This window comes from Mastacembelus armatus, chromosome 20 (genome assembly GCF_900324485.2).
Source record: "Mastacembelus armatus chromosome 20, fMasArm1.2, whole genome shotgun sequence".
NCBI classification, from domain to species: Eukaryota; Metazoa; Chordata; class Actinopteri; order Synbranchiformes; family Mastacembelidae; genus Mastacembelus; species Mastacembelus armatus.
The window spans coordinates 10,241,733-10,384,385 of NC_046652.1; the positions used below are offsets into that span (position 1 = coordinate 10,241,733).

At 39.3% G+C, this 142,653-nt stretch overlaps 10 protein-coding genes across 16 annotated transcripts in view; 3 read left to right on the forward strand and 7 right to left on the reverse strand.

The window, feature by feature from the left end:
- The window catches only part of cacnb2a (calcium channel, voltage-dependent, beta 2a), a 64,316-nt gene extending 64,044 nt beyond the window's left edge, over nt 1–272 (reverse strand). Inside the window, 2 exon segments of the mRNA XM_026291928.1 lie at nt 193–243; nt 246–272. Coding sequence (XP_026147713.1) covers nt 193–243; nt 246–272 — 78 coding nt within the window.
- Nucleotides 273–5,255: 4,983 nt separating this feature from the next.
- On the reverse strand, nt 5,256–12,899 carry LOC113121755 (zinc transporter ZIP12-like). 2 transcript variants are annotated; one of them, XM_026292518.1, is made up of 12 exons: nt 12,657–12,899; nt 11,779–12,099; nt 11,470–11,677; nt 10,661–10,824; nt 10,317–10,488; nt 9,629–9,801; nt 9,396–9,551; nt 9,135–9,209; nt 7,061–7,133; nt 6,781–6,939; nt 6,497–6,684; nt 5,256–5,391 (listed from the first exon to the last, which is right to left on the reverse strand). In XM_026292518.1, exons 1-12 carry the CDS (start codon nt 12,897–12,899, stop codon nt 5,263–5,265), a joined length of 2,061 nt encoding a protein of 686 aa, XP_026148303.1. In that variant the 3' UTR covers nt 5,256–5,262. The 2 variants fall into 2 exon arrangements, with proteins under 2 accessions (XP_026148303.1, XP_026148304.1); XM_026292519.1 differs by lacking the exon at nt 9,135–9,209.
- A 2,948-nt stretch (nt 12,900–15,847) lies between these two features.
- Nucleotides 15,848–26,782, reverse strand: mrc1a (mannose receptor, C type 1a). The gene is made up of 30 exons (XM_026292442.1): nt 26,570–26,782; nt 26,054–26,455; nt 25,102–25,275; nt 24,362–24,517; nt 24,172–24,285; nt 23,581–23,721; nt 23,284–23,466; nt 22,716–22,873; nt 22,498–22,614; nt 22,297–22,412; nt 21,927–22,075; nt 21,192–21,391; nt 20,990–21,105; nt 20,820–20,895; nt 20,586–20,730; nt 20,421–20,459; nt 20,144–20,307; nt 19,913–19,977; nt 19,668–19,768; nt 19,445–19,584; nt 19,201–19,306; nt 18,913–19,085; nt 18,440–18,545; nt 18,115–18,347; nt 17,815–17,980; nt 17,571–17,723; nt 17,371–17,487; nt 16,768–16,926; nt 16,660–16,689; nt 15,848–16,560 (listed from the first exon to the last, which is right to left on the reverse strand). Exons 1-30 carry the CDS (start codon nt 26,637–26,639, stop codon nt 16,328–16,330), a joined length of 4,302 nt encoding a protein of 1,433 aa, XP_026148227.1. The 5' UTR covers nt 26,640–26,782; the 3' UTR covers nt 15,848–16,327.
- Nucleotides 26,783–28,682: 1,900 nt separating this feature from the next.
- LOC113121760 (transmembrane protein 236) lies at nt 28,683–31,784 on the reverse strand. The gene is made up of 4 exons (XM_026292527.1): nt 31,513–31,784; nt 31,204–31,276; nt 30,352–30,475; nt 28,683–29,594 (listed from the first exon to the last, which is right to left on the reverse strand). The coding sequence occupies exons 1-4, from the start codon at nt 31,782–31,784 to the stop codon at nt 28,897–28,899; spliced, it is 1,167 nt and encodes a 388-aa protein (XP_026148312.1). The 3' UTR covers nt 28,683–28,896.
- A 2,626-nt stretch (nt 31,785–34,410) lies between these two features.
- On the forward strand, nt 34,411–43,374 carry hacd1 (3-hydroxyacyl-CoA dehydratase 1). The gene is made up of 7 exons (XM_026292331.2): nt 34,411–34,601; nt 38,160–38,277; nt 38,657–38,675; nt 38,789–38,877; nt 39,128–39,249; nt 41,722–41,900; nt 42,179–43,374. Exons 1-7 carry the CDS (start codon nt 34,483–34,485, stop codon nt 42,259–42,261), a joined length of 729 nt encoding a protein of 242 aa, XP_026148116.1. The 5' UTR covers nt 34,411–34,482; the 3' UTR covers nt 42,262–43,374.
- An 87-nt stretch (nt 43,375–43,461) lies between these two features.
- On the reverse strand, nt 43,462–75,528 carry LOC113121648 (collectin-12). Its single transcript, XM_026292329.2, has 10 exons — nt 75,210–75,528; nt 74,365–74,415; nt 52,983–53,105; nt 47,577–47,663; nt 46,441–47,484; nt 45,683–46,198; nt 45,302–45,438; nt 45,049–45,158; nt 44,440–44,585; nt 43,462–44,301 (listed from the first exon to the last, which is right to left on the reverse strand). The coding sequence occupies exons 1-10, from the start codon at nt 75,214–75,216 to the stop codon at nt 44,282–44,284; spliced, it is 2,241 nt and encodes a 746-aa protein (XP_026148114.1). The 5' UTR covers nt 75,217–75,528; the 3' UTR covers nt 43,462–44,281.
- Nucleotides 75,529–82,820: 7,292 nt separating this feature from the next.
- On the forward strand, nt 82,821–87,604 carry tyms (thymidylate synthetase). 2 transcript variants are annotated; one of them, XM_026292631.2, is made up of 7 exons: nt 82,821–83,161; nt 84,939–85,012; nt 85,769–85,943; nt 86,822–86,923; nt 87,039–87,214; nt 87,311–87,382; nt 87,461–87,604. In XM_026292631.2, the coding sequence occupies exons 1-7, from the start codon at nt 82,933–82,935 to the stop codon at nt 87,596–87,598; spliced, it is 966 nt and encodes a 321-aa protein (XP_026148416.1). In that variant the 5' UTR covers nt 82,821–82,932; the 3' UTR covers nt 87,599–87,604. The 2 variants fall into 2 exon arrangements, with proteins under 2 accessions (XP_026148416.1, XP_033181678.1); XM_033325787.1 differs by lacking the exon at nt 84,939–85,012 and having other exon boundaries at nt 82,831–83,161.
- Nucleotides 87,290–93,598, reverse strand: enosf1 (enolase superfamily member 1). 2 transcript variants are annotated; one of them, XM_026292627.2, is made up of 15 exons: nt 93,455–93,598; nt 93,245–93,347; nt 92,393–92,508; nt 91,915–92,001; nt 91,802–91,828; nt 91,643–91,715; nt 91,427–91,465; nt 91,163–91,245; nt 90,966–91,088; nt 90,761–90,895; nt 90,248–90,289; nt 90,039–90,168; nt 89,656–89,755; nt 87,822–87,903; nt 87,290–87,739 (listed from the first exon to the last, which is right to left on the reverse strand). In XM_026292627.2, the coding sequence occupies exons 1-15, from the start codon at nt 93,560–93,562 to the stop codon at nt 87,647–87,649; spliced, it is 1,341 nt and encodes a 446-aa protein (XP_026148412.1). In that variant the 5' UTR covers nt 93,563–93,598; the 3' UTR covers nt 87,290–87,646. The 2 variants fall into 2 exon arrangements, with proteins under 2 accessions (XP_026148412.1, XP_026148414.1); XM_026292629.2 differs by having other exon boundaries at nt 92,393–92,491; nt 93,245–93,584.
- Nucleotides 93,599–93,677: 79 nt separating this feature from the next.
- LOC113121759 (tyrosine-protein kinase yes) lies at nt 93,678–109,418 on the reverse strand. Of its 2 annotated transcripts, none has more exons than XM_026292526.2 (12): nt 109,115–109,418; nt 102,397–102,703; nt 100,952–101,051; nt 100,285–100,383; nt 99,978–100,081; nt 99,015–99,164; nt 98,512–98,667; nt 97,934–98,113; nt 97,043–97,119; nt 96,641–96,794; nt 95,794–95,925; nt 93,678–94,890 (listed from the first exon to the last, which is right to left on the reverse strand). In XM_026292526.2, the coding sequence occupies exons 2-12, from the start codon at nt 102,692–102,694 to the stop codon at nt 94,682–94,684; spliced, it is 1,659 nt and encodes a 552-aa protein (XP_026148311.1). In that variant the 5' UTR covers nt 102,695–102,703; nt 109,115–109,418; the 3' UTR covers nt 93,678–94,681. The 2 variants fall into 2 exon arrangements, with proteins under 2 accessions (XP_026148311.1, XP_026148310.1); XM_026292525.2 differs by having other exon boundaries at nt 102,397–102,706.
- Nucleotides 109,419–113,983: 4,565 nt separating this feature from the next.
- Nucleotides 113,984–118,837, forward strand: adcyap1a (adenylate cyclase activating polypeptide 1a). 3 transcript variants are annotated; one of them, XM_026292318.1, is made up of 7 exons: nt 113,984–114,227; nt 114,437–114,541; nt 115,078–115,212; nt 115,836–115,940; nt 116,659–116,790; nt 117,296–117,416; nt 118,704–118,837. In XM_026292318.1, exons 2-7 carry the CDS (start codon nt 114,444–114,446, stop codon nt 118,710–118,712), a joined length of 600 nt encoding a protein of 199 aa, XP_026148103.1. In that variant the 5' UTR covers nt 113,984–114,227; nt 114,437–114,443; the 3' UTR covers nt 118,713–118,837. The 3 variants fall into 3 exon arrangements, with proteins under 3 accessions (XP_026148103.1, XP_026148101.1, XP_026148102.1); XM_026292316.1 differs by lacking the exon at nt 118,704–118,837 and having other exon boundaries at nt 117,296–117,494; XM_026292317.1 differs by lacking the exon at nt 118,704–118,837 and having other exon boundaries at nt 114,440–114,541; nt 117,296–117,494.
- Nucleotides 118,838–142,653: the final 23,816 nt, after the last annotated feature.

A 142,653-nucleotide genomic window follows, 5' to 3' on the forward strand; every position in this document is an offset into this window, starting at 1 on the left:
TTTGAACTCACGAGGCGATGTCCTCGCGACCAACTGCGTCATCAAAAGTTAATGAAAAGTAGTAGCCGCCCCTCGGGCGCGAGGAAGGTGCAGGTTGAGGGCAGGTGAGCTCGAGGTGGTTGTACATGGTAACGTTAAAGAAACAGCGATAACAGGCTGTTAAATGTCGGTGGTTAAATGAAATTAACTTACTTGTAAGTGTTCCAGTGAGTCCATGTGTTTGTCCGGAGGTGTTGCCGCTTTTTGTTTTTTGGAGTATTATTGATGAACATTAACGTTACACCGTTTGACAAAAGCAGTTAGTTAGTTACTCAGCAAAACCTCTGTGCTCGGACAGATGCTCCAGCTGTGTCTCAAAAAACAGCCGCATTTTTACACATTCACCTTAACTTAACGACTAAAGACAGATAGAGAAGAGAAGCTGCCGCTGAACTGGCTCCGCGAATCTTTGAGACAGGAGAGGTGACGGGGAGGGTGTACAGAAGAGGGCTATGAAGTCGTTTTCCTCCAGTTCAGATGATGATGATGATGATAACAGGAGGAGGATTTCAATTCTCGGATGTTCCAGCCTTCAGCATCAGAGCCTCAGCCTCCTCATCAGTGCCCTCCTACCTACACTGACTGAGAGCTCTCCAGCGCCTTGCGCCCTCATCCAGCAAACACCTCTGCCTTCCCACAGTGCAAAATAAAAAATAAAAATAATACTAACAGCTTTCAAACATAAGGGTCATAAGGTTAAATTCCGGACCACCCAATTCAGTGATGTTCTGGAATCACTTATAATCATTGTTTTATAATCACTGTTTTTGTTGTTGCCAGATGTTTATAAAACCCTAGAAGGAGTTGAGGTCAGTTTAGAAACAATAGTCTACACTGTGGCCCAAAAGCCAAAGGGTGATATTTATCAGAGAGGATTAAACTATACTGATAGTTAAAAATTCAAGAATATATTACCATAACAGATAAAGGGCAATATAGATACTGATAAGTGAAAGTTTTAAAAAAGTAATAATATACTATCCTTTTTTTTTTTTTTTTTTTAACATAACATATATTTCATTTCTGTAACAACTGCAAGCAAGAATTTACTGAGCAAGACATGCTACAGTTGAAAAATAAACTTGTCTAAAATGGTACCTTTAGCATTTCTGTATTAATGTATTAATTTCTTCTCATTTATCACCTGCTGTCATAGGCTACACACCAACATGACAGGGTGAGGAAAGTTTTCAACAGTTTCAACCGGAGAGGGCAGCAAAACCCTAGCTTTCATTGGGTAACCGTGAAGCACAGGATGGCAGATGACTCCGGCAGTACAGTACATATAGGCCTACTAGCACCTGGGGAAACTATAGTCATGAACACATGAAATTCAAAAGGAAAGGTTGAAGATTTACTATCATACCGCGATGCTTTTCAGTCTAAGCCATTGTGACATCTTGAAATGTCTTATCTAACAGAAAGATATTCTATTTCGAGTTATATAAAAGGGCAGCAAATTCTCACATTTGAAAAGCTGCATCAGATTAACTGAATGTATGTTCAGTGAGCTGAAGTGAAGCATTTGTTCAGACTCTGTTTTACCAGTTTTTGGTAGTTTTCTGTGTAGCTGGTACATATGGAGACTTACAGTCCTATACATGCTGCATATGGCTCATACAGTGAAATGAGACCATTCAAGGCAAAAGAAGCCCCGTCACAAACTACCTTTTTAGCCCTCTCTGAAGTGTTGTTCCTAATTATTGTGCACTGGTGGTTTAATGTGCGCTTGTGTTTTAAAGGAGCTAGCTAGTGCTGGGTGGGATGACCAAATATCTATATCACGGTATTTTTCAAAAATTATATCGATTTCACGGTATGTTTTTTTTTTCATACATATCTGATCAAATTGCTTGTGTTTCCGCCTCCGGCGACAACTTTAGTCCGACAACATTTACAAAAAAATAGTCGTTTGGTTGATGTCGGATTTTTTGAAAACAAAATACCTCCAAACAACAAACACAGCTCTTCTATTTTGGCGCAAGTTCCTCTGTGTCTGTGTGTAGTTTCGTAACTTCGTAACTCACTTTCTCCTCTGTCCTCTCCATCTTCACTACCACACATACAGCTTTTCCCTCACCATGCGTGTTTTACAGTGCAACAGTGAAAAGGCCCCCCTCTCAAACAGTGTCGCACCGCGGTTCCCACCCTTGTGTAAGATACATACACCGGTAATGTTAAAAAATAATCATATAACAAAATAAACACCGGTTTGAACCAGTATACCACCCAGCAGTACTGATATTATATATTAAAGGCAGTTACCAAGTAGTGCTTAGGATCGCCTTTAAAACAGTAACCAGTGAGCTATGGGACTAAGAGTCAGGATAACTCTGGCTCTGCTGCTTTTTATATTTCTTATTAAAAAAATAGGTCTATTGAAAACATTGATTGATGTTTTATGTATAGCAAGGCCAATTTGTTTCATAAAATATACACTTCACATATAGGATGAGAAAAACATCTGAAATTACTGGTATGGGGCCTTTAAGCAATAAACTTCCATTCATCCACCCACTGACTATCTATACAGCTTATCCTGTTCTGTATAAAAAGTAACACACAGTTTTTACAACCATGAAGTGTTCTATAATAATATTTTCAGTGATATTCTCCTTGGCTTTTGATCCAGCATGAGTTGTTGTTTATATTCATGTTTAGTTGCGGCTATATGTTTTAATTTATTTTATTATTTATTAACTATTTTAATTATTATTAATATTGATTAATTATTATTAATATTAATTATCTTTAGTATTTCAATTCTTGTTATTGTATTTTATTCTAGTTGGATTTTTCTTATGTTCAGCACTTTGGTCGGTAGTTGCTGTATGTAAAGTGCTTTATAAATAAAGTTGACTTGACTTGACTTGACTTGACTTGACTTGACTTGACTTGACAAAGTCAAGCATAGAATTCCATATGCACTTGTGTCTTTTCTTGTGTTTTTGTTCCAAATATAATCTTATTTAATTTTACAAAAAAGTTGTGAGTATGGGATCCAATGTGAACACAGCTGAGATGTCTCATTAACAATTAGACGATTCTTTGTGGTTTTGTGGGACAACAAAACAGGTGCAGGTTTGTTATCAGCAAGATTCTGTCAAATCAAAGAGAAACCACTTTTACCTTTCCTGTTTTGTGTCTTTCTCTTTTAGCTTTTGCCCATCATTTCTGGTTGCTCTGCTGCCCTGTTGAACTCTTCTTCTGACAGCACCAACATGCTCCAGATAAAAAAGCCTTTCCTTCCTCCATCCTGGTAGCAGCTGCCTTGAAAAGATGCACACATGCCAAAAAATTTCATCTTTGGTGAAAAAAAAAAGCAGATTTATACAGATCAGTAAGTCCACAGCTTTCCAGGAAATACCATGGGGGTTGGCATTTCCAAAATAACAAGAATTGCAAGAATAAGAGAAAATGCAATGGACTTCCCGCTATTGTTTTAACATTACTCAGGAAGTCACAATAAATAGTCAGCTTTTTCTGATGTGATGGCCACATAATCTCATGACACTGTCAATTTAACAGACTTTGCCTTTTTATAACAAAATGAACGCTTAGAATGCTAAATTACTACAATCATGTGCAAACTGTAATGAAGTTAATCCCTAAATAAGGCAAGGGCTTATGTTGAGACTGGAAATGTCAGAATTTAATCACAGTAAGCTGATTAAAAAGGGAAAAAAAATCTTCTCTTAAACCCATTCATTCTTTGAATATCATAAATATAATTGTGATAGAAATAAGTTGATTTACTGTGTTTTGTTTACCTTACTGCACTGATGTACTCACCATTCTTTATTCTTCTTATACATCCTTGTGTAGGCCCACAGTTAAGAGTGTGTGTGCCGTGTGGGCAGGATCACTTCTGTCTTTTACAGCAAGCATTAGTCATCCAGGTTGGTGGGTGAAGAGAACAAGTGACTCAGGTGGGTGGAAGTGCACTCATATTGGATCACAGAGAGGTATCACAAACAAACACCAATACCTCTGAGATGAAAGGTTGAAAAAAGAAATCGTTCTGAAAACATTGCTTCAAATAAACATGTTTTAGAGCTTAAATCTAACAGAGTTAGTCCTTGTTTTGCACCTTATATTATTTTTTACAAGTTGTTAAATGAAGTTCAACGTCTATTATGGGTCTGTAATCTTTCTAGTAATTTCCTGTAAACCATTGCATGTATTATTAAGATAATATTAATTTCCTTGTAATAGAAGGTCATTTCAACTTCACAGTTGAGGCTGTGGTGGAGAAAAGCACACAGACAAAGGTAGAGACCATCCTAGAATACACTGACCATCCCCTTCACAACATCCTGATGGAGCAGAGAAGCAGCTGCAGTGGACGACTCACCTCACTGAGCTGCAGGACTGAACCATTCAGGAGATCCTTCATCCCCACTGCCATCAGGCTCTAAAACACCTTAGCCAATGGCAGAAGACTCACCAACATGAACTGATGCTAATGGGTGAGTGCAGAGTGCCTACTATATATATAGTACTTTTTATAAAGAAGTTACAGTGCTTTTCAAAGATATGAAACCAAGAAATAGCAAATAGAGGAGGAATAAAATACAAATAAATGGCATTTAAGATTAAAGGGGAACTAAAAATTAAGATATGATTTTAAAATCTCACTTTTTTTTAATCTTCCAGCATTGTCAAAGGCTGTATTGTTCTTTTAAACCTCAATTGTCAATTATGCTGAAATGATAGGTCTTTAGAATAAAGTGTCTATATATAGCACTATACTGACAGGCCTAAATACTGTACAAAAATAACAAATCCCAACATGAACCTAATCATTTCCTGTCAGTATAAAATACAAACACAAAGAAACACATTTACAATATTTTATTTTGCTGGTGAGAAATGACCTCAAAATCAGATGATTTGATTGTCTGATTGTCTTTCAAGATGAATATTTTACACAACAGATGACAGATGTGCCGAATGCTTGATAAGGTAATAAGACATGAAGTGTCAAGATAGAGGCACCCATAGAACCTAACATACTTATATATTTTATATATATATAAAAATAAATCATGTATAAAAACGATCCATATAACTATACAGAACATATTTATCACCCAGTGCTGAAACTAAGACATGATGAAATACTTATTCATTGACCAGTAATGACTTGTATATCTTGGTAGCACACAATAACACCTCAATGTGCAAAGAGGAAAATAATAACGCTGTGTGTCCCATGTCCGTTCAGAATTGCAGCTTATGTTCAAAGAGAGCGAGAAGCAAAAGGCAGCCCCAACCCATTAAGAGACCAAGGTTCTGCAGGAAAAACATGAGACATGGTCTGTCGGTCTTCACTCGACTCATCTCTGGGAGCTGAAAAGATGAGTGAAAACAAAATCCTCAGCAGTTAGAGCGTGAGAAAAATGACATAAGGTTGGCCTTATGTTACAGTCTTCTTATTGTCAAGACTTCCCATGTTAAAAGGCCAAAACCAACATCATGTTGATCTGTCACTTAGTTTTAGTTACTTTATAACTATATTATCAGTCAGTGGCACCCAGCCACATGTCTGATAGTTCCTCCTGGAGATGTAGATGTTACAGAGGCGTCAGAGTCCACAGAGCTGCTGGCAGATCTCTATTTTGAGATGAATGCTAACTTCGGCATGCTAATATGTTTACCATGTTTACCATTTGAAGGTGCAATGTGTAAAATATAAAAGATTTAGCAGCATCTAGTGGTCAGATTGCAGAATACAACCTTTTAAGTACCCTTCACACCCCACCTTATTGTTTCCGGATGCAAGGGAGGGTATGGCGGCCATCACTTTTAAAACAAAACTTGATTCACTGTTTATTTATGAATACTGTATTCTATTTCTGCTAATAGATCCCTCAAAATATTACAAATTGGACCTTTAATATAGTGTATTAGCATGTTAACATTTGGAAATCAGTATGTCAAGTGATTACAATTCATTCTTAGGAGAACTTGAATGTCTATATGAACCATTATAGTAGTTTGTGTGATGGTTTTATTCAGAACCTCAAAATGCAGCCTCATGGTGGTACTCGAAGAATTACCAGGTGATCATCAACAACAGCAAGTTTCAACCTCTAGGACATGTTTGTGCATAATGTAATGTAAATCCATGTAAGCAATAAGTAAAGTGGTGGATACGACAGAACTACATTGTCACCCCATCATTGTTTCTAAAAATATTATAGTTTTTAGCACATTAATTGACTCTGAGGTTTTGTTGGGTACACAGACTAATGTACAGTCATTACAGTACATTAAGCACTATGAAGTAAACATATCTCCCACTACAGTGTGGCTCATTAATGTATTTTTAATAGTGAGCTCTATCAGACAAAGAAATAACTGTATCATTAAAATTTAATTGTTGGTTTTAGTCTTTTCATAGGAATTGTTGACACTAAGAAAATATCAACAGCTTTAAATGAGGCTGCCTTACCATTTCCACCAGTGACAGGTAGAGGAAAATCCCAGCAGTGATAGCGAAGATCCACTGCTGCACCTCTATCTCTGAGGAAACAAACAGTCCGATATAGAGACCCATGAAGGCTGTCAGAGCACTGAAAAAGTTCATTAGCACAGCAGTCTTCACTGACAGTCCAGAGCTGAGCAACACTGCAAAGTCCCCTTTGAGACAAAAGCCAGAAAAGATAAGGTGATCAGTCAGTGTTTCCAGGCCTCAGCTGAAAATGTGTGTCCAAAGTACTTACTGTGGCCTCTCACCCATTTCATGTGGGATCTCATGGCACAAGATAGCTATGGTGGTCGCCACACCAGTTTCGGTTGAGGAGGAGAAGGCTGCACCAATGACCAGTCCATCTGCAAAGTTATGAAGGCTGTCTCCCACAATTACCATCAGAGCCAGCAGAGGAATCCCTTGCTCTGGGAATACAAAGAGAGGCTGTGCTGTCAAAGCCTATCTTCAAACTGTGACATTTGCTGTGCCAAGTCAGGCAATTAATTACAAAGTATATCACATTCATTTTAGTTTTGCAGCTCTTACGATGACGTGAAGAGCTTCTTGTGTTTGTATGTTCAGGAGATATTTCTGTACACTCCAAGTCATCCACTGGTCCCTGCAGAATAAAGATAATTATCTGCAGCACAGATCTGGCTCCCTTTTGAGAAATCCAGAAATGCTACTAAAGTTAAATGAAAGGAGCAAAACAGGATATTTTTATGCAACAAGAATGTTTTGGAAAATCGGTCCTTCTGTTGCAATAAACACTGAACACTTTCTGATTTGTATGTGTCTGAAATATTCTAGTTTTAGTTAGTTTAGTGTATTGAATTATTGAATTATGGGTATTTATTCAGCTTTGATGATTCAACATAAGCAGCAAGCCTGAATGAAACTTTCTGAATGATTCAGTACTTCCTATACTTCCTCCCACTCATCACTTCCAGTTATACAAGAGCAATGCTGGAAAATTGATTTATGTTAATGTCAGTCAATTTTTACAGTAAGATGGGTTCAATATGTTTTTTGTAATGATGAGGGTGTGATCATATCTCTCCCCAAAGTGGTCTGTAGTTGTGCTGCTGTTTACTTCTTGTTCTTCTGTCAACAAAACTGGTGGAAGTGTAGTGTGGGAGTGAATGAAACTTAATCATGTCCACTGCTACAGCACGGTGAACGAAACATCGAATCAATGCATTGATTTAAATTTTACAAGGGCTGCTGCTTTCTTTGGGAGAAATAATGTTTTATTTTATTTTGTTAATATGCTACACTTTGTTCTGAACATAATATCTTTACAGTAATATGCAGTGACCAAATAAATAAATAAATAAAAATGAAGTGAAGTCCTGGACTGCACAATGTTCAGTAAAAATGTCTTCTTTACACTGTTGAACTGCTTGACCTCAGTAATATTCTCAGGATACCTGGTTTGAATGACTGCCTCTGGTTTAGATCTGGGCTTTGGCTCAACCTCTACCAAAGATGGATTTTTCATTCAGTTTTCAAAGTCATTGTCCTGCTACATGATCCAACTTCTACTGAGCTCCAGCTGGTGGGCAGTCATCCTAATGTTATCCTGCACAAGACACCTTGATAAACCTGGGAATTCATTTTACCATTAATGATGGCAGCAAATCAATCCCACTTCATGATGCTCCAGCTATCATCTTTCACCTTATGTATTCATGTTGGTATGCAGTGTTCATTTACATCATGGTGCTGCATGTACTTCCTAAAAAAATCTACTTTTGTTTCATTGGCTCACAAAACATTTTCTGTCATAGAGAATCAAACAACTCAGACTGCCGAGGAGCCACAGTAATAAATTGTTTCTGTTTATAGACATGTCTGTTCAAATGTGTAACTTTGATTTGACATAATTTTAAAACGAATTCATACAGTACATAGGTGCAGATAATTCCTAAAAGATCACTGAATGTTTCCTGCCACTTTAGTAAAACAAGTACACATATTTGTGTTTAACAGGGAAATATGACAAATAATAACTCTCAGAGTAGCCAATTATCACCACTTTTCCATAATTGTTGTTTAGTGGTGTTTACATGATTGGAACATGACTGGTGGCTGATGGAGTCCTCTGTCTGACAGTGTCTATCAGACTAAAAGCACTGGGAACCACATAAGTAGAAGAACAACATCTTATGTTGTTTTTAGCTAATATTTTTCACCTTGTTTTGAATATTTTGCTGTTTAATTTCAAGGAACTGCCTTGTGATTGTCCCTATACACCGATCAGCCATAACATTATGACCACCTGCCTGACTGTGTACACAGGACTTAGTGCAGCAGTAGGCTGGCACTTGTGTTGGCAATTGTTCTACTGTCAGGAAGACCACACTTTTGCCACTCAGATCCTTACACCTGCCTGTTTTTCCTGCTTCCAACACATTAACTTCAAGGACTTAATGTTCACCTGCTGCTCAATATACCAAACATGCTGGCAGGTGCCACAGTAACACAATAGTTACAGTAACACAGTAACACTTTATCTGTCAGTGGTCATAATGTTTTGGCTGATAAATAATAGGTATAATGACCTGAATCAGGATCTTCTGCCAAGAACACTTTAAAAAAACATAATGATGACACTCACCAGCTGTATTGTGGAAATGGACTTGCCCCTCTGTGACTCACTATTGCAGTTGAGTTCCAAGTCACTGCAGTGACCCTACAGACAAAAGAATGTCATGAGACCAGTGTTGCTCAGTAAAAACAGTCATCACACACTAGTTTTTATTGAAATCTTTAAAAGTTGAAAATCTGTTTAGGTAAAAGAAAAATAACCAGTCTTGATCATTACAAACACTTTACTTTATACTGAAATGACCAAAGATACAAAAAACAAAATTCTTACATGGCCATGAGAAGGAACAAAAAATGTGAATAGTCTTTCAATAAGGAAAAAGAGATAGATCCCAGCGATGATCCCCATAATCTGCCATAGATACTCCTTTCTTTCAGGGTGGTGCTCATCATCATGACTGTGCATGCCATCATGGAGGCCAAGGATCTGGAAATGAGACAAAGAAAAAAGAATGAGACATTTTCTTGACTTGAATGTTGGTCAGCTGATACTGTGGTGACTACCTGTGGTGTGAGGTGTAGGAGAGCATCTCCTGAGAGCGTTCCCACTGCCAGGCCCACAAACAGCTGCAGGATCAGTGTGTAGATTTCCTGGCAGGAGTTGAAGAAAATCAAGCAGACTCCAAACATGGAGCCCACTGTGATAATCAGGACAGCAGCTGTGCTGTAGCCGTACTCTGCAGGGAAGAAAGTGTTTTTTTAATGTTTCTTTTACCTGGTTTGTTTTTTTGGGGTGGGGGGTAGACTTAGTTTGATAGCACAACACAGAGAAAGACAGGAAGTGGGTTGAGAGAGGAGTGGAAGACTTGTCACAAAGTCTATGGCCAGACTCGAACTGCAAACATTGTGCACAAATATGTGTATCAGTCAATAATGATAATATGACTGGCATTGAATTGAGGTATGTATAGTGCTGGGGTTGCTGTACATATACATAAATGTTATTATTGTGTATCTTTTTTAGTATATTTAAGCTTTTTTTATGCATTGGTATGTGACTCTATTTCCCAGTGTTGATCATGTTTCCCCTTTTCTTATTTCATAGTTTAGGTTATGATCTAAAACACAAAGGTCTTCAGCTTAGTCAATCACAAATAAAAAGTTGGTTTATTTAGTTTCAGTCTCTGTGTAGTGCATTAGTGTATTGTCTATCAGTGAGTGGTTAAAAGGAACACTGAGGTAAAAGACTTACTTTCAAAAGCAGTGGGCAGAGATCCTCCTGTTTTTTGCACTGCAGACTCACAGGCATTGCCTAGCAACTGCTGAATGATGGCTGGGCACATTTGTCTGAAGTGCTCTTTGGAAATTGGCAAATGAGGATCCAGAGCAAAAATATCCACCAACTGATTGGCTGAAAAACATACCTGATTAGATTGAAAGGAGAAGATGCATTTATGGATGAGGGGGAGGCTCAAATCAAGCCTTAAAGTACCAGCGCACAGTTTACAGCAATGTTCAGCTGTCTTATGATGCTCAGCACAACAGACACCAAACCAAATATTTTCACCTAAATCAAAACATTTGTCTCAGACTCACCTGGGTCCAATCTTTACTTTTTCCTCCGGTGTTGTGATTACAGTCATCCACCTGACGCCCAGCCATTTTCTGTGAACTTCCTGTGATGCTCCGTCTCTGCCTGTAGTGAGAGTGTCCTGCACCTTCCTGTCCTACTCCCAGCTGATGAAGCAGCTCCTCCAAGTCTACCCAGAAAAATTAGATCAGATATTTACACCAAGTCATGTTAATCTAAGTTCACCTGTGTTCCAAGTCAGTTTGTTCATTCATGACATTATAAAGGTCTAATGAAAAAGATGGAGCAACACAAGAAGTTTACACTTGCAAAATTAAGATTCAGAAATATTTTGAAGTACACACATACATTACACTGTTGATTTTTTTAAATATTTATCCTGGATATTGTTACCATTTTGTACAAATATTCAATAATGAGTTTTATATTTTTTGTGCAGGTTATTGCATTTTAGTTTTATCAAGGTGAAGAAGCCTTTGATGCAATATTAGAGTTTGCTTGTTTAGGAGGATTAGGGGCTTTTTCAGGCAGCATAACTCATTACTCACGACAAGGGAAGAAACACCTGCAAATGGCCTTCAGAAAATAGACTTTTAGAAAAAGCAAACTGCTAAAGGAATAAAAATATTTGGTTTCTTGGTGAGAGCTTAGCCTAGCTTAGTATCAGGGTTGGAAACAGCAGGAGTCTGCTAGTCTGACTCTGTCCAAAAGTTGAAAAAAAAAGCATCTATCAGCACTCCAGGAATTTATTGCCACAGGCAAATGTCAGCCTGTTTTATTTTGTGTAAGAAGCCAATTGTACTTATGAACTTACCCATAATCTGCAGGTTATTTGTACGATTTAGGGAATGAAAGATGTAGTCAGTAAAAAAAGCTGGGGATGGGAGGTTCCTCCATCTGAAGCAGTGGCCCTGCAGGATATGGCTGATGATGGCTGCAGCCAATCTGGGAACAGATGATTCACCAGCACCTGGATTTTCTTTTATGTCAGTGTCTTCAAGTAGATGAGTGGCATCAATACACTATGGGATCAAATATGAAAAGATCATAATCATGAAAGATGATCACATCGGGGTGTGCACCTGGTGTTGCAGGATATATTTCTTATAGAAATGCTCCTTACTTGCAAATCAGATGAGGCACCTTGGTTAGTGGGATCATAGTGCTGACTGATGAGCTGCAGAATACTTTCCATTTCACCAGGTGATAGGAACCGGTTGTCCTCGGCTGGGTGTAGATTAGTGAGAGCCAAAATGTAGAACTGATGGTTTGCAGATGAGGAGGAGGATGAAGACGACAGAGAGGGAGGGGAGGCAGTGCACAGATCTTCCAAGTTAATTATGTAGTACAGCAAAACAGTTGAGATCTGTTGGTAGTCCTCTTCAGTGAGTTCAGCCTTCTCGTCATCCTTTAGCACAGAGAGGGCTATATCTGGTGTCAGGCACTATAACAACAACAGAAAATTTAAAAAGAGCTGCAAAACATTAGGTCATATTATTCTCACGAAAGAAATCGTAATAAAAGGCCTATTCTCCCCCTGTACACACAATATTCTGCTTTTTTGAAAAGTGCTAGCTTTGTGCTGCTGGGTCTGTTTGGGGAGTTGAATGCAGACCCAATTTTAGAGCCCCCTACACACACACAAAATATACAGCAGAAGGTTATGAGAGTGGGTGAAGCACTGTTCCTTGTTAGAGCAGATGGTTCAGCAAACAGTGAAAATATAAACGGTTGCCTCCTTAATTTCTAACTCTTACTTTTAAGGCTTGAGAGACTATGTCCCATTAGCAGCAGAACTACATAAATATTTGAAGTACCTCTAAATCCACTATATGGAGTTTAAATTGAAAGTCCCATGGAGGTCAAGTCCTTAAGCCTCTACATTCACTCACATTCCACCATAACAAGCACACAGAAAAAGCGCTTAACATAATGCTTGTTAAAATCCAGCATCATCTAGTGACATTTTTATGATAACATAAAGCCAGGACTAGACTTTACCTTGTCACAGATATCCTGAGAGGTCCCTGTCCGCTTCACACAGTCCACTGCCTGAAGAAGTGTAGTGATCAGAACACCAGTCTGGTTCTTCTTTAGCTGAGGCTCTTCTTCTGTCCCCAGGGGCAGATCCAAAGCCCTGAGAGCCTCCTGCAGGTACCCTCCTTCCTGGTGTTTCCCATCCAGGATAGTTTCCAGCAGACAAAGAAGCAACAGGAACAGATGATCGCTGAATCTGAAGTTCATGTTTCTACCAAGGCTGTCAGAGTTCCTTAGCTCCCAGGACTCACTTAACAATAAGACAGAGAGAAAAAAAACAGCAGACAAGCAAATTAAAGAGGATTTTGAATCAAGCTGGGTTAAAAGAGAGTTTCTAAAAAAGAAGACCAGTGGATGTGTTCTTGCTGAGGGAGGCGTTAATAATAGGCCTGTCAGATTTGGTGGAGGACTTGTGCGGAACCGGCCCTTACCAGTGCTGAACAGTCAGCCAACGCTGGGGCCCCTTAGTCCACAACAAAAGGATTAGTGCAGGCAAGTGAAAGAGCATGGGCAGGGAGAAGGGGGCATGAAAGGGGAGAGACTAATTAGTATTGGGGAAAACTAATGACAAGCGAAAAGCTGTGAATAATGCAAAGCAATGACTCAGACAGAGATCCACATGTAAAACAAAATAGTTCTCCTAAAGTGATGGCTCAATAGCACAGACATCACTGAAAATGCTGAATGCTTTGAATGATTTCAGTTTTTCTGATGTTATAAATATTGAAGATACTGACTTTCCTTATTTAGCAGCATCAATTGTTAAGAAAATGGGAGCTGATATGAGCGAGTGGATGTAGTATGTTGATTAAGAACATCAAAGATCAAACATGCAGCGCAAAAGATGCCAAGTATTCTCGCAACACTTTCCAAGGTCCTCCCACACTGTACGCCCTGCAGCCGTAACTGACTGAACAACAAGAGGACAAAGCTATTGCTGAAAATCCTAACAGCTACAGTGATACCTGTGATAAAAGCTTACCGAATGAACTGGGAGCACACTGGGCCTCTTATCCTCTCAGTGGTGGCTGTCACTAAGTTTGTTTATCTCCAGTAGGACAAACAGAAGATTCAGCGTTGGTTTATGGAGAAATCTTGGACATCAGTGCTGTTGGTAAAGCCCTCTTACAAGAAGCAAGAATTGAGTAAGCTCCTGAGGATTAGCTGCGACAGCCTATGAGGGCTGTGGTTGCTATGGAGCAGGCTGTCTCATTTTCAATAATGAGGTGATGGGGGTGGCCAGCCACTGATAAGGGTGATTGACTAATAATGATAACTAAACTATAAATAAAACGGTAGTGAATTGAAATTTTACATTGTACAATGTATATTGTAACCAAAAAAAAAAAAAACATTCACCAACCTTCATTATTACACAGTGACTGGGGGTCAGTAGAATTAAAATACGATTAAAATAAAATAGGATAAATAAAAACATACTACAAAAACCTGACAATGCAGTAATAGAAAATAGAGTGCAAGTTAACAGAGAAAGTGTAGACTCAGTACTTTAATAATGGAAATTTATCACACTTGGGTGAGGACATACTGAAAGCTTTAAGGGTTAATATACGCCACCTCCTGCATGGTCTTTACAATGATTCCAGTACATCAACACCTTGTTTATGGTATTACCATGTTATGGTATTTACTAAAATTCATGATGGCAGATATCCAGAGGTCATAGCCATGGTAACTTTCAAGCAGGTCCCCCATCAAACTTTGCTACACTTCCTGTGTCTTCCTTGAAGCAGAAACTTTCTGACTGACCCCCTCCACTCCGCTGATTAAAACTGCCAATGCCAAAAGGACGAAGCTCATCCAAGTAGTGTGAAACAACCCAAGGAATGTCCTCACATTAATTTTGTTTTCAAGGGATGTGATTAATGTCACTCAGTGAACACTTGCGTGAGATACAGCAGTGTGTGGTTTTTAGGCAGACTTTGGAGATTGACAGCAAATCTGAGAGACAAACAGGAGACAAACAGGAGGCTGTGATCTTTTGCAGAACCATTCTGGCAGATGGACAGGAGGTCAGGACTGAAGATATACTCCCACAGGCAGGTCAGGCAGTGTCAGAGGCAGAGGCAGAGCTGCTCTGGAGTTCAGGAGCTTCAGAGGCTTTGACCAGGGAAGTCAGCTAAGGAACCAGCTCTGAAGCTGGAAAGGAGTCAACTCAGGGGAGGTCAACTCAGGAGCCAACTCCCAGATGTGGAGACATCAACCCTGGAGGCAAAGCCATGGGTACAGACTCAGGTACAGATGAGGAGAACAGGCAATTCAGGAGCATAACGTTGACCCAGACAGCCATGGCTGATCCAGAGTTAGGCTTAGGTACAAGCTCAGGAACAGATGAGGCATCAACGGTGATGGCTGACCCAGAAAGTGCCTTGGGAACAGACATCGGCTGGTTGAAGGATGGTTTACCCAAGGACAGGAACAGAACAGGAACTAGAAGCTTATTTTCCGACAACTGGCTAGAAGCACCTACCAGGCCCAAAGTTACAGTAGGTGACCTGGAAGAAAACTGGCTTTCAAGATCTCTACTGGCTTTGAGATTGCAGTGATCTAGGGGGCTGGAGATGGACTGGGCACCTTCCTGGGGGATTGGAGATTGACTGCGATTGGACCCTGTGGAGATTGCTACCTTTAGGGAAACAGTTTTTCCCTATGAATGGCAAGATGTGTCCCTGCAAAAAAAACAGTGCACTTGAGCAGGTGGAGACTAGTCAGCCTAGTGATAGCTGCAGAGAAAAGCTGATTCTGGCACAGGCTGGAAAAATAGTTCCTGAAGTTTAGCTGACACCAAGACAGACAGTTACCGAGCCCTTAAACTGATGGTACTAAGCTTCCACAGCTTCAAAAGAACTGAACAAATTATTTATAATCTCTTTAAGAGCCAAATAGAACAATATTATATTTTTAGTAGATAAGGCTGATAATTTTGCTTAATATAATTTTCACATAGAGACAAACAACCGTTTCACATTTATACCCCGTCACCATTGTTGTGAGGCATTAATGCTAACCACTGAACCAAAGTGCTGTCATGATGTCTGGTGTCACCATGAGGTTCACATTTTTGGTCAGTTCAGAAAATGTGACTGTTTTGTCAATAAGAAGAGTAAAACAAAAAACGACACGTACGTTTTTGTTTTGTTTTGTTTTTTTTTATTATTCACCATTTACTGTACATACAATGTTGTTAGCCAGAAACAGGCTGACGACAACCAACCCAATTAAGATCTGGCTAATTACATTAGAAAACATTTTTACCTTTCTTGATTTTTAAGTGGTGTTGGCTTTATGGATAGTTTTATTATGCCGATGAACAGAAAGTAAAGAAATCTTTACGCATTCCACAAATCACATAATCATGATTTTTTTCTTAATAGATTTTTCTCTTATATTATCTTGTTTGTAATTCACTTGTGCAGTGTCAGTGCTTGTATGAATTATTTAAAATTATTGTAATAATCAGTATCTTTAATCCTGTCCTCTGTAAAATGGGAAAACACCAGAGGACTTGGTCGAGATTCAGTTCCGGGTAAGTTGATTGAAAATGATATACAAAACCAAGATTAAAATCTCTGGCCATGCCCTTTTCGTTCTGCTGTTCACCACTGCGTTTCTTTTTATGCTTGTTCATTCTGCTCCATGTTGCCCACCAGGCCATTGGTGTCGACAGGGGCTCGGAAAAGATTGTTGAAGTACAACCTGTTGTCAAAGGTGCATTCTCCCAGGACAGGGGTGGGTATCCGTTTACGGAAGAGGAGAACGCCACCAAGTCCAATTATGGCAATTACAACTAGTACTATAGCCACTGTGATACCAGCTGATCCATGTGGTTCTTCTTTTATAATGTCAACTATGAAGCAACAACATACAGAAATATTATAAAGTGAGAGAACTTAGGTTTAAAACATCTTGCTCAGTATATATCATAGACAAAACTCAGCTTACTTACCAGAAGGAGGTTTTTCTGTAGGGGTAATAACTGGAAACAAAGATTCATTGCTCAGTGTAAGTAACCAATGGTTCGATTTAAAAATAGAGAGCAGCTGATTACACTTACCTTTAGGTGTTTTGCAGATGTAAGACCTGTATCTCCTGCAGTTGTTTGTACTCCATTTCCCACTGTCAGAATTGATGTCTACACATGATTCTGACTTTGGCATCCCTGATTTCCAGTTGGTATAGTCCACAACGCTGTTATCGATCCACATCCACTCACCTGATACAAGTACAGTCATTACCATCATGACCAAAGGCACACTGAGACACAGCAAACTTTAGATTCATGTTTAAATTCATGTTTTATTTTTTATTTTTCTGTACTAAATAACAGAAAAGGGTTTGATACCTTCAGCACTCCAAAAGGATGTTTTTTTGATACTGTCTTTGCATTTTGCTAGGGCCTATCATGTTTGAATACATGATATTCTTTTACATTGTGGTTAGTTTTCCTTTTGAAAAGGACCTAAATACTTCTATCATTAAACTTAAGAAGTCTTACGGACAGGTGCATGGGAGCATAAAGGCTGACTGAGAAAATGCCAAAAGTTTCAGCACACTGTTGATCATCTGAACACATGTTGGTAATGACATTTCGCTCATCAGACCTGACTCAACCACAATTTGACCTGAAATTTGGATATTTTAGCTTTGATATGCTGACCTTCATGAGTCTTGTACAGGCCGATCCAGAAGGATTTGGCTTCATCCTGCAGAAGCTCCAGATTCTGTTGAATAAAATGATCCTCCTGTGGGTCTTGAATACTCACCAGAGAAGCACCTGCCACAGCAGCATAAAGTTAGAGTGTATTCATGCGCAACTACTCATTTATTGGTTTAATAGTGTAATTCTTCATAACATACCCATTTTCAGACATTCAACGGATGCGTGCGCCCAGTTGTCCACCACTGAGCTAAGGAAGGCGTAACAATGGCCTCTGAAAGGTATCCACATTTTTAGCTTCGTTTGTTCTGGACAGTCGCCTGGGAGCTGTGGGGGCTCGGTGGGAGCTACATCTAAAAAAAGACAGGACATAGCACTTCAGTCTCAGGACCTGCTAGATAGCCGTGTTTAGTATAATGAGTATTAATGAATGAATTAGCTCACCTGGTGACTTCTTGCAAAGGGAATAGTAAGAATTAGTACATGGTGCTGTCTTCCATGTTTTGTCCACATCAATATACACACACCCATCGTTGTCTTTAGGTTGATCTGTGCCCCATTTAGTGTACGATAGAAGCCAGTTATCAACCCACATAAACCGACCACCAGTCTGTGAAAGTGGTGGAAATAATGAAAGTTTGTGCTTTGTTCAATTGGAAAAATCCTGTTTCAAATAGTTAGTTATAGTTAGTTATACTGTGTTATTAAATAGTTAATAGCGATAAGGCACCGTAGCTTCTTTACCACATTGCTGTTGAGCCCAATCCACACAGGCTCCTTGTGCTTGGAAATCTGCAAGGTGATATATGCTTGGGCTGCAGGGCTCAGGATACTGGCCAGTTCTGCATCATCAGCTTGGCACTGTCTCCGTGCTTCATCCCATCTCATCTTCTGGGCCACCAGTTTGTAGGAGTCATTGCCAAACTTGTAGAAAGCCTTTGGTAACACAGTGGTGGGTGGGAGTGCAATCTGAGAATCTTTGTAAATGGTACATCATTTGTTAGTCATGATAATAGAAATACATTCAGCTGAAAAACCATGAAGGTTTCATTTCAAATATCTCCCTCACCAGTGTTTCTTTTACAGATGAATCTTTTCTTTGCCTGACAGTCTTCTACCTTCCAGAATCCAGTGAGTTTGGAGACGCTGCCCACCATGATCACACAGTCATACGTCTATCAGACAGAAAAAGGTCATTTAGTGAAGGGGTTTGCACATTGATTTTTACATTTCTACTGTTGGGTTTAAAGTGAAATGTTTGGATGTTTGTAATAAGCTGTTAAAATGTGGAACATGTGCCTTTAAGCAAAAAAGTTAAATAACTGCACAATATTTACCTTTTCAATATTTGGATATTTTCTTTTTTTGATATGACTAACATTTGAAATGAGAAATGTGGCCTGATCCAAGGCAACATTTCTGCATAAATAGTTTAGTAAAATATCAGGAGCCGAGGGTTTAAACCTAATTATACATTGTTTTGTTGTGTATACAGTACATAAGAGAGAGAGTGAGAAATGTTTGGACGTAGAAGAACATTACCTCATCAACAAATGAAAAATGTCTATCTGGCACAGTTATTGGGTGCCCTTTAGCCCAGTTGGTGTATGAAATGCCTTTCCCATCTGTCCATACAAAGTGCATCTCCCAGTTGACATCATTCATACCGATCCAAAAATCGTCATTGTATCTCTGCATCTGTGTTGTTAGAAATGCTAAAAAGAAACAAACAATTAGCATTAAACTCCCCAAAAAGTGCGGATTATTTATGTAAGTCTTCATCAGCAAGTGGGTTGGGAACAGTAGCAACATTTTGCTCATATCGCTCACCTTGCTCTGTTTCGCTGACGATAGAAACTAGATTTCCTCCCTGGTTTATGCAATGTGTTCTAGCGTCCTGCCAGTTCTTATTGTCATTCCCAATAATTTTGTAGCACTGTGTAAACAAGATGAATTTGTGGCATGTGTTGAAATAACAAGCGAAAGGACAGTGTCCATTCAGATTTTTGGAAATATGCTTCACCAAAATAGATTTAAGTATACCTCTGTGTTGCACTCAGTTATACTTTATTACCTTTCCTTGGAAAAACAGCCACTCTGGCGCACATCCTCCCCTGGGAATAGTGGTGGGGGCCATTGTTGTATTGATAAAACTGTTGCTTCTTTTGCAAATAGAGGGTAGCTCAATACCACAGTTAATATCATTCCAGTACCCTACAGTTTACAGAGAAGAATGAGTAAATAATTAGTAGTAAATAATTAGTATACTACAAAGCGTGTCGCTGCGTTAAACTCACCCATGCTCTTATACATAGTAACACAGTTTTCATCATTGTTAGCAAAGTTGGGCTCATTATGTTCCCATGCAGTGTAAATTACTGGGGTGCCATCCAGCCAGCTAAACATGGAAAAAAAGAATATATGAAAACTCTCAACTCTCACAAATTAAAGAAATTTCTGTTAGAATTAAACATCAGACTAGATTTGCTATGTGCCAAATAGTCAGTATTCCTAATGTGTGTAAACAGTGTAACTGAATTACCTAAATGACTTATCCAAATTCACTACCATGCCAATGTAGTACTGTCCTTCTGTTCCTTTTAGTATCTGTTGGAAGGTAACAGTTATAGAGATAATCCATTAAATGCTACACAGGGGTCAATATTTCAATACTTCAATATTTTCTGAAGCAGATCTTTTTTTTTTTTTAGAAAAAAAAAATGTTGCCAGTTTGAATTTCATTTTTACAAACAAAACATTCAGCAATTCTTGCCTGTTTCCAAAGGAACTTCCTTTCACTCTCCCCTGTGATGACTGCAAGTTCACCAAAGTTTTTTTTGCAGTAAGCTCTGGCAGCTTCCATAGCGAGGTTGTCAGTGTTGATGAAGTACTGTGTGTCATTGTATATGAGCCAGCCATCTTCTGTCCTGTTGTATACTGTACAGGGGTGAAAACAGACGCAGTACTGAGGATCGTTGGGAAACAAAACAATGAGAACACTGGGAAATTAAATGAAAGATAGACTGTTTGTGAAAAGAAATGAAACGTACCTTCTACAACTATGGCAGGTTCAGGTTTGGGAGTCGCACCTGAAAATACAAAACCCATAAAGGAATAATCTAAACAGCAGGACAAAGCTCAAACGTAACATCATCTAACTCTTACACATGGTTCTGAGGGAGCTGGAGCTCCATGATGAGACCAGTGGGTTTTACCTTTACGTATCTGGCAGATCCAGTCATTGTAGCTGTCACAGTGGCGATCGTTCCAGTACGGTCTGTAGTAAAACTGGACTTCTGCACAGTGTTCATTGTCATTGTAGTTGTTTGGTTCCCCATAGCCCCAGTTCTCAAAATCCGTCTAGATCCCAACGGTTTCAAATGCATATATTTAGGCTTCAGAATGACAATGAGGAAAACTTTTAGAGATAATGATGAAGTGCTACATACAGCTGATCCGTCACTCCAGACAAAACCTTGATTGGTACCCAAGGAGAAGCCAATCCAGGCTGCATCTGATGAAACCCTTTATGACAGGAGAAAACACAAGTTCTGATCGCCTGAATGGTTGATTAGCTTTTTCTGAATGTTTAAATGTACAAGCTGAAGAGCTAACATACTGAGCATTGCTTAGGTCCTGTTTACTGTGTATGCTGATCAAGTCCCCACCAATGGCCTTGCAGAAATCCTGCGCTTCTTGCCAAGTCTTCTTAAGATCCCCTTGTTTTTTGTAAAGCTTAACAAACAGTTTGTTGAGTTAAGTTTGTTTTATGTACTTAAAATAGCACAGGCCTGTCAGGTTAATTCATTTTGTCATCCTACTTTGTAACAGACGTTCCTTTCAGCAACAGGGATCCACCCAGATGCGCAGCTCAGGGCCGGGGTGGTGGGGGGAACTGTTGTTGCATCTACACCGTCTGCTGTTTTTTTGCAAATATATTTCTCCTTGTTGCTACAGCTGACAACATCCCACAATCCAGCAAAAATCCCAGTTGTCATGGCAACACATCCTTGTTTTCTGTCTTTTGTTAAAGACACCAGAAGAAATAAGAAAAACACTGATGAAAGTGATCTGAGAAATGTAAATAATTAAATACACAACCCTTGGCTTTATTGGCTGCAAGGCTGCACACAGGCGGCTAATAAACAAATGGCACCCTACTCACAATGCCAATACTAACATGACCACGTGAAACAAATTTTATGGAAATTTTACCAATAGTTATCAAGTGAGTTCACCCAGAATCACCAATGCTGGTGGTGTTAGAGTAAATGTTATCAAATCTCCAAGGTCATTAGGATTCATTTTCTGGGAACTGAAAATTTTGTAGTTGGACCAAAGAGACTAAAGCTGCTAAAAAGTGCCATGTGGCTGGAAAGGCTATAAACGAAATGCATAAACTGTTTACTGTTGATTGAACAATGTTTTAGGAATCCGTCTTTCAGTGTATAGGTTATCTATATACAGAACAGCAGATACTGTATAATTAACTATGGTAGATAATGTGAATATCATTAGAAAGTGCAGATATACTGTGCAGTTAAAGTAGGCTGTACCTGGCATGCCCACATTGAAATGAGTGAATGTGACTTTTCTTCTAGTGGTCCACTTAAACGTATTTCTGTCTTCTGTGTTAGAAAAACCAGTCCAGAAATACTTCTCTGGTCTTAAACCCACCAAACTGACCAGGAAAGCATTCTCATACCTGCATGAAAGCATATTTAAAAACAAACCCTTATTTTGGCTTCTTTTGAAGCACAAAATAATCTCAGTTTTTTTTCAAATTGTAGTCAAGACAGCAGTGAGCACTTGTTTGGAATTAATCATACTTATTATAATTACTTGAAATTTGGTGTGTTTGACCATTTTTATGATTCAACTATGGAGAAAAACTTTAATATGTGAGACACAAATATGAAAATGAACCTGTTGGCCACATCCACCAGGTCAGCTCCAGCCTCTGAGCATGCACGCTTTGCCTCATCAAACGTTTTTGTCTCAGCTCCAATGAGGTAACAGTGTGACCCAAACCTGATTGAGCCCTTAAGATGATAAAAAAATAAGTTTTAAAAATCTGATCAAGCTTTTGTTGCATAATTACACTTAACAGGATATTTCATCACTCACCAGCTTGCATCCTGGGTTTGCTTCCTCTTGGGTGCCTTCAATTAATGTAACAGAGGCCTTTTTTTTACAGATGTATCCAAACGCCTTCTCACACATGTGATCTGCCCACCTCCCGTCCTGTATGTGCAATATACGGATGATAAAACAGAACCACTCTAATTCTACTAGATTATATATTTTAAATCCCCTATTTCCATTTTGACAATAACTGCTGATACCTTCCCTCTGATGAGGACGCAGTCTTCCTGGAAGTTGGTGGCATGAGACGGCTCACCGGTCTGCCACTGGGTAAAGGTAACGTGAGAGCGATCAGACCATTCAAACAGCATCTGGTTCCTCTGATCATTCAAACCGATCCAGAGCACGTCTGTTGGTACTGAGGGTTTTAGATAGAGAAGACAGATACAGCATAATTCATACCAATGTCACTTATCTGCAGAAATCACAGCCAGCAGCTTATCCAGTCTGCTGCTGCACATAGGAAACAGTCAATTGATTACAAAAACAGCTCCCTGATTAGGACATTAGATTTTATTTGTTCAATCCACAAAAAAAAATAAAAATAAAGAAAGCACATACAAAAGACAAGGCAGGAATGATGAAGTTAAATATTGCACTTTCTTGTTCTGAAGATGGGACTTTTTGAGTCTTGTCAGGATTAAAAGTTGTTTGTTCATTGTCTTGTGCAGATTTAACAATCAGTCTTGCATTAATTACAGAGCTTTACAGGTGAATTTTGTTACAACAATAAAATATCAATAAAAATATGACTTTTTGGACACTTACCGTATCCAGTTTGAGATATGATAAAGCTCTGCTCTTCTATATTGTGTATGCTGGCCAAGTCCCCTCCCTCTCGGTGACATGCAGCCAAAGCGTCTCTCCAAATCTTTTTACTCCTCTCCAGGTAGTAACAGTTTCCTCCATAAGGAACCCAGTGACTGGGGCAGAAGTTGGGCTCGTCTTTGCCTGTGAAGTGAGACCAAGCGAGCTAAAAAACATTGGTTGCATGTTTTGCACTATGAAGACTTACTGAAATATTAAACCAGAATCAGATCATTTGTAGTTATAATATCATTTTACTTGGTGGGGGGGGCAGACTGGTAGAGTTTCCTCTGCGACAAATGTAGCCAAGTTTCTTTTGGCAGGCATTGTTCTCCCATTTTGAGGCTTTTACAGTGTTTAGCGTTACACAGTTAAGCCCAGGCTCCGATGAGGGGTGACCTACAGAAACACCAATCCATATATTTAAAAAATATATTATTGTATTCAACTGTCAATAATAGGTAGTGCTGAAAAAATACTCCTGGTCCTTTCAAAGAAGTTAAGAAATAAAGTAGAAGTAAAAGTAAACATGTAAAACTACCATGTAAAAGTACTTTGTTACTAGCAAAAGTCCCGGATTGAAAATTTTACTTAAGTAAAAGTACAGAAGCTTTACTTGAAGTACGAAATACTCAATGGTAACTTTTAATGTATAAGTATGAGTAAGTACTGGTTTCTAATTAGTGATGCATTATTGTGGTCATCAACTTAATTTTGCAGGTGGTAAAGATGGAGGTACATATTTATATTTTGAAGTGGATTTCCCACCAGGAATCAAATTTTATTATAGTGCAAGAAAGGTAATCAGATAAATGTATTGGAGTAAAATGTACATTATTTGCCTCTGACCTGGGGCCCAGTTCAAATATCTGAATGGGTTTCCATTGCTCCACTGCCATCCACTCTCAAAATCCAAGCTGTTCAGTCCAATCCATAGAGACGAACCCAAAGTATTTGTCAAACCTGTGTGAAACCATGCATGTAATTACTGACAGTCAATACGCCGACATGTGTTGCTGACACAAGACTGATTTTGTACCTGAAATATATGACTGCTCGTGGAGCTCCACGATGCTGAGGAGGTCTGCTCCCTGCTGCTGGCAGCTCTTCCTGGCCTGATGCCAGGTCAGGGCCGACTGTGCGTTCCTCTGATACTGAACCTCAGTGACTGGGTCAGTGTCCCAACCTGGGGTTACTAGATTGTGGAAGAGACAGTGCTAAAAATTAGAAAATTTGCTTTAAATTGTGTACGTCATGAAGAGAAAATATTGTAATACTTGTTGATTGTTGCATTGAATAAGTGTATCAAAGCCAAAAAAGTGGTACATTCAGGTTTAGGACAGAGAAACAGCTTCTATATCCCCATGCAGGATTTTGTTTTGTCACTAAAACCACGGTCAAAGTGAGCCTGCTTTCTTTTCCTGTCCCTTTCCTGACCCAGTTTTAGAGCAGTGTCAGGGGAGATATAGGCTTGTGAGAAGAGGAAAACAAGGACAGTGCTGTGTTGACAGGAAGTAGTACCCTCAGTTCTACTGCGAGAGAGGAGGCGGGGGATCAGAAACCAGACCTGTCAGCACTGACCTCTTCACTGATAGCACTTGGAGGAATTTCAGAAAAACAAGATAGTTCTGGTGGTTTGACAAAAAAAATGTGTTTGGATAAACCTGACTTCTCATCAGTAACAGAAAATTGTACAAAGAGGTTAATCTCTCCGGAAATGCTGACAACTACAGACGCTTTTTGTACTAAAAGTTAAAAAGATTAGTCATTCCCACTCACCTAAGGTGGGACAAAAGCCCCATTTCTTTGCTTTATTGTAATCTCGCTCTGTTGCACACCACAGATATCCATCTGCCCGGCCATCCTTTGTGCATTCGGCGTACCACTTCTCATTAAACTTAAATGGGAACTGACAAGGGGCTCCAAAAGCATTGCCTCCTGTTGTGAAAATCTCTGAGGAGACAGAAATGATACATTTAAATTTAAATATTTCAAAATTAGCTTAGCAAAATAAAATAAACAAAACCTGTAAACCAGAAACGTGTTACCAGATGTGCAACATGTATGTGGACACTTCATCACTGCATCTATATGTCATTGTTGATTATACACTTTATTGCTACAACAGCTCTTCTTCTGCAAAGGCTTTCCAAAAGATTCTGGAGCTTTAAAAGAAGTTTGGGGACAGACCTGCTTTTGGTTACCTGGTCTACCATATCATACCAACATAGTGTAATGAGTAACATGAAATGGCTTTGCTGATTGGCTGCCAAGCTGCCTATTGCTTTTTTCTGTAGCCAGTTCTTAACAATGTATTGTAGGTAGATTTGTTGGAATACTTTTGCACGGGAAAGACTCTGCTCTAAGTTTTGGCTTGGTTTAAATTCAGTATCCAGATTTAACACCACCTTGATCTTGCAATGTGGTGTCCAAAGTGAGTCCAATCTAATGAGCAACTTCTGCACTTGCATCCTATCACAGATACTACAATGCTGGCGTTTCAGCAAATAACATGAGCGAGCCAACAGTTTAATACACACAATATGCTCCTTGTCTGGAGTGGAAAACCCTTCAGACTTGAGATCTCTCAGCTCAGAGAAATCATACCCAGCATTGTAAAAAGCAGTTGAGGAAAAGTCTTTGCTACGAAGCACATTTTTAATGCAACTGGAAACATTATTATGTTTTTGTAATTTTAAATTAATTACAAATGAAGACCCAAAATTTCTACCTTGATATCCCTTTGAACAAAGGTCACTCTGGGTGCCAAATATCCTCCAGCGGCTCCAGAGCCCCGAGCCTTTGTAGATCATTACACTGTTCTCGTTGCGGTTGCCCCAGTTTAAATGCAGGTCCTGGTCTTTTAGGCCAAAGAGAGTCTCATTTTTGCATTGCCAGTGCTGGAGGTTATTGTTTTCATCACATTCAAAAAGGAGCACCTTCACCCAGTCTTTTATCTCTGTGGCCCCCAGACAGAGCTTGAGGGACAGACTGAGGAGGCGCGACTGAGACGCCCAACGAAACTGCTGCTCTTTGGAATGAGGATCACAAGCGCCCACAGTTATTGAGGTGGGACTGATCACCCTGATGCACTTGTTGTGGTTCTCATTGAAGATCAGGAAGGAGCCACTGTCTGAAGCGGAACAGAACAATTTCAGCATGTCACATGCAACAGCAGTATACACTGATATATATATAATTTTACTCACAGCACAGTTGAATAGACACAAGTGTGAGAGGTACATACCTATGTCAGCAGTAATGCAGAGAGCTTGCAGGAGACAGAGTACCACAGCAAAATTTGAAGAGGGTAGCATTGTCCTTAGTATTTAGTTAGCAGGTGATTGAACAGTTTTTCCAGTCATAGGCGAAGAGGTCTGGTGTGTTTTACGGTGTATGAAACAGAGCAACAGTGTCACAGAGACATTGTGCTTTTCCCCTTTAATCACACTGATGGATATCCTGTCACATGGCTGGTTAGGGTGGTCAAGCCACAGACACTTCCATGAGCTTCCACTACATTTTCTGCAGAAAAAAAAAAGTATGACAGGAAAAGGGAAGCAAGCAGTCTTGCCTCAGTATAAAGAAAATGAGTCATTAATGATAGCTTTGATTAGATTAGGGTTGTTTTTAATAAATCTAAGGCAAAAGAGAACCTGAAATATGCATTTATGCAAGTATTTTGTCCAAGTTGATGTATTACCTTTATCTGACATTTTGGATCTATGACAAATAGACCTTCAGTCTGTCTTAAGCTTTGCCTGGATAACGAACCCAGAGATCAGGATGTGATTCAGGAAGACTGACTGCAGACTTTTCAGGCATCAGAAGTCTTAGTGCATCACATCTAATCAGGAATGTACCAGTTTCATAGAGCACCAGCAAAAATATATTTTATATATTCAGCTTTGCTGATGTGACTTTTTTCATCAGCTAGTAGTCCCCATGAGGTCTGTGAGGCCTCGGATGAGGAGTGTAGTGATGATACAAGCCAGTAAAAAGAGAAGACAGGAGGAAATCCTGCTTCCTACTGAGAGGAGCAGAGATCTGACCACTTTGGCCTCAAACTGCAGGGATGCCCAGTAATAGGCTACTAAGCCAAATAAGGCCCAGACAAGTACACATAAAGAAAGTTAAATACGTGCACGAACAATGATGAGACAGGAAAGTTGGTCTTAAAACAGAACAGAAAACTTAATTTGGGAATGAGAATGTGTGGCTGCAGTCACGGTTGTAAATGTCATTGGTGGTGAATATGTATTTGTTACTACCAAGGGCTTTAACTATAACTCAATGGTGTGAAACTGTGAAACTTTCATACTTAACTCTTGTAAAAATCCCCATTTTTTCCCATATCTGATATAAACACTTCCCACTTCTCGAGAAAAGTGGAAGTTTCTGCAGAGGTTTTCAAAAACACTTTTTTAAACTTTAACCACAATGAGGAAATGACTATGGTAATGGTTAATAGTAAAATATTTAAAGTAATAATGCGTGTATACAAACAGAAAATCGTGTGTTTTTGTTAATGGTGTTAGATTTGGGTTCACTCTAATTTCTTCTAAACATTCGACGTTTAGAACATTTTTGAACTTTTCTATATGTAAATACATAAAACATAAATACATGTTTTTTGAATCAGTGACATTAATGGCTGCAGATGAAATCATAAGGCAAATCTAGAGATTGTCCATTGTTTTAAATATATTAGTATTCTAATAAAATATAATTAAGAGTAATATCAACATGTTTCCAGAGCTATGGTTGATCTCAATAATGAATGTAGAAAATCGAAAAAAAAAAAAAAAATTAACCCACTTGATCATATTTTTGCAGGATTATGGAAGATGGAGCGAGGAAAGTGTTGGCAGTTTCTTTTTCTCTCAGAAAAATACCAGTGTAAACAATTTAAATAAGTTCTGGACACATACACATACACTATTTACACATACAATACAGTACTTTCAGTCCACCGGTGTACACACAGTGCAAACATGATACATAACAGCAGAAACTGGTAAACATGTGAAGGATTTTCTTTATTAATCTTACCAAAAAAAAAAAAAAAAGATTCAATGAACTTGCACTTTTCTTCTCCTGAACATAATTTAGCAAAGAAAAACTAATATAAACAACATAAATTTATTTCTTTACATATTCACTGCATTTTGTAATAGTAGAAAAATTATTTTTTTAAAAAATCTTGTGACATTAGAAGTTTATTCCCAAAGTGCCATGTTTGGTGACAAAAAAAAAAAACAATACAAAACAGCAACAATCATTTGACACAGAAGTTGCTTTATGGGAAAACACTGAGCTCCCTTTTTGCCTGTTGAAAGTACCATCATTTATTTTAACAAAATGCCAAATATCCTCAACTGTTCTACCCTTAACATTTACTAGGTGCAAATATTTAGTAATAAATCTTTGTGCAGGAACTAGATTAGGCTAAATTTGAATTTACAAAAAGTTGGTACAGCCACTTCTTGAATCTTGGCATCCATCAATTCCTGGTTGTGCCAACATAATGTTCATAGTTTATGTTTTATTGTTGTGTCTCTTCTTGTGTTGGCCTTAAAAGAACATCCTCTCTGTGTTGAAGACTCTCAGCTTGGTCATGAAATTGAAATAGACAAAAGCCAAGCAGACCAGCAGATTCTTCATCAAGTAGAGGATGGGTGTGACGAAGCCAAAGAAGGCAATGAGACCAACACGCACGAAGAAAAAGGGCAAGTCCTGCAGGGCTACTCCTAGTGAAGAAAGCAGGGGGCTGTGGGGCATGACCACCACACGCAGGCATGACAGGTAGCTGAAGATATAGATGGGGAACACCCAGCCTGAGTAGTAGACCAGGGGATGTCCTGCCACCCGCACCATCTCCACTGTATCCATCCAGAACACAAAGCTGTCCACAAACACATCCGCTCGGGCATCACTGGCACACAGGAATCTCAGGGGACCCGTGTAGGTGTACGGAGATATGCGGTACGGTGTGGCGCTCACTGATCGTGAGCTCAATCCAGAGATACTAAACGGTCTAACAGGATTACCAGGCATCCCTGGGACTGTACCATTGGTCTCTGGTCGAGCTCCTGCTCCATTCTGGTTTCTGTCATTGAGCTGGCTTGCCTCTGGTTGCATGGGCCTGGACACACCTTGCCCGGGCACAGCTGGCCCAGGTATAGCTGTAGCAATAGGTGTTGCTGGTGCTACCTGTTCCACATGTGTGAGGACAGTGGATGGGATGTCAGCATCTCTCTCCATGTCATTAGCTGGAGAGAGAAAAACACTGCAATAGTGGTCTGGTCCAACAAGATCACAAAATAAGTCTAAAATTATCTTTGCCAAAGTTGCAAATCTTCATGTGGTATTGGGGTTTATATAGTTGTGTGTTTTTCTTAACCCCATATGTCAAAATCAGAATTTAGTTTATTTTAGACAATGTTTAATGACGTGTGGAAAAGACACCATGAGACAATGATATCACAGAGATATTACAAACCTTGTAATGATAAAATAGCAAACATTACATTTCTTGGAATCAAAACTTCATGAAACAGCTGACGTTACAAAACCTTATATAGGTTTGGTTTTTCTAAGTAACTTCAATTTCCTCTAGAAAAACATTGCTACAGTTTTGTCAACTCAGCACTGTGTTAGAAGAAGTGTGCTAAACTAACAAATTTCCTCCTCATCCCCACCAAAATGTCTCTTTTTAACTATGGGAACAGAGACATTAAATTTGGGTCTTATTATTATTATTATTATTATTAATAAATAATAAAAGTAAATAGTTATTATTTTGGATATATGAGATAAAGAACTCTTCTCTGTATTTGTTGCATCCAGGCTCCTGCAATATAAATCCAGGCTGGTATCACTATAGAAATAGTTGGCAGAGGAAGGCTCAGGATCTATAACACTCAGTTTTTTAAATTCTAATTAGCAAACGCTAATGATAATATGTCAGTGGTAACAATGTACATGATAGCAGTGAAATGCGTAATGTGGTTAAAGAGCTGTGCTCACCCTGGCCAGTCAGTCTACAGTATCGTATCCTCTCCATCACATCAATACAGATGAGAGAAAAGAGGACAAGGGATACAGGGAGCTCCGTGAACGTATCGTGTCTGATGTTGTTATTTATCTGAACCTGAGCAAGAAAACAATAAATAATTAGCTTGACATTCAGCACATTGAACATAAGCAGAAAATGTAATTATTTCGTCACTTCCTATCAATAAAGAACCCATGACTTTCACTATAATCGAGAATAACACCTGGCATGTAAGTCACATTGGCAGCACTGCTGATCACCTCTGGTTCTGGTTTGTGAGCCAGATCACTTGTAGCTCCAGTATTTTCCTGAGTCAGGGCTCAGAACAACCAGCAGGACGCAAAACAAAGCTGACAAGCTAGCGATCTTAGCAGAATTATGGTTTTTATGTAAAACAAACCAGATAAGCAAGGGCCAAAAGGTCAACTTGGGCTTTGGAAAGGGTCACATGAAACAGCAAATAGGACCTGGGAGGCAGCCAGTGAGGAAGTGAAAATGTGCCTCATGGATGGATGGTTTGAAAAGGGGAGCCTGGACAGGAAAAGGAACCAAGCTGCTTATCAGGAGCTTCTTATCCATAAGGCTGTATATTTCCCCCTTGAGGACCAAAGGATTTGTTGCACATCATCACCTTTATCCCACTCACAGCAGCCTCATATTTTGAGCCACCAATAACATTTTAAATAATTCTGGCCCAAATGCATACTTGTGGATCCAGCTAACATGTTTGGATGCTAAACACAATCTGTCAAAAGGGTCAAAGTTCATGATCAGATTACAAATGAACTTATTTCATTAAACAAATGACCATCTGCAACATGTACCTCAGAGCTGGCGATGAGAAAGGCAAAGCAGGGTAATGTGGACAGGATCACATATACGAGTGCCACAGGCCTCCTGATACACACAGAGAGGAAAGGAAAGACAAAAGGTAAGGAAGGAAGACAAAGGCAGGTACAGGACTTGGTAACTCATGATATTCACCAGTCAACTGCAGTCTGAACCAGCTGCACAAACCAGCTGCTCAGGTCTTAGTCAGTGCTGCACTAGGATTCCAGTTGCTGAGCTAAGAACAGGTCTCAGCCTCCATGTCAGGCTCTCCAGGTGCCTGGGCAGAGGCAGGAGAAACTCACCACTTCTTCCTCCCAATGAGAAACTTCTTCTTCATGAAGACCATATACTTCAGAGGTACCCAGACCAGCAGGGCAGTCGAGGTGACATAAGCAATTGAGGAGGCCACAATCAACCAGTAGGCTGAGGTGGCATCACCGGGAGGCTGTGCCGATGTTTTGACCTTTGCTACGATGACTGCGAACCTCTGCATGACGATGAAGAGCGGCACGCACAGGCCTGTAAACTGCAGCACCTCACACAGGGCAAACTTCAGTGTCCTCCCCGAGCCCATGCTGTAGCAGTTCAAAAAAAGAAAAAGAAGGGAGGGAGACAGGGCCTGTTGTCACAGTGAGGCGACCCCTGTCCCTCTAAGGGCTGGTCAGGCATCGGACCAGTGCATTGTCTGCCTCCACTAGCATTTTCCACAGACCACAGCCCTGGCTCTCAGCTCACCCAACTGCTTACTCTGCACTAGGCATTGTGTACCTTGGTGTGACGGTGATGTGACCAACCCTTTAGTCTCTTTATATTCAGGATACAAACATGGCTGTCTAACTCTACACCCTGAAGGATACCTACTCTACAGACATCTCAGTGGGATGGGTTTGGTCTTGAACCTGTCCCTGTAATTCTCAGTAAATGTTCATGATATCAGTCTGCTAGGTGGAATATATGACCTACATTATTCTGAGCTTTTGCCTGAACGTTCTCCAAGACCAAACACATAAGTAGACTTCATTGCACCCACAGTACAAACAATGTGCACAGGCTATAAATGTCAGACATATTCAGCCACAGAAAGTATAGCAGCATAGCACCTTGCCCTGGCTTCCTATTTCTATCGATTTAAAAAATGTATTGTTGATTTTTAAGGGCTAACGTGAACAGACCCCTGAATAAATCAAGGAGTTTTTAATCCCAAATGAGCCTGTCTGCCCACTTAGTTCAGAGAGTGTGGTCTTTTGGTCATTTGATGACCAAAGACTAAGATTTTTGCTGAATCTTCACTGATTTTAAATGTAATATTCTTTCTATTGTTTCATTTCTGTTTGATATTATAATTTTCTCTTCTAGTGCAACACTTTGTAACTTCATTGGGAAAAGTGACAAATAATTATAATAATAATTATTATTATTAGTCGTAGTATTTCTGTTGCTCGTAACTTGGAGAAGCATAACAGCCCTTCTCATATTTATCTATCCCCATCTAGTGGCAAAATACGATACATGTAAAATGTTAGAAGCACAACAATGTAACAAATACATCACTGGTTTAATTATTACTATTTTATTTCTGCCTCTTCAACGACTATTTTCAAATTCAGATAAAATAATAAATACTCAATAAAATAAAATGTCATTTATTTAAATTAATAACATGTCACTGGATCAGAATTAGGTGGTCTGGATTTCTCTCTTTAGTCTTTTTTCATTTTTACCTGGCGTCATTAGAAAAGAAAATTTTAGGCTCTGCATTGATGCAGTTCCTCAGCAGTGCTGGTTGTACAGTCTGACAGCAGCAGGGAGGAAGGACTTGTGGTAGTGCTCCATCATAAACCTGGGATGGACCAGTCTGTCACTGACAGAGCTGTCCAGTGCTGCCAGAGTCTCATGCATTGGGTGAGAGTGATTCTCCAGCAGGGATGCTAGCTTAGCCAACATCCTCCTGTCTCCCACCACCTGCAAAGGGTCTAGAGGACTTCCTAGTAGCTGACCTTCTTGATCAGTTTGTCCGGTCTCTTCCTGTCTGCAGTCAAGATACTGCTGCCCCAGCAGACCACTCAATGGAAAATTGCTGATGCCACCACTGAGTCAAAAAAGGTCTTCAGGTGTCTCTTCTGGCCTTTCTTATAAAGGGCATGTGTTATTGACCAGTCCAGGTTATTGTTGAAGTAAAACCCAGGTACTTATGGAGTTCACTCTCTCAATGTCCATTTCCTGGATGTCCTGGAAGTGCACCATCAGCTCCTTGGTCTTTCCTGCGTTGATCTGGAGATGGTTCCTCAGGCACCAGTCCAAAAGTCCTGGATCAGTCCTCTGTACTCCCTATTGTCCTTGTCTGAAATGAGGAGTGAGCTATACATGAAGTCTGTAGCATGCAGGGTGAAGAGAAACGGTGCCGAGACTGTTCCCTGCGGGACCCCTGTGCTGCAGGCTACTGTCAGACACACAGTCCTGTGCCCTCTCCTACTGTAGATGATTGGTGAGGTAGTCCAGAATCCAGTGTGACAGATGGATGTCCATCAGAAGCCTTGGCCGTATGATGCTGAAGGCACTGGAGAAATCAAAGAACACGATCCTCGCAGTGCTCCCAGGCTTCTCCAGGTGAGAAAGAGGTCTGTGTAGGAGGTAGATGTCATCCACCCCGATGCCAGGCTGGTAAGCAAACCAGCCTCTTCAGTGTGGGATGTCAGTACCACTGGGCTGTAGCTGTTTAGGTCCTTTGGGTGCTGTGTCTTTGGTCCTGGTACCACACAGTTGTGGTACCTTCCCCATTCCCAGGCTTAAGTTGAACAAGCGCAGAGCTACTCCACATAGCTGGTCTGTGTAGGACTTGAGGAGCCTGGAGCTGATGCCATCTAGACCTGCAGCTTTTCTCGCTTTAATCTTCCCTTGAGTTTTGAGCTGCAGGTAGTGCAGCGTCTCTGGGCAACATGCTGAGCCCCATATTGCTCCTAGTGGTCTGACCAGCATCTCTCATTCCTTAAAGACCTTATTCATCATAGTTACATAAAAATAATATATCAGCATCAGCATCTGTATTTGGGGCCCTTAGTATCCCACTGTACACAGTGCTGTTAAACCTTTAGAGTCTTGTAGAAGCAAGGAGCTTTATTTTACCAGCCCCTGGCCCACCAGCGTGGCACGCACTTGTTGCACCACTAGTCCCGCGAGAGAGGGCGGATAGATGGATGCGTGACCCTGCTGCTCCCTCCCTCCCGGCCCCAGCTGTCAGCTCCCTCGCTGACTTTCACCCTGCCCCCGGCACCATGGCGTCAGGCGAGGAGGACGGCACGGTTGAGGAGAAGGAAAACAACAACAAGAAGAAAACGAAAAGCACCCTCGCCACCATATGGCTCACTTCCTACAACATCGTCATGACCGTCGGGTACGTGCGTTATTCCGCCCCTGGGCCCCTGATAATTTAGAAAAGCCTATAAATGAGCCGCTCCCTACAGCTGAAAGCGTGTGTTGCTGTTTATAGGACTGAGTCTCTGTGTCAAGTCCAAAGTGCCTGTTCAGCTCGTTGAATTTGGAGGCGCAGCGTCACAGGCAGGGTTGGAAAATACTCGAGTGAATACTCTTAAAAACACAAAAGTCATAATCTTCATAGGGTTTGTACCACACTAAACGAATGAATGGCGTTTGGTTGAAGTGCCAGGCCGGCGCCGAGGCCCGCAGGGCTTCAGACAGTTTCAGTGATAAGTATAGCCGGAGGGCGCTGACACTGGAGCTCAGGTCCGGGACAGGAAAATGCTCAATGGGCAGATTTTGCAACAACAACGTTGTGATATGGAAAGAGACGTTACTGGTCGATTATGTCTTGATATGATAAACTGGCAGGACAAACCCACGGAAATCAATACCTGCCTGCTCATGTCACTGCAGAATAAAAATATAACAGAGCTGTGAGATCAGCAAGTGGCGCTCTGTGGATCGATAAAGACTAAACGCGCTCTCAGTGTAGTGCATTGATCATGGCTTAATTTACAGCTTCAGCTCTGCCTGTTCACAGTATATACAAGATTTCAGTCAGTAAAGAAGATCATTATTATTATTATTATTATTATTATTATGGTCCTGTGTTATATTAGCCTACTGTCTTCAGTTTTTCTGCCCAATTGGATTAATAATGTTTGACAAAAATATTAAGATGCCACAATAAAATTGTAATTTTTTGTGTTTTGTAATATTTAAAGCCAAAATGATTAAAAATAATAATCAGCTAGTTTTATCTAAAAAGAAAATAATCCTTATTTGCAGGACTTTATCCAATCAATCAATCAATCAATTAATAGGCTAAATGATCAATACCAGTGATCCTGTAAACAGCTCTGTGAGATTATATTTCAAAGTTTTAGTCTTTTAAAGAAATCTCCTGTACTGTTTTTGTTTGACTGCGTTTTATTTGCTTTTGGGTCAGGGGTCAGTGAGGGCAGTGTGATGAGAGGTGTCACCTGGGTTGCATGCTCCTTTTTTAAGATGTGTGCATCAGTTTAGTTGTGACACTCATATTAAACAAATGTAAAGATTTGGTCTGTCGGTATTAATGAGTTTTTGCTCTTTTTACAGTCTAGGCTACAAAATATAATGTTTGAGATACTATGTGATATGTAACAAAGGAGAGGACAATATTTGGAGAGCTGGAGCTACTACTATTACTACTACTACTACTAATTCAAATAGGAACGGTCTGTTTATTAGGTACACCAATCTAAAACTAATTATTGCAGTCTAATACAACGGACCTGCATTAAATCCTCCTTCATGAAGGTGATAAGGTTTTTGTTCAGACTGTTTCAGATGGTGTTGATTCAATTGCATGAACATATTGTGAGATGTAATTTGTGCAGGTGTTGAGTTGTATTGTGTTATATAGAGAGCTGTTTTATTTAGACCAGCCACACTGATATAAATTGGGGGAAAAAACTGATCATTATCGCCTTAATGAGGGAAGATTTGTTGCTGCCTGTTTTGTTTTATTCCTTTTTACGGTGGCCGATAAGGGCAAACGCGCCGCAACAGCCGAACGCTGTAAATACCAAGAAGACTTGGCCGTCATGTTTTACAGTATTATAAAAGAACAGTATTGTAAAACATGACAGCCAAGTGTTTAAAAAGAAAGAAACGGAAAACTTACCTTTTTCATGTCGCCTCTCTAAAAGTTAGCCAAACTTGTTCATAGCATCCCTCAGGTCGGGGGCCCCCTACAGGCCTGGCGCACTTCCGTTCCGTGAATAATATGCAGCGTTACTCTTGCAGGTGTTTTTGGTTTTTGCAGAGTTTCTTTTCAGTAAACCCCCAAATTTGCGGGGGTTAAGTTACTAGAGCACCCGCAAATTTTCGATGTGGTAAAAAAAATAAAATAAAACAATAATAATTAAAAAAAGCCTATAAATACCTATTTTTATAGTTTAAACCCTAAATATGCCCCAAATATTCTCCCAAAACACTTTAATTTCATTTCAAATTCAGCTTAATACATTATTAGTAAATAAATTAGTGACCTAAATTAGTAAATGATATTGTTCTGTTAGAATAGGAGGATTATGTTTCCGGTTTTGGACTTTTATTTTGGTTTCCGAGTCTCCTGGTCGCCTATGTTAGTCATAGTAGGTTTATGTTCCATTATTTGAGTTAGTGTCACTAGCGTTACATTAGTCTTTTGTTTTAGTGTATAAATACATCCTGATTTCCTTTGTTCCTCGCTGGAGGATTAATGTTTGTTCATGACGTGTCTTGAGTTAGAGAAGGAGAGAGTTTTAGAGAGAGAGCCCTTGTCAGCCACTGTACCTTTTGAATGTAACATCACTTAAATTTTACCTACACTTTGCAGATTTCATTAATATGTCAGTGAGTGTTTTTCTAATGAGTCTAAACTTAAGATGTCCAAAAAGTCACCACTTCCTCCTACTGTTTCTTTAGTCAATTCCCCTGTCAAGTCAATCTTCAATACATGTTTAAAGGTCCAGTGAGTAAAATGTGAAAGATTGAACAGGACCTAGTGGTGACATTACAGAATTCAACCTTCTGAGTAACTCTCAAACCCCACTCCCCCATTTCCAGGAATGAGGGAGGGTACAGTGGCCGTCACCTTTAAAACAAAACATGGTTCTCATCTAGAGCCAGTGTTTCGTTTGTCCATTCTGGGCTACCGTAGAAATAAGGTACAACAACATGGCTGCCTCTGTGAAAGGGGACCTGTTCCCTATGTAGATTTAAAAGGCTCCTTCTAAGATAAAGAAAATGCAACAGTTGGTATTTTCAGGTGATTATACACTAATGACAACATCATTAATTATACATCATTTCTGCTAATAGATTGCTCTAAAATCTAAACATTGAACCTTTTAAGTCACTAAAGGGTAATTAAAAATAAAGTACAACACATTTTAAACGTTTTCAGTCTATCTGGTCACATTACATTGAGATACATATCTGTCTAAACATGTCATCAGTTAGTGTTGATGTTGCAGCTTGGACATCAGGAAAAGAAGAGAAAAACATCAAATGTGCTGTGATTTAGATTCCAGGCTCAAAAACTGACAATATTTAATACTATGGATGACTTGTGGTTATTGAGGAAAATGTCTTGCTGTGACAGAATAAAGCAGAGAGGCATAAATATAACAATGTGACATAACATGTTTTTTACTGTGCTGCCAAAAATAGGAACAAAAGTGCACATCTCACAGCTGTGAAAAGAGTAGGTTCAGGATTCAACTTTGAAGTAAAGGAGCATTTGACTTGTTGACTGATAAACTAATAAGATGATTTTCAATTTCTTCAATCACTAAAGTGACTTTTCAGCTTTTCTTGTATCAGTGGTGGGACACAGTCAAAAATACGGACAGATTCTTAAACCGTCCGTCTCATGTGGATTATTGCTTCTTTCAGCATCTAGCTGAATAATGCTGTTAATAAATATTTCCTTTTTTTTCTAAAGGTGGCTGGTTTTGGCTCTGGCAATGATACGGTTCTACGTCCAGAAAGGTTCACACCGGGGTCTGTACAGAAGTATAGCAAGGACACTCAAGTTTTTTCAGACCTTTGCATTAGTTGAGGTAAGATTTGAGCCAAATAGTGTTGCACTGTATGTCTATGACATACAGTACATTCAGAAAGTATTCAGACCCCATTGACTTATTTCAATTTTGTTATGTTGCAGCCTACAATTCTTTAAGTTCATTTTTGTCTCATTAATCTACACTGTTCCCCATAACGACAAAGTGAAAACAGAATTTTAGGAAAGTTTGTAAATGTATGAAAAAAAAACAACCCTGAAGTATCTGTTGTTTAAGTCAACATGGTGCAGCTGAGCGATGCCACTCATCATTTAATCATCTGCAGATGAAGTAAAGATGAACAGTTATTGAACGTTTAAGAAAGGATGCATTTACAAAGTAACTATAGAAAGTCATTTTTATGCATCTTGTCTTACAGGTGGGACATTGTGCCATCGGTATGTGATGATTTTGGTTATGTTAAAATTTAAAGCTAATTTTTGCATGTTGACATCTGCACAGCTGTGAACTGTTTTGTGGTGAATTGTTTTTTTCTTTTGTTTTGCTGCAGGAATTGTGAAGACTTCTGTGATTGTGACTGGGGTTCAAGTGTGTTCAAGGCTTTTCATGGTTTGGTTCATCACCAACGGCATCAGACAGGTGATAAGTTTATACACCAACTCTGCTTCTGCTTAAGAAAATTTCTTTTATTAGTTTATTTACTGTCCTAATAGAAAATTATAACAATCCAGGTGTTTTATCATAGTTTTGTTAGTTTTTAGGCCATTTGCTGTTTTTATCAATTAATGTTTTTTCACAAAAAAGTAGCAAGACCTGTAAAGCAACGCTTGTCGTTTAAACATCTTGCTTATTCCTTTCATACATTTTTCTAAATTCAATCTGACTTAAGGTCCAGAATGAAGAAAGTGTAATCCTATTCCTGGTTGTTTGGACTGTGACTGAGATTACCAGATATTCCTACTACACATTCAGCCTGCTCAACCACCTGCCGTACTTCATCAAATGGGCCAGGTGGAGATGCCATTACTGTGTCGAACATTGTGTCCAAGCATGTCGATCTGATCTGGAAAATGTTTCTGGGGCATGTTTCCGTCCTTTTACGTCAGGAAGTAGTAATGTTTTATGTGCAGTATCGCCTGGCTCACACAGAGAGAAGTGTGTGTGTGTTTATTGATTATTGATTTTAGATAACTTTAGTCATTGTCTGGCAATGGTGAGTGAACTAACCGCTAACATTGTGCTAAGACAATACAGATAATGCAGAAGGATGATATTTTTGTCCTGTTTGGGTTTATTTTGGTCTTTAAGTTCTTAATCATTTAGAAAACAATTAAAAATATAATGTATATTTATCTAACTTATCTCTGCATTGTTGGTTGTAACAAACCAGAAAAACATAATAACTGACACATTTAGTCATGAAATCGACACAAACGTCAGCTCGTAGAGTGACGTAATGCCTGGCTGCTACTTGTGACATCAAAGTCTGGCCTTGTGTGTGTCTGCTCTACAGTAGATCAGCTGAAATTGGAGTCTGAACTCACTGATAGCTGACCAACACACACGCTGCATGTCTTACAGCTCAGAGAGGACTACGTCACTGCAGAAAAGTCAAGTTTACACAGTATATCATTACATTTACTAGTAGTGACATTGTTCTGTATAAGCATTGCTGCCAGCAAGTTAAGCAGCCAAATATATTCTGTGGTCTCAGTGTGTCATGAGATCCTCAGGGGCCAATTCAATACATGCTTATTGTTCTTTTGTTTCTGGTCTTGATTCTTGTGGGCTGAATGGCGCTCTCCTCCCTACCCCCACCCTTCATGTCTTTCTTTGAGTGTGGAGGAGATGCCAGGCCCCTGGAGAGGGGGCTCATGTTCAGCTGCTCCTGTTTTTAAGACCATCTGTTTTGGTCATGGAATGTTTGCCCAACATTTCTCTCACATCCGCTGAGACGCTCCCCCGAGCCATTGCTGTGGTCTTGACTAAATACAGGGTTCCTAGAGTCCAGGAGACATGGCAGAAATCTAGAGACCACATATTGTCACAAAGGGAAGCAGTCTATCACGCATACAGTATGTGAAGTGACAGGCGATTTGTGAATAAGTTTATAACCCTAATAGTGCAATTTTAGCTGATGGTCTAACAAGTTTGGGGCCAGTTTTTGATGGAGCATTTCCAGATATGTGGTTGGAAAGTTGGAAAAGTAAACTGAATTTGCCTAAGAACCTACTTATTCTGGCTAAATAATTCCTACCTGCTGATGTTTGTTCGCATTTGGCTGAAATATTGGTTGTTAAGCAAGTTGAGGGAACCATAGACTGTGCATAAAGATGAACGACCTCATAGCTTCGCAAAAGTGAAGCCACCGTTATTTTGGTCGCCCCCTGATGGCCGGTTGCCATAAAGGTCATAACATCCATATGCTAAGTCATCAAAAATGTTTTCATTGCCACTGTAGTAATAAACCATTTACCACAGTGTCAGTTGTCACTGACCCTATCTGCAGCATTGCCCACAACAGCACCAGCCAGATCAAATGCTTCATCACTGGGAAACCCCAATTCCCTGTTCAGGTTTTAGCCACTACTCATCATTGGTACTGCTGATCCTTCCAGGCCAGCTGCTTTTAGTCCAGCAGGTCACAATATTTGTAAAACAAAAGTGGAATAGGATCAGTCGCTCTTATTTTTGATGTCATCTTCTCAGTCTCTCGATTCATCACCCATGAAACTGCCTTTGTCTGAGCAGTTCACCATTACCTTCAGTTTTGCTGCTGTTACATTCCTACCTGCCAGGTCATAGAAAACAGAATTTTTTTTTAGCATCGTATCATTTTTAGATAATTAAATCTGCATCTGTGATCAAAAGGTCAGTTAACTGGCCAATATTTAAGTTGTGATTAGTTTTGCTGGACATCCAATCAGAAAACAAACAATAAGCAGACATGGATGATTGTGTGGCTGTAGAGGGAATCCATGAAAGAGGTGGCAGATAGTTGCAGCAGAGCAGAAGTTTAAAATTTACCATCAGTGCATGAATTTCTTGGTTCTGCTGGATTGATTTTGATCCTTTTGTAGAGCTTTAGCGGTGCAGTGTTAAGTTGATGGAATACTCTGACGGCCTCAGATTTTACAGCTTCCCAGCAGCCCTCCACAATGCATAGGGAAAACTTTGTCAAACAAAATGCATTTTCCTCCATGCATTTGATATCACACAGTAACCAAACTAACAGACATGATATTGTTGAACTCCCCTTTTGAAGGAAGCATTTCTTAGAGCGTGTGCTAATGCATTTTTGGATCCTGTCATAAATTTAGGGTGGTACAGTGTGTTCTTTGTATTTGGCTGACCATGCATGTGACACACTCACACACACACTTAACATCTTTTGACAATAACTGCTGGACTATGTTCCATTTGTGTGCAATTATTTATATCCCACTGCTGCATTCAAAGACATTCATCTTCTTTTTATCCTAGATACAACCTCTTCATCATATTGTACCCCCTGGGAGTTGTTGGAGAGCTGTTCACCATTTATGCAGCTCTGCCTTTTGTACGGAGATCTGGACTGTACTCCATGAGACTTCCCAACAAGTATAACGTGTCATTCGACTACTACTACTGCCTCATCATCGTTATGCTGTCCTACATCCCATGTAATGCTCATTTTCTATCCTACCTTGTGCACTATATAGTAAGACATGTGGAGCAGAATAAGAAAGTGAAAGCACCACCCATAGATGATACACCTTTGCATTTTCCACACACACTTCAGAAACAACATGGAACAGAGGAACAACATGAGATTTTTAAAGACATTGTGATTCTTGATGCTTGTATTTTAGTTTTTCTCTGTAGTTCGATATTATAACACAGATGCAGTAAAGCTGTTCTTTTTGGGGTTATTGATCCTGTTTGTTTTACTTATTCCCAGTGTTTCCTCAGCTCTACTTCCACATGCTGCGACAGAGGAGGAAGGTGCTTCACGGTGAGGTCATAGTGGAGAAAGACGACTAGACAAGCAAGACCTCATTCATGCCTTCATTGGAGCCACCCCTGCCTTCACTTCACCCCCACTTCCACGATCCATCACCTGAAGCAATGTTTAAGCCTGAGGAAATGCACAGCTGACAACGTAGAGAGAGCTCTAACCAGTTATTACCGATGATAATCAGGAATTATTGACCATCATCAGCACTGAGAAATAGCAGCTATTTCTTTACATCACTGATTCCTTCACTATCTGAATGGTAATACTGGAAACATGTTTACAGTCCTAGTGTTGCTGAGACAGAGCCTGGTGTTCTGCTCTGTCTCAGCACTGAGAGTGTCCTGCGTTCTTTTTTTCACCCACCGGCCTTAACACGTATTGTTGCACTGAAGCGTTGCAGCCTGACGCATGCACTGAAACTATGAGCCACAACACTGCACCCTGACGGAGACACAAGCAAACGAGAGACAGTATACCGCTTATTTAATGAATGTTTGTTTTACCTAATGTGTAAATGATGCAATGTGAAAAAGCAGTTAATGATAAGAGTATATCTTAACAAGAATGTATTCACATGCTGTATCAGTCACAAGAATCACAGCTCAAATTTAGCATTTGGTCTGCTTGGCTCAGCTCCTGCATACTTTTGTGTTGTTTTGATGTTTACTATGACATATTAATTTACAATAGTACATCTTAAACTAATTTGAGTCTTCAAAAAGTAGTTTTGAAGACTCAAATTTCTTCAGTCTTCAGTTGTGGTTTTGTTTGTTATTTAACATAAATAGTCTAATGTCTATGTTGATAGAGAGGTTATTAGATTCCCTCCTACTGAAGGTGCTATTGTAAGATCATTTTCAGTCTTCTGTGCAGCTGAAGGAGTGACTGTGATTGGAGTTGACCTAATGCAGGAAAACGATGTGAAAAGACTGAGAGGACGTATTAGTCGACAAACTGCATAACCCACGGTGGTTTATAAAAATCAATATTTGTACTTCTATTCTGGTTTAGATGGAGACACACAACAGAAGTCAATGTATAAAATCACTGGGAAAGTTGTTTTTCAAGAAAAAAAAGCAATAGAAATGTCAAGTTACATTTTTGTGCAGAATCAATAAACAAAATTCTACAAAACTGAAGTTTTGTGATGAACTTAGGATTTATAGTAGATCTGTTCATCTAAATATGAGTTTAAATGTAGAAATAAGTCTACAAAGATAAATAACTCAGGTGGGTTTTACATATTTATTTCTGTTTCTTTCATTATTCATAATGTTGTTTAAACTCAAGTGTTTTTAAACAGGAAATACCTGAGGGCAGAAAATAGCACATTTTCTATTTGTAGGTAGGATCCACAGATTCTTGTATACAGTATAAACATACTGTATGTATGTCTATAATAGGGAAAATAAACCTCATAATCATAAGAAATTGTATTAAACTGTAAACTTGGAGTTTTTAACTACAAGTCAAGCTGATTGTGACATTTATGTATTTTCTGTAAATACTTCATTTATTCCTACTTGCATAAATGAAAATGCTACATAGACCTAGTTCCTCAAAGATAGCATATCAATGACATTATGCTCTTTTACACATCATTTTGCACCTTTAATTCTTATTTTAAGACAACTACATATTATGAAAAGCACTATGATACTGTACGTCTTGTCTTTCTTCATAGAATTTATATTTTCCTACAAAACTTGCATAGTGAAATATACATTCGGACTTCAGTTGAATATGGAGTATATTTTATAAAATGAATTTCAAATAACCATTTGGTAATTTAAAAAATAAAAAAAAACACTGACTCTCCTGCTTCTTTGTTGTATTGCACTTGCTGGTATAATTGGACATGGCTTCACTTAGGAGGAGAAATGCATCTCTTCAGCATTGATGGGAAGTTTGCTGATGCAGCCCTGGGCTCATTGCAAAACTGTCCCTTTCCTCTGTCCATACGGACTGTCCATGTACTGTGTCAGTGGTCCAGTGCCACATGGCTGAAGTCTAGCTGCTCACTGCAGGCTTGCTTCCAAGATATCGCTACACTCCAGTCGATCTTGCTGCAGAAAAAGATACGTAAGAATTTTAGGACACCCCTGAGGAAAATATACTGAAATCACTTGTTGAGCATGAAGAAGACACTGGCATTCAGACAGGTACACCAAATCAAAAATAGAGTAAGTCAGAAACAGACATACAGGTCTCTATTTTCTTCTCACAGATGTAGCTTATGAGATCTTGACAGAAGAAATCGTTCCACAGCCCTTCGTGAATGAGGCCTGCACAGTCTTCTCCAGCTTCATGCTCATGGCCCCAGTTGTCAGGTTGACCAGGCTTCCACTTTCTGCAGGCAAACAACAGGGGGCAATCATACACCAGATTTACAGAATCAGATCCAAGTCTGGTGGATAACCGCAGCAGTGGGGAAAAGAATAAATTGCAGCTTGAACCAAAGTTAGAAAACTTCCAGCGCTGACTAATTCTTTGTTTGCAGATACTGTCCTGTACCTTTTTTTAGTATTTGATTGATAGATTTCACAATTTTAGTCATTTCAGTTATTTGCAGCTTTAGATTTCATGTATTTAATGTTTCTCTAAATAATTTTTGATTTTATCTTTTCTGTGTACACAGGGTACCCATGCAAAAGACAGTGATCTTGTTGGATACATTTCTATTCATAAATATTAAAAGATTTGAAAAATCTTAGTTTTGTTTTAGTGGACACCAGGAGTTTTACATGAAGGTCAGTGCAATTAAAAGTAGTAGTAGGTTGAGATTTTTCTGATCTTCCTGTTTTGAAACTAACGTGAAAGCAGGTTCAGTCCCATCCAGCCAGCGCCACACATTCTCCTCCTCCCTGTCAGTGAGACCCATCCAGAAGTAACCCTTTCCAAAGGTCTGCTTCTTCAGCCATCTCTGAGGTCACATGAGGACAGAAGAGGAAAAAAAAGTTATTTCATACATCATAGAGAAATGATACACTTTGTTTCTAATCAATAACTCAAATTTGATCATTTAAGTAGTTGGTGAGGGAGCGATATATATTTCTAATTAGTCACCTGTTCCTCCATATCGTTGATGATCAGCAAGGAAGCAGACTGTGATTCACAGGTTGCTTTTGCATCATCAAAATTGTGCAGGTCCTTGGAGAAAAAGTAGCACTTATCTCTGTAGTTTACCCACTCGAAAGGGCAACCTGCGAAACATTTCATTAAATCATTTTCATTAAAATCTAAATTTGGGGAAATAGGTGTTTTCTCTTTGTTTTCATAGTTATTTTAGCTGATTCAGTGCATTACAATACTTCAGGATCTCATCAATGGATTGTAGTAAGTTGTTGAAACCTAAAATCTACATTAGAAACAAGTAAAATAATTTTTTCCATACAACAAAACAAATATGTTAAGACTCACTAAGGGACTGAATGAGAAAAGTGTTACCTGGGGCCCATAGTGTAGGAACTACTGCCTCATCCTGCAGAGAGACAGGGCCCAAAGGTATTACTGGACTCTGGATCTGGATTCTTTGTTGTCCTAATGTTCCTGATGGTCCTGCTGGCCCTGGGGGCCCCGGGGGCCCCACTAGTCCTGGCAGTCCTCGTGGACCTTGCTCCCCAGCGGGTCCCATTGGGCCTCTGACACCTGGTAGGCCCTGTGCACCCTGAGGTCCAGGCTGGCCATCTCTTCCAGGCAAACCAGCAGTACCTGGCTCTCCTTTAGTTCCAGGAGGTCCAGCCCTGCCTCCTGACCCTCGGGAGCCCTTGGACCCAGGACTGCCAGTTGCGCCAGGTAGACCCTTCAACCCTGGCAGACCTGGTGGTCCTGGAATACCCTGCTCTCCTCTGGGTCCTCGTATCCCTGGAGTACCCTTTTCCCCTTTCTCTCCCTTTTGGCCAGGCTGCCCAGGTGGTCCCTGGGGTCCCTTGTCACCTCTTGGTCCCCTGGGACCAGGGGGACCTGAAACATAAAACATATTAGTTAAACCATACTTGAAAGGGAGAAACATGTATTTGTTTTCTCACTGAGATCTAAATGAAAAGATTAACACCAATCCCGTTTCTCTAGGATGAATATGAAACTACAGCCAACGGCTGTTAACTTAAAGTTGTGGGACTACCTCTTCAGCTTTTATCACCTGTGTATGTGTATTTCCCAAAATATCAGACTAACGTGCTTAGTGTAACATACAAATCTCTCACCCTGTAAAATAGTGAAGTTAGTAATTAGCTGTGAGTGCTTGGTGTCCACTAGTTTCATCTCCTCCATGACAACAGAGAGGCTGGTGACCTCCTTGTCCAAACGTGCTGCCAGCTCTTCCTGCTGGGATCTCAGACTGGCCGTATCTGTCCTCACATCTGTCATGCTGCTGTTGAGGTTTAACAAGAGGTCTGAGTGATGGCCAACTGTCTCGGAACAAGTGCGTAACGCATTCAGGTTCAGGTTAATGGCACCCAGGAGCTGTGTGGTAAAGCTGATGTTGCCAGTCAAACGGTCCATGCTTTGTTCTGACTCATCTAGTCGTACCTCCAGCCGGTCAAAATTAGTAGATGTGAGGTTCCTAAAGTCCCTCTGCTGAGCCATAATCTCCCTCAGGGTCTGGTCATGAGCATCAGCCAAACCGCTGGTGTTCTGGAGTTGGTTGGCCATAAAAGCTAGCTGTGAACCAACATCCTCCAGACTGTCATTGTTGGCCTTTGCTAAAGTTGAGGCATTACTAGCTAATATTTGCAGATTTTCCAATTTATTTCGAAGCCACTCAGTATCAGAGTGTGTCTGTCTGGTCGTTTGTTCAAGGCTCTGAAAGTCATTGCGCATTTTTTGAATGGCCTGGCTAGTGTCGTCCACTGAGCGCTGCAGGATGGCAATGAGGCCTCTTTGCTGAGCCTGGGTGAGGTTGAGGTTGCTGATGCTCAGCAGTGCCTGGTTCTGGAGTTTCACTTGCTGGTGGAGATCTCTCTGGAGCCTTGCTGTGTCGTCCTGCAGACCTTCAATGATGCTGCCATAAGACTGAAGGGTGCCATTTACAGAGTGCAAAGTGGCTGTGTTGGTATCTAGGAGTTCCTGAATGGACCCTTGGCTACTCTGAATGTCTGAGCCAATGCTCTGCAGCTGACTTAGCTTAACCTGATCGCTGTGGATGCGTTCCTCCACCACAGACAGCTGCCTCTGGAGAGCCCAGATGCTGTTCTTAAAACCCTGGATCTCCGTGGTGGTATTCACTGACTTCTCCCCTGTTTGATCATCTGAAAATGGAGATTATTACAATTACAAAAATGTTTTAGCTTATCACTGATATGTTTGTTTTTCCATTTAAACCCAGATATTTGAAACCTACCTAGCTTTTTCAAATCAGTCTCAACAGCAATTATCTTTCCACCATAGTTAGCGATACCTTCTGACACACTGTCAACCCTTTGCACCACTGTAACAAAACAGGACAGGTAGGAGAAAGATCAGTGCCAGTTTGATCATATACATATATAAAAGGGATCACTGAGGAAATCAGTGTAATTCACTGACATACTAAAAGAGATGCACCTATGCATGAAATTATGTTGGACTTAATTAAGATAATGTCTTGGATTGGGTCAGTTCTAGGATTTCACAGAGTTGTAGAAAAAGCAGAATGTTAAGTTGTAGTGCAATTCATCTTATGGGGAAAGACAGAGGGAATTGTGATAAGACAGAAACTTTGATTAAGCATAGATAGAGTGGTGTGCTGTGCGGCCCTCCGGGACAGGAAATGACGACGGGGAGGGGGGCATCAGGAAACAGGCAGATCAAAGACATCCCAGAGGAGATAGACACTGGGGCAGCAAGGCTCTTCACACCCCCATAGGCAATACCAGTGTTCAGTTCCTCTGGAATGCATCTGGGATTCCAGGGAATCAGCCCACTGCTAGCACCAAACTTGCCAAAGGGACACATCCTTTAACAAAGACCTGCATGAACTCCTTTGCTGGGAACTACCAAATGTTAGACTGACACCAGTCCACTCATAAGGCTTTCACCTCCATGTCTTGCCAATAGTTAGACAAAAAGCTTACTAAAGCTCCCATCACTGTGTATTAAAGGTACAGTACACCAAGTAGTGTGTTCACATAGAGCCTAGAATTTTTTTTTTTACTTTACTTTGTTTTTTTCTTACCTATTTACCAAAGATATAATATATTTTATAGTAAAATATAAGAGATGATGGTAGATTTTTTTAACTTAAGACAAAGCAGTTAGCTGTTTCCAACAGTTCCCTGTTTTACAAACATTTTTTTTTTGTCCCACTCCACACTGGGTTTCTGTTTTTGCTGCTGTCCTGTTCTACTCTGCTTTTATGTTCACTCCTCTGTAGGAGCGCCATGGTTCCTGCAGTTTCATTCACTTGAGGATTCTTTGCCCCTTGTCTTACTGTGTTTATTACATACCTTTATATTACTTCTGTCAGATGGCAGAATATCTAGTGTGCCTCTAGTCATTTTATTGTATTAGTCCTCTAGTGTGATTACCTTGTGTGATTTTTGGATTTTTGACTACCTGTACTTGAGGGACGAGCTGGCAGCTTGAGAAACTAGATGGTCTCATTTTATATGAGCAGTCATAGTGCCTGTACATTGTTGGATAGTTTTCATTTCATTAGAAATTATCAGACTGAAGCCATCCTGTGTCTAGAGTCATACCCACGCCAGTGTCCTTCATCACAGACAGCACCTGTGAAACCTCTCCCCATGAGCCAAGAATTACTCCAACAACCAGGTATGATGGTGACTCTGGAGGTTACCCGACCATTCTTCACTTCCTCACTCTACACTGATCGAACTGTTCATGGCCACTTTCCCCATTGATTGTTTCAAGATAGTCTACATAATCATTATCCTCCTCCCTGGTTGAGCCAGGTTTGGGGAATGGCTGGGTGGGAGATGGAGATGATGAAAGTTTTTGACCATACTATGCCTGGCACATGAGCCACAAGGGCCCTCTTTAGTCTCTGGGAGGGTGATCAGTAGGTATCCAACTACTCCATATAATTGCTCATGGTAGCTGCAGAGAGAAAGGGGATTCATAACTCTTTTAATAAAACTTACTACAACAAACTCACAAACTCTGTGAACTCTTGCTGCTTGCAAGTTTCCAAAGAAATTAGATGACCTAATTTCCCTGATCATCCGTACGGACCAGTAGCTGGAAGGCTGACACCAGGAGAGACAAAGAACAAGGGGATGCATCCCCTGCTTCATCCCTGCCTCACCAATCAAGAAGGGCTTGTCAGTTGCCATGTTTGTCTCCAGCAGATGCCAGGGGGGTATAAGACTCTTTCTTGCTCTTCTTCTGGTCTATCTCCACTTCACCATGTGGGTGGTTGACCAGTCCCCTCTCTGCTTGAGAAGGTGTCCCATCCATCTTCTGGAGTTCTCTGCATGCCACACCAAAGTGGGCAAGAAGCATCTATCCTTGGCCCCTCAGCATGTGTTGGGTTCTCCACTCAAGTTTTGTCTCTGAGAGTGCAGTCTTGGATGCTGGTCTCCCTTTCCTGTCTCCAAGATTATCAACCCAGTGGCTGTGAGTCTGTGAGTCCCTGGCTCCATGTGGGTTCACCACATTTTCCATGTCTCCTGGTTCATTGATGGAAGATTGGTTTTTGTGTTGTGTAGAATCCTCAGTCCTCAGCAGCAGGGGAGGGATGTTGGTCAAGAGAAGCACGCCTGGGTTCCCAGTTGGTTTATTATGAATCCGTCCTTTGATCAGTAGGTTTTTCTCTGACAACCCTGACCAACCTCAACCATTAGTGAACTTACCTTGCCTGAATTTTGGATTTTTGCTTGTGCTTTGTCTGTCCTGCACCTGTTTGCTCCTGCACAGAAAACAAGTGTTTCGGAGTAGTAACTGAGATAATCCAGTATATCCAATGAATTTCAGTAGAGATTTATCATTCTCTTTAGAGTTGTGTAACCAGAAAATATTCCTTTAAATGTCTAAATGACTGCATAAGCAAAAGAAAATAACTGTAACTTCCAAACTGGGCTAAAGTTGTCTTCATAAAAGAATTTAAGGGATTCAATCTATATCAACCTAAAAAAAAAACTCAAAGTGTGACATTATTTTAGTGATGACAGTGTCAGTCACACAGGAAATTTTCCACACAGAAAACTAAATGGGACACATTTCCAGACAATGGACATACAGTTCAACATTGCAGAGCACAAAAGACACTTTGACTGAAACTGACACAAGCAGACTCCCACATAGAGAAATTTCTGGACCTTTTCTACATTTACTGTTTGTGTACTGGCCTCCAGAGAAGCTAATTTCATCATATTGTAGCAAAATTACCATAAACCATAAAACACACATGCAAAGATGCTGCAATTTCAACAGGACCACAGAGGACATCATTGCTCTGGGAGAAAACTTACAGTTTCAAATGTTGTAAAAAAAAAATATCAAAAAACAAAAGTGGTTTTATACCCAGTTTGAAATATTTCCACCTCTTGTGTGGGTGTTTCCTTAAATTGTGTGCCAACTCTGTCTGGGATGTCTTGAGAAATCAAACTTCCTTATACACATAAAGCCACAAATAGTAAGAATTGTTATGAAGTGAGTGATATGTAAACTCTGTGCCTTGATTATTTTAGTATTTCTCGAAGCAGCACAGTGGTGCAGTGGTTAGCAATGTGTCAAGAGTGTTCTTGTTTTAAATCTGGTGGCTGACCAGGGCCTTTTTGTGTGAATTTAAATGTTCTTCCCATGTCTGTGGGGGTTTTCCTCCCACAGTCTAAAGACCTGCAGGTTAGGTTGATTAGTGACTCAAGTCTATCTGTCAGCCCTCGGACAGAATGGAAAACTGTCCAGAGGGTCACTGCCTCTTGCCATATGTCAGCTGGGATTGGCTGCAGCCCCCCCAGTACAGGACCAGTACTCTAGCTAATGAATCGATGGATAACTGGGCCAAGCATGTCAGAATTCTACTCCTATGCCTGAAGTGAGACAGTGTTTAGGGATGTTTTACTAATACCAAAGCAAATACAAAATGCTAACACATTAACTGTAATTTTACTTCAGATGGATAACTTTGAAATCTATCATAAAATATGAATAATAAAATCTTGTATATAAATGTTGTTACATGGATAATTACTTTGGTTATGAAAGTTATTGTACTGTTTTAGCTACTAAGACCAACATGCACATATGAATACATACATTAACTTTATCTTGCGCCCATGAATTAACAAATATTATGGGAAGAAATTGTATCCAGTGCACATTTTGGGCTCTCAATGTAGTAGAACATGTACTTGATACATATTATTTCTCTCCCTCTATGATCACACTGGCGCTTTATAATGTTTATCTATTTAAAATGAATTGGTCTTTCAAAATAAGGATACACTAACAATGAGAAAATTGCACAAGTTATATCCTCTCCCAGTCATTTTTCTACCAAGCTTTAAGGGAAATTAATGGGACTTAAATCCTCCAGTGTCCAGAGGATGATCTCATGTTGCCTGTGGTCATGTCAAGTAAGGTAATCGGCTATTGAGAGAAGACAGAGGTCACTAAATCCCTGCTAAACTTCTCGGGTTTAACTTATCAAAACATGCATCAAAACAAAGGAGCCACACAGAGGACGTCTCTGAGGGTCTGCGATGGAGGACAAAGAGAAGCACACATGTTAAGTGCATAGAGCACTCTGGGTCACACTACATAACCATCTGGAGCTGGGAATGTGTTTAGGCTGAGCTGTGGTTCCCTTGACAGAGCAGCGTTTCAATGCCAGTAAAAACCCAATTTCAGTGGGTTCTGCTGGAGTTGCACGGAGTTCACTCACTGCTCATCTGGGATCAATTAGGCCTGCATGAAAACATGCAGCACGGAACATGTAGGACCGACTGAGCTCAGAGAGTAAGGGGACATCATAGTTAATACTCAAGACACAGCGATAACCCCTGAACATGTTAACTTCATGCAATTTTCACAAATTGAAAAGAAGGAGGGGATATAGAGCAGTCACATATGGGAGTGTTTAGCACAATTATAGCAGGAACATTCAAAGTTCAATTCTCCATATGATGGCGGGACTGTTTCCCGACCTGAAAAAAAATGTGATCAAGCCAATCAGGTCTTCCAGCTCCACAAAGCCCAGAGACCTTCCTGAGAGGTGTGAGCTTTTGGTAGTACTAGTTAAATAAACTGAGACAAGGCTGAGGGATGCAGACAGAGGAGGTAAAGCACAGACAGAGAGAACAAAGAGACAAATGATGTTGAAACTTAATAGGTCTGTTTGTCCATATGACAAAGAAACACATTCTCTCACTTGACCCTAGTGGTATAGTGTATTCGTGCAGATAGACTTGGTTGAATTTGTTGATGTTTTGACATTTCTGCCTCCACCCAACACAGTGGAGGTGAATGAAAAAAGTACACTGACAGCAACATATCTTTCCAAAACCTGTATCCTACTTACTTCAAGTGTTTGTATCTGATCTGCTTACTGTAAAGATAAGTGAGTGGTATCAATTTTCTAGTTTTTCTTGGCAGGAATGCAAATAAGCACCTGTCCCATATAACTTTAGTCAGAAAATGTGTGGTTTTGTAGCCATGAAGGAAAAAATAATAATGTGTTTTCTTATAGGTGTGGTAGTTCTGCATAATTATCATTCAAGCAGTGTTTAGAAATGTTTGTCAACTTCTAATTGTACTCAAGCCACAGTTGGTGGGAGAGCTCAAAGGGAGAGAAACTTCATCTTACCTTTATATCCAAGTACAGCAACTGCAATGGTGAGGAGAGTACACAGCACATAGAGCAGTGCTATGGAGGCTTTCAGTGCCCATTCATTCTTACACTTAGTGCACTGGGTGCCTTCCTGGATCCCTGTGTAAAAACAACGGATACCACATGATTCAATATCTCTCTGGTTTTCATATTATACCTTTTTACGAAACAAAAAGGTCTAAAAAGGACATGTGGGTAGAATCCAATTTTAGCTAGGGTCCCGCCATGTCCATGAGTCCCCACATCTGGACAAACAGCCCTGGAGTCTACATTAAAGAGCCCAGCAGTTCCCTCTGGGCCTGGGTGTAAAGGGGCAGGGGACACAAAAACAATCCCCCCCACTGACTTGTTTACACTCAGTGACATGCTTATTTTCCTGAACTCAGTCTTCACTCAACAAACTGCCCCTTTTTTATGTCTTCCTTGCATACGTCCAGATTTCTTCCCAGAGCGTTATGCAACAAGAACTGAAAGTAAGTCATGTGGATTGTGCAAAAGACAAAGCTGCATCTTTGTTAATCTACACCTTTTAGTTTTAAACTTGTAGTGTCAGGACAGGGGAGTCAAGTCCTCAGCTTTTAGGGACCCTTGGAGAATATTTCGTTCCAAACGTATCTTTCATGACAGATGAGTGGCGAGAAACACGGCTGTGTTTCATTTGAAATTCAGGGACTGTATGTCTGTGTGCGTGGAACAGTTGCAGGTGTGGAAGAAGGGATTCTTGTTTTCATGCACCTGGAATGACAGTGACTTCATCCACCTAAATATAAAATAAAAACTAACATAGCAACACAACAATAATAATGCACGGCGACCATATATCCAGATTAACGGTCAATTTCCATCACACATCAACCTTTAAAGTGCAGGAAATATTTTCCTGTAGTGTGTGTAAAACACTAAAACCCTAAAACCCCCATACCATGCATTCTTTAGCCCAACACATTTAACTGACCCTTTGACCACCTGCTAAAATTCTACTATGAAACCAAACAGAAGTAAGACCTAAACTCCACTTTATAACTCATTCTGTGTAAAACAACCACAAGCGTAAAAGATTTCACAACACATCTAACTCAAGGATATGTCAAATGATGAGGCCACACTAATGAGATTTATGTAAAGAGCAGAGTGAGTTCAGCAAAAACAACTGAACTGACAAAGGGCGTACAGTGATACTATCAGAAAGACTTTAATGAAGAAAAACTGTTGAAAAAACACTTCAGGGTTGTATAAACAGAATAAGGAGTTCTAAAAGGTGCTATACAAGATGATAATTGAACTGAACTTATTTGAACTGCAGAAAATTTCATCAAACTGTTTAAAATAATTTCTTGCCTAAATTTTGGCACCTTTAAAGAAAGCAGGGCGGTACATGGGAGGAATAGTCTAAAGAGAGAAGCGATTTACCATAAAGAGAGCAGCAAGTTCAGCATAAAAAATGATCTGACAAACGATTTTAAGTATAATGCTTCAATGTTTCTCATTTGCTGCCCACTCAAATAACAGGCCATATCTTAAGTGCCCAAAGTTGCACTCTGTGTTCCAAATAAACAATAAACTGATGTGCGAAAATGTCAGTGTTTTCTGCCTGTATCATTGACCTCAGTTTTTGAAGCCGGAAAAATAATGTCCAAATCATGTGAAGAGTTTTCATGCCTGAAATCCATTTGTCTTTTTGAAAGCAAGTTTCCATCTCTGGGTTTGTAGCTAAGTAACTAAGCACAAAGTGGTTACCACAGCTGTTTTTGAGACATCAGCGGTTGCCAAAGTCTTTCCTCGTCACTGCTTTAACTGCAAGCAGAGGAGCGCACTCTGGGAATACAAGCACGATAAATGATTACATTTCTGAATCATTCACAACTGCTGACATGTTTGAAGTGTCAGCTCATGCGTGCTCCCACAATAAAGCAGGCATATCAGTTCATCAGTTCACAGTAATCAAAGTGCTGCTGCCCAAATTTGCTGTTCCAATCAAAACACATTGACAGTGTTTACAAATCTGCTCCACTGACCTGATACCAAAACACTTTATAAGGGGTAAACTAAGGCTTTTCCATGTCAATACACTCTGGACTGATGATCTTCACTACTCAGAGGATAAGTGGAGAATTTTAGGTTGGCTGTCAAATATGGAGGACACCTGGCATAAGACAAAACACACGGCTGACAACACAGCAGCAATGGGGACAGCAACGATTCACAGCTCCCCCAGCTCCTCACAGAGAATACACATCAGATTTTATCAGCTGTCATTCTTTTTAATGCTAGTGTGTCAGCACACCAGTGGCCTGTGAAATGTGTTGTCAGGATCACAACCTGCTTGCTGTTCATTACGCTGTGGGTCACTTCCAGGATGAGCAGGAAAAAAGACGGACGCTGGATTGAATTTCGGAGTCAAATTTTAGGATGCTATTTTTTGTTTTATACACATGTAGATCGTCAGCATAGGTGAATATATCGGGGCTTGTTTTCATCCCTGCATCAATTTGTTATAAAGAACCAACCTTCACATTTTAACAAAACATAGACAGAGTCAATATCAGTGGTTCACTGATACTGACATTAAAGTTCAGGTATAACTTCACAAAGTTGTCTATTGACCTGCAAGTTACAACACATAACTTACTGTGGTGTGGCTTTGTAAACTACATGGTCACACTCATGGTCTATTAATTGGCAGTTATCAGGAACAGAAAGTTATTGAAAGCTAGATCCGATGCAGCTTTTGTTTTGAAACTGACGAACAATGAATAAATGCTACAAAACTTAATCCAGTGTAGTCCAATGTATTACAAAAAAGTCCCAGCGGACATATAATGTAGACAGAGAAAATCTAATATTGATCATTGGTGGATGTGATGCAACTCAACATTCCCTAACTGATTGTTTACCTGAAAAATGTCCAGATGGATATGAGACAGTCAGGACAGACGTCTTTCACACATTCTCAAATATCTGTCACACTAACAGAGCCCAGATGCATAAATCCTAACACATGTAAAAAATCTCGTAAGGCTTGTAGCGCATGTAGTTTGGCCACATGTGGACTGTAAGAGCTTGTAATAGCTTCAGATTAAATAAGAAATAGAAGCTTCTGGAGGGACAAATTTCTGAATCCTTTTTTTAACATCAGGAAGATGAAAACTTTACGCAGACTGTTGAAACAATGTGCAGACAGTTACCTCTTTGTTCACAGTTTAACATTAGAGACTCACTTTCTTTTGGCTGCTCTTCAGTAAATCATAAACTGATTCGTCATCTTTCCCTTCACTTGCACAGATAGATACAGTCGCATCTTACCGACCACAACCACGAAACCAACCGTCCTCCAGGATGCTGAGACCACAGGCTGACAACAACACTCTTACTGTCACAGTAAACCAGCCAAAAATGATGCTCTCAACACAAAGGGCCAGTGGGGGTTTCAAATATGAATGCATTCATTGTCACTGCATGATTTGACTTGACAAAGTCAGCCATTGTTTCTGCAAAACCTTAATGTTGAAGTTATATCTGGACAGTGTCCATCTCTAAGTTAATAGACTGTCTCCAATACTGTGTCTTTCATTGGCCTCGTTTCCTGAAAACAAAGGTTTACCCACACAGTATCTTTGTCATCTGAACATGGCCATTCACTTCACCCTGAAATGCCAAAATAATCTCCACGAGGCCACAGCAAAGCACATGGGAGGAACATGGGAGTTGCTCATTAAAAGACAATGTTTATTTACTGTAAATATCAGAAGGGACGCCATAGTAACAGATGACAACACAAAGCTATGAGCTGAGGTCACACAAACTGTAATCTGGATTTCTGCCTTGACTACCATGCACTCAAACCTTTTCCAGGATCCAGAGCTAGTCAAAGGGAGTTTAAGATAAACTGCAGTGGTTCCTCAAAGACTTGACGTCAGTAAAATAAAAACAGCAATAACATGAGGTGAAAAATCTTCTATTACTGTTTGTAAAACTGTTGTCTATCTTTCAGCTAAACATGAAATAACATGAAATAACATCTTTTCACAAGTTCTGATTACATTAAGTAAGAATCACAAACACAGTGCAAAACAGTGCAAAGAACTGACACATGCAGCAGATATATGTGCTCATCTGGAGTCATGTCTCTGGCACACTAGATAAATGTTATTGCCCCTTCTTAGCTGTATTTTGGTTGTTCCCAGCTCCTGAGGAAAATATCTGCTAGTGCGGCTACATTGTCCTCTGTGCTCACCAGTCAGTCACCAGCTTTGTCAATGATGTTGGTTAAAGCTCTTGATAAGTATAATTTAAACTTTCCCATCAGAATAGATAGAAAGCTGCTGAAATCCCATTTATCCTGCACATGGTGGCTTCAGGTGCCTCAAAATGCACACTACTAGAGGAAATACAGTCATGACTCTTTACATGTCTTTACAGTCATATATTGCTCCTGCACACACCTGTAGTGGTTCCTGTTTTTTTTTTTTTTTTAATGCCATCTGTCCTTCATTACTTAAACAGAAACACAAGGTTTACAAGAGCTCTGGTACACTGATATCCAAGCCAAAATGTTTTACAGTCAGTGGGTAGATAATGGCTCAATGAATGAGTCATGCACAGCTCAGCTTTCTCAATGACATGGTGTGATGGCCTGCTCTGAATCATGTGCTGCAGCAGTGTGCATGCACAGTGTATAAACGAGTGCATGACTCAGTGTTTGTGGACATAAATCAGTGACTTTCATGAACTTCTGGCAGCAGCTTAATTTATCTCCTTGGTCTAGTCTACCTACTTTCTGTTTGGGACAAACTGTACATAAGTGGTGTTACAGGTGATGAGGTTGACAATTTAGCCATTTTTGATGTTTGTAGAAGATGTATTTAGTTAGTCATGTCTGTTTCTGCGGAATCTTCTTTTATCACTCCTCAGTCCTCGAATGACTCTCGCGTTGTTCTGTTTATGACGAAGGACGTCTCAAAGCCCCTTTTTCTGCTCTGAGGAGTGAGGGGGCTGCCTGTAGGAGCTATAACCGAGAATACACAAGTACGTAATTCGTGGAAGTCTGTTACAGATTGACACGCCCCTTTATCATAAATCAGTTTGTGATTGGACACTTCACATTACGAATCAGAGGAAAGGATGTCTTAAGTCCCTTCAAGCATGTTTCCGGGCTGCTCTATCCCTGCTTCATGTCTTTGTGTCTTGTGTGGGTGGAACTAAGATGGAAGGAAGAGACACAAGTAAGGGAATTGTGGATGCAGTTAGTGGAAATGGGATTCACCCTACCCGCTTATTCCTAACCAGGGTCCCAGGGATCTGCTGGAGCCTATCCCAGCTCTCTTTGGGTGAAAGGCAGGGGTACACCCTGGACAGGTCGCCAGTCCTAGATAAAGATCAGATCGCATTTTATGGCAAATTAATTCAGAACACCAGTTAATTCCAAGGACATCACAAACTCTTTTTTGCCACCCATGACACAATCAGAAGAAGATGCAGATGCAGTATTAGGACCAAATGAATCTGAGTTCATAGGGCAGCTGTGGCTCTTAAGGTAGACCAGGCTGCCACTAACTGAAGGGTCGGTGGTTGAGCTTGAGTTCAGCTCCTCCAGCCCACATGTCCTTGTGCAAGATACTGCTCCCAGTGGCCCTTGATTTGGTGTATAAACATCTGTGTGTGTGACTGCCTGATGAACAGAACAGCGCCTTCCTTGGCAGCTTGGAGGCATTGAAGTGTCAGTGAGTATGAATATGTGCATAGATGGCACATAAAGTGTGTAAACTGCTTTGAGTGCACTCGAGTGTAGAAAATTGCTATATAAGACCAAGGTCTTGGGATGACTCTGAGGCTCTGCAGGAAACTGACACCCTCCCTGCTCCGTGTGTGGTCTGACTTAGGCTCCATAATTTATTGCATGTGATGGAAACCATACGCCTCCATCATATGAAACAGGCGGGCACAATGCATGTGGACGAAGGAGGAGTGAACAGAGGACTGAAGACAGGGGTGACAAGGCCATTGCTCAGTTGAAGGAGGATGAATTTCAAGAGAAAACTGAAATGAGGAAAAATAAGAGAGTGAAACTTGATTTAAAGGTCTGAGAGGTGGAGAACAAGCAGTGATGGATGACTTGTAAAAGCAACTAACCCATCACATGTATTCACAGTGAACCTCACAAAGAACCTCATGGTAACTGTGACATGGGCCAGATCACCCATTTAAAAACTTGAAAAGAAGAGAAAAATGGTGCCTCTCTGACAGTATATCTCTGACTGTGCTTTGTATCCCATCCTACAAAAAGCATTTTCAGATCGTGAGGAAACCAAGATTACACCATCTAGCAGTTCTCCAAGGCTCCAACTGTCTGCTGCTGTGGGGGAATGAGGGGGAACTTTTCCCTCACATAGACATCCAGTTCATTTGTCATCCTGTGACAGGTTTAAGGGGTTACATTAGTCACATATTAAAAAGGAAAGAGTCAAGAAGTAGAAAATTAGGGTTTTGCAAAGCTCGGTCTCATTCACAATGAAAAGCAGCTGTTGCTACCACAGTTTTTTGAATCTCTATGTATGAACAGTCCATCGTACATAGTCATTTGATCAATTGTTATTATAAGAACATTGCACATGTAATGTGAAGGTAAGTCCAGAATTAATTACCATACTATGACTATATAGAGGTCATCTACTGCTAAGTTTAATGGGTCAAAGAATAATGAACAACATATTAAATAAGAAAAGCTTTATGGTTTCAGATGAGCTGCTGTCAGACAGGAATGCATCGTACAGCAGCATCTACAGCCTCGCCTGCCCGAGGATCGCCCCCCTGCCACAGGCCCGAGAGGTCCTGCTTGGCTCTGTTCAGACTCAGTGCTCGCTGCAATTACACAAACAGGTCGCCTTTACAGCAAACTATGTTCACATCGGACTGGAGAGAGGGAATGGACTGACTCAACTTGGGGCCCATGGAGTGAAATGGGTTTTAGTTACAAAGCAAAACATCAGAAATTAAGCAGCACAAATGTTGCTGCTTTCTAGTTAGTGCGTGCACGTTTGTTTCTCTGTGTGTGTGCCGCTCATGAGTTACTGACCATCACATTAGCATCCAAACACTCAACTTTGGAGGAATTACCACCATCAGCAGAAAGAAAAGTGAGTTCAAAGTGGGAATGCAGGAAATCAGGACAAGAAAAACAGAAGAAACACTTCATCCAATAAAAACAAGACTCAAAAGACTGTTTGTCTTCTATTAGCTGCCGTTCCACTTTAAGAAATCATCACAGCAGCACTTTTGCACAATTTGACCACAGTATTAAAATCTGCAACTTATTCCCTTTCAAACAAAAAATATAATACAGGTTCTGTAATTCCTCCTGACGATACCTTTAATATTAAAATAAACTTTTGGGAAAGACACTTAACTTTCCTACAGAGTCAACTGTGAGAACTGGATCAGAGTTTCTGTCTTCAAAACGTTTTCTGATCGATGTTCTGGTTGGTTCATGTGCCAGTCAAAATGTAAAAACCACAAACAGACTGAGCCCTGGCAAGTACTGTAAAAAAAAATAAACATCTAAATGTCACCAATCAGAGAAAACCAGAAATAAAATAAATACCCTAACATTTTCCCCTCTGATGAGCAGCTGGGATAATAAACCACAAAATAGTAGTTCAGGCCTCCCCCTTTCTTTTTCCAAACTTTCTATAGACTCTCCACAATGTTAGTATACAAGAATATCACTAAAAAGTCATAATTAAATATCCATTTAATACTGCTGTCCAATGACGAATTAAGCTAATGAAATAAAATGTTACTTTTTAAGAACAGCCTTATTCAGTGATTTTTTTCTATATAATTTGTTTGGCAACCTTTAAATCCCCTTGGGAAGGATGCTACAAATCTGTGGAAAGACTTTCTTCACAAATAACTTTTTCCATCTCTTCTTTGTCGCATACAGTGAGAAAATACTTAACTAGTGTGAACCCAGCAGTCCACCCCAAGCTGCTCAATGTTCACATCGCTGTTGTTTCACCGTTGTAGGGAAAACAGAGTTCTTTTGCACACATGCAACCGTGTGTGCATGTTTCATGTGTGCATGTTTCACGTGTGCATGTTTCATGGGCTGCACTATGCAGTCACTGTGGTCATCCTGTCCAGGCCCACACCAGACATACTGGACGCCATCGGACCAAACTCATTTATCGTAGTTTCATCTGACCCAAGAAAGTACCGCCAATATTCATCAGGCCTCATTTCCTGATTATAAGCAAAGTTTAATTTTGCAGCATTGTGTTATTTTGTAGTATTTTTAGTCTTGGACGTCGCCCATGAGGGGGCCCACGTAGATTGTCCTTATACCATTTGATCAGCCAGTGACACAATAGATTTCACAGATAATCCTTGTACCATGTCAGACGCACTTCAGTTTTTCAGAGCAAAATTGTGTGAATACCGATTTGTGCATGGCGTCATTTCTAAGGTCCACTATGAATGATGTTATTTCTGTATTTCCTGAATTATTGTCTTATGCTTTATAGCTTTTTTTCTTGTACACTCCTCCTTTTGTTCTCACAATCTGGTTTTTACCATGTTCTTTTTTTGTTCATGCAACGGCAACAACCTTAAACCTGGAAATCACAGCTGTACTCATCATCTTGGTTGCACTGAAGTTGTACTTCATAAACCTCATTTCAATGTAGCCTTTTTAAATTAAGATCAAAACAACACACATCAACAGAAAAAATAACACAATGACTGCAAGATGGTACAACATAGAATAATGGAACCATTCAGTGATATTGCACCGTGGAAGTATTTGTGTTGTATCTACTTTTATACTCCAGTACATGCAAAGTGAAAACACCTGTCTACTGAAGTTCATTTCCTGTATGAAACTGATGCTTCAAAACTGTTGCTGGACTGAAAAAGGTTCCTGTTGTTAAAGTTACCTTGTGGACCTTTTGACCACTGGCAGTGCTATGGAGGAATGTTTATGTGAGTGAGTGCTGGTTTCACTGGCTCTCATGTATGTATGTGATGCAATATATGTTACCGCCAATAATTTCACACTATTCTGCTGATTTATGGGTGGCAGTAACAAACCAAGAAACATGCCAGCAAAGGCAGGAAAGAAGGAAACTGATAACATGCATATAAACAATGTAGTTCCCAAAATGATTGCAAATCAGCTTTGTAAATATTTTATGAAGAAGAAAATTAATGGAGTACATCTGTTAGGCCTGAAGGATAGACACAAAAATGCTGAATGTAAAAACATTGTTTGGTAACAAACCTACTGTAGGAGCCACCTGGTTATATATTATATTTTGTGTGTGGGGGTTCACTAGTGTCTTTGGTGCAGTCACCGTAGGGAGGAACTTTGACACAGGGGTCAAGGGTTGCAAGAGGTTGGGAGTTTCTGACCAATTTGTTATATTGTGTATGTACAAACACAGAAACTACAAACCCTGCAGATCTGAATCTGATCTGAATTATATCATAATTGTGACAAACAGATAGAGCAGAATAATACCAGCTAATATAGTCAGGACCAGGAATCATAAGCATCCAGTTACAGCAGTGCAGTCATACATACATGTATGCATTAAAAATCCTATCGACATATGGAGAGGACTTGGTCTACATGGTCTTGTGCTCTTTGAAACCCACTGAATGTTTCCCAGATCTACTGTGAGCTGACATTTTCTATCCGACCCAAGGGTTTCTGCTCACTACCACTGGGGTCTTTGTGGGAGATCTTGGTATAACATTATGGTCATCTTAGAGAAAGCCACTTTGTGATTTTAGGGTTTCTTGTAATAAGAAGCATTTATATCATTTAACAGTGGCTTTGAGGGCTGTGAAATATGAATCTGACTATGGCCTCTGTGTTGACAGATGGTCAGACAACCATGAAGTCGTATAAAATTAATTAAGTTCCAACTTGTGCAGTTTAACACTTCCACTAATTTGAAAACTATGTCAATTACGCCTTGTAAATAAGTAGTAGATGGGACGTGTAGCTTGTGGTTATTTTGTTATTGTGCAACATCTTGAACTATTTCTCGATTATATCACAGCACTGGTCTTTCAATGCAAACCCACACAGTCTCAGAGTAGTAAAGTTATTACCATGTAAACAGAGAAGAGAATGTGGATAAAACACGCACTGCTTTGAAAGTGGAAAACCTTTACTTGTGAAAATTGATCAGCACAGTAATTCATATTTAGGAGGAAACCACATGTAGAATGTTCATTTCCAGATTATACATTTTTCCTCCAAATGCTAAAAAACCTCCAAAGTCAACAAGCCAAAATACAAAAAGAAGCAGATTTTGATGTGATCTTTTCTGTGGTGGGAAACAATGGAAATTCCCTCTGTTGATGCTGCATCATGGGCCTTGGAGTTCCTTCTGGGTGGCCCACCGCATTTGCAAATGCAGAGGCGGGGTGTGTCAGTCTGAATGACAAGAAGCCATCCGGGCCAGGAAGAAGAGGACGTTTTCTGCCATAATCTATGCAGACAGACACACTCCAGACGTGAAGGTGCCACGCTCTACTACCTGAGAGTCATAGTCTGTAACAGGAAGCCTCAAGAGACAGGATCTGCCTGACACGTGGCTAGTTAATCACACTAAGGCGAGATCACCGACTGAAAGCAGCAATCAGCACCAGACAAGACTTTAAATTGCTCTACCCAACTGTTGGTGTTTTTGTGCTGCTATAAAGATGCTATCAGGAACAAAATGTGATTATCCCATTGATTCAAACAGCAAGATCAAATTACCAAAAACAATTTACAGTCGCAATACTGCATCTCACTTGTGTGAAAATTATAGAATCCAAGGAGGATCTTCAGAAAATGGTTCTCCAAAGAGATGCTCTTTCCAACCAAAGAAGAGTAATAAATTACATTAATCTGTTCGTCTGGGTCGCTGCAGAGTGCTGGCATTCCATTCATACCACAGCACAAACTAACCCTCCAGCATACACAGCACGACACATGGCTACCGCACATTTGAAGAGTCACAGTCGTTCAGGTCATGGTGCAGTATACATGGAGGTGCTAAATCAAAGGCAACAAAAGAAGCATTTGGCAACCCCATCTCCTACAAATTATGTTTAAATACAAATGATTTTCAACAACAAATACCTTAATACGCATTTTCTATTCTAATGAGAGAATGTGGTTTATTAACCTTTGAGGCAAGTCATAAAAATGTAATCGGCTCACCCAATATAAGTCTTGACTTAATACAGAGACTTCACTCATGACACACAATAATATTACTAACGTAACTTTAAACATGATCCTCCCCTAAACTTAATCAAACTAAACATAACCTGAGACAGAAGTCTATGAACCCTGGTCTCTAGAAATAAAGCCCTGTGCCTCGTACATGAGTCCATATGAGTTGTTGGTGGCAATGCCCTCACTTTGTTACCTGTACCTAATATTTCTCTTTGATTATTTAAGTAACTGCGATAAAATACTCTCTTAAACTGGCAACTAATCTACACAGTAATATAAAATATATGTAATACACTGTAATATATAAAAGATGTTTTTTGGCAGATACTCATCATATCTGCAAACACTTTATGACAAATTGCTGATTTTGAAACAAGGGAAGTTGGAAGCCCTGAACATATGGGATCACTTAATGTAGACTGGTTTGAATGTGAAGTCTGCATATTCAGAGCAGCTTTTAGCCAAACTAGAGCTGTATGTGAACAATGGAAATGATCTACAGCTTATTCTTTTTTAATGTGTTAATTAAACATATGTGTGCATCAAAAAAAAAAAGTGGCAGAAAATGAATTTAGTGAATTCCCACTGTCTGCACTCTCAGCCAGACATGGAAACTAGCACAGTCATTATAGATCTGACAGAGTTTTGGAGTCAAACACTGTTCCTCTTCACTTCAACTCCCTTTTGCGAAGCAGGAAGCTGTAGGTTGATCTTGGCAATGCTCTGTCATTTTCCCTCCCTTTCATTAACATTTTGGACTGCGAATAAGAGATTTACTGGGTTTTACTACTTAGACTAAAAGAGGAGAAAACAGAATCTGTAAATTTATTGTTAAAGTGTGCCCGTGTGTTCTGCTGCTGGAAATGAAATTTTAGTTTTCATAGACACAGGAGACTCACATATGTAAAAACATCAGTTTGTACAGCAAAGTGCAATTTATTCTAGTGAGTTATTCTAGTGCAGAACAAAAGAACTTCAACTTGCCAAATCGAACGTAAGCCTTTTCACAAGTGGCGTTAAAACAAAGCAGGTGTCTTGGCATGCCTTCTCTCCTCTGTGCCGTTTTTATTTAATTACCAAATCAATGACTCAACCCCTGAAAGGTGCTTAAAGTGAGGCCATTCTGAACTCCAGTAACCCTCTCCTGACATCTGCATGTGGGTCACGTCAAGGACACGGGGGGTTATTACGGCGTGTGAGCGCCAGGAACTGGGAGGTTTGCTACTTTTCCACACTCTCAAAGGTGAGTCAGAAAAGTCACTGACACTCAGATGATCACAGGCCAGATTCAAACTAGCAGCTAACTAGCAGCACATGTGTTGTTCTGGCACAAAGAGCACCTATCAACGCCTGCTCTTTGCATTCAGCACACAGAGTCATGTCGCTGCTCTTTAACCACCTTAATGAAGGTATAACACAGAGAAAAAGAAAAGGCTGGAAAGTTTGGACAAAAATTTACATAAACTCTCAAAAGTGACTGATGTTAAAACCATTTATTGTGTGGAAACTTTCCTACATGTTGTTCAGTGGTGAAAAATGTACTCACGTAATTTATTTAAAGTGGCACACCACAGATTTGACATGCAAAATTGATTAACTGGCACAAACTTTGTATGATCTTTTTGGATCGGGAGGTGTCGGTAACATAATTTAAGAATCACAGTTTGAAACTGGATTTTTTTCACAAAATGGTTTTTAAACAGTAGGTCGTCTATAGTTGACTGAACATCACATTATTTTAGTCATTCGTTCTAAGCTGACCAGCAGTGACTCCTCTGTTTCTAATTTCTCTCAAAATGCCATGTTTGACAGTCATTTGCGAGAACTGCAGGGCTCTGTCATTCAGATGTATGGTTTGCAAATACTGTTCAGCATTTGTTTAGTTTGTTATGAGTTTGGGGGATTTGTTTTATGAGTTTGTTGTAAATTTGGTGACACTCAACATCTTATTTAGACTTTTATTTATTGACACAGAGGTTAATGCATTATGAAGTTGATATAGTGAAAATGTTGGCAAACACTATTTACATATCAAGCAGACACAGAACAACATTTGAGTCATGTTTTTCTCCATCTGGTGAATGAAAGTCCAGTGTTCACTCTTTAGTTCTGTTTTGTTTTTTGCCAACTCCTGAGAAAAACATTTGGCTCTTTATCTGCTAAATGCTCTAATATTTTCACCAGATATTTGCTAACTGAGTCTCTCTGCAGGTCAGATAGTGTACAGTGCTTTCTTACTGAAAACTGCTGCCTATTGATAACAATGAGAGTGCTACAGTTCAACCAAAACAGCAACACTGAGTGCTCTAAAACTGAAACAATAAGCTGAAAGATGCTAAAAGGGAAACTGCAGAGTCAGATAACCGGAGGTTTGCTATTTTGATCAGCACCTTCACATTAGACAGACTAATTTAACTCAATTTAACTTATATATGTAGCCGGGCCAATAAATAAAGCTTTAACTTCTGAATGAAGCGGCTATGATTCTCTCCTTTTCCATCAAAGTGTAATTCTTGCTGCTTTAATAAACAAAACAAAAATAATCTTTGATTTTAGTTTAGATTACATTTCTTTTTGTTTAGACTCAACTTTTGTTTTTGTTTGGAGTTCAGTCAAATTAAACAAAATTAACACTTTCTTAAACAGTCAGGAAGTAAAAAGAGCCCAAATTATTTTGGAGCTGTCTTTGTGTCAGTCCTATGTTTGCCCACCTGGACACATATATAGTTATTAATCTACAGTAAATAACTGTAACTGACCCATTATACAGAGTTGTCCATGTCTGATATGCAGTTATTGATGTAAGAGACATTTCAATGTTGTGTCTAGTTAAAATGAAGTTTATATATACATACTATTGAGCTTCTTAATCCATAGCAATGGATGACATTATTCACACTGATCATTGGCTTTATACAGAAAACCTTAATCTGCGCCTGACTTTATTTTACCAATACATAATGGAATAAAAATACAAATATTTTTCCTAAAAAGCTGCACAAAATCGCAGTACTCAAGCACAATACCTCAAGGATAACTACAGAAGTAAATATACTTCCTGTTACTGCTGTTGCAATAGAATAAACTGAACAAAAAAAAGACAGATGAGGTTTTCATGAAATCCCTCTGTGATCGCCTGCCATTTCCTCTTTTGGCTGCCTGTCTCTACAGTTCTGCGGGATCCAGGTTGAAAGTTGGGCTGAATTATAAGACTGAGTCCAAAATGAAGATCTGTGGAAAAAAATAGACATCTAGACGAATGAGTTTTAAACTCTTTATGTGAGTGTATATGTTCTTATGTCACATAACTGTGTAGTTTATGCTTCAGATAAACACTTCCAGATGGATTTTAACACTGGATTAACTCCCTCCTTTGTGTTATCTTCTATCATCATAATCACACTTACAAAACCTTATCTCCCCACAAACAGCTCCTCTCATGCTCTTCCAAACATATCTTTCCACTTCCTGTGCTTTTCTTACAACCGCCCGCGTCTCCTCTACCGTCTCCCACTTCCTTTTCACTCCCTTCCGATCTCCTCAGATAAAACCCCTCCCTCACCCTCGCTCATTCAGCATCTTGGTGTTATCTCGCCTGCTGTCTGTCTGATTCTCCCAAAACCAGATGCAAGGATATTCCTCATCTCTGGTCTGCGCATCATCTTTTGTTTACACCCTGAGGCTTCAGTTTTAACACCCCGTCCTCTCTAAAAGCCTAAAATCTCTAACTCCAAATGGAGCTGGTTTCTGTATGCCACTGACTGACATCTGACTTTATTTTTATAATCATGTTATACTTTGTTTCTGGGTGTCTCCTTTTATTCCTCTTATACAACCACACACGTTTAACTTGCATTCTCTTGTTACCACAGAAATTTCTCTATTTCCTCTTTATTTTAGTTTACTGCGCTTAGAGGAGTTTTTAAGGCTCCCCTGGGTTTTTTTTAAATACTTGAAAACCTTGTAAGAACATTTTTAAGACAAAACAATAAAAACATGTGCCCAGGCTATTGGACTTAATATAAGGTAGGCTATAAGTAAAATCCCCAAAGAGATTATACCAGATGGCCTCTTCATTGTTCAAGATATCCTTAAAAGCAAAAAGTCCACCAGCTATCTTGCGTCATCAGAGACAAACAGAACAGCAAACACTGTTTTTCTAACAACTGCTTTAAGAAACAACTCTAATGATAAGAATGAGACTGTGGAGCATAAAACCAAAACAATAAGCTGAAAGGTACTAAAACTGAGCAGACTGTACAATCTGGTGATTATTTCCATGGTAAATGATCACAGGATCGCTACAGTAAAATATTAACTGCTGGAGTCCTTAACTCAAAATGCAAATTATCATTGCTTTTGCATACTTTTGCATTATGTATTATTTCCTTTAATTATTCCCCGTAGAAAGTAATTTGTTTCACTACTTGTTAGTTTTGCATTAGTCCCCAAAATGCATGAGGTGCAGTGTCATGTGTTTGATTGATTTCAATTTACCATTAACCCTTAGGAGTCTACCATCAAATCACATGTGAGTCTTTTCCTCCTACCTCAAATGAGCCAGGCCAACCACAGCCATTTATCTGCAATAGGCTTTATGCTCCAGTCGTCCAACCAGATTTAAACAAGCTTTGCACATATGTACTGACTGATTCATAACGTTGCTCAATGCCAGTCCCAAGTCCACAAATCTTTCTACAACTGGATTTTGCTGTTTATTCTGTTCAAAAATATGCACAGAACTGGTGATAACACTGTGTATTCTCATGCTTTTATAACAAAAAGGAAAACAGCGTCTCAATTCTGCAACACGCGTCATATCTTTTGTTTATCTGATTTGTTTATTCTGCATCCATTGCCCTGCCCCCTGGAAATCGATCTCAACCGAAGAGAGTCCAGACTAATTCTTTGTAGAGAACAGAAAAAGTCGGTTTGGCCAGGCTAAGCCTGAACATTAGCATTTTTACTTTTTCGGCGGTACAATCTTCAGTTGAGTCAAGAGTGCTATCTAACACTAGTGACTACTCGACAAAATTACTGTAAATATGCACATATAAGTCGTAGGACAAGCCAGAGGAGTAAAAAAATGTGTGACTTATAGTCCAGAAAATACGGTAATTATTTTTTCCAACTGCGGATTATTCACATAATTGAAGTAGTTATATACTTAAATATGTGATTAGTAACTGTAATGCAGTTACTGAAATTAGGAGCAGCAATGCATTTTAGGCAAATGTCTGATTACAGTAATATTACTTTGTAAGATGTTAGCCCCAACACTGCTGATGGACAGAAGTCATTGTAAAAACAATTTATCAAAACATTAATATTAAAAAGAGAAGTAGCCAAAAAAAAGCCAAACAAACACATATACGCATACTGCAAAGTCTTAAGGCCAAATAAATTGGAGAAAACAACACATTAGTGCAGAAAACGTCAACAAACCACAGAAAACTGTATAAAAATCCTCATCTGACATTCTGACAAACACACTGCAAAGTATAATATGTCAGTGCCTGACAAGGGCTGGCTAGTAATGTTGGCGTAACCATGTCTGACTTCATTTTATCCAGAAGGGATGAGGTGGCGTGTGAGGTGTCATAATGGCTACAGCTAGAGGTGCTTGTGAAGCTTTTTTTTTCCTGAGAAACCCACTGGACCGAACCGAGCCTTGGCTGTGCTGACACAGCTGGTTCCAGGCACAGACACCCCTACACCATGTCCAACTCCAGGAATGTTCTGGGCTTTGCTAGAGAAACCATAACAAGTGCAGGAAATAGATTAGTGCACTCTGGGTTCCACGTTGGCCACAAACCTCCTGAGCCCGGCCTCTCCAAACCCACATCTGTGGGAACAGGAGACACAGCAGTGGAGGGAGTAAGACCCCTACCCAGGCATCAGTGCAGATCCCCAGGAGGACCTTCTAAATGGAGCAATCAGGCCTCCTGTATTTCATTATTGACCCTGGCTCTTACCAAGAGAACAACCTGCAAGTCCTCCATTAAAAATCCTCCATATTACCATCCGGCAATGCATGAAGCCAGTGCAGGATGGTGCTGAATGCCTTTACTGATCTATCTAATGCTTCTATATTGACTGATAGTCTGTCCAAACCTGAACATGGCAGCTGCTTGTGTTTTTGATTGCAAGCCAGACAGATTAACTATTTAATCAAGATCAATTAGCAAGATTATATAAAAATTGATGTGACACAGACAATAACTACCTGAGTTTTGGACTTTTTGCTTTGCAGCTAGTAAACAGGAACAATCTGTGGGTCCCTCTTAATTAGTGATGTTTCAGCCCAACACTGGTTTTCCACAAGCTTGTCTTAATCCAGTGTTTCTCTAGTGTTTTTGTAGATCATGGTATGGACATATTCCACTGAGATTTAGTGGCTATTTATTGGACATGTCTTCTCTCACTAAATGCACTTCCTTTCATTGTCAAAGATGTCATACAAACTTTATAGTTACACCTTTTTGTGACTTGCGGGTTCAGGGTGTGAGTCAGGTCGGGGCCGCTTGCTGGCTGTCAGTGACCGATGATTATACCAGCCCTAAAGGAGTTCAGCCAAAGCTCAAGTAGATTTTGTTTTTATTCGGATGGCCTTCTTATGTCAACCCCCTACAGAAAAATAAATATGTTCAAACCTTGAGCACTGTGGAAGCAATTCTGGCCTGGCTTCAACTTGGCAGGAGCAGAGATCGGATTACCATATGAATTCACTCAGTGCATGTTCTGGTGTGTGTGGGTGCTTCCATTGTTTACAAGCGTGTGTATTTGTGTAAATATATATGATACATGCATGCCTTCTAGATGATGTTTCTGTAATATAAAGATTCAGAAACACCGCACTCTGTGTGTGTGTGTGTGTGTGTGTGTGAGTGTGAATGTGTGTGGGCTGTTTGAGTGTATAGGGGGTGAACCTATAAAGTGTGACGTCACCCATACCACTACGAGAATGAGGGGTGGAAACAAGGCAACATTGATTAATGGAGGCTTTGTAAGTTGTTTACTTTAATATCTTGTCTTACGGACAAATATTGACATAAAGAAATCAGGACTATTAAGAGCGTGTTCATACAAAGGCAACAAAGCCACCATGATTACTGTGGCAACAATCACGACTTTGTAATTAGTACAGATTCTTTTGGAAGTCAATAGGAGTCAGGGCTTGTTGGAGCCAGTGGCTACTTCCCATATGTCTTCAAACCCAGAAGCGGGCTTGCTATGTCCACCCATTATACTGTCATTGGTTCAAACTTGGTTTTAAGGTTCATGTTGGAAACAGGTTTAGGTCAGTGACTGCAATGTGCTTTTTCTATAAACTTCTCCTTTTAGAAAGCCATAGGTTGGTTGGGCCAATTATTATTCAGCAAGGAGACAACAGGCTGTGATGTAGCATGATGCACATTTTAGTTGACAAAGTGTTAAATTGATCTTTTCTCTTGGTGTACTGGCTACATATTTTTATAATCAGATAATATAAGAATGACTTCAGGCCAGCAACAATGACAGCAAACTGTAAAAAAAAAAAAAATTAAATAAATGGAGCCACTAGGGCGGGGCTAGAGAGCCATATGCAGCTTAGGAGCTGTGTGTTCCTGACCCCTAGTTAGGGGAAGGGAAAAGGAATGCATCATTTTTGTACATAAGACCAACATGTGTTTTTCTTTGACCTTTCTGAAAGCAGACTTGTTACTAGGCATGTCTGCAAATGTACAAACAGCCACAGGTTATTTTAAAGATGTTCAACATGTGATCACTGTGTGTTGTTTATACACATGCTGACGTTACACACGTTTTAATGATCGCTTTACAGAAAGGCTACAGACATGGCTGAGTGGATATGAATTAAAGCCAAACTATAAAGAAACTGAATTCAAATGGAGTGAAATTTTATTGTGACTGACTATTGTGATTGCATTTTTACAAAGTTAAGATCAGTGCATCACAAACTGGAACTGAAAGATGGGATTATTGCACCAATTTGATGCCAGAACATTCGTTATGAAATGTTTCAAGCTGGCATTAGGTGCCATGTAACTGTAAAAAAAAAAAAAGAAACATAATGCAAAGTATATGAAGTGTGTATGTGACTGTACTAAGAAAAAAAACGAAAGCTCACTAGTAGTGTTTACGTAATCTCTTACCCATGTTTACTCCTTAAAAGCAGCAGGATTAAGTGTTCTCTGTTTCTGTGTTAAGACAACCTCTTTTCCTCTTTTTAGCTGATGACTTTAAATTCTGGACACACATTTGCACAATAGCCACAGCTTTGACATGTCACAAAAATGTAAACCCTGTCTGTCTCTTGGGAAAATATGATGAATTAAAGCAAAACATTCAGAGAGGAAATAACTGGTCCTGCCCCCTGAGTACTGAGATTATAGTGCTAATAGTGTAAGAATGAGGATTTGTGATGTTTGCATGAATGCAACTCCATTGCACAATGAAGCCCCTTGGGGGCTCAGGAGGACCCCTCCAAACAGCTGCTGCCCCTGAGATGAACAACAGCCTTCATGTCAGAGTTCAGCAGCTCTCTCTTCCTACTCACCTGAATGTCAAGAGTACATTTGAATAAAGTTAGAAGTGAGATGGATTTGGTTCCCCCCTCCCCTCTGTCCTCTAATCTAATCATGAACGGGATTCACACATGCACACAGGGAAACACAGACAGAATGCCTCGACTCAGGTGACTCAGAAAAAGACAGACACACGGTTTGAATTCATCTCTACTGGTGCTGGGTTAAACAGTGTAAACTGCTGCCTCCCATCCACTCTCATGGACCAAACTGTCTTTGAATGAGTCATATTGCACCAACACCCTGCATACAGAGACATGGAGACTTCTGATCCTAAACTAATATTGCATCAACAGAGCACAAGCGTCTGTGTGAGAGAGACACTGTGTTTGCCCTTTTCTGCCATTTGATTCTTTCTTTTCCACTTTTTTTATTCTCAAAAAGCATGATTCACTAAGTGGTAAGCATGCCACATGACAAAATCCATGAGTAGCAGCAACAGAACCAGTGAGGCTGACAACACTACACAATCTCACTGTGAAGAAGTGCTGGTAATGGAAAAACCAGAAGAAACAAACAAATAAAAACTGTGCACTTGTAAAACACACAGTAAAACTATTAAGCATCAGAACTATTTGTTTGGTGGAAATACATCTAATGAAAACTGCTGAGGCCTGTGGATTATCCAGTTTAATGTTGAACATGTTGCTGTTATGTTCACTGATCTTTAAAGCACCAAAATATAGTATAGTTGCCAGTGAATAGCTATTGTGCAGATACTGTATACGCACTACTTGTCAACCGGGGGCAGCAGTATGTGTCCATTAACACAAGACTAAGACAGACAGAGAGAGCTCCAACATTCCTACATTCTTACATCCTTTTGTTGTATCTGAGTCTATGCACCATTAGTGTGTAGTGTGCAGGACTCTCTGCATGGCCAGAAACCACTAGAGTGACAAAATATGTCTGTGGTGAGCTGACTTTTCAGGCATTTGTCTTATCTTTCCAGTCTGGTTCTCTATGAAGTCTGTTGGGAAAACATCTGAAAATGGGGCCAAAGAAGTCTCACTGTCAGACTGCATCACTGAAACTACACAGCCATGTGCTTGTTAAAGTGTATACACAAACCAAAATGCTCGTGAACTCTGTCTGCATGTGTCCACACCACAACACTCAGTTGACTGCAAGTTTGAGTAATACTACATTGTTGGGGTCCCAGGCATGTTTGTATGAGGCAACATGTTTAAATGACTCAATTTAAGTGGATAAAAGGAAGAAGATAGATCTTGATCTGTCAGCAGTTGCCAGGCCTGTGGTGAGCTGGACCTCACAGACTGTCAGCCGCATTTATGTTCAACACAAAGGACGCAAAACCATTAGTGGCTGAGCCCAATATCAAGACAGATGAGGCTCATGCCGCCTACTGACACTAAAGTCATTTTTTGTTAATCAGAAGATTTAATTAGACTTAAATCTAACAGAAAATAGTCCAACCCACACACTTGAACTTACAAAAAGTTTTATGACTGTGCCGACTTTTCTCTCTTCCACCTTAAGAAAAAGGAAAAAAAAAAAAAAAAAACCTTTTACTCACCGAACCTCTTGTATCCAAAAGACTGAACTTCCTCCTCGTCTGCAAAGTCGTCTGTGTGACATAATCAGAAACATATGACAGAAATAGGTCATACACACGCTGCTGGGGGTACGCTTTGTTTAAAACAGTCAGTAAACACAATAAGACAGAAAAAGAATCAGGGCAGCTGTAATATTGTAATATTATCCGTTGATCCAATAATCTCTGTTTAGGAGAGTGGAGGCTGCCAAAGGGACTTTACATTTGAGATAGTGGAGTATCATCTCTAGTTTGTCACTGTGTGTGTGTGTGTGTGTGTGTGTGTGAAGGTAGAAGGTCCACAGAACCATAAAAGCCACAGGCTGCGGTTTCTCTGGGTTGTTGACAGTAAAGCCAAATTACACTGTGCTACACTGCACTGAAGACTGGAGCAGAGCACAAAGAACATCACTCCTAATGGTAAACAGATGGGACAGAGGGGGAGCGACATGGGAGAGGGGGAGACAGGGAAAGATTAGTTTAATGTGTGTTTGCTGGTGGTGGGTCAGTGGGGCTTTAAACTAGATGAGGAGCCACTGATACGAACTGGATCAGATCTTAGAAGAAGATCTTAGATCTTGTAAAAAAATAAAGTTTTATACAATGTGTATCCATGTAAACACAGTATATTTAGTATAGGTGGACACACGATGGCATGTGATAGCAGACAGTGATACAACCACATGCACTACAGGTGGTTGTCACTGGTCACCATCAGCTCAGGATCTTTTCCTTATGCTTAACTTAATAAAGTGTGTACTCAGGAATATATGGATTCCACTGAAATACACGCACTCATATCTATCTGCTACATATAGGTTACTTACCTTTCATGGCGTTGTATAGCTGGTTGGAGACTGTAGAAGAGATGGGGACCCCTGTCACTTTATGCGCATCTCAGCATCCAGTGCAAAGTGCTGAACGTGTTCCTCCGAGGGCGACACACACCGACATACACACAAATAATAAAACTAACAGCAAGTCTTCATGTTGAGTGTTGAGTTTAAAATCCCATCGTCTCAGCCCGGATGAGTTTTTGAAGTGATGTGATGTCCCTGGAGCCTCGTCCAGTTGCGCTGCGCTGAAGGACCGAGAGCTGATCCGAGGTACGACAACCTCGTTAAGTTACACGTGAATGACGAACCGCACTTCCGTCGGCGCCTTCACAAATAAAGTGTGACTATGAGGGACCGGACACAAAACGTATGGAAGCCCGTTTCCACCACTGGGATGAAAAATAAAACAACCCCCTAAGTCAAAATAACGAGATACTTTCTTAATATTCTGATTTAGCAACTCAAAATTACTTTCTTCCCCTGGGCCTGGGCTACTGATCCAATACCTGCTCACATTTTATTTTTCTCGTATTTTCTCATTTCTACACACAACTTTATTAATGGTTCAGTTATTTCATAAACTTTACAAGTAATGATTTAGAGCAACATTTAGGTTGCCAGGTTCTGAAAAAACCCTTCGTCATTGGGCTTGGGAGCAGAAGCTTCTGAACAAACTTAATTTAATTATGAATTAACTATTTCTAACTACAGTTCTTTAACTGTTAGTAACCATGTCACCAAATGGCAACAACGAAGCTTAAGGATCTTTTCAGAAAATGACAATAACATACTTTTCTTATTACTGTTAATGCTCATCCCTTATAAGTGACTATGAAAGATATTAACTAATGTGAGACCCGCCAGGACTACCTGGCTGTGCTGCAGCTGATTGTGTAATGAACAATGCACTCTCAGCCTTTTATGAATGTACGTGCCCCCATACACCGCACGACCCCGTACACTCTTTTACTCTTTTTTTAATTTTTTTGTTTTTGTAAAATTCAGCCTGAGACTTCATCAGGGGGGGTCTCTCCCACAACAACCGTCCACACTTACGGTGCCACTAACCCAGCTCCCCAAAACACATAACACAAACATTCTCCCGAACCCCTATACTAACACAATGAATAGTTAACAACCAGAACCCAAACAGTAAAACAATAGAAAAGACAAATTAACCAGCTAGTTTACCCAGGGTCCTTTGAGCCAGGCGCCCCCCTGTGGCCGCTACAGTAGTATAATTTTTTTTTCGCTCCCCAGCAGACTGTGAAATTAAACTGCTGTCAGACTAATTTTATTTATTTTGCTGCTGTAGCTGATCCTGCTGATGTTCAGTATCATTAAGTTCATTATCAGCAATGCTCACTCTAAAGAAAAAAAAAACTTTTATTTTGGCGGCCAAGACGCGTCATTTCCGGCACCCCTCCAGTTTCCTCCATAACTTTCTCCGTGTAGTTTGATGCTGCAGCCACAGCTTTTCTAAGTGAGACCAGTGACTGTCTGGTCTTTGTCCTGCTGTGTCTGAAGACACCGAGGATGTGCACACCCCGGGACGTCGTGCGGCGCTGCGATAATCCAGCCGGAGATGAGATCAAGTTACTGGGGGTCGATGGCAATCGAGTCCCCGGGTGAAAATCTGGTTTCCATTAGAGATAGTTTCAAAGGTTTAGAGAGGTGCAGGGGAGCCACACCAAGTCTCAGTGCAGTTCCTGTGTTTTACATATTCACATCTCATTTGTTTCAACAAAATAAAATTCACTTTTGTAGACTATTCATATGATGTTCCATTTGGCCATTTCTCTGAGAAACTCAATAATAGTTTGATCGTGTGTTTTGGAGTAGTTTATTAACAGATTTATCATAGTAACCCCACCTTACATTAGGAAAATATCCACTGGGAGTAATATTTTCTGTTATTTTTATCCAACTAGAGATAGAAAATGCCAGTGTAGTGAGATTATTTCCATCTGGTGCACACCACTTTCAGAAAAGGCTGGAAATAAGTAGATACTAGAAGATCTATAGCCTAATTCTGTATATTTGAACAAAGACACTGTTTTTCTGAAATTCTCAGTTAGTTTTGAAGAAAATCAAATTAACTGGACTGACCAAAGTCCCCAGACAAACATGCAGATGTTTGCATCCTACATTATTTATGGACAGCTTTTTCCTTGGTATGTTCAATGAGTATAGGAAAAAAAACAATTTGCTTTTTTGTGATACATGATATCCTTATTCACTTTTCACTAGATGATATAAATCTTTACTTTTGTTTATATTTGCCTTAAAAATAATTTATGTTTCCTAAAAATGTCCATATCATTGATGACAATGAAAATTAGACTGTAACACATTTCTCCATAACTCTGATAATTCCAACAGTGTCCGTAATCCCCCCGGCCTGCAGCTGCAGATCACTGAACAAAGGCAGAAAAACAGCTTCAATACCCCCCACCCAGTAATGAGGAGCATCAAAGAAACTGAACAGACCCACTCTTCACAGCACAGGTTAGTGTCACTGGGTTATATGATGTTAATGTTTTTATCTGGACTCAGTTGAAACCAGTTGATTTGCAGGAAATGGTACAGATAACATCAGCTGTCCAAGCTCTAAAATCCTCTGAGCCTTAAAAAAACAGAAAAACTCAATCAAACTCAGATCTGTTTTTCTTTGTTCTTTGGAGTCTTCAACCCAGGGTTAAAGTTTGACCCAGTCCACCACATACTAGATTCCAGACCAGCCTGAGATGATAAAACAACTAATTACTTGTTTTCTTAAAGATTTCAAAACTGTTATTTTATGGTCGACTGTGATTGGAGCAGCAGGCTGGCATTAGGGCTCAGATCCTGGCGAGCTGATAAAAAGCAGCTGAGGGTCAGGCATCTTACTGCCAGGGTCCTCATGCAGAGGTTGGGACCTCATCAGCTGGGTCAAGGCTTTTAGCAGTGAACTAAGATTAACAGAGAGCTGAGAAAACGTGCAGAAATTCCACATTTACCATGTTCCTTCCATGTTCATATGTCATGATAAAAACTCAGATTGTTTTGAATGCAGCAGGATTGGGTTGTAGCACAAATTGGTCATTAAATCCTTCCTAAGTTGTTTATAAACACAAGCTAGTTTCAAACTACTAAATTAAGTTGCACCATCAAAGTTAAGGAAATGTTTTAACTAGCAAACTGTTTGCTAAGAAACATCTGTAGCACACAATAAACTACATGCAAATTAAAAGGAACAAATTAAAGGAAAAACCAACTTAAAATGTCTTAGGAGGGTGTTGGACCAACACGTGCTGGTGAACAGCCTCAGTGCTCGCTGGCATTGACTCTACATGTTTCTCATTTAGTGTTTAGACGATGGTGGTGGAAAGCGCTATCTAACGCATCGATCCAAAATCTCTCATGCTCTCTGGACAGAATAAAAATATATTTATATAACTGTGACTGTTTAAGCCTCTTTCTAGAATAAAACGAAGATAATGGATGTAGAAAAAAATACAAGTAAACATATAAGAACACAATCAACACTGTGCTGAAGACCAGTTCTACAGTGTGTGTGTGTGTAAATATATAGAGGTTCTCTGTTATTAATTACTTAATGTTAACATTTTATCATGTGTGGCAGGTGTCTGTGGGAAGCCCAAGAATACAGTCAGTCTTAATGGTGATTATTGCAGAAAGTATTACCTGAGAAAGGCTCTGCAGTGTTCTGGTGACAAATGAGTGAGACAGACCAGCAAACAAAGGAGCACGTTATTAAAGTCTGTCTTAAGAGGATTTGTAATTATGGTGTGTGCACAAGGCTTAGTAACCAGTAATGCAAGCAGACTAATAGGATCTGTGCTGTTGAGTAGACCCATAAAAATGGAATAATCTTCAATAATCTTCTCACTTTCTTTTTTTTTAACAGCTGCTCTTTTTTGTCTGGAGGATTTTGGTTTTATGTTTCTAAAGGTAAATTTCTGTTTTACCACACTATTATTTCCTAATTTGCAAACGCAAGGTCAGCTTGTGTTAATGTTTATTCATAATTTGATCTATTTTTTGTTGTTCTTTCAATTGTGTCAATAAGTGTTTTTATGTGTATACACAAATAAGAGATAACTGTTATATTCCTATATAGATATATGATTCATAACTCACTATTGTTTAATGTAAATGTTTGTATTCACATGCAGTTCATTAGTGCAGGAGCAAGAAAAGGATCCGTTTTTTTTTTTTACTCTTTTTTACTACTCATAATAAATAATTTGTTTAAAATGTATTATACTTAATATTTTTAGTCAACTGTAGTAGATTCAGTTAAATCCTTAGGTAATCATCATTTATATCTTGAAACTGGTTCGTCGATTAAATGAATGAACACTTCCACTCAGTGTATTTACTTGTAATTGTACCCTGAAAGACTTGACAAACGGCGCCCTCTTTGTGGCAAGTCTAAAATCAGCAAGTATCTTTGAACTCTCCCTCTCAGAAGTACTGCTGTGTGCTACCGACTCTGCTCCACTGAGCGAGGACCCTAAGTGAAGACTTTATTAAAAGAAAACACTTACAGTAAAAAGTTAATTTTATTTTTTTCATAATGGGTCTGCCAGAACCTAAGTACAGTATGTTTCATTGGTGTGTGCAGAGCTTTCTGCAGCAGGAGATGAGGTCGATGAAATAAAATAAAGCAGGCTTTATTTGAGGTGAACCAGGTGAAGGAAATGGTGTATTACTGGTGAAAAGTTGTGTAATGTTGGTGAATAAAGTTTACGGTGGCCGACAAGGGTAAACGCGCCGCAACAGCCAAACTGCAAAAACCAAAAACATCCTCGAGAGAAGAAACGCTGCATATTATTCACGGAACGGAAGTGCGCCAGGCCTCTAGGGGGACCTCGACCTGAGGGAGGCTATGAACAAGTTGGGTGAACATTTAGAGAGGCGACATAACAGCAGTGTTGGAAACTTAGCGACTTTGTCGCTTTATTTAGCGAGTATTCAGACCCCTCTACTGACACATTTATAAAAAAGCGACTAGCGACAAATCTGGCGACTTTTTCTGGTGTTACTGCAGAGACTGATGTGTCTGTACTGAACCGTTCTTACACTTCTCAACGAGTCGTATCTCCTGCAGCCGCCGGTGATATGCCGAGTTCTGCATGACTGTCGAGATTTGCATGCCCCATTTGGGAATAATGTGTCTTAAAGTCGCTTTGGGAGAGGGATGCATAATATGGCAAGGGTGATTTCTAACTTGCCGAGATATGCATCCCCTATTATTTAAGCCACTGACACTGTTGTACAGCTGATTTTTTCATTGTGAGGTTCACATTACTTAAAACATACTGGTATTAACTGAAATATCACGTTTGTGTTCATACCATTATACAAGCATAACATAAACACACGTATGCATATCGTAGGGGATGCATATCTCGGCAAGTTAGAAATCACCCTTGCCATATTATGCATCCCTCTCCCAAAGCGACTGTAAAACACATTATTCCCAAATGGGGCATGCAAATCTCGACAGTCATGCAGAACTCGGCATAACAACTGGCCCCTCCCCCGTATGACGAGTTGGCAACACTGCACACAGGTACCTTCTCCGTTTATTTATTTGTTAAACACTTGGCCGTCATGTTTTACAGCATTATAAAAGTACAGTATAGTAAAAGAAGTGCCACTGCATTTGAAGAGGTGCCTTGACATTTTAGCGCTAGTTATCGCCACTAGCATTTCTATTGACACCCCATATTAGTAAACCAGCCACATTGTTATTGTCGACACGACGTTGAAAGTGCTAACACAGAAATAGATTAGTGTAAATGTATAAATATGATTTCTTAGCTGTGGTGCTGTAGTAATAGTTGCTATGACCCTGGGTCATTATGTGTGAGGTTTGTGTGATTTGGATGTTAGCTCTCTCCTCCCCAGTTCTTGGTGCGTATCTGTATGTGTGTGTGTATGCGTGAGAGAGAAAGGAGTGGGGGTGGAGCCTAGGTAGACCCATGAGATTGGTCCATTCAAATTGGATTGCTGTTCCTGGATTGGTCCAGCCCTTCCGGGAAGACTATAAGAAGCTCCCACTGACTGCAGCCAGAGAGTTCTTCTCGATCTCTGCCACTTCCAAACCAGCACTCTTTGTGAAACTATGTCTTTGTAAGAAGCCTTAAGATGTGTAGAACAAATGGTTAGTTTGAGAATTGTGATCTTAGAGAAAGAACTTTTGTGACTTTACTTGCACTGTACATATTGAGCACTAAATACTTTTCATTGTAGTAAGAAGCCCAGTTATTTGATTTATGTTTTCTCCTGTTTTTGTTAGGAGACCAGGGTAGAATACCTGGTCTTTTTGTTGGTTTGTTTGGTTAGGAAATAGTAGGGCTGCTTTAGCGTTTTTGTTTGTTATTTTGGGCATTTGAGTGTTTGACAGAGTTACTTTGACTATATTTGGAAAATAAATGGTTTCCTTTAAGTGCATTTAGTGGGCTGCTGGATTTATTTGAGAGTGGGAGAGTTTTGGAGAAAAACTCACATCGTGTTATGCCCCGGTATCCCCTAGGTCGGGCGTAACATAGTGTGTAGCAATGCGAGGTTAGAGTGTGATGCTTAAAATAATATATCAAATGGTGGCACGGTGGAAAGTGGTTGGCACTGTTGCCTCACAGCAAGAAGGTTCCTGGTTAGAAACCCATCAGGGGCCTTTCTGTGTGGAGTTTGCATGTTCTCCCTGTGCTTGTGTGGGTTTTCTCCAGGTACTCTGGTTTCCTCCCACAGTCCAAAAACATGTATGTCAGGTTGATTGGTGACTCTAAATTGCCCATAGGAGTGAGTGTGAGTGTGTGAGGTTGTTTGTCTCTATGTGGCCCTGTGATGGACTGGTGACCTGTCCAGGGTGGACCCCTGCCTTTCACCCAGAGAGAGCTGGGATAGGCTCCAGCAGATCCCCGTGACCCTAAGGAGGACTAAGCCAGTATAGATGATGGGTGGATCAAACAGTACATTTTAAATGTGCTAGGTTCAGTGAGGACAGTGTAGAGTAGGCTATGCTTTTCTTGTTTTCTCAGCAGTGTCAACCCATGAATTAAATGCAATAAGTTATGTTTCTTCCTCAATGTTTTGAAAGCATTTCGTTGTCATTTATGATGATCTTCAATTTTTGTTAGTCCATGCTTAAGTTTCTGTATTTCTGTTGTATATTGTTATGTTTATCTTTATGTGACTTCAGTTAACATGGGACTATTTTGTGTGTTAGCCTATGAGCCTAGCCTGGTGTTTTTCAGTGGACTATTAAATCATCAGTTCAAAAACATCTTCACTTTGTACAGTGAAGATGTTGGCGCTGTAAAGACAATACTCAGTGGCCTCATACATGTCCACTATTGTCCACTGGACCAGCACCTTATTAATTACAGCTGCAGCTCTTTCACTTCTACAACTTGCTGCCGCTGCCACAAATTGATCCTGCTGTCTCTCCCCTCAGGTCGGCGTGCCCCTAGAGGCCTGCAGCGTTTCTCTCTTGCATTTTTGCAGCTTTTGGCTGTTGCGGGTAGTGATGTGTCGGTCGTGAACGAAACGGCTCTGAGAGCCGAGAGCCCGCTTTGTTTCTCTTTCTCTTTCTCTTTCTCTCTCTCTGGGGGTGGAGTTTACCAGATGTTCATTTGCTACTGATTACTCGTAACACAATTGCCCGGGAAACTTAATCATCCCGCCTAGGTTTGTTCCCGAAATGTCAGAAATGCCAGAAATGCAAACAGAATTCACAGACAAAGAGCATGGCTGTAAGAGGGAGGACCAGACTGCGGCTGCAGAGAAGAAGACGTTTGGTCTTTTCTGTGATGAACGAGGGTATCTGGATCAGGTCGAGTACATCTTGCAACACGGTCGCTGGAAGGGGGACCGAACCGGGACAGGAGTCATCTCTGTGTTCGGTGCCCAAGCCCGATACAGCCTGCGGGGTAAATCACAGTTTGTGATAAAAATGTGGTGAGCTTCAAGTACAAGGGAAAATACCTTACTAGTCACTTTCTGTCTCTGGCTGTTCTTAGTTTAGTTGAACTTTAGTTGAACATTCACTACATTTCATAGATAAATACTGTCCTTTTTACTTTATTACGTTTAATTCATGCATTACTAGAGTATTTTTATTTTCTGGTTCTGGTACTTTTTCTTTCTTTTGCTTCTACTGTTTGGGTGGACTGGTGCAACTCTTTTCTCTTTACTGTATACAATAGATTCTTAAAGACACCACTGACTCAAAGTAGTGGATCAGGAACTATGATTTGTCCACTGGTCAGGTTATAATAATAATGAATTTTATTTATAACGTACTTTACATTTGCAGGCAAATCTCAAAAACAAGCATCAAAACATTAAACAAGTGAAAGTAGTAATCCCATTAGTATGCGTTTCTGAACAGAAAAGTGTTAAGCTGTTTTTTTTGTCTGTGGCGTGGAGGGCTGTGTCCGAAATAGGCACAACATTTGACAAAGCACGTAGCGTTACGTCCCGACCATTAAAACAGTACTTTCTGTACAGTTGAATAAGGGTAGTATGAATGGACATACTACAGCCGCCATGTTGATGTTGTCACGTGTCATGCGCAACCGCGCAAATATTTAAAGAGCCCACTCTTTACGGCAGTTTTTAAATTATGTTAAATTTTCTAATCTCATTAAACTGTTTAACAATGGACTCTGTTTAAAAAAAGCTGTTAGCTAACTAGCTGGTGTACAGCACTGACGTTAGCTTGATCTGCTCAAAAATAATGATTAGTTAAACATCTTTTTACAGCCGATTCACAAAATCATCCCATGGATTTACATTATTTCAACTTTCAAAAAGTCAGACGTTTATTTAGATTATGTTAAACAAGTGTAATTTAACCACGACGAACAACATTTTTCCCTGAAAAGAACCGCGTCGACGCTTTCCGGCATATGACGTATCCTCTCCCGTGGCCTCATGGGATAGCAAAGTGTCCATCAAATGCGCACTGCAGAAGCTTTTGTCGGCCGATGGAGGGGCGCATCACAGTAATCCAGCCTGGAGGAGACAAAGGCGTGGACCAGCATCAGAGGGAAGGAGAGGGGCGGGGCTTGGCTTTATTTTAGAGATGGAGGAATGTGATTTTTTTTAATTTTTTTTTGCAGAGGTCAAATGACAGGTGGGGGTCAGACCTGATCCCCAGATTAATAACAGAGGGAGAGAGGGTGATGGTATGGGCAGGGAAGGAAATACAGTTAAGGGGGGACTAAGAAGGGTTTCAGTTTTGGTACTGTTCAGTTGGAGAAAGTTCTCAGACATCCACACCTTTATCTCCTCCTAGCAGGAGGTGAGAGCTGATGGGACTGTAGGGGAGGTCGGGTCCAACCTCACATAGAGCTGAGTGTCATCGGCATAACAGTGGAATGACACTCCGTGTTTGCCGCTGATGTTGCCCAGGGGGAGCATGTAAATGTTGTGTGACCCCAAAGATGACAGTGTGATGACCTTGTAGCCTCCCCCAAGGCCACATACTCAGCCCTATTTGTGAGATAGGACCCAAACCAGTCCAGAGCAGTGCCAGAAAGTCCAGCTCTGTGCTGGAGACGGTGGAGGAGAATACTATCGTTGACTGTATCAAAGGCAGCTGTGAGATCCAGGAGGAGGACTAGTTATAAAATGTACTTGTACTAATGTACTACTATTAATTATGTAGTCAGTAATGTCAAAAATGCTTCTGTTTATTTCTAGACCAGTTTCCCTTGTTGACGACCAAGAGAGTTTTCTGGAGAGGAATCCTTGAAGAATTGCTGTGGTTTATCAAGGTGATGACAATAGGAAAATATTCACTATTTTTAAATAGTTCAATTCATCCAAATTTTAAAAAATGTCACTTAATGGTCTAATACAGAAACATCATTTTTTAAAATTTGACCACTCAAAAACAGTCTAAACAAGGATATATACCACAAAATGATCTTGACGAATTTTTTTTTTTTTGCAGGTAAACTCACTCTTCAAGGTCACATACAACTTTGTGTGATGTGTTAAATGTAGTGATCAACTGATATTGATTTTTTTCTTTTTTAACCGATAACTTGTGCTTTTAACTTGTGCTTTTACGTGCCTGATAACTGATATGCAGAACCGATATTTATTTACCGTTATACTTGTTTTTGACACAGTACTTGACGGATAATCTTGAGTGAGTTTGTCTCTATTTCTTAGAGCCAAACTACATAAACTACATATGAAGCAGTTATGTAACACATATAATTTGTGCATTTATTGCTGTTATGTTAAATAACGTTTACTAATTACAGCAAAGCAAGTAAGTATACTTTACTTTTGCACACCGTTGTCTCATTTCCCCCCCAGACGTGCTGTAATGGCGATCCTGCGCTCCATTCTGAAAACACCCACAAGATAGCAGCATTTATCTGTAAATTTGATATTACGGAACCAATATCCGATTATGGTAAAATGCTTAAATATCAGGAAAAATATCGGTAAATTGATATATTGGTTGATTTCTAGTTAAAAGCACTAAATTGCGCTAAATGTCTTGATGTGTGTCACAGGGGTCAACAAATGCCAAGGAGCTTTCAGCTAAAGGTGTGAAGATTTGGGATGCCAATGGGTCCCGGGCCTTCCTAGATAGTCTTGGATTCACTGACAGAGAAGAGGGCGACCTGGGTCCTGTGTACGGTTTCCAGTGGAGGCACTTTGGTGCAGAATACACAAACATGCACGCAGGTGTGTTTTTTCATAGTGATGCACAGATTACAATGTCTTGCTTTTGGTTGCTAAACAGATACAGTGTGTGGTGGCATCTACTCAAGTTCTTGTTAGTTCTTGCAATTTTGCTTTCACATTTCTGAAGTGTTAAGAAATTTAAGCAAAATCTCACAATTTTGTTTACTTTTTTTAACATGACACCATGATACCAAGAGTCATCCATTTTTCTTCAAGCTTTATTTTTTAGACCAATTTTTATCATTATTTTCCCTAATCTAACAGTTTGGTGATGCATTGTCAAAAAGTAGGTACCGAAAGTCCAAAACAACTTTAACCAAAGAAAAAGTCATTTTTTTTCTGACCAACAATCCAATACCTTAATACACAGAATTCTTTGAGAAACTAAAAATCGATCATTAAAATAGTCATTTTCTTGTATTAATTTAAATATTTCAGACCAAGTTCAAATTAATCTGGTAAAGCCACTATCTAGGTTATCATGAATGTTCAGGCAAATAATCACATTAAGTATGAATTGGCATTTTAATCCAATGTGTTTTAAAACTTTGCAAACTAGGAGGTAAGTAAATTCACAGCTAGATTACATGTTTTTGCCACCTTAAAGAAATAGTTAATATTTAATGGGTTTTTTGACAGGAGTTACATGGAAAGAATGAAGTCATACTCATGTCTGTTTGGTAAATGTGAATTTACAGCTAGTGGCAATCTTAGCTTAGCATGCTCAGGTTGCATTCTGCCATCTCACCGCTAGGTGCTGCAAAATCTGACATTTTACTCAATACAACTTTAAATCTGTCATGTTTAGTATAAATTGTGTAGTGTGAATACAGATATTTAGATGTTTTTTGTCGATTCCTTTTTGTTTTTTTTAACAGATTACACAGGACAAGGTGTCGACCAGCTGCAGAAAGTCATTGACACTATCAAAAATAATCCAGAAGACAGGCGGATCATCATGTGTGCCTGGAATGTCAAAGGTACAACAGATACCTAAATTAACTGAAACCACTTCAGGCTGCTGTAACACCCCTCAAAGATTATTTTAGTGAAGTTATATCAAATTTAAATCTGCCTTTTCATATATTGTTGCAGACCTACCACTCATGGCTCTGCCCCCATGCCATGCACTGTGCCAGTTCTACGTGTGTGATGGTGAGCTGTCATGTCAGCTGTACCAGCGCTCAGGTGATATGGGCCTCGGGGTGCCTTTCAATGTTGCCAGCTATGCACTTCTTACCTACATGATCGCACACATCACAGGACTAAAGGTAAATGCAATTACATTTTTTAAAAATCTCTCATCTAATGATTAGATTGTTATCTATCACCTCATGATTTTATTTTTTTTTATCCTGCACCTTCAGCCAGGTGACTTTGTTCATACTTTGGGAGATGCTCACATATACAGCAACCATGTCGAACCTCTGAAAGTACAGGTGGGTTGGGTGAAGACAGTTTTTGTTTCTGTTCTGTTTGATTTACAAATTTACACAAGCTTATCTCTAAATTTGCAGCTTCAGAGGGAGATTCGGCCCTTTCCTAAGCTGAAGATCCTGAGAAACGTGGAGAACATCAATGATTTCTGTGCAGAGGACTTTGAAATCTGCGACTACAGCCCACATCCTTCAATAAAGATGCAGATGGCTGTTTAAACATTTTTTTTCGAAGAACCATTCTGTTTTTTCATGTCTCATGCTGTCTTATTTCTTCATGTGCAGCTTCCATACTTCACCTTCAGGGTAACTGTGTCTTTTCACTGATAACTCCAACATCTCACAAGAATAGCCAGGATCCTGAGAACAATAAAGCAGTGTAGAAAATGTATTTCTTAAGGTGATGCATAGGTAGCTTTTATGCATTAGTTTTTATCTGTACCTTCGGGGGCATGTAGTGGGCGTTTCTAATCACCACAGGACTTGTAAAGTGCTCATGGAGGTGGTCCACATATTCACACATCCTAGAGAAAAAGATGTGATGCTGATGTTTATAATCCTTTAATAATACATATACATAATAATACTGTTACAAAAGTTAGAGGACTGGATAGGCATCTCTGGTACTGCCCTTAAATGGTTTAAGTCCTATCTTGAAGACAGGAAGTATTTCATTGAAGTTGGTAACTGTGTCTCAGACCAAATGGTGTTGACATGTGGGGTCCCCCAAGAGTCCATCTTGGGACCCCTTTTGTTCAATCTTTACATGTTCCCTTTAGGCCAGTTAATACGCAGCAATAATGTGTCCTACCATAACTATACAGATGACACTCAGATTTACATTTCACTCACAGCTGGTGAATATGGACCAGTCGACTCACTGCAGCTGTATTGAACAGATCACTGTGTGGATGCAAAACAACTCTCTGCAAATAAAACAGTGGCAAGACTAAAATAATCATCTTTGGGCCTCAGAAACAGAGAGTGTCAGCAGTCACCTCGAGTCTCTGTCTCTAAAATTTAAAAATCAAGTTAGAAATCTAGGGGTAATCATGGACTCAGACTTGAATTTTAACAGCCACATTAAATCGATAACATCATCAGCATTTTACCATCTCAAAAACATTGCCAGAATCAAAGGGATCATGTCTAAACCAGACTTGGAAAGACTCATCCATGCTTTTATCTCTAGCAGGTTAGATTACTGTAACGGCCTGTTCACGGGGCTCTCAAAACGAGCTGTAAGGCAGCTACAGTACATTCAGTCCTGACTAGAACCAGGAAGTACAACCACATTACATTTGTTCTCAGATCTCTGCACTGGCTTCCTGTTGCTCAGAGAATAGACTTTAAAACAGCACTGATGGTGTATAAGTCTCTTCATGGCTCAGCACCACATCACATCTCTGACATGTTGATGCCATATGAACCATCTCGAACTCTGAGAACATCAGGGACAGGCCTTCTGCTCGTGCCCAGAGTCAGGACTAAACAGGGAGAAGCAGCGTTTCAATTATATGCAGCTAAAACCTGGAATAGTCTTCCTGATGATGTTAGACAAGCCTCATCTCTGGCAATGTTTAAGTCCAAGCTAAAAACCTTTCTTTTTAGTGTGGCATATAACATATGACCAGACTAGCCCTGACAGTGTTTTATCTAAACCGATCTATCTGCACTCAGTTTCCTTTAATATTAATTTTTAACTTTTTATTAATATTTTTTTCTTTTTTAAAACTGTCTTGTCACTACTTTTGTCCAGCTGGGGAAGACAATCGGATTCACGGTCAGTACTCTAAGTTGATTAGGTTGGGAACCTTCGATCTAAAGCCAATTGGGTCAGGGACTCAGGGGTTAGGAACCCTGGCGCTTTAGTGTTATCCTTAGAATACGGGTCTAAACAGCTGTAGAATTAAATAAGGGGTTTGGAACCTCCAGCTGTAGTCTACTCGATCCTAGACGTAAGAGTCCGGGACTCAGGATCGTCTCCGCAGATAGTCTGTGTTGAGGTACTTTTAGTCCATCAGGGATGGGACAAACTGAAAGTAGGGGACCCACAAATATGGGTCAGCGTGGTCCGATAGTCGATATCATAAGGGGCAAATATGGTAACAAAGTGGTGGCATGCCTTTTTATTTTTTATTCTTGCTTATGTATTTTTAACCTGTCTTTTATTTCTGTAAAGCACTTTGAATTACTCTGTGTATGAATTGTGCTATATAAATAAACTTGCCTTGCCTTGCCTAATACTAAATAGTGAAAAAAAACAATGGTTTTACCGGTTGTGAAGACTTGCAGATACGCAGATGTAGTCAAACAGAATAAGATGCTGGACAAGCTCACAGAGACCAACTCCTCCGGCATGAGGACAAACAGGCACTAAGGAAGAAGTAACATTGAGTGTCAGTCATATATCAACTGAATTTTCATTTTATTAACAGTTACACACTTTGGGTAAGGTAGTAGTGCAGAGCCCTGATTGTGAAAAACAGCAGTGAATGGCTATAAAACAAAAAGAAAAAGTTCTTTGAATTGGAAAAATAAAATTAGCTTTTCTCATTAACATCAGTAACTGGAGGCAAGTTGAAATCTGTATTTGTGTTCACAGTTGCTTTCAGGGCTCCACATACTCATGTGATAGTTGTCATATTTGGAATTTTACCCTTAAACTTGTGGGCCATCAGCAGCACAGCCAGGTTTTCATTGACACTGCCCAGCCGACAACTGTCTATTTGCAAAAACTGCAGTGCAGAGGCCTGGAGGAACTGCTTAAACATCACCCTGTTGTGACACTGGCAAGGAAGCAGTTACTGAATGGGAATGATCATTTCATGAGATAATCTGTATGCTACAATAAACATGAGCTCTCACCTGCTCCCCTGTTGCTACTCCAATCCCAAATGGAGCCAAAGCCTGCAACAACAAAGTCAAACATCTTCAACCATGGACGAATAAAGTGAGCACAAGTCCGAGAGGTCACGTGAGCACAGAGCCTCGGACTTCTTTTTTGTTAGGAAGTCAATCAACTGACTTATGCACAAGACACAAAACCTGAACAGATGCAAAATAACTATGAGGAAACACAGGACAACTACAGCACAGTGAAAAAACAGAATGGTTCTTGAGATGCAAAACACCTACAAAGAGAAACACAACAGTAAAAGAGATCCAGACTGAAAGAGAAAAAAAAACAACCACAATCTGCAAAATTATTAGAAAGATGCACCAAAACAAACAAGAAACAGCAAACAATGCTTCTTTCACTGTGTCTAGTGTCTATGTACTGTAGGAGTGGAGGATGTTGCACAAATCTGCTCTCAGGAGACCCATGTCTCATAATGTAGGTGTGTCTTCAATACAGAAATATATCAAGCTTTTCTTCACCTTGGAGATAGCAGCATGGCCGAGGATGTCATCTGGAGACGTGGGCTCCTCAATCCAAAGAGGTTTAAACTCAGCCAGACTGGACACCCAGCAGATGGCCTCGGCTACATCCCATCTCTGGTTGGCATCAATCATCTAACACAAAAACTCCTTAGTATGCCGTTACCTCTTAAAATACCTGTAACTAAAGACAACACCACCTTACCAAAGTGTTACTGGGTCCAATCATTTGCCTGATGAGGCGGCACCTGCGTTTGTCATCCTCTAGATCGGCGCCCACTTTCACCTTAAACTTGGTCCATCCATTATCAAGTGCATCTGTGCAAAGCTTTAGCCAAACAGCTGTTACTAAAAACACTGCGCCAAACTACAGATATGACATTAATTTTATAGCACAGAGACCTGTTGGAGCTGCTGGTCCGAGTATCCAAGCCAAGCACAGGACGTGGTGTACGCAGGGTAACCCTCTTTTAGCATCTGATCCTCTGGTAGGGAAAAGAAACAGCCCACACAGGTAATAAATAATTGAGAAGTACATTTTAACAGTGCAGTTAAGGAGTGTAAGGACCTGTTATGGAGGCTAAACGCACTCCTGTTAGTTTCAAAAAGACAGTTAATTCCATATAGTCTCATTCTGCCAAATAATTGACTTTTTAATGTGCTCACCTCTCTGCTGCTTTCCCTCCTGTGCTTTCACAAGTATGTCTGCATAAGAAAAGACAAGCAGAGTCTATTTTTACTAAACTGCTCTCTACAGAGGTCTCTGTTTTTGCTTCTTTTCCTTGCACCTTATGTGGGTGGGACTAAGTGAGGGAAACCTGGATGTAATTAGTGGAAGTGGGATTCACTCACAGTACAGTGTATATCACAAACCAGTCTCACCCAGAGCTTCCTCCTCTGTAAGCACGTCAGTGATGTATCTGAAGTCAATACATGAGACAATCTGCTTTGGATCCTGAATTGACAGACACACACACACAAGACACAAAATTTCCATTGTGTTTACATCCTTAGCATGTGTGTAACTTTCCTCTGACTCACCATATCCACAAGCAGCTTCCACAGCGGCTGCAGGAAAATAATAACAGGTTGTGAGACATGGAGTATGATGGTTGTGAACTAAATAGTGTTTTACTGCTAAGACCTCGGCTAACCTTTCCCTCTGACCTCGCCCAAAGGTCCCACACTGCATTCAAGACGGCAGCAGCAGCGAGGTGGATCACTCCTTTCTCTGGGCCTAACTGCTCCAGACAAGAAAAAGAAAAAGATAATAAATACTCACCAGAGGCATCAGCTTAAAATATCTGATATTACATAAAGACAAAACTGGAGTGAATAAAAACTATTTCTTTCTGTTCACACTACATTATATAAAGTACATTGTTCTGTATGAGGAGACAGAAGTCATTTATTACACTAAAGCAAGAATAAATAAATAAATAATAATAATAAATAATTTGGTATAAGAGGATGTGAATCACTCTACCCTGGGAAAAGCAGAGCATGGTGCTCTAAGAAAGAAGGGTAACGTTACTGAAGTCAGGGGGGCAGGGGGAAAATATAATTTTGTAAATATATATGATGTTGAATATTTTAATGCTATCTGATCATTTGCTGTATGCCTGCTCTTACCCATCTCATCTGACCATCACTGGTCAAAAGCTGGTAAAACCCACGGAAGTTGCTCACAATCTCCTGCAAGGACTTCCCAACAACCAGTCCTGCAAGGGCCTCCACAGCACACACCACTGCAAGGTTACAATCAACAAAAACAGCCTCTGAGGGTATTTTTACAAAAAAGAAAAAAAAAAAAAAAAAAGACTTCCGGGTTAATGCAAATGGTCAAACTGTACTAATAATAGATGGTAACTCTGGAAGACAACAGGTAGTTAGACATTTGGCTTCATTTGTCCATTTCACATTAAATGCTAAATTCAGGTGAACTGTAAATTATTTGTGCAAAATGTAGGAAGACTGTGGATTTGATGCTGATATGAACAATGAGCAGAATCTATAATCGTTGTTCATATGGCCACCTAAATATGGTTTAAAGACATATTTCAATTTCACCATGTGTTATTAAAATAAATATAAAATATAAATAAATATAAAATAATATAAATATAATTTTTGACTAGAAAAATGTATTGTTTACCAAACGTTACCACAAGGTGGCAGTATATCCACTTGTAGCTGTCATAGCTTATGTGTAACTGCATTACTGTGTTGGGGTTTGTGACGTGTCTGCACTATGTTTATTAATTGTTTCTATTGTTAAAAAAACAGGTTGGTTTACTCATTGTTTTGTTTGACATCAACTCTTAATAAATTGAATTTCGGAGCTTTTCAGGAGCACTTGAACGCTGCACACATACAGACACACACCAACACACTGCGACTGAAAGTGCCTGTTTTTGTGTTCATGTAACAAAGTGTCATGTGACTTGTTTCAGACGTGCATGAGCTTTTCACTATAAATCTTACCGATCTCGGTCCCTTTTCCTAAAGTGAAGGTGAAGCCGAAGCCTTTCAGTCCGCTGTCCGTGTCGACGAGCACATATGCGACTGAATAATCGGGGTCTGTGTGCTGCAACGTCGGAAGTGACAAGTGTATATAAAGTCCTCAAGACTTTTATTGCGCTCAGACTTGTAGATGTAAAACACAACACATGTACCGGAAACAGCCCCCCTTACCATTGCATCTGAACCGTGCTGCTCTAAAGACGTCGGGAATCTCACATCCCTGACTGTTACATTAATAATTTTGTGCAACATTTTAGCTCCGTGGTCACTTCCAGACATGTGAACTCTGCTGAAAAGACCAGAGGAGTCGAGCAGACCCACCGCTCCACCTGGGATTGGTTTAAACATTGACTGAAGTCTTAAAGAGACAGAGGTGTCCACCCACAGCCTCCTCCTCCATATGCGACATGGTCCATTTTTTATTAATAATAGGAACAAAATACAAAGTGAAATTCAGCCTACTGTATATAAAAAAAAACAGAAACAGGAATATAAAAAGTCCCAGTCAGTCACATTTTTTAAGATAAAATGATAAAATGGTTGTTTCCATTTTACATGATTTTGTTTGTCTCCATCTTTAACAACCTTTCTGTATCCACAACAAGGTCCAAGTCCACAGGCGTCATCACTATTTAACTTGTCTCTCCGGTCTCTTCAACTTTATGTGCACTGATTTTTTTTTGATGTGAGATTATACAACCCAGGCATGGACAGAAAGACTATTGCATTGTTATTAAAAAAAAAGGCCTGCAACAATTTCTGTAACTAAAGCCCTCAAATGAAGCCATAAAGCTTCACATGATATCTGTACATTCTGCAGAGTCCTCCTGCGTTTGTAACAAATGAAACATTGCACTGCAAATGATGAAATGTAAAGTCACACTAGATGGGATTTGCGTTTAAATATTCACTGTCAAATGAAAAATCATCCCCCTAAGAGCTTCCCACTATCAGTAAAATATATTAGTTTTGTCAGGAACTAGTTGTTTTGATGTTGACCTTACTAATCTACCACAAAGATTACAATTTGGAGGTAAGTGGTTTAAAAGCTCTCCACATCAGAACAGATGTAAGGCGTACTACTCTCAGCATGTTTTGATTGTGAGTCATTATCACAGCTTATTTCACATATAGTAGTGACAGCTAAGATGGTGTCCATAACCACAGCCTGCCATTATGCACATGATGATTGAAATCCACTTGAAAAGTCTGAAATTCACATAGGTAAGGCTTCCATAGTACCGCAATGAAAACAGAAATTGTGAAAATCAAAAATGTTGCTGGACACTGGAAACAATAAAAAATGGAGTAAAGAAAGTAGTGGTTTGTCTGGCTTTTTACCCAGACCCCAGATTTTCAGGTCTTGTCCTTAAACAAGTCTCCTCCCGGGACTCCAGGCTATAGGTTCTCTCCAGGCTGGTACTGTGGCTCTGTGGCAGTGAAATAGTCCTCCAGAAAAGACTGGAGGTACTCGAAGGTGGGCCTCTCATCCGGCTCCTTCTTCCAACAGAGGTTCATCATCTCGTGCAAAGACTCGGGGCATCCCTGTGGGCAGGGCATGCGGTAGCCTCGTTCCACCTGCTCCAGCACCTCCCGGTTCACCATACCTGATGAGGAGATGGCAGAGGGGTCGACAGCTGTTACAGCTTTAAACTGAACATAGATATTTTGGGGTTTGAAGTTGGAGGGCTGCACTGGGAGAAAGACACTCCACTGGGCTCATGAGTGTGATGCTGCTGCAATCATCATCCTTAACAGAAAGTTCAAAGCAGGATCAAATTTTGAACTAAAGACTATTTATTCTATTTACAATAAACACTAACCCTTCTGAATATTTTTCTTACTGTCTTACTGATTTATCTCACAATTACTTTTCTAATGTGTTAATTAATCTCTAGAGATCTGAGAGCACCAACCTGAGAGCTCTGAAAGGTTAGTCCCCCCCCGCCCCACTTGGCTTTTTATACCGTTTTTGTTTTGATTAAACAAATACAATATAATCTACAAATCAATGAATCGCTGGTTGGCAGATCTGATTAGTTTTAGATAAAGCCATGTTAGCAGTTAGTGACTTATTGATTAACAAAATTGTTTATTCATTTTGTCAATGGACCAATCTATTTATTGTTTCAAGCTGTGTGATGTAATGTGGGACACTGCTCCCCAGGGCAGTATCAGTTTGGCAGATTGTCTTAAACAAGAGTGGTGTTCAATCTCCTGATCTTTCCACAGCAGATGGTCTCATTTAATCTGAAATGTGCGTATGTGTATGTGTGGGTGTCGGTGTGTGTGTGGGCATCAGCGTTCCCCCTGCAGAGGCATAAACAAGCAGCACAGACAATGTCAGACGGCTTTAATTCATCCTCTGACATTAACAGGCACGCCAGCTTGACGTCTGCTGACAGACTGAGCTCTGGCCGTGAATCACCATCCCACTGACGCCACGCTGCACATTCAGTTTACTTTTTATTCACATCCGCTCTGTGTGCGTGTTTGTGTTGACACTGTACCTGGGTAGGGCACTCTGCCTTTGGTGACAAGCTCGGTGAGCAAGATGCCGAAGGACCAGACGTCTGACTTGATGGTGAAGCGGCCGTACAGTGCGGCCTCTGGGGCCGTCCACTTAATTGGAAATTTGGCTCCTGCGTTTGATGGAAATAAGAGGCAAAGAGACCAGTGAGATGATCCCACTAGAGGGAGTATGTGTTCATTTCCAGGAAACCACAAAAGCTTTAGTGACCCACAATTACATCACATGGACCAGTTTGCTTTTCCTGGTAGTTCAGTCATTTTTGGAGCGTTCTGAGAAACATCCTAATATCACAAACGACCTATGGTGGGTTCATATGCATTTATTACACTTATTTGATGACCAATAAAACACATCCTAGCAGACAGTTGGAATGGATGGGTCACAAACCATCAGACTTTTCCACAGGAAACAGGTGTTTGATTTCAGTTTGAAACATATTTTTATTTTTATTTTCAAGCATTTTAACTTTTAACACAAGCCTTAATGTCTTCTTAAATCTACCCATGTTGGTTTTAGTGCCCAAGACAGGGCACAGGCTACAGAAATGAAGGGCAAATGCCTCCATTATAGTGGGTTGGATGAGGAAAATATCTCCAAACCTGGCGGCATAAAAGCAAAATTACCAACATACCAGCAATAGTAGTATGTGAGAAAATCTTTTCAGTAATTTGGGTGAGCCAGCCATTCAAGGAGCAGACATGAGATGAATAAGAGTCAAAAGGTAGCTGTCCTAACAGCGTGACCCCCAACTCTCTCCATTTTTATCCTCACATATCATGTAGTAGTGACTCGAAATATCTGTGTGCAAACGTGTATGTACCGACCTTGTCTGGCCGTGTACTCATTGTCCTCTATCAACCTGGCCAGGCCAAAGTCAGCGATCTTGCACACTAGATTATCCCCCACAAGGATGTTGGCAGCACGCAGGTCCCTGTGGATGTAGTTCATCCTCTCAATGAACGCCATGCCATCAGCAACCTAAAAACAAAACATTTAAGACTATTTCATAACCAATTTTTGGTTTACACAGGCTAAACACTTCACTATGACAAGGAGAGTAAAAGAAGAAAATCAAAATGGGTCAAATCTGGAAGAGGAAGTTCACTTAAGGCTCCTCTTTTAAAATTTGAAGCTTAAAATAGATCTCTAAAGTCAACAACACAATTTACTCAAAAACCCTGTGCTCCTTTAACTCAAAGTTCAGATATCTAGTGGTTTCCTCTCACCTTTGCAGCCATGTCCACCAACAACACAAGGTTCAAGTATTTTCCATCACCTTCTTTGAGGAAGTCAAGCAGGCTTCCTATAAAAACAGCAATACTAAGAGGTAATAACTGTAGGACAGCACATGCATTGAATGGTACTGTGAGTGTACTTGCATACCAATGTACTGCTTTATAAAATGATTTAAATCACACGGAATTAAACTGAATAGTGCATAAGACGTAACTGTCATTTGGTATGTGATTCACAGTGACATCTAATCAATGTTTTTCATTTAAGTGTCGATTACAAGAAGTACTGTATTTTTCTGTGTGAAGAGTAGAAGTGGAAATTACTACAGAAGTTGCTCTGAGAGACACAGTAGCTCAGCAAACTGCAGACACTTAGAAATGCATGCTCTCAAACACAGAGCTATAAATTATACATTTTACACACACATAAATCTAATTACTCATAAAAGTTATTGCAGCTGAGCCTCCCACAAAACTACTGCAGTTTTCAATTAATTCTCTCAGTTTCAGGTCTCGGGGAACCACAAGGGACATTCGAGGACTTTCTGCATAGTGTATTAATTAAATGTCCATAATATTTACATCTTTCTTTTAAGGAAATCAGTATGCAATATATCTGATATCGCCGCCGTGCCTGAAAAACCAAAGCTGGGTGATTAAATTTTGTGCCAAAACAACATCAAACTGAATCTTGATGTTGTTTTGAGGTTATCAAAAATGCCTCATCGGTTCCATGTAACAGGAAACAGCTCAGTTTTGTTATTCTCTAGATCTGGATGGTCTTAGAAAACCAAGATAATTCTTAATTAATTATTCCAGTATGCACCTTTTTAAACAGGTTGACAGGTGTGTGTGTGTGTGTGTGTGTGTGTGTGTGAATACCTTTGGTCATGTACTCTGTGACAATGTAGATGGGTTCCTCAGACACCACTGCATAAAGAGGCACCAGTTTGTCATGCCTGAGCTTCTTCATGATCTGAGCCTCTTGGAGGAAGGCCTCAGGTGACATGGTGCCTGGCTTCAGCGTCTTTATAGCCACTTTAGTGGTGCCATTCCAGGTGCCTGCAGAGACACAGACGGGAGGAGAAAAGCCCACAGGCAGCAAAAGTTGTTAATGGGGTGGGAGCAAGACAATATCATTAATTAGGTAGTGTAATTGCTCAGACATGTGCTGTCATGCATGCATGCCATACAAAATAAAAAAAAAAAAGTGTGTAATCATTTCTGGAGATAATAGGGATACAACAAACTCAGGAAACAACTGCAGGAAGTGGATAATTTTCCAGTTTGGCAAAAAAATAGGCACAAGAAATTTGAATATGTGTGATTTATGTGCATGGTCCCAGAGTTAACCGGGTTGTATTTCCCCATCTAGACAAATACTAGTAAATATTAAAGTCTATGAAACAATCAGGCATTTTCAGGTGTGTTCCTGCGTGTTTTGTCTGTTTTGCTCTCACCCATCCAAACCTCTCCAAAGCAGCCCTGGCCCAGTTTGAGCTCCAGTCGCAGGGACTCCCGGGGAATCTCCCAGGCATCTTTGGCGAGCCCCTGGGTCTGAGGTTTAACTGTGGGGCAAACTGTGGTCAGCCTGTGGCAAAGCCCATCAGCATGTTCTGTGACAAAATAAGAAACAAAAATGAAATTAATACACAATTTAGTCAGACTGAGATGAAGTAGGATCACATTGATTTAACCTAAACCATCAGGCCAAAGAAAAAGTGGGATGCTGAAAATCATAACTGTACCACCAACTGTAAAATGAAAAGCTATTCATCTCTTACTGTAGCGCTCCGGGGACATAACACAGGTATCACAGAAAACTACACGGTGGCACAAAGGTGCACGTGTGACAGAGTAATTTTTAGGATAATTCCTTGAGGTGCGACAAAAGACTGTGATGAATAATGAATGAGAGAAGATTGGGAAGCAGAGTGACGGAGAAGCCTGGCACATCACATACCTGAATAGTGTTTGACAAGCTTCTGTAATGCATCAAACTGTACTCGCGTAGTGATGTAGTATCCCCCGCTGTCAAGCTTACGGATCTTGTAGTGTTTCACATTGTCTCCTTTGGCTTCATCCCAGTCTCGTATGGAGAGAGAAAAAGCACCTGAAGGGGACAAGAGAAATGTTCATACATCTGAATATACAGTTAGTGTCAGTGATTCAACTGTGTGGTGCAGAGCTATGAACACATAAAGTGGAAACGTGGGACGAGCTGCTGGTTTGATTAACACTGTAAATTCCCACTTTTCTTCTAATGCTGCCCTATATTCTTTTAACATAAGGTAATGGGAATTGTCTCCTTTATTGCTGAAAACATCTGGCGAAAGGATTTAAATACCTTGGTAACACACAGTGTTACACACAAATCCAACTTTATAGGTGTTACATCAATTTTATTTTTTATTTATACACTTAATGTTGTTGCTGCCACATTAGTGCTGAAATATCCTAACAAGAATCAAATGGACTGCCGTGATATTCAAAGTCTCCTCACAGTGTAAAAATATTAGTGGTCCCCAGAATGTTTAATCCCTATATCCTGTCAAAATTTCAATTTGCTATATTTTTTTAACCAATGACATGTGACCTTGATTTAATGTTGTTTTTGTTTATTAAAAAAAAATGCCCTAAGAGAATCCATCATCATTGAACCACAATCTGAAAGCGAACTCATTTAAATTGGTATCAGGTTCATTATCTCTAGCACCAGCTCATTATTACCAACCTCATTATGAGGTCTATGATGGGGTGTGTTGCAGGCAGTTCTTGTGGACTTTAAGGGTTGTACACAGTTTTAATCTTTGATTTTTTTTTTCTAAACTCATGATTTTGATAATCTAACATTGTCCATGCAAAAAAATCAACAATTTAAAAAATGCCTAACAAAATTTTATTTATGAAGGAGCGACCACCTCACCTTTAGTAGTTTCACTTTCTCGGACAAGGAACGTTCCTTGATTGTTCCGTGTATTCAGCAGCAACCTCTCAGCGTCTTTGCGTCCCATTTTACCGAAGTACCACCTATAAAACATAGCACCCTAAGTAGACGTTTACTGTCGAAAACATTAACTAACTGGTGTTAAAACATTAAAATGACTCATTCAGCTTGTGAGGCTGCTAACACAGGACTCAGTACTTTGATACAAGCCAAGTGAGACGACATCATGCAGTCACCATAGATTATAAGACCTATGTTGCTGTGAGAAGCGGCAACAATGCCTTACTCTTCAGCCTGAATGGAGTCAGCAGGGGCCACGTAATTGCTCGGGATGTAGCCTTTCTTCCCCGTGTTGATGGAGTGGGCCTCCCACCAGTCTCCTTCTCTGCAGGGAGACAGTGGCACAGGAGACATGATGAATTAGTCATTCATTTATCAGTCAAGGACAGCACTCATATATCATAGTCTATCATAGTATGATTAATACAGGTTGGTTAATAGTGCTCAGTGATAAATAATGTATGGTCTTGTATAAAAGGATCCATACTTTACCCCATTGTGACTTGTGAAAAGGTTCTGAAATGACTTAGCTCTAACGCTCGTATATTTCAGATATTTTTTTTCCCTTTTCAACTTGATTCAACAGTTTAACACACTGAACTGTCTTTAAAACGTGCTCAAGACTAAATGCCTGACACAATGGGAGTGAATGAGGCTAATCTATTTTACATTACAATGCTATAATAACCTCGGGCAAGATCTCAGGCAGAGCAATGGCTCACAGTGCCGTGCAGTATCAGGAAACGGATCTAATGCATTTATGAAAGCAGACGTTCACTGAACAGGTGCAGCCAAGAATTACAGGCTGAAAGAAAGGCTGTTCGTAATCACTGCTCTTCTTGTGCAGAAACATGTTGAACTCATTTTTCTGGTAGACTGAGAGAGAAACGTACGTATTGTTAATGATCTGGAAGCGATCTCCCTTTTTAAAAGTAAGATCCTCTGATGTTCTGGCTTCATAGTCATACAAGGCTACAAAGAAAGTGACACCACCTAAAGAGACAAAAACACACAGTCGAACAAATAAGCGTGCAATATATAAGACAAGGATGCAGGTACAGGGCATTATGGTGCACTGTAACAACAAAAGGAAACAGCAGGACAGATGACATTCATATGCCCACCACTGGCAGCACTAATCCCATTATCTCCTGCAGAAAGCAAATAGCATTGCAGAGGCACTTCACCCCCTCTGAGAGCAGATAAACCAACAGGAGGATTACACCCTAAATCCCACCTGAACAGTGTTGAGTCTCATCTTTTTGCTCTCAGAATCACTGTAATCTGCTTAGAGATGTTTGGAGTGATCGCAGTAAATAACACGATCAAGGTAACAAGAAAAAGCTCAATAAAATAACTATTGTGGTATTATCACTATAATGGATTATCATACTGAGCAGGTTAAGGTTACTGCTAAGTGTGTTTGCGTTTTTTAGTGTTTTTACTTTACAACACAATTTTTTAATGTTTAGACCTTTGAATGTGAACGTTACCAACCAGTTTTTGTCATTAAAATCAAATTTAAAGTCAAAACTTAGGTTACGTCATAATTTTTGTCTTCTTTATAGAATGGCCTTTCAGTTTTAAGTACACTGAATTACCATCCAACAGAAACGGGGCAGGGGAGAATAGTCCAGCACTGCCAACAGCTCAGTGAGCCTGTCAGCACAGCAGCACTTTGGGATAATTGCTATTACATGCCAGATGTAATTGACTATATTCACCTGTCAGGATGCTAACTATAGCTAATTGATACTAAACACAATTTACACTGATGGAATTGGTGGTTATTTTTTGCAGGTATTTGGTCATAAACTAAAGAATTGAACATATTGAAATTTTAATATGATGTTGGCACCAGATGAAAAGTTTAAGGATCACCAAAGCGTTTGTAATTCTTTCAGAGGGGAACATGAACGTATATAGTAAATGTTGTCCTCATCCATCCAATTACTGCCATATTCCACTTTAAACTAGAAATTTCATGCTGCTTGTGCTGCTACATTAAGATTAGGGGCTAACCAAGAACAGTAAGAGTCATTGAGCTGGTACAGTGAATGGATGTACAAGCTTTTATGGGAATCTAGTTAACAGGGACCGAGATATTTAATTTGGTTTACTGTGTTTTGTCTTGATGCTCAGGAGCAGGTGGTTTGGTTTTCAAGTGAAAATAGTTCAGTTTAAAGCCTTGTGATCAGGATGCATGGATTTTTGGGTAATACAAAAGTACTGAAAACTAAGGGGATACTGCCATTAATATTGTAACCTAACTTATTGCAATAATGAAATGTAATAAGTAATACTGTATGTATTGCATTATGATTAAAACATTACTCACCTGAAACTGTACCAGAAAACGAGTTGGACAGAGGACCAGAGAAGGAGGACGGTGTCCCTCCAAAGGGAGTCATAGCTGATGAGGAGCCACCAAATGGCATGAGTGTGTGATTGAAATTCGCAGCCTCAGAACCACATGAAGACAAGGGAGGTTGATTCTGGTCCAACTGGGTGGGATCTGGCCCATAGTGACCTACTTGAGGCTTGGCGGTGGTAGTGTTGGGGTCTGATGGGGAAGAAACCTCTGGCTGATACTTCATCGTAAGACTCTTGTCCTCTTTGCTCTTGACACAGCCCATTGTCTTGCCCTGCTGGGACACAACAAAAAGCTGCAATTTAATGCCAGCAGATGGAAAATGACAGCTTCCCACTCATCATTATGATACATAAATATAGCGAAGTGCCAGCGAAGGTGCAAGATTAACAACTGTAAGTGCTGGAACATTTTCTATTATGATCCCTCTATGGAATGAAAATTGAAAAACCTGATACTGTGGCTGACGCAACTGCTAAAACTATAAGCCATGTATCTGGGACATATGGATAAACGTTAAATCTGCTTTTAATCATTCACAATTTCAAAGTGGCTTAGTACATTCAACTGGACATGCATGTTTTCTGGTTAAAACAGATAAATAGATGATTGTGATGTTTATTTTTGTGATCATTGCATGTCAGTGTTGTTCCATTAAGAGATTAATGTTTACAATCAAAACAATTTATTTCCAGTATCAGTTCTGTGTTGTATATTTCAGCTTCACTGTGATTCAATTAGGCCTCTTTGGGGCCCATGGATGGATTACTGAACGGCACAAAGGGGTCTTTGTATGTGAAATGTATTATTTGTTGTTGGAAAGTCAAACAAATGCCAACAAAGAGACAAAAATGAGTACAAAAACATGCAGAACGACCACAAAGAGATGGAAAGTGACAACAAAGGCCACAGGCCTTTCACACATCTGTGCCCACAGCTGCATTATTTCATAATCTGTCCATGCTCAGTCTGACTATATTAGAAGGTTTAAAACTGTGGTGTGTCTCCTTCTGCATGGGTTTCATTCCTCCTCCTAATACAATTTGGTCTGGAGTCACACTGAGGCATGTTGTCTGAGCTCGAGGGGATTAACCCAGCTTGATTTACCAACACGTGCTTGAGGAGCTAGTCTTAATGTCGGTGATTTGGTGTTGAAAAATCAAAAGACAGTAAAACAACGGAGGATTGAAACAGAGACTTTTATGCAATGAAGACAGGGAGCAGCCACAATCACGCGTCTTTTAAACTGAAGAGGATTTGCTGGTGCTCTAATTCATCTTTCACTGATTTTGGAATAGCGGCCTTGATGTTAAGAGGTGGGAGGGATTTTTCCTCATCAGAGAGGGAGGGGCATAATCAAAGTTCATGGAGTTCTCCGACTGAACTGCCAAGGAAATCAACAAAACGGGGACAAACCACAGAAACCTTCCAAAAATTCAAAAAACTCTGCTCGTGTAAACCATAAAACCATTTAAACTGCCGGTTAGAGTTCACGCTGAGCACTGGTCATACTCCACAAAACCATTTCAGGAGCAGTCAGTTACTGGAGATGTGTCAAAATGAGAAAGATTTTCCGAAAATTTGTTTTAGAGGAACTCGCCAATAAATCTATTCTCAGATGTTAGATCTAGAGCCAATATGCTAAGAATGTTGGCATGGAAAAAAGACTTTCAGTTTCCAAGCCAAGCTTTTCTTTACTGAGACATTAAGTCAGCGTCATGGAAAGCAGAGCACTTCACTCAGTGGCTCAGTCAATGGTTTGGTTGTAGTTCATCATCAGATAGAAAAGGGAGAGAGAGAGAGAGAGAGAGCTGAAAAATGCTGCACAAAGTCCCAGGGTGGTTTGGACTATAAACTGAAAACCTTTTTAAATACATAAACCATTTTAATAAAACTGACATCACACTTATGAAATGATCATGTAGTAAATACCCAAATACGAGCTGCATGTCTGAAGCATTTAAGGAAAGTGTTTTATTGCTGTGCACGGACACAGCTGTTCCTTTTATGTTTCTTTACCAACTGTAAAAAATGAAATAAAAGAGCCACCATTTTTGTCCATATTGACAAATAAGGGTACTGCAAAAGAAAAAAAAAAATTTACCCTCTCCTGCATATAAAAAGAGAAACAGTGAGATCAATAGGTTGATTTGGGAGCCATGCAGACAGTGGCAGGTCTACCAACTTGAACTATTATACAATTATGAGGATTTACCCTTAGAGGATAAGAACTTGGAGCTGAAACAATGCTGACCTCAGACTCAACCTGCACATGGTCATTCTGGCCTGCAGTGACCTTCAGTATCTGTCACATTGACAAAGAAGGACAAACAGTGAACAGAGTTTCAGAGCTGAGAGGGATTGCTGTTGCAATGAAACACAAGTAATGTGCTTTGAACGGTATGTGAGTGCATAAAGAACCTGAAGGCTGAAAGAAAAATGTATGAAGAACCCAAACTTTTCTGTAGTGGATCAGAAATATCTATGTGACTTTAACATCCAAGTCTATGAGGTTCAACACCAGATCATTCCTGAACAGCACAGCTGGGATACCTAAAGGAAAATCTGCCTTGCTGCTATTCATAGAAACTTATTCTAACTGCTGACAACATCCCGTCCACTGCCCCCAGGGAAACAACATGAGCTACAACTGCACAACGCATGCAAACATCAGACAACTTCCAGCTGCAGCATTAAAACACAATGAGAAAGGAAGATGAAAGAGTTTAAAGCATAAAGTTTGCATATCATACATGCATGAACATTTACAAATGCATGTTTATAGAGATGCTGCTAGTTGTATCTGATTGGAAAGACACAGAGACAGAAAATAAGGACAAAAAAAGTCTGAATATTCAGTCACAGACAATGACAGTGGATTAAAATGATCAGCTAAAAGGAAAAAAGTGTCCCTTTTGCCAACTTGGCTGTAAAATCATATAAACAAATAAGTGTATTTTTTATGTATAAGATTAAATAAGTTCTGCCACAAGTCTTTTTTTTTGTCTGAACAGAAAGATGAAGAACAAATAAATGAGTATTTACAGAAAGACCACAAAACCTTAAAATAACAATAGGCTCAGCATGATAGCTGCACACACTTTGAAGAAAAAGGAGGAAACCAAGCACAGAGCAGCTCAGGGACACTATGTATGAAAGGGATATTTATTCTTTCATATAGGTGCTAGAAGGAGCTGCAACTATTATTTTCTTGATTAACTGATGATTGGTTAAGTCTATACAAAAGTGAAAAAGGCTGTTAGACTTTTCCATGGCCCAAAATAACTTACATTTTATTTTGTCCGACCAACAGTTAAAAACCAATATTCACTTTATTGTGAGGATGAGAAGGAAAACATCACAAAAAAGCTCATTTTGGCATCTTTACTTACAAATGACTAAATCCTTATTAAGTTATTAAAATAATTATTGATTCATTTTCTGTCAACTGACTAAAGAAATCACTGCAGGTCTGTTACTCAAACTCAAAGTATTGTTCTGTACAATATTCTTGTTATGCATTATTAAAACTTCCACTTCCAAACTTCAATACAATGAATAATAAATAAACAGGGAATAATAATTAAAAACGGGTATGTCTATATGTATGTTTTATATTAAAAAGTGTGTTTGTAGACTCTAGATCAGGGATCTAACCCTCCATGAACATCCAACCTCTTGTCCCTGCTTCACCTTGAACAGAGTTTCATTTAGAGGGATCCTCTCAGACTATCGCCTCGACAGGCTTTAGTGCCTTTATTTAATTTAAATTTGTGAACTTTGGTTATGTCGGCTCATATAATCTTGACTTCAGCCAGTGCAAACCTCTAAAAATGATTTAGCAGCGGTTTGGAGGGAGCCAACTAAATCAAAGGCAGCTAAGAGCGAATCAGCTTACACCATCAGCTGCGGGAGAAAAATACATTATTTACTACAGTTGATCAAACCATCTCTCTGGTTAAAATCAAAACTTCACTTTATTCTTGTGTTACAGTAATAATTCAAACGTCTTTATCAACAATCTATCTTCAGTTTCCTGCCCTTGCTCTGATTCTGCACTTTTCTCCTATATTACTTTTCAGTGGCCACTAATGATAAAAATAATGCTCCATGTTGTAAATAATTCTCATGTCAGCATAATCAAAACATCAAAGTTAAAATAACATTAATAGTTGGAACATTAATAGTTGTACCAAATTACATAACAATACATCTAATAGTTCTAAAAACATTCACCCAAAACCACAAACGTTCATGGGAGGACTACAAGTAAAGACCTCACCAAAGTAAAGACTGTTCATATCCAATAATATTTATTTATACAAAGTTTTCTGTAAATACATCTAATAGTTGCTGAGATTTGTAAATTTGAAGATTAACTTCATTTTCTTGTTTTATGTCTCTTTAAATTAATACCTTTTGACTGACAGATGAAAGAAAGAAGCATTTTGACAGGTTAAACAACAGATGAATAAACAATGAAAATAATCATTATGTGAACTGCACACATTTCTCTATGTGGTGAAGTATAGAAGGACATTACACTGATGCAATGAGATGGGTAAAGTTACACTACAAGACATGATAGTGAAATACATTACAGCACAAAAATAAACCAAAATCTCATCCAGAACTTGCAATCTGACTGAACAACCGTATTTCTTTAGAGATATGACTGTAAATGCATGACATGTATTATAAATGAACTGAATCCATCATTCTAAAATATGTTTTGGTTTGTTCAGCATCTTGCTGGATCAAACAGCCTCCATATCTTGTGGATTAAAAAAAAAATCTAGACTCAAACAAAGTTGACATTTGACTGGCTATGAGTCAGACGCCTGAGCCAGGGGGGTAGGTGGGGGAGTATGATGGTGGAGCAGCTCCATCCATCCATCCAGCCGTCTGAGTGAAACCATGCCCAGTGTCTCATTGGACAGCTGTCAGCGGCTGAAGCTGCTGTGGCTGCAGTAAGGGAGGGAGCTCTGAAGCTTTTTTGATCTTCACATCTGCACATTCCTCTGATGCCAAAGGGTTAAAACTGAAAATGTGTTTCAGTATGAATGTAGAGCCTCAGAGCGCCGACAGAAACGCCAATAAATGGTTCAAAATCAACTCAAAGTAAACTCATGCTGGAGCTTACAACAGTTTATGGGTGAGAAAAGAAAAAAAATAAATACAGATTGTTCTCATTCATGTGATATTTAACTTATTTCGCATCATTTGACACAGTCAAGTTTACAAAAATCTCCACACAAAACCTCATCGAACAGATCATGGCTGTGATCATGTCGATTTCTGCACAGCCAGAGAACAGACGTCATTGTCTGACACTGACGGGCCTTTTGGGAATACCTGAGTACTGGCACCTGAGGCTCCATTGGGCATGAGCTATTTTTGGGAACCAGACTTCTGCCAGCTTCTACAATCGTCCATTTATATCTGCATAACTGTGCTCAGTAGTTTGAAGTATCAGCATCCACAGAACAGAAACTGAAAAAGAAAAAATCCTGAGCATTTGTCCAGGACTTAGATTTATAAACGTATAGGTTTATGTCCCTTACTGGCAGCACCCTACTGTCACAAGTAGATACATTTGCTTTAATTGCACTTTTCAAATGTTATTTTGAGGAAAGTTTTACTAAAAAAAAAAATAAAAAAAAAGTCGACTCACACCTGTCAACTACTGTTTTTATGGAGCCTCTCCTGACAAGGTGGAGGTTTGCTGTCGTGATGAAGTTAGTATGACCACATGAGGAAACTCTAGCTGTGTTTCATCAGCTAATCTTTGAGTGCACCTTCCCAGAATAGAAACATGATGGAAAACAATGAAATTAAAACCTCGTGACAAATCATCTCCTCCACTCAGACACAATGACACTGTAAATTTGATGAAAGAAAGAAAAATGGATTAGTGCTGTCACTTTTAAACACAATGCCAAAAAACCTTATAATTTAGGACCTTGTACAGGGATTCAGGACATATCTCTACCTCACTGTCACTTTAAACACCACAATCTGTGAGTTTGCTTTGAGCTCCCTGAACAAAAACTGAGTGGGTAATGTGGACATTTCCCCAGTGTCTGCCCTCAAAGTGGAAGTGTACAAGTCACCATTACCAGAATAATAAAGCAGCACACAGAAAACCTGATCTCAGTCATCATGAGTCAAAGATTTGGTCATTTTAAATGATGAGGTGGCACTTGAACATTTTGAACTGGGCTTAATGAAAACAATAAGTGACCAAACAAACGAAACACAGCTGGAAACTCTGTAATGTAAGACTTTATATACAATTTATAGCAACGGAATCTATTTGAAACTTTTATTTCCATAAATCCTGAATAACAAAATTACCTCCATGTGAGGTATTTAACCATCTAATACGAACTGATTAACATTAAATGGCTGTGGTGTTACTGTAAGGTCTGTGTGGTTTAATGATCTGTCCCTGTTTTAAAGTATTATCTGCTGTCGATACTGTTACCTTCATATTCCACGATATTTTCTTTATAAATGATTTCATCGCTCATGCTTGTCCGGGGAAAACAGCAGTATAAGGTATATTTGTCTTAGAAATAAGACGGAGAGCTTCATTCCTGTGTGGATCACAGGTCGGAACAGCCGAGCAGCTGCTGCGTTTCGGCCCATTCAGACAAGAGACCAAATTAATTTGCGTCTTTACCTTCACAAATCCACGTCCTTCTTTGGGTGTTTTTTTTTTTCGCCTTTTCCCTTCCCCTTGAATCAGATCCCGTGAGGAAAGAAAAAATAAAATCCGAGTTATTCCAGCGGGGATCGAGCCGCCTTATTCATCCTCACTTCATCCATCCAGCAGAGTAACTGTGGTCAGATTTAGTGAAGTTCAGACAAAGCAGCTGAAGCGCCACAGCCTTGAGGGATGGGGGGGGGGGCTCATGGAGGAGACAGACCAGAGAGGCTGAAACCAGCAGCAGCATGACGGTGTTTTTTTTTTTTTTTTTTTTTTGTCTTTTTAGTCTCTCAGCTCCTTTTTGCCTCTACTTCCCACTACTAAACTTACACCAACCTCCATGCAACAACATGGCCGATCCAGTCTGCCGGACTGGAGTCACAGCTGAGGACCCGGACCCAAGACCCAGACTCAGACCTGCTCTGAACAGCGGGGTAGCATTAAGGCTGAACCGGCTGAATAAATAAACAACAAGGAGATGAGTGGAGGAAAACAAAACAGACCAGTCAAACCGTTTTGTTTATATAATTATACAACCACAAGTTATTATCACAAATAATAAGTACATCTCTACCGCCCTCTGCTGGGCAGAGACTGAAACAATAAACTACTAAAGCAATACTGCATTAAAAGTTAAGAGTACATAGAAAAGTAAATGTACTCAATTCATAGAAATCTCCCTGTGACTGTTTCACGATTATATGTTGTTTAATTAGATCATTATTAATGGCACATTCATGTTTAAAAGGCATTTTACTGTTTATTGAGGGTTGCAACTAAAGAGCACATGGCAGGTTGAAATACCAATTTAACCAGAGCATAGCAAAAATCCTTGTATTTATGATTTTGGTAAAAAAAAAACAAAAAACAACAAAAAAAAAAACTTATGATTTAAGTGATTTAATAGTCACTGGATTGGCGGGAGGAGGCGTTTTTCTGCAACATGTCACTCCCCTATACATTGTCACGTTGTAATTCAATGTGCACTAATGTTAACATTATTTATCAGTATTTGTTCATTATAACACAGATTTAAATCTTGATTAAGGTTTACTGTAATCTCAGCCTTTCCTAACACACACACGCACGCACACACACACAAACACACGCGCACACACACACACATTAGATTTAAAAAGCCTTGTTCTGTCAACACTGTAAAAGTGCAGTAAAAACACTTAAATCATGAGACTATAACTTCAATAAAACTCTTTAAACACGAAATGTTAACACCACTACATGCTATAAAAAGCTAACACTGTGCTATAATTACAGTGTGTCATATGTTGTCTTGGTTGGTGTGATAAAGCCCTGTCATACAGCTGCCTACACCCTGAGGAAAATAATATTAAACAGTGTGAAATAAAGGATGGTCCTGTTTACCTGTTCCCATCTGAACCAACAGAAACATATTTTATTTTATTATATATGCAGTTCCAGTATTACTGATGAGTTACAGTAAGGCACCAGTTTAAAACTTACCGTACATGGATTTTATGTTCTCTTTATCAAGTTGTTTATCAGGTTAATAAACTAAATCCAGATGCCATGTTGAATACAATGAGTGTTTGCTAGAAGATGATTCTGGCCAGAAAAAGAAATGAGAATTTCAACTTTCAACAGGAGATTAAAATGAGATGCTTCTATAAATGGCTCCTCAGGGTCAAGGTTTGTTAATATTCTATAATGAATATTACAGAAAGTGATGATTCAAGCATCAGGTGGATATGGGATAAATGCTCTTATCCATCCATCCACCCATCACTTACTCACTTATTCATATTTAGAGTCACAGGGATCTGCTGGAGCCTATCCCAGCTCTCTTTGGGTGAAAGGCAGGGGTACACCCTAAATACACCCTGGAAGTTCATATGTTTTTAATGTAGAGTTCACTAAGCCACTTGAAAATCATTATTGTCTTGTAACCTGTTGATCTAGTTCTCAAAATAACGTAGGTATAGGTTATTTTCATTTAACTAATAACAAACAACAGCCTTAGGCAGGAGACCAAATCTTTTTACAGAGTTGGTCTTAGGTCTAAACTGCCCTCATAAAAGTTACTAATGATCTTTCACTTCCAGCTGATGCAGGAGATAGTTCAGTTACAATTGTCCCTCTGCTTTTTAAACAGCGGATGAATCGGTTTTAATGGACATCCTTAAAAAGTGGGCTGGCATCAGTGTTTCTGATCTAGACTTGTTCAAATCTTAGTTAGAAAGCAGAACTTTCCTTCTACTATACCTGTGGTATTCCCCAAGGCTCCATCCTTGGACCCTTCCTGTTTAGTCCATATTTGGTGCCACTGGCACATACCATTGATACAAATAATATTTAGTATCACTGTTATGAAGGTGACATGGATCATTAAAAACCAGTGAAGAGGCCAAATTTCATAATACACTTTCCTGTGTGAAATAAAAACATTGGATTAGATTTGATCCTTCAGAGTCCACCACAGACCTTACAAAAACATCTGGGCTCCCTGTTTACAACTGTAAAACCTAAAGCCAGAAAAGAGTGTTATATTTGACAGAAATCTCATTTTTAATAAAATCACAAAAGTATGTTTTTATCATGAGAGGAACAACTCAAAGAGATCATAGATGGGTTTATTTTACCTTGGTTAGATTGTTGAATTATTAGTATTATTATTTGAACCAAAAACAATGTTATGCCTTCAGCTGGTAGAAAATTCAAGGCACGAGAAGCAAAAAAGATCAGGTTTGTTTCTGGTTACCAATCAGCTCTGGATCTATTTCAGAAATTTTACTAATTACCTTAGCCTTTGATCCTCAAGCAGGAGCTGTCTGGCTGTTTCCAAATCCCAACTCAAGACTAAAGGAGACCAGGATTTTGCTGTCAGGGGTCTTCAGCTCTAAGCTTCCTACCTGAGATTCAAAAACATACTTCAGTTCACTTCCAAAAGCATACCTTTTTAAACCTGTCTTTCTTTAATAAGTAGCATACTGTGTTAATACTGAAACAATTTGTAATATTTTTCTTGGAAAAGTCCTATTTAAATACATTTACAAGTATTATTATTATCATTATTATTATTATTATTAGTCAGAGGGTCTGTTACATTAAAAAGTTAGGTGACACTTGATACACTACAGTGTACTTTCTTCTCAGGGCCACTTGGGTGCAGTACTCACTTAAAAAAAACCCTATAAAAAATAAAAAAGGAAAAGGAAAAGTGGCTCAGTTTGAGGCATTTTTTCATAAACTGTCACATGACGTCAGAGCCAGAAATGAATCGACCGATGTGAATCACCCACTCAAGATTCAACATATGGCCCTAATGCCTGTATGGAAAGCTGACTGTTAATGAATACTTTACAGGACTTAAACACATACATGAAAGTGTGAAAATAACAAATATAAAACAGAAACCCTGATAGTTTACAGTTCAGATTTAGATTCAGCCAATTATTGCTCTGTGCTTAAAGACAAATGTGAGATTCTTGAGTATTTCCATTTCATGCTACTATAACTTTACCCTATTTCAGAGAAATATAGTATATTTTTATTCCACTACATATTTTATCTACTCGTTCATAATTTTACAAGGCCTTAAAGGGCTTTGTGGCAAAGGAAGTGTTTTAGTAGGGGGCCCACATTTAAGATGATCTGTGAGTTATTAGCAGTTTCACCAAAGAGAAAATGATCCGTCCAAACTGTCCATATGCTTTCAGGGAGAAATAGGAGAATCTATCAAATATTTCACACAAAAAAGCAATAAATGCAACAAACACACAGTTGTGTGCTCTGACAGAAGCGTGGTCTTCATTCATTTAGTCATTAATCATCTCACAACCCCTGCAGTTTATCTATGGACCAACCAATAGACAAAACTGTACATACACTAGATAAATGTAGCTGTATGTCGATGCATCAGTACAAAGGGCAGTTTTTCCGCATAATAAATACATTGACTCATTCCATGTGCTAATACCTATACATTTTATGTTAAACAGGAATTACTTTAATACAGTTTTTTTTTCACACTGAAGCATTTCACTTACATATGAACATGACAACAAGGACAGTGAAGACATGCTGCAGGTGACCCAGGTCCAAACTCTGACTCAGGTATCTGGTTACTGAAAATGGTCTGTGGAAGGATGGATGCAGAAAGGAAGTCATGGATAAATAACTGAGCTTATGTGTCTTAACCTGAGATACTTTTTCTAGAATAGAAGATGTTCAACCTTTCTCAGTTTATGGGAAAATGCACCTTCTAGCTGCTTAAAGCCTTTTGTTTATTTGAAAAATGCATCATGACAAATCAATCATGTGCCTGTTTGTTGGACCAATGTGATTTTCACAAGAGTTTTCAGAAATGAAAAGTGATAAGGTTTAAACTTTGAACAATACCTTGGTGGTATGGAACCTCTACACTTTATAGTGGTGCACAAGTGAAAAAGGGGAGAAAACCATACAGTGATGAATAAAACCAGCTGCTTCACAGACATCTCTGTGGTGCTGTACGTAAAGAAAGAGGATGCCAGTCATATTTCAGCACTAGACAGCTCTCTCCATCTCTCCAGTCTTCAAAGGTCATATGACCCTAGTTATGTCGTGACGTCAAATGTTGACATCAATTCACTATTTAATTACTGATAATGCATGAATTCAAGATATGTTCCTTTTTATGACTTGGCTAGGGATCTTTCATTGACGCGGAAGGAGGATGAACCCCAATGGGACAGGGAGGGTGGGTGAGTGATTGGGTCGATGACGCAGCCGCACCTCCCCCCCCCCCCCCTTCTTTACCTACGTGACAAGTGAAAAGGCATGCCTTTCGGATGCATGAATAAAAACCAAAGGGAAATAAGTTTATGCGCAGAGAAGTTCTCCGCAGACAAATGTTTTGCGCTCTTCTTTCCGCCCATGACCGAGACGTAGAAACCTGCGAGAACTGAGCTGCGGGCGCACGGAGGGCTGCGCACTTGGAACAAGCACAAGAAGGGTGAAGGGACGCTCTACACTGAGGAAAGAGAGGAAGAAGAGACTGAGATAGAGATCCTATCTCGCTCTGCCAGTCTGAGTCTTCAGTGTCTTCGTGTCCAGCAACTCGCAACTGGTAAGACACTTTTCGGTGGTTTTTACGCTGCGTAAAAGTCAAGTGTTGGCATATTTTTTTTTGTCTTTAGAAACTCAAAGGAGTGGTGTAAAAGTTACCACATAGCACGAGTGAAAATATAATCCAACTCAATGCATAAAATATTCTTCTCATGACTACTTTCACAGGAAGATCTCACTTGATGTCGTTGTTTTCTTTTTCTTTTGCAGCAGGACAATGTCAAGTAAAGCGACTTTAGCCTTAGTCATCTATGGAATAATAATGCATTACAGCGGCAACTGCTCGCCTCTGGGACTTAACTTTCCCAGCGTTAGGTATGTACACTCTTACTTATCGTGTGTCACTTTTCAGGTGTTGGTTTCTCCTTTTGTTTGGCAGCAGCAGGGCGCAGGATAAAGACCGTTTCTGCTTCACGGGTAATAATGACCGAGGCTGTAATAGCCCAGTGGATTACCGGATAACATCATCAGACAAGTCAATCTATAGGGCTGCTCACAGAAATAATTTCAGTGCAACATCACCAGGGAGCGGCCGTAATGTAATTTAGACTCGGGTAGTGAAGTAACAACTGTGTCTCAATCTGTCTTGCGGCCATTAATTGGCCAATTTATCTGATAAGATAATTAACAGAAAACAGATTTTTGGTAGAAAGTTAAGTCTGAAAACTTTTTTTAAATGAAACGCATTTTGCAAAAGTTATTCTTGATCAACCTAATTGATCCTATTCTTGATCTGCATGATCCCCTTTTCTGTCTGAATTTGGTTTAACTGCTCACTGACTGTGCTCAAGTCGGGATTGCAGATTGGAAAAAAAAACAGAGTCCCAAAACATATATGCAATTTCTTCCAGACTTGACAGTGGGGTTTATGATGAAGATGGAAATTCCTTTCCGTCCCTGGATTATGACAGAGACCAAATGGATGTGAGAAGCCCCCCGTCTGTCGCCGACGACGTCTACACTTTGTATTACCCACCAGAGAAAAGGTGACTATCATCACCGTTTTACCCAGAAAACTTTTTCCCTGAGCGTTGGAGACCTCCATGTCGAACATCTCATTGCTGTAGTCCTATTTCTGTCCATGTATTATGTTTTATGTCCATGTGCTGCCCTCTTGGCCAGGTCGCTCTTGAAAAAGGAGATTTTAGCCTGGTGAAATAAAGGATATATATATATATATCCTAAGCTGTACGTTTTGTGTGAATCTATCGTATCGTCAAAAATTCACATTTTATTTATTTATTTATTTTTACTGTAGAGGATTTTTATAAAAACCCAAATTACTCTGATCTCGTTTTAAATCTGAATTCCTCGGGGGATCTGAGCCGCTTTCATTAAAAAGAATGGACAAAATGAACATTTCCAAATTGCAGCAACAGAGTGAAAAACTAATTAAGCCCAATTGTCTCTCACAGCCTGTACAACGGGGGGGAATCATTATTAGACTAAGTGAATTCATCTCATGACAGATTTCTCACTAAAAGATGTGAGAGGCCCCTTATCACAACTTGTTAAAAGAGACATTTCTTGCAGTGCAGCTACTTGACATTGTTGCCTCTTGCGCTGGGTGTGTGGTGATTTCACTGTGTGGCTGTATCTATCATCCCAGAACGGAAAGGCATGCAGACGGCATGTTTAATAAAGCCTACAGGAAAGCGCTGGGTCAGTTATCAGCAAGGAAATATCTCCATTCTCTGATGGCAAAACGTGTAGGGTAAGAACATCTTTTTGGTTGTCACCTCTCCATGTCTACTTACTGCTTTCTGTCCTGTGTACTGTTTTGTTTTTGTTTTGTTCTTTTGACTGATCCTTTAAATGCCCATAATTCACGGTGTTATACGTGCTCTATATGTCTGTCTCCCAGCATGCTGCTATATCTGGCGCCCTCTCCCTCTGAATCAGACTTTATGGGATAAAACCGTGGAGGGAGGAGGGCAGGGGGAGCACGAACAGGCACTTGATTGATTTGGAAAGTGTCATCCTCTTGTCCCCGCTGCTGTGTCGTTAAAGCGCAGAGGGAAGAATTAACCGGCACAGGAAAATGTATTTTCTTATGAATAAGTTATAGGATTGAGGCTCAGTGGTTCCCGATGGAAGGGAGAGATGCAATTACTCCAGGCTGACTTGCAGGGCCATAACATTTTACTGCTAATCAAAATATTTGCCAAATCATCCCAAAAGTTGAACAAAAAAATCCTTGGTTTCCTTTCTTTCTGCTCTTAACATGCTTTGTCCCAGAAGAAAGTACATAGTGACACCCTCTAAATGTTCATTAGGAAGGACACTATCTGAATCTCTGAACAGCATCTCTGAGATTGTGAGGCATCCAAGTTCCTCACCTCAGCACCACAGGATGTACATGCAGAGGTCCATGTGAATGGACACTTACCACTGTGGTGGCACTGAAACCATTTTTCTTCTGTCTCCCACAGCACGGGGACCCTGGACGACAGCTCAGAGCCTCTGTCCAAGCGCCACTCGGATGGCATCTTCACAGACAGCTACAGCCACTACCGAAAGCAAATGGCAGTCAAGAAATACCTGGCAGCAGTCCTTGGGAAAAGGTATAGACAGAGAATTAGAAACAAAGGACGCCGGCTGGCATATTTGTAGCACCCTCCACTCCCCTCCTGAAAAACAAATGAAAAAATAATAATTTCAGTGTCTGCAGCCCCAAATTAAATCATTTTGAGATCTGAACAATCATTGGATTGCTTTTGTGTTCTTATGTATTTATGTATGAAGTAAGCCATTAAAATGAATATTTTGATAATGATATTGTTTTTAGTTTGTACTCAAAAGCCCTTAATGATACACATATGTACTTTGTGGACCAGTTTTTGTTCATTATAAAAAAAGAAATAGCTTCTATTTATGTATTCATTGATTTATTTTTTTAGACCTATTTATTAAGAGGAGAAAACTGTTCACATGATGATAAGCTCCAACAGTCCTGTCTTTTAAACCTCCAGTGAAGAGATTGTGAGGAAAATAAATAGTTTAAAAGACAATCAATGTATTGAATGCTGATTTTGATATTAAGAGTTTAGTTGTCTTTATTCACAACAGCATTGAAGACATAGGTTATCACCATATCCTACAAAGGATAGACTATGATGCCCTCCCGGACGGGGATGAGTTTGAGGCTTTTTTGGGAGAATGGCTGAAACAGTTCTCTCCCGACCTTCTGGTGAGTTTAAGGCTCTTTCCTGAGGCCATGTCCTCGAAGGGGAGTCTCATGTCCCTCCCTTTTTCTTCTCCCCTTTAACACTTAACTCAAACCCAACTCTTTTTCCACCTCATCTGTGCTCCTGTCTCTCCAGAATTTAATCTCACGTACCACACACATGCATACAGGATGAATATAGAGACATTTTGCACCAAAGTCACTGCTGATTGATACAAAAGCTACACATTTATCCGCATCCTGTTAATGGATGAAAGAAAGATATTATAATGATAAAAAGTTAATAGAGGTAAGACCAAACGTGAGTCTTGTTTGCCAGTCAACAAGGGACTCCTTTTAAAACCCAATCCCAAATCTGAAATGAGGACAAGAGTGCGTTTGAGGATTTTCATGTCTTTTTTTTTTCTTCTGCCGTGTTTACAGAGTGAGCTTATACCTCTGACTCATGTGAAGTGCCCATCTGTGTTTCTACTGGTTTTCTATGTGTTTGGAAACCTCTTATCCTCAATTTCTCATGTGTGTCTGCCCATATAATAAGTATCACCAACACTGAGTGATCCACCAGGCAAATTGAAAAAGGCATTAAAAAAACAAAAAAAAAAACAAAAAAACACTTAGAAGTGATACTATTTACATGGCAACATCGAACATGTAACATAGCTTTGCTTTCTTTGACTCTCGCATACATACATACCTGTCATTTCTTGGTGTTGTTTTGTGTTCACGAGTGTACTGTGTGTTGGACCTTTTCCTGCACTGAAGAATTTATCTGAATGTACTTTACTGCTGGTAAAGAACCTCACAGTCTAATATCCTGCTTTATGCATTGTTTTTGTGACCAAATAGTACATGAAGAAAAAGGTGCGATTGGAAAATTAATGGTCAAATTCTATTATCTTTATTTGCAGTGTGGCATAAAAGCTGCCACAACTGACATCTCTTGGTTTACACAATTAAATTTCAAGAGATGAAAAAGTACGCTGCGAGTTAGGAAGAAACACAGACGAATGCAGGAAAGGTGCCTGAAATGCTGAAAGAACAAAAAACATGCTGATTCTGAAAAGTTGAGGGATCAGGTAAAGATTAGAAAACCAACATGGTGTCACTGAAAACATTAAATCTTTCTAGACATCTACACACTTACACCCAGTTGTTGATGAAGCTGCAGTGATGCAGCCGGGAAAAGTTTACACAGAAAGTATTTTGAACATTAGTGTTCAAATGGCAGCGTAAAGTTCGCCAATTTCTGTTTACTGTATAATTTTTCTTTAATTTTGCATTCTCCTCTAGGCTTTGTGACACAGGAAGCAGTTTGCGGCTGTGGTGCCTTGCTACGACTTTAAAATTGCCATGAATCACAGATGGCTATTTAGTGGCCCTACAATGCTGCACACCATCAGCTTACATTTCACCTTTTTGTTGTTGTTTTTGTGTTGCATAGGATCTTTAGTACCATCCAGCTTGGAACCTCAAGCATTCTTGATTGCACTGCTTTTTTTTTTTTTTTGTTTGTTGTTGTTTTTTTTTTTTGCACTTTGTGTTTAGAGCACTAAATGTAGATTTTTGTGAAAATAGGAAGGAAGGACCAGTTTCTCCTCTCCGTGAAGCATTATTTGTATGATAACGAAAGCGCCAATAGCCTTACTAAAATGAAATAATCTTCAAAGATATATATTTATTGTGTAGAAAGTGAATATTAGATAACTACTTCAAATGGTGATCTGCAAGGGTCAACTCAATAAATGTTTAAAAAAAAAAAGAAAAAAAAAAAGTGTTGTAAGATTTGTATGAATAAATTTTTGTAAAAAAAAAATTTCGTCTAATCTTTGAAGCCAATATCACTGTTAGTTTTCACATTAAGACACATATACGAGGATGAAAACATTTCACAATAAAACTATAGCCTCCCTCAACAGTTTTAACACGTGGTTGGACAAGAAATGAGGAGCAAAATCATCTTGTGAACATGATAGAGGGAAACAAAGATGAAGCATTATCAGTATGAAGAGTTTAAAAGCTCACAAATATCGAGAAAAAGCAAAGCACCATATTACAGATCAATTGAAAAATGTGTGCACACATGATAGCTTGGACAAAAAAAAATCATTGAATTCATGCAGAATTTAAAAGAAAAACTCATTTTTGTCTCTCCATCAGTGTGGGCATTATGCATTGTAGCTGTGTCAATAACTGGTCAATAACTGCAAGATGTTACAAAATAAATCAGCAAATCACAGACACGAGGGCTAAGCTGGTGAAAAGGAGACCAACAGATCTGAGTCCGTGTCCCATTTTCATGGTGATTCAGTCAGTTTGGCTGAGGAACAGTGACACCAGTTGGCTGGGCATCCACCTCCCCTTGGGACAGCATGAGTAAAGAGACGTGGGAGGGATCACCCAGCCTGCACCACACTGTGCCTTGCTGCACTTACACCTCTCCAGGACTTCAGCAGTCACCAGCAAAGGCCTGAAGTACTGGTGGAACAGTTGGCCAGACTCAACACTGGTACTTTCAATTTGTGCCAAAAAACAGTATTGAATGTGAAGCAAAAGAACTGGTATGGACTGGTTTCAACTCAACATATACAAAAATGTACCTACGCATTTTAGATAGAAATGTACTTGTTTACATCTATTTTCCATGAAATAATTTCACCAATTAGAAAAAGTTCTAGTGCAACTTAATTCTGCTGTAGTTGTGTTTAGATGGTCAAGATGCATATCTCATAGTTGCAGTCAGGAGAAAGAAGAACCCTGGCACCATTTAGATTTCAGCCAGTGAAATGGCCTAGAGACATTGTTTACAGAAGAAAAAAATGAAATGAATGAGCTTTCTTGCATGTAACAGCTCATTTTAGATTTTCTTGCAGGAAACTTTTCTGTTTGGGGGAACAAAACACTTACGACCACCCTGCCCTATTACCCAGATAAAGTTAGAGTCACAGTTTTATTACACTAAAGGAAAGCAAGCGTCAGACTTTCTTTACAACTTGTTGCGCTGCTTCAATGTGGGCCACAGGTGTCTGATTTGCCTCATATTTATAGACTCACAAACACAGTATGACGTTAGTGAGGAGGAATCCCTGCACTGTGCAGTGCAAGGACAGACCTGAGGTACCTGGGCACAGACATGTGAAAGGACCCAGACTTCTCCCACGCTTGTTCTCACATTATGAGCAACCACAAGATGTTTAGTCAGTTTGTGTTTTTTTTTTACACTTGTTTTGCATGTTTGACCATTTTGTGTTCAGTTTAATTAGTTTGGTAGCTTGTTTTATTTATTTGAAGTGATTCCTACTTGTGTGTTTTGTTTTTTTTGATTCATATAGTTGTGGTTTTTGTGAGGTCTTTACTGTCTCTTTTTAGTCATTTATGGCTTTTTAGCATTTTGTACCTGTCTCTGGTCTTGGGGTCCCATGACTCCATGGCCCCTGTGTCTGTCCCCAGGGGTCACATTCACTAATCCATCCATGGTGCAGTGCTGCTCATAACTGTAATAGTCTTGTACATTTAAGGAAAAAACTAACTAACTTTAAACTAACTTTAAGACTTTAACATAAAATTACACATTCAGTAGCTTAATAGAAAAACAAAATCAAACCGGTATTTGTTCTTTGCTTAATTTAATTGAAATTACAACATTCCCAGTTTACAGCTGATTGATCATAGTAATTCTTTAAGATGGGAGATTTAATATGTCAAATAGTTAGTATGTTAAATGTGTGCCAGCATCTTATTCATGTTGTTCGTGGAAGAAGTTCCCTTTGTAAAAACTGCATAATCTCTGGTGTAAATGATGTTCTAAAGAAATTTTACTTCTTGCCAGAAAAACCCATCGCCATTACTTGGAATTTCAAATTTTAAAAGCCTCTTGACGATTACTTATGGATACATAAGTACATTGTGGACTTTAACAGAGGTTAATGTTAATGTTAAAAGTATTTGTTTTTGTGCTTAAACTTGCATTATATCGTATTAATACTATATCAGGCTGTTAATGCTTTATGAGGCCCATATAGCGATTTTACATCAATTATTCTTTAGAGATTTGATTTCTACAGAGCGTCTTTACTATGTTTGGATTAAACTATTCCTTTTCTATTAATAAGCCTCTGTAAACCTACACATTTTCCCAGCTTGTACTGAAATTTCTATGAGGCTAAAAGGAAACATCAATAGCACATTGTCTAAAATTGGAAGAACAGAGAGCTCTATTAGCATAACCACAATAACAAGTACTAACGACAAGAACAAATAATATATAAAAAACACAGTGGTTGAAAATCACTAAACAATGTGCATATACAATCATGAAAACATGTAAACATTACAAAGATCTAACAATAATCTGTTTTAATACTGATATTTGATCATTTTAAAAGGTGAAAAACTTTGTTTTATCACTGCTAAATCTAATTTAGTGGCTGATACGTTATTACTTTTAAGCAGTCACTTACATGTAACCATATCTTCTTCTATACTGTTGGGTTTATCTTACCTGTGCAACAACATTATATGTTGCACATGGGTGGGGGCAAATTTCATGAATCAGCAAAATTTTTAATAATTATTAAAGATAATTATTAAAAATCCTAAAAACTGATAATAGTTTTTGTTAATAATGGGACACCACCCTGTTACCAGGGACCAATAATCGAACTGAAAAAGCAGCCTCAACACAGTGCTCACCCCGGGGTGTCAACATTAGTAAAACATAAACACTGACTAAGTGAGAATCAGGTTGAAGGTTGAATCAGAGCAAAATCCAGCTGTTGTCACATATGCACAAATAATCCCAAACAGCGGCTGATTAAAATACAACAGAGCCATATTAATTTACCACCACAACTGCAGTATATTAATAAAGTCGTTTGTTCTACAGTCAAAACAACTAACACAACCTACTACTACAACCAAGCAAATCAGCACGTGTGTGAGTGTGTGTGTACTTGTATTTCTACCTTTGTTAGGACCATTTGAGCGTCTTAATGAGGACATTTTGGCAAAGTTAGGACATTTAGCCAGTCCTCACTTTTACAGACTCCTGTTTTAGTGTTAAAACCTGGTTTTAGGTTTAGGTATTTAGCTGTGATGGTTACTAATAAAGATAGATATATGAGTTTGTGTGTGTGTGTGTGAGTGAGTTAGCTAAACAGGGAGCTAACAAAGGAAGGCTAATGGCGACGTGAAGGTTTACAAAATGGCATCTGAGCCACAGTGGTACAGGGTACAGCGGTTCCCCGTGTGTTTACAGGTAAAGGAGAATAGAATGGCGTTTTCACAAATGGTCGGTCTGCAAAGGCAGCACATTTTTGTGTGTGGACATACAGAGACAGAGAAAGAGTGTCTGGAGTGAACAGCCTGAATTCAGATGGTTAATTAAATTTGGAAATCGAATGCAACTGTGGCCATGATTCTCATTCAGACATGAAGCCAACCTTCACGTTCAAGTTGCTGTTACCTGAATATCTCCATTTATTGACATGCGTGTGACTGGGTGAACCCAGTGGGCCACAGGAGGCAGTCAGGGAGTGTTTATTGTACGTTTTAGCCCAAATCTGTTGCCTGACATAGAGACATGGCAACACTTGCCACTAGAAGATGCCTTCTGCCTCTGTTTTCTATTTATTAATGGTTCTTATGCATTAAACCATTACTGACTCTAACAATGCCAAATCTGAAGCCTTCATCATTCATTTCCTCCAGTGTTGCAGGGTGAGTAGGTTCATGACAAAGTTGACTGAACAACCTGTCAACAAATATAAAGAAAGGGGCTGCTATGCCTCTATAAATTATGCAAACATACACTATATGGTTTGTGCTACCTGTGAATACAGTTTTCTTCCCAAAGCTGTACAAAGAATATAGTGAATTACTGATGTCCAATGCTGTATAATTGAATATGAATGAAATCTTGGTAAATAGTAAATGATGTTTCACCGTTTATACGTTCATACATTATACTATGTTCTGAGCTGAGAAACTCCAGTGTTGTTCCCTGCAGAAATACCAGCCCTCCTTACAATAACAATGTGTGTGGGGGAAATTTACTTGAACATGACTGCAACATAAGCATCACAACTTTATACAAAATTAAAATAGAAGGATTATAAGGGGTTTTGAGACTCATCGGTCTCAAGATGCATACTCTTCATCAAATACTCTTGAACTACTGCCCATTTAGATGCTTGCTCACTGTCAGCAAAAGTCACTGGACTCTGGACTGAAATGTTGCCTGAAGGCTACTGTGTAGTATGTCGGGGATATTGCCAGTGTAATTTGCATGTGTTGATCTGATTGCTTGAAGGGCATAATGTGTATTTTCTCCTCAAGTCATTTTCTTAATGTTCTTAGTTCAGCCCTAAGACCTGGCATACTCAGGTAAGGATGAGATGTCTTACCAACTGATGTAACACGTTTCTCAAAATAAGTTTGTTTTATGAGTGGGGGAGGTATACTGCATGGTATGCTGTCACTGGGTGGGCACCCTCTCAAAAACAGAATATATATATATATATTTATATATATATACAAACATATATCAAGATATCAAAGTCTCACGAATCAGTATTTTATTACAAGCTTCTTTGGTGCCATTTCATTGATTTGCTATGCTAAAAAATATGACTCTTACCTCAGGGTCATTACTTTGAATCTATTGAGTATAAAGCATTCTTGACTGATTAATGTTGTACTCCAGAAGTGTTTCAGATATGCTGCTTTTGAGAGATGTTACAGACACCCTGAAAATGTAAATAACCTGTGGCACCTTCCTCTTCTCCCTCAAAGTCAAAATAATATCTATACTGGGTAATAATACATTTCAGTTACTGCATTGAATTAAATATGTTTAACTTTGGAAACACTTACCTATATGTTGTCCGTATGACAACAGTGATAATTCATTGGATTTTCTTGTTGTGGTAATGCCACAGGGGTATAAATCTGAAAGGTACCACGAGATGAACATCAGCCATTCTTATGCATCATTCATGTATAACCTGCAATGACAAAATGACATATAGAACTGTAATTAGTAAAATACATTGAGCTGCAAAAACATTACTTATTAATGTATCTGCTCTTTTGTTACGTAATCATTTAGAGTGAAATATGGTTGTCACAGTTTAAAACCCAATGTGACTTCTTAAACATCTTGTTTTCCCCAAACAGTCTAAGTCACTTTATGATATCAGCCTTGGCTTTTGGGATTATTATACTAGTTGTTGAATGATTTTTATAATCACTAAAATGCAATGATGAAAAAAACATCAGTCAGCCTCCTGTAGGGACTCCCACACTCTGGGCACGGTGGATGGCATTTTAAATACCAACACCCACCCTAAAGCCCTCCACTCTGTTCTCTTCCCCCATAAGCAGCACCTTGTGTGTATCAATCCAAATGACAGCTAATGACCTTAAATATATCCCCCCATATCTCCTAATATCTGATAAAAGGTCACTAGAGAGCAGGACCTTTTCTAGACATTGAAGGCTTGTCTGTACACCCCCGCTCCCCAGATCTGCCCTATAGTGCCTGATATCTCTTTACAATCATTACTCTTGAAACTGGGAGTAGTTGCATCACACTGTGATGTGCGGTAAGGGATGGCAGACAGAGCAACCACACAAAGCCTGTCATGTCTCTCTCTGCTTCTCTTTGTGTGTAATAACCCCTCTCTCAGACCTGATGGCAAGGCTTTGATTTTGTGGCTGTGGCCTCAGCTCTCAGAGGAGCAGAGAGAAGATGATCAATGGGAGTGATCTGATTCTTCCAGCCCATGCCAGACCCTTTCTTAACCCTGCTAACCCAATCAGCCAGTGTTTCCAGGCAACCAGTCCCAGGAGGATGCGTTAGGATTGGGTGGGGCGCCATCAGCCATGCTGGGCACCAAAATATTTCACTCAAATGGTTTCAGTCTCAGCTATGTTGTTTTTTAGTGGCTGTAGAGGCAAGTTACAGAGCAGGGCTGAGAAACAGGAATTTGTCATCATTAATAAAAGTGCAAAGACACAGAAACACGCCACATGGCAACCCATGCTTCCAAAAACTAATCATACAGCTGAAAATACATAACAAAAAGGAGGTAAAAGGAAAACCAATCTGACAATATTAAATGTTGGAGAAGGGATTTGACGAGTACATTGGAGCAAGTCATTGAAAATAAAACAAAAAAAGGAAAAGGAAGCTATTGGGGAAAAGATGTGAGGAAGTTAGAGAAAGTTTATTTGGCTTTGGATAGCAAGCAGTGCAGTATTTCACTTTTACAACCCATCAATACTTTATACTAAATCTAAAAAAATCTAATCTGTATATTATCAAATGGTCTCTTTGGAAATAAAAAAGAAACAATATGATCAATAAGCAAATATATTCAATGGGAGGGATGATGCTGTTGGAAAACTACTTCTGTAAATAGTTAAACTAGTCTTTCCTACATGTTCAACTCCTGCCCCAACACCAAGCTTCAACCCAGGATCCTGCCTGCTCCTGTGGGGCCCTCATGAGTGACAGCTTTCTAGAAGGGGAATCTGCATGAAGCCCTTTCATCAGTGCTACCTCCTGGGCTCTGCATGAGTGACTACAGCACAGTGCAAAAGTTCAGCCATTATGGAATATTTTTGTGCAGTTACACCAATGAAATGTGTCACTTTTTAATGTCAGACCTGTATGAAATAGACATTTTTTTGTGTGAGGGTATAAACAGGGTCTGAGGTCTAAGGTTTTGAGGTCAGTTATGGTGCTCACAATTTTTAAAATACCTGCATTTTTACCAGTATTTAATGTCTTCAAACATATTCATAACAGAAAATGACAAAAATTAGATTATGAATTAGAGAGAAGTGTTCAAAACAGTCCTCATACATTAACATGGAGAAGTGTCTACTATTAACGCAAATCTTTAGAGGGGGGAAATATATACACTTCGGAAGCTAAAATAAAACATTTTTCCTCTTACAATTATCCTGGATAGCTTTGCAAAACCTCAGATAATGTACAACAAAACGGTTTTAACATCAAATGCCAAGATATAAAGGTCCCCTCCAGTTAAGAACATTAAAAATAATTCTGTTTTGGGGTTAGTCTCCAAAATATTTGTGTTGTCAGAAATATGTACACATTTAGTTTTAATTTGAGCTCAGAGTAATTTTCCTTGTCGTGTAGATCTCATACATGATTCTGACCTCTATATACAATACTGTGTGTGTGTGTGTGTGTGTGTGCGTGCACATGTGCGTGTGTGTGTTTTGCCTCAGTTTTTTTCTTAGTCTCTGCTGTGTGTGTCGGAAATAGACAGTCAGCAGCGGTTCACATCATACCTTGTTAAGTGCTGGGAATGTCAGCTTTTCATCTAACTTTTCATGCTGAACAGTTTAGTGCTAAGGGCATGTGTTCTTTCGTAACAACAGTGCCTATTAGGAGCTGCCTGAACAAAGATTCATCTCTAAATTATGAATTCCTAATATTTTATTTCTCTATTTTTATAGTCTGTATTCTGCACCTCGCATCCATCCGGTTTCTCCTCCACCTTTCCTCTCTGTGGACACTGTACAGTACATCACAGCCCAATTAACATTCTTGTGGCTCAGAAGTCATGGCTGTCTGGGTTCAAAGGGTGGAGGTAGATGGCCTCAGGAGAGCATGTTCCTGGATTTAGACTGAACGTTGTACTCATTATTGGACTGTCAACTGACCCCTGATGTCATTTTCTTCACACCATTAGAGATAGTGTAGGTCTCAATGCCAAACTGAACACACACACACACACCTACTCACACATACAAACCTCAGCCACACCATTAATATGCATCTACCTACGTCACGCTATCGATCTCTCCATTAATGCACCATATTACCTCATGAAATCATCACTAGGAAAGGACAGTGGCTGTAACTTTGCAAGCATACAAGGTGAAGGAGGTCAAAGATACTTTGGGAAATTTGGCAGACATGTACACTATTAAAAGTACACACTGCACTTTACAGTATGTTCCTGCCCACAATTCGAGAAGTCAAAGTAAAAATATAATAATATATATCAGTTCAGTTTCTTCCTCTAAATCCTGATAGAAGTACAGTTAATTTATCTCACTTGTCATGATATGGACATACAGCACAGTAACTCTGTCTCTTGTTACAGGAGTCACACTAAAAGCAAATTAGAGCATTCAGTCATTTCTTTTAAAAGACCACCAATTGCTTATTTCTGCACACTTTCTAGTAATTTGATTTTCAGCCAAAGTATTCAATAGGAAAGTAATGTGAGAAAGTCTACAAAACAACAGACTTTGTTTGTGGGAAAACTCCAGGCGACTATTAAAGAGACTGGCATTTATTGTGTCACATCTTTAAGGTGCCTTAACTCGAACACAAAACATTAAAGATTTGTTTGGAAAACTAATCGAAACAAAAACAACTGCCTGAAAGACGCTAAAATGCTCCACAGATCTGAGGGATTATTCTGAGTTTGACCTCAAGTTACATCTTCCACATTATGCATATGTTCCCATTGTTAATGTCAAACTATTGAGTAGTTTATTGCAGCTTTAGGTAATTAAGATATTTTGTTTAGGGTTGGAGTGACATACTGATCCTCAGACATATAGTTAACATTTTATTTATAATGTGTTGCAGTTTGAATAAAAAATGTGAATGTTCAAATCTGTACTGATCCTGTGAGGAATTGATTTATTCCTCTTGCTTGACATCAATTTCTCTGGGCTGGCATTTTAAAAATCATCTTCACCGGAGAGACCCTGATTTTCCATCCTGTCAAAACAATAAGTAACAACCTAACAAGATTTCATGGCTCCTTTTAACACTTTGTGGCCACCTTTGTAAAGGCACAAGAATAAACAGGTGATAAATAAGAAACATAATTAAATTTGACTCAAGCTGAACATATTTGTAAATTAACTGAGCAATAGCTGCATGACCATTACAATCTGCTTTGTGGAAGAAATTAATTTTCTGCCATAAATGATTAGACCGCTTGTTCTGAACATTATCCTGGTCACTCTTAATCAAATGAGGCATTCATATCCCTTTGGATTTTACAGATCGTTAGAATCATTTTACAGTGCAGCCAAAACATTGTTTTTCTTGGGTCTTTGGTGCACATTGCCTAAATGATGCTGGTTTCAGGGCTCCTATTAGATACAATAAATGTTCTAGCTTTGTTCTAGCTTTCTAGAACTCTGTTCTAGTTCTAAATGTTCTAGCTTTAATTCTGGTGGGCACCCTTAAAACACAAGCATGCACTGATTTGAATGAATTAACTGTACATAATGAATTAGTGGGGGTAATGAGAAAAAAAAAAGAGATGATTATTTCTCAGATGTCCAACTAATTTACAATTTGACTACTAATTAGCAATTCGCTAATCTTTGTCTTTTTAAAATTCACATAACTCTGCTGGACATCACTGACCGAAGATAATCTTTGGATGTTTTATATAAAAGCCACTTTGTAGTCAGCTACAATCTGAATGAGTAATCATTCATCTTCTCTGTTGCCTCTTTCATATGTATCTTTAATATCTTCAGTTACTAAAATAGAGTCTCTATCTTTAGCTGTTCACAGTTCATCTTAGCAGACAGTGACTGCTCCTGAAATAAAGTCTCTGGTCCTGTCAGATTCCTCTTGAGGTAAAGCTGATGAACGGAAGTGTTGATGAAGCAGCGGGGAGCAAATGCATGAAAAACCAGAACACTTTCACAGAAAAACATTGACATCATCATTTTATTGCTCATAAATAATGCCAAAGCGAGGCATCTTAAAGAAAACTATGAGCAATCCAGCAACCAAGCCACTGTAGAGTTTAAAGATGTGAGGATGGGAAAAGTTGCATTCCTTTAATAATATCTATGGTTTTGAAAAATACATGATGCACTTTTATTTGTCCCCTGCACACTCAGAAAAATCACTGCTATGCAACAAACAGGCCTTTATGTCAGAATCAGCACCATTAGTGTCTGAAAGTGAACAGTACCGTTAAGCTCAGAGCTTATTAAAAAAGACTGAGCACGTCGTATCTGCTGACAGCCTAGAATCATTCAGTAAAGCCATTTTCTTTCATGTTTGGAAAGTGGTGGAAAGCCAACGCTCTTGGGTGTCATCCCATCCACCTTGTTTCCTTCCTCATGCCCTGATACTGCATTTATGCCAATTTAATTAAGTCATATATTCGTTTGACTTCGAGAGACTCACAAGAGAACGTTTTATTTAGATAGGTAACCACATTGTAGAAGACATGAAATAATAGCTCCGTTTTGTAGAGGAAGTAGTATCTGTATATAAAACTGGCTTTCATCTCATATGGCTTCGACAGTGTGTCTTCTAAAGATAAAAACAATTTAAAAATTATTTAAAGACATAAAATTTGTTTCTACCAATCTCTTGCTTTTACTCAAGTTTATATTTCAAAGAATGGAGTACAACAATTGCTAATGGGGATATTATAATACACATTGGTTTTTCTCTGGAGGAGTGGTGCTGACACCATTTCTGGAAGTGACAAATTTATGTAGTGTGATAATTAAACTTTTTCTGAACTGCAAAGATCTACAATGAAAAATTACATAAAATTGATAGCGTAGACCTTTGCCAACATTTGGATATTTGGAGACGTACATTGAGAGAAAATGAAGACATTGGCATCATCTGCTGCGACAGACTGTGTCAATTCGTAACAGTGATATAAAACACCTGACCATTAAATTTAATTTGTTTACCTCAGTTTATTAATGTGACAGTTACACGTATTTTTAGCAGACTTCACATTAACTAAAAGATGCTAAAAAATAAACCCGTAGTCTATCACTATTTTATGAATTTACCTTGAATTTACAAGATGTCAAGTCAAAGTCTCCATCAACAAGTCACCAGATATCTTCCAACGCAGATGAGGGAAGTAAATCAGTCTCTCTGCCGCATTCACTTTACCCAGTGCTATAAATACTGCCTTTCTCCCTTTCAACTCCAGCCATGTGCTGTGTGCACCCATGTAAGTGAGATTTATTCATTAAATTCAGTTCAAATCTCACTTTGCTTCTGTTTATAATTTTGCTCTGAAGTATATAACTACTTGTTTTGTTCACTTTCTGATGCCTTTCTTCTCAAACTGTCTTCTTTTTGACCTTGAAGAGCACTTGGTTGTGTCAAACCAACCATGTTTGTGTGCACTATTAAAAGTGACTAATTTATCTGTTGAACTGGCCAGACTTCTCGAGGTAGACTTAGACCACCCCGCAGAGTTTAGATATCTCATCTGGCATTGGACCACCTGAGGATCTCCAAAGAGGAGCTAGAAACTGTTGCTTGTCAGGGCTGCCTTTCTTAACCTTATCCTCACATTCTTTGCTAATGATTGCTAATATCTTACCATGGATTCTTGTAATTCACCGGGATCATAATTTCTGATGACAGAAAACTCACTATACTGATCTGCACTCACTCAGATGGACTTGAATCAGAGTGCAAGAGAAAGCTAACTCACAGCTAATTAGCACCAACAAGACTAGTAAGGAAGGAGTGTTGTTTTCTTGCCTACCACTCAATTTCCAGTCCTTTCTGTCATTTTTTTTTTTTTTTTGCACATTCCTGAAAAGCTTGAAGCTGTCCTGCTGTCACTGGGTAAAATTAACCATACCAGTGGATCTTCAGCCAGCGGGATGGTCGGCACCTTGCCCATTTCTTTGGCAGCCAATCAGTAAAACACACTGTACATTACTGATCTGTAAATTATTGATCTGCATTATGGCTATCAAACTGAGTTTCTCATTTTCACATTTCATCACGTTAAGTTATCGTGAACAATAATTCAATAAAACCCTGTAATGATCAATGATGCAGTAGTGATGAGTTTGATGCACTGTCAATTATACCTTTGTCTTGTACATTGTCTTATTTACCGTCTGCACTGCTTGCATGGCGTGCCCTAGCCACTTTAGGTAGCTTAGGGCTCTTAGTCAAAATACTTCATATGTGTAGATATGTGAAGTCTTGTATAGTTTTTGTATTATTTATATGGAGCACTTGCAAAAGCCAAACCATGTTCCCACATGGTTTTGTTTTTTTGCTATGCACTGTGTTCCCTGTATAAAACTACAGAAAGTGTACTAGTGCACGAGATGCAGACAGTATATTAGACTGCACAAAGGCAGTGCAGTGCTGACCAGTGTACTGTAGATAAGGTGCAATCAATCAATAATAATTTATGGATTGATAAGGTATTTTGGTGTAATTAGCAGTTAAAGGATGGGTCGCCCACCCTGTGGTTCAAGGTTCCACTGGTGCGGTTCATTAAACTCAATAGCAACAGATCAGCTTGAAGCCATTCAGAAGTGCACAAAACAATTTGAAACTGAATGGTGACCAGATCTATTTGTTTGTGTGTGTGTTAGTCTTGTTCTTGGGTACTGAGAAGTCTGATGGGACCAAATGCTTTGGTACCTTTTTCCAGGTGGCAGAAGAGTAAAGAGTGTGTGTGGTCATGCAAATTGCCCGTGGCTTTCCGAATGCATTGTGTGGTGTATATATCTGTGATGTAGGGAAGAGCAACCCCAATGACCTTCTCTCACTATGCGACACGTTTGCCGATCCACCTCGTCTCTGCTGACCCATCATTCATGCTGATGAGACCCACTATGGTCAGATAATCAGTGAACTTGATGAGGTGATTAGTGCTGTGCATTGCTATACAGTTGTGGGTCAGCAGCTGAAGAGTGGTGGACTGATCACACAGCACTCAATGTGGTACGGTTGGAGATGCTGTTCCCAATCTGGACTGATTGTGGTCTCTCAGTCAGGAAATCTGGGATCAAGGTGCAGAGGGAGGTGTTCAGACCCAGCAGACTCAGCTTCCAGATTAGTTTATCAGTATCATCCACTGAACGGTTGGAATGATATGTGAACCGCCAGGGGTCCAGTGAGAAGGGAAACAGATTTGATATGCCTCAACATTTCATGATGATGGGAATGAGTGCAATGAGGCGGTAATCACTGAGGCAAGACACAGGTGACTTCTTGTATGAATATGACAGCGGTGGCCTTGAGACATAATGGGATGACAACGCTACTTAGAGAGAGAGAGAGAGAGAGAGATGTCCTTGTGAACATCTGTGAGCTGGTCTCATCCTCTGAGCACCCTGCCAGGACTGTTGTGTGGTCCAGCAGCTTTCTCTGGTTGACTCTGCACTTGAGCTGTGGTGACACACAGCACCTGTTAATCTGGACGAGTGGTGGTCTTCCTTTCCATGTTATTCTGCATCAGGAGAGAGGCATCCTTAGTTTAGGAAGTCCTGGAAGCTTCTGTGGATCCTCCAGTGTGTGCACGCTTTGGCTCTCTGATGGCTTGAGACTCTTTGGCCCTTGCTGATCTCAGGTCCACTTTGTCACCATCTGTCAGGTGTCAGGTTCTCAGACTCGCTCTCACCTCCACAGTCATCCATGGCTTCTGGTTGCAGTGTGTGGTGATGGTTGTGGAGACAGTTATTGATGCATTTGCTGGTCATTGATGTCACAGAGTCCTCCAAGTTAGTGACATTACCGTTGCAGCATCCCTGAAAATGTGCATGTCAGTGGACTCAAAACAGTCCTAAAGAGCAGAAATGGCTCCTGCTAGGTAGGTTTTTACCTGCTTCACAACCGGCACTGTGCACCCACCGAATGTATGCCAGAATTTGCATAATTTTAAGTAATTACATCCCAATCTATATTTTCCCTTTATAGAAAATTACAGAAAGATATGTTTATTCTGCTGAACAACATTCTAGATGCAAATGCCCTTTTGGCAGCACAGTGGCTGAGTGGCAGCACTGTTGCCTCACAGCAAGAAGATCTTGGGTTGGTAACACGGCCTTTCTGTGTGGAGTTTGCATGTTCTCCCCGTACTTGTGTGGGTTTACCCCAGGTACTCTGGTTTCCTCCCACAGTCCAAAAACATGTATGTCAGGTTGATTGGTGACTCTAAATTGCCCATAGGAGTGAGTGTGAGTGTGTGAGGTTGTTTGTCTCTATGTGGCCCTGTGATGGACTGGTGACCTGTCCAGGGTGTACCCCTGCCTTCCACCCGAAAGACAGCTGGGATAGGTTCCAGCAGATCCCCGTGACCGTGGTTAAGGAATAAGCGGGTATAGATAATGGATGGATGCCCTTTTGGACAAATTTCTGTTCAGCTTCAGACAACACTACAGTACTGAAAATAAACTGAATGAAATCTCACATGGCTTTTGTAGCAGCACATCACCTTGGTGCTGCTTGATGTCAGTGCAGCCTTTTATACTGTTGGTCATCATGAATCTATGAATTTGAGCAAATGACAATGACATGTAAAGCCCCCCCAGGGTTCGATTCTTGGACCACTGTTATTCAACCAGCACATGGTCCCTCTGCATCATACATGAGAATAACATTATTGTCGCTATGCAGACAATGCTCAGATTTACTTGGCTCTTTCACCAAGTGACTTTCGTCTCTTAGACTGACTCCACCAGTGCTTAACGTAACTAAATACATGGATACAATTAAATTTATTTAAATTAAATAAATACAAGACAGGAATTATTGTCTTGGGCAACAACAAAAGTTACAACCCAACTTTATTCCACAGCTGTAAAAATAAACACTCATGTCTTAATTAACTCAGATTTGAGCTTCAGCAGCCACATCGAGGTCATAACTGAATCTACATTTTATCAAGACTTAGATGCCTCACGTCCAGGTTTAGAGAAACCCTTTACATTTCCAGTACCCTGGACTATTGTAATGGCTTTTTATCTGGTCTTACCATTAGACAACTTTGACTCATTAAAAATGCTGCTGCCAGAGTTTCAAAAAGAACCGGGAGGACTGAGCACATCATTCCTTTTCTGAAATCTTTAACTGGCTACCAGTTGTCTACAGAGTAGAATTTAAAGTGCTACTTGCTTGTGCATAAATAACTCAATGATATGGGGCCAAAATGCATTTCTCATCTCCTTGAATAATACCAACCCAGCAGGGCTCTTAGATCTGTCAGCTGGTAGAAACTTGAGTCAGAACCAAATAAAGAAAAACTGTTTTTAGCTTCTATGCTGTTGACAGATGGAACCAACTTCCTGATGAACTTAAATGATGACCTGACCCAAAAACACTTTCATATCTACTTAAAACTCTCCTTTTCCTTTGATTCGATTTCTCTACTGCACTTTTGTTGCAGCTTACAGATTTTTATTGCACTGATTTCAAACTGTTAAACAGACCTTTGTTTGTATTTATTTTCAATATGCTGTATGTTTTTTATTTTTTTTAAACCAAGACCATAAATGTCCTCTAATCTTAATGAAGTATTATTTAACCCTAGCCATGATCTTTCCATAAACCTAAACAAGTTGCTTTGTGCTTAAACTCAGTCAAAAGCATTATAACATCCTAAAAAGATTAGTTATTTATTTATCAGCACTAATTATTGTTTATCTGTGGCATATCTATGCTGGCATAGGGGTGATAATTGAAGAAATATTTTTCAATGGGTCATAGAGAGAAGTGATAAATATCATTTGGAATTTAGCATTTCTTAATAACAATAACCCTTTGGCTGGAAACATGCAAAGATTATATTTTTCTTTTAATCAAATTTTATTTTAAAAAAATGGTCTCTGATAAGCACCGTTGCCTCACAGCAAGAAGGTTCCTGGTTAGAAACCCATCAGGGGTCTTTCTGTGTGGAGTTTGCATGTTCTCCCTGTGCTTGTGTGGGTTTTCTCCAGGTACTCTGGTTTCCTCCCACAGTCCAAAAACATGTATGTCAGGTTGATTGGTGACTCTAAATTGCCCATAGGAGTGAGGGTGAGTGTGTGAGGTTGTTTGTCTCTATGTGGCCCTGTGATGGACCGTGACCTGTCCAGGGTGGACCCCTGCCTTTCACCCAAAGAGAGCTGGGATAGGCTCCAGCAGATCCCTGGGACCCTAAATAGGAATAAGTTGGTATAGATGATGGATGGATGGATGTATAGTCACTGATGTTCATTATTTTGACATACAGTCATTGTTCAAACTATGGTGGACCCATTGGCAATATCATATGACCTAAAAAGTGGATGTACAAGGTAGTGCTTTTCACAGCCTGTGTTTTCTTGGAAAGACATTTTCATTTATGCAGAGTGATACCCCTCTAATGAGAGTAAGTTCATGGCACCCCTACCTCCCCCCTGAATTTCATCAGAGTTGAAGACCCCCCAGCCAGCATTTTTACTACCAGCTGTCATTCTGACAGTAAATTAAACTGCATTATAATGGCTCAAAAAGAAGAATGGAAAAATACAATTAAAAGCTTTTTTCCAACTCTCTTCATGCAATAGTTTTTTAAAATGATGTGTCACCAGAATGAGTTTTGCTCTCCTCTCTTCCCTATTATAGGAACAAGGACCTCCTCATTATTGGTCCATTCAATGCAAGGGTGTTGTAGTGTCAAATGAGATTTGTCTCACCATTACAAGAAGTAATTGGTTGAGCCTCTCTCAGTAATTTACTCTCAGCCAGCACTGCCTTGCTTTATAGTGAATAATTGCTCCTGTCTGGTTCACTACTGTTATGGGCAACATAACTGTGGAGACCCTGGAGCTGAGGGGACAATGATCTGCAGTCCACCAGACTCAAACACACATCTGTTCTAATCTGTGGTCATGTCGTGTTTGGAGCTAAATATCTCTTTTTGAAATGTCACTAACTCAGTTATTTTGTTTACAGGAATGTGCACAGGTATATGAGACGACTGTGAGATAAAAGAGTAAATATTTGATGAAGCTAGAAAATTGTTCTGCCAGGATATTATCTCCCTATAAAACGTGGATTTAAAAGTTCACTCCTGGCAACTTTGTGTTTACGAAGCCAACTTCTTTAACCACTTTCACCATCTCTTGGTGATAAAGAATGAAGGTGAATGATTCCACAATCTCATTTAATGGCCATAATGTTTTCATAAAACAAGCTCATAGCTCATAGCAGGTGCACAGACATTTTAATAATACAGAGTTGTGGTGCTTTTTCCCCCCACAGAGCCTAATTGAATAACCTCTCTGTATACTGATGAGCTGATGTGACGCTTGTCATTCTTATGAAAGTGGAAAATGTATTCATGGGTGAAATCCTGAGTGCAATTCTTCTCTGTGGTAGATCATAACTAATCACCATTTGAATTTTTACAGTAAACAATATATATATATTGTTTACTGTAAGAAATTGACATATATATATATATATATATATATGTAAGAAATTCAAATGGTGATTAGAATATATATATATATATATATATATATATATATCAGATTCCCAAAATAAGATGCCTATTGTCTATTAAACCTTCAAGTTGTCTCGTTGTATGTAGAGTATGTACTGTATTTGACTATTTTCTGTACTGTTGGATTTCATAATAGCTGAAAAAGGGATAGTTTTTCAAATCAATATATTTACTGACAATATATTTCGTATAAGAAAGCATATTACAATTAAAGTGTTATAATAGCTGTAACATCATTGTTTTTAAAAATATTGATGTCCAAATGAAAAGAATGAATCAAAATGTGTTAACCAGTTTTTAGGGCCAACATTCAGTTTGTGAAATTATGAATGTAGAAAAAAAACTCAATAAAACATGTATGTCTAAATGTGCAAAAGGCCAAAACAATTATTTATTATTTGTGAAGGAAGATGCTCCACATGCTTAATATTAAGCAGACACAGTCAATTAAAGATGAGCACTTGAAGGGGATGAAACTGGAAGAACAGAAACAAAAAGAACATTTAAGTCACAGTATTATATGTCACCAATTAATAGTACAGGTTACAAAATAATTGACAAAGTTGTTAAGCTTTATTAGACTTCTCTTGCTCTCCACAAACCCCTGAGGGGAATATCTGGCTCTTTAACTGCTAAACGTTTCAGTATGTTTGATGGCCAGTTGCTATTTATGTCTGTTGTTTGATGTTAACAGCTGGACATGATCCTCATGATTGTGGTGAGTGTGACCCAGGCTGAGCCTTTTAAAGCTACAGAGGGAGCAGGTCTCTTTTCACAAAGGCAGCCATGTTGTACCACCATGTTTCTACAGTAGCCCAGAATGGACAAACCAAACACTAGCTCTAGTGTTCTGGCCACAATCTGGCCACTATTTGCAACTAAATCGTTCACATTTTACAAACTGCACCTTTACACTTTGTTCAGGTAGAGGTAAAGAATGACGTGTTTACCACAGACAAAAACACAGAAGCTATAATCCTAAAAGGCAAAAAAGGTTTGCAGACCAAAATTAACCGGATGTGTCATGATCAATTTCATTTTGTAATCTTAACGACGTAAAAACAAACATTTATTAGATCTACTTTTTCAGGATGATTTATGTGGAATTATTCCTACCTGAAAAAAACTACAAGGCCTGAAATTCAAACAAAGTACCCCAAACATTATACACACAGTATATTGCATTCTCATCTTAACCTGTTAGATACAATTTTGCATGTAGCATAGGGCAGAAACCTGTACATCACCTGGCTTTGTGCCACATAGGAAACAGGCCCTTTTCATATATTGATGGTCTTGGCTCAGATCAGAGTCCTTCACTCTCTACTACCAGTGTCCTGGTTATACATGCCTCACAAATTTTTAGCTTAGGGGCAGGATTTAAATAAAAATGTCATAAAATGTTCCAGTCCAATTATGATGTACATCCTTCTCTGTGTGAAAAAAAAATTGGCAGCACTTTACAATGAGGTTCACCTCCATCATGACATTGCTGCTACATTTGGGCCAGGGCTTTAGACATTTGATATTTGGATCAATCAAAAGGCCACGAAACGTGGTAGAGCTGTATGTCCCCCCATGTGTGTTAATTTCCATGATGCCTTGACACACTGATGAGCAACATATTTGTTTTCACATGCGATGCATTCATGGTGGCCACTGGCGGTGCTTTGGGATCACATATGGATCAGGTGTTTGCGGAGCTGGACAAGCTATGGTGAATTTTCCTGATGTAGACGCAGAGGAAGAAGGGAAATAGGTGATGGGTGTGTGATCAGGGCCATGACAGGGAGAGGGGCAGGGTAAATTGCTCATGTCCATTCATTACCTTCATTAAAGTTTGAGTGGCAGACACATGCTCTCTTTCTGATCTATTCTGTCAATCATGGCAACGATAGGAAAGTCAATTACTCTCCATCCTCCAATCAGATTGTAGTTCACGGTTTCATTATGCTCCAAGTGTGAACATCAAAATATTCAGAGAAGATAAATGACATTCGGCACGAGAGACGACATATAGAAGGACTCATCTATATTTAGTCTTTCTGTTGAATCTTTGGCCTAAATGAAATGAAAATGACAGCCACAATGAATGCTGGTACTGTAACACGCAATCTGTATTTCCATAAAAGCTATAAACACAAACACATCTCTGCCTTTTTTGTACATGTGTTTTAGAAGTTAACTTTAATCAGTCACTGCTTCTGAGTTTGTCTGACATTTTAAAAAGGTCATCACCATGTATGTTTAGATGAGCTATACTCAGATGTTCCTGCTTAGCTCAGAAAACAGGCAAAAATTGGATTATACAAGGTCAGCGCAAATTGTCTCCCACTTGTAAAAGCATATAAAAACATAAGATCTGTGCTCTGTTGGAAAGAGATCATCAAAAAATGTGTTATCATGTAAAATGTAGCCTAATGTTAAAGTATCCTAATTTCAGAGTCCATTTAGGGCAAACTAGAGTTCTGTAGCCATAAAGAATCAACTTTCAAACCAGTTTTGGTTAGCTTTAGTAGGATTGCCTCAATTGAAGAAGGATGATGCTCTCTACATCCAATTTAATTGGACATTAAAAATACACTAAATGGTATAAGGTTGTGAAAACTGTCACCAGAGGTTTTTAATTAAACATAGAGTGCAACTATGCTGCTGACATCTGGTGGCCTTGAGGCTGAGCTGGATGTCAGGCTGAGGTGGAGAGAATTTGATTGGAATTAAGGCTCTGTTGGTGGAGGAGCCTGCAGTGAAGGCCACAGGAGGGTAATTGGTCTTTGGCATTTAGCACATTGTTGGTCAAGGTGAATTGACACATTTCCCCATGTGCTTTGACTTCCAAGTTTGCACAAAAGCTCAGAGAACAGCATGGGATGAAGCAGTATTTTCATACATCCCTATTAGGGCAATTAGACAACAATGGACATTTAGATACTGTCCACTTGATCTTAATTATCAGAAAACCGATTGGTTTACTTGTAGGGCTTGAAAAATCTGATTTCAGATCTGATGTAATTCTCTATAAAATTAAACATTTATACTATAAGTAATCAATCAATGCCATAGTTCAGGTGGAAGAGCTTGGCACTTAAAAAACTACAACAGCAATGGTGGAAGTACACAGATCCTTTACTTAAATAAAAGTATAAATACCACAGTGCAGTATTACTCTGTTACAAATAGAAGTCTGGATTAAAAATTTAACTTAAGTAAAAGTACAAAAGTATTAGTAGCCAAATATACTTCGAGTACCAAAAGTAAAAATACTTAGTGGTACATCTACACCAATGTATTATATATTTTTGGATCATATTTATTAATGCATTATTGTGTTCATTACTTTCATATTTTGACGAACATCTATCCTGATAAGCTTGTGAATGATCTACTGATGCTCAGTAAAGTTTTGTGATTCTACTATTTTAAATATCTAATTCTAAAAAGTAATGGAAACTAAAATTATAAAAGAGTAGAAGTGTAACATTTGCCTAGTGAAGTTTAAAGTAGAAAAAATGGAAAAACCAGAGTAAAGTACAGATATCTAAAAATTGTACTATACAATTTACTTGAGTAAATGTCCTAAGTTACTGAAAGAATGACTACATTATAAAATAAGTATTTTAAAAACTTAAACTCTAGTGTAGTTAGTAATAATTATGACTTGTGTTTTTAATGTTCAGACACAACTGAGATATTTGCTAATTTTAACTACCAAAAAAAAAAAAAAAAAAAAAATTATTGCCCACCTTGCACTACATTATATATCTGTCATTTGTAGATGACAAAGCCAGCATTATGTATTTTGTATACATTATTTCCTGATGCGCAAACCACACATGGAGGCAGAGCTGTTCGGCTTTGACCTGTTGGCATTTCTGGAGGCAGAGCAGAACAGATCAACGCTCCCTGCAGCAACCCTGCTGGGCAACAAGGATCTCACTGAGTCATGTGTGTGTGTGAGGGCAGTTGTTTCTCTCACTGTCACCAGTTTCCACAGAGCCTGTCATCCTCAATCAGTTTGTAGGGAGTGGGATCATTTAAGGCATGGTAACTGCAGCATACAGTAGGAAAAATGGACCAAAAATTTTTTTGTGTATGTTGTAATTATTTAGTTATTTCAATGTTATGTGTAATTGTGCACAACAAATTAAATTCACATTTGTACATTTGTGTTCCCAAATTCACAGTCGATAAATCATTAATCTTGCATTTGTCAGTTTTACCCAAGAAATGCTGGTTTGGTTCCCTGGAAGGATTAAATCTGGTAAGACAACAGATAAAAGAGGCACCACTGTGTCACTGTGAGAAATAATAATAAAAAAAAAAATCTACATGCATTAGCTAATCATATTATGGTTCAAATAGCAAAAATGGTGGGGACTCCATTGAACACCACGGCTAATTTGCAGGTGACAGCTTGCACAAATGAACCACCCTTATGGGTTGTGAAATGAGGATTGAAATGCCATATATTTCTAGTCAATTTGCCTTTCACAACAATGAAAACAAATATACAAGGAAACAGATATACAAGGTTTTTTTTTTTTTTTTTTTACTCCTATCCAAAGGAAATATATCATGAACGTTGAGAGGTTTTGTATCAACAGGAAGAAAAGGGAATGAAGATTTGTTCACACAGCAACAGTTTTGCATTAGACTGTGAATTTGAGTACAAAATTGTACAAATAAGAACTTTGAGTTTTTGTTTTTTTTTCACTGTACAAAACTTTATTTGCATTTTAATTTTACAAAGCACAGGAAAATATATTTGTACTATTTTTCCTCCATTGTGCATGATCATGTTTTTTTTAAGGAAGCAGAGTTTGATTCTATGTAAGGATGCAGGTCATTGAAAACAAGTTGCATTAAGACAGTAATAACTTCATGCCCATTGGTCTTTAACATTATCAGTTTTCATTCCATCTATCCATTATTTAAAGCTTATTCCTACTATCCAAGGTTGTTCGGGGGCTGGAGCCAATCCCATCTGACAGTCTATCACAGGGCTGACAAACACTTGCATTCACACCTAATATAGACCATTTAAACTTAGGACCTTCTTGCTGTGCACTACATCACTATGCTGCTCTAGTTTTTATTCTTTGATAAAAAATGTATTTCATTTTCACTGATTAATTAACACTAGTGTATATACATATCAGGTTACACAGAAGATTTTTTTGTTTTCTGTGCTTTGAGCAGAGGCGTTTAAGATTCAGTAAAGCAAGCCTCTTTTGGTGAGTCATATCCTTTGGAGACCACTGTGGATCAATTCACTCTGGATGCAGTATAAACACTGAAACTTAGATTCTTTCCAATAATAACAATTACAAGCAGGTAGACCCTAGATCCTTAAATAATGATCACTTTAAAACTGACAATTCTCAACAAAAGTGTTTTTTTGTTTTTTTTTTACACTATATAATAAATTCTAAATCAGTTTTGGCAACAGAACAATACCATGACAGAGCTAATCTTACATCATATGTGTACCCTTATGTAAAATGGAGAGTAGTGATTTGTGTTATACTGTTATATTTTACTGTTTTAAACATTTTGATGTTTCACTTCTGTGGCTTCCTTTGCTATTTAAACCTCTAACAATTCATTTAGTACAGCAAAGATGTGTTAATTCTTCAATCTAAAAACCTGGTTTTACTCCTTAACCCCCCCTCACACATTATTTCATCTGCTGTTACCTTATTTCATCACAGAAATCGTCAATAAAATGTATTAAGGCTGTTTCTTTCTCAACACCTCTTTTTTCATCATTTCATCATTCATTCCAATTCCCATCAAACATTCAGTCAACATGAGTTGCTAGTTTAGGCTGAAATCTAAATTCCCAGAGATGACATGAGAGACATTAGTAATCATTGCAATGTTACATTTCATTCACAGCTTTTTCATGAACTGCTGAAATCTACTGACATGTAATTACTGACAAACTTTGAGTGATT

Excerpts from the sequence above, each read along its gene's own strand:
- LOC113121755 (XM_026292518.1), bottom strand. The coding sequence starts at position 12,899 with ATGAACTTCAGATTCAGCGATCATCTGTTCCTGTTGCTTCTTTGTCTG. Across the intron at positions 10,489-10,660 it reads AAAGTAAAGATTGGACCCAG|GTATGTTTTTCAGCCAATCA; the intron begins GTGAGTCTGAGA and ends CAATCTAATCAG. Across the intron at positions 9,802-10,316 it reads TCTGCCCACTGCTTTTGAAA|AGTACGGCTACAGCACAGCT; the intron begins GTAAGTCTTTTA and ends TCTTCCCTGCAG.
- mrc1a (XM_026292442.1), bottom strand. The coding sequence starts at position 26,639 with ATGCTACCCTCTTCAAATTTTGCTGTGGTACTCTGTCTCCTGCAAGCT. Across the intron at positions 26,456-26,569 it reads CTGCATTACTGCTGACATAG|ACAGTGGCTCCTTCCTGATC; the intron begins GTATGTACCTCT and ends GTTCCGCTTCAG. Across the intron at positions 23,467-23,580 it reads CAGTCTGCCCCCCCCACCAA|GCAAAGACGAGCCCAACTTC; the intron begins GTAAAATGATAT and ends CTCACTTCACAG.
- LOC113121760 (XM_026292527.1), bottom strand. The coding sequence starts at position 31,784 with ATGGGCTCGGGGAGGACACTGAAGTTTGCCCTGTGTGAGGTGCTGCAG. Across the intron at positions 30,476-31,203 it reads TTCTCATCGCCAGCTCTGAG|GTTCAGATAAATAACAACAT; the intron begins GTACATGTTGCA and ends TTTCTTGCTCAG. Across the intron at positions 29,595-30,351 it reads CTGTAGACTGACTGGCCAGG|CTAATGACATGGAGAGAGAT; the intron begins GTGAGCACAGCT and ends TTCTCTCTCCAG.
- hacd1 (XM_026292331.2), top strand. The coding sequence starts at position 34,483 with ATGGCGTCAGGCGAGGAGGACGGCACGGTTGAGGAGAAGGAAAACAAC. Across the intron at positions 34,602-38,159 it reads AACATCGTCATGACCGTCGG|GTGGCTGGTTTTGGCTCTGG; the intron begins GTACGTGCGTTA and ends TTTTTTCTAAAG. Across the intron at positions 39,250-41,721 it reads TACTTCATCAAATGGGCCAG|ATACAACCTCTTCATCATAT; the intron begins GTGGAGATGCCA and ends TTTTTATCCTAG.
- LOC113121648 (XM_026292329.2), bottom strand. Across the intron at positions 46,199-46,440 it reads TAACTTCACTATTTTACAGG|GTCCCCCTGGTCCCAGGGGA; the intron begins GTGAGAGATTTG and ends TTTATGTTTCAG. Across the intron at positions 45,439-45,682 it reads TCCTACACTATGGGCCCCAG|GTTGCCCTTTCGAGTGGGTA; the intron begins GTAACACTTTTC and ends AATGTTTCGCAG.
- tyms (XM_026292631.2), top strand. The coding sequence starts at position 82,933 with ATGTCAGAAATGCCAGAAATGCAAACAGAATTCACAGACAAAGAGCAT. Across the intron at positions 83,162-84,938 it reads AGCCCGATACAGCCTGCGGG|ACCAGTTTCCCTTGTTGACG; the intron begins GTAAATCACAGT and ends GTTTATTTCTAG. Across the intron at positions 87,215-87,310 it reads CACACATCACAGGACTAAAG|CCAGGTGACTTTGTTCATAC; the intron begins GTAAATGCAATT and ends CTGCACCTTCAG.
- enosf1 (XM_026292627.2), bottom strand. The coding sequence starts at position 93,562 with ATGTCTGGAAGTGACCACGGAGCTAAAATGTTGCACAAAATTATTAAT. Across the intron at positions 91,716-91,801 it reads GGAAGCTGCTTGTGGATATG|GATCCAAAGCAGATTGTCTC; the intron begins GTGAGTCAGAGG and ends CTGTCAATTCAG. Across the intron at positions 87,740-87,821 it reads CCCACTACATGCCCCCGAAG|GATCCTGGCTATTCTTGTGA; the intron begins GTACAGATAAAA and ends TATTGTTCTCAG.
- LOC113121759 (XM_026292526.2), bottom strand. The coding sequence starts at position 102,694 with ATGGGCTGTGTCAAGAGCAAAGAGGACAAGAGTCTTACGATGAAGTAT. Across the intron at positions 98,668-99,014 it reads GCTTGTCAAACACTATTCAG|AACATGCTGATGGGCTTTGC; the intron begins GTATGTGATGTG and ends ATTTTGTCACAG. Across the intron at positions 98,114-98,511 it reads CTTTGGAGAGGTTTGGATGG|GCACCTGGAATGGCACCACT; the intron begins GTGAGAGCAAAA and ends GTGTCTCTGCAG.
- adcyap1a (XM_026292316.1), top strand. The coding sequence starts at position 114,444 with ATGTCAAGTAAAGCGACTTTAGCCTTAGTCATCTATGGAATAATAATG. Across the intron at positions 114,542-115,077 it reads CTTAACTTTCCCAGCGTTAG|ACTTGACAGTGGGGTTTATG; the intron begins GTATGTACACTC and ends AATTTCTTCCAG. Across the intron at positions 115,941-116,658 it reads CTGATGGCAAAACGTGTAGG|CACGGGGACCCTGGACGACA; the intron begins GTAAGAACATCT and ends TGTCTCCCACAG.